The 144,179-nt window shown below is 30.0% G+C and overlaps 4 protein-coding genes, 1 long non-coding RNA gene, 6 other non-coding genes and 1 pseudogene across 11 annotated transcripts; 7 read left to right on the forward strand and 5 right to left on the reverse strand.

The window, feature by feature from the left end:
- The first annotated feature begins 4,625 nt into the window (after nucleotides 1-4,625).
- Nucleotides 4,626-9,084, forward strand: LOC124935399 (shaggy-related protein kinase eta). The gene is made up of 12 exons (XM_047475837.1): nucleotides 4,626-4,855; nucleotides 5,149-5,241; nucleotides 5,339-5,398; nucleotides 5,487-5,759; nucleotides 5,842-5,916; nucleotides 6,022-6,078; nucleotides 6,864-7,004; nucleotides 7,096-7,146; nucleotides 7,229-7,324; nucleotides 7,416-7,499; nucleotides 7,948-8,049; nucleotides 8,415-9,084. The coding sequence occupies exons 1-12, from the start codon at nucleotides 4,838-4,840 to the stop codon at nucleotides 8,508-8,510; spliced, it is 1,146 nt and encodes a 381-aa protein (XP_047331793.1). The 5' UTR covers nucleotides 4,626-4,837; the 3' UTR covers nucleotides 8,511-9,084.
- Nucleotides 9,085-11,264: 2,180 nt separating this feature from the next.
- On the forward strand, nucleotides 11,265-12,641 carry LOC124921406. Its single transcript, XM_047462068.1, has 2 exons — nucleotides 11,265-12,099; nucleotides 12,209-12,641. The coding sequence occupies exons 1-2, from the start codon at nucleotides 11,627-11,629 to the stop codon at nucleotides 12,453-12,455; spliced, it is 720 nt and encodes a 239-aa protein (XP_047318024.1). The 5' UTR covers nucleotides 11,265-11,626; the 3' UTR covers nucleotides 12,456-12,641.
- An 8,316-nt stretch (nucleotides 12,642-20,957) lies between these two features.
- Nucleotides 20,958-22,256, reverse strand: LOC124922281 (receptor-like protein 51). Its single transcript, XM_047463018.1, has one exon. The coding sequence runs from the start codon at nucleotides 22,242-22,244 to the stop codon at nucleotides 20,958-20,960; it is 1,287 nt and encodes a 428-aa protein (XP_047318974.1). The 5' UTR covers nucleotides 22,245-22,256.
- A 684-nt stretch (nucleotides 22,257-22,940) lies between these two features.
- LOC124928023 lies at nucleotides 22,941-81,382 on the forward strand (annotated as a pseudogene).
- Nucleotides 35,535-35,606, forward strand: TRNAD-GUC. The gene has a single exon. It is a non-coding gene; the product is annotated as a tRNA-Asp (tRNA).
- On the reverse strand, nucleotides 36,415-36,485 carry TRNAG-GCC. The gene has a single exon. It is a non-coding gene; the product is annotated as a tRNA-Gly (tRNA).
- On the forward strand, nucleotides 42,680-42,751 carry TRNAD-GUC. Its single transcript has one exon. It is a non-coding gene; the product is annotated as a tRNA-Asp (tRNA).
- Nucleotides 43,571-43,641, reverse strand: TRNAG-GCC. Its single transcript has one exon. It is a non-coding gene; the product is annotated as a tRNA-Gly (tRNA).
- Nucleotides 53,342-54,278, reverse strand: LOC124922428. Its single transcript, XR_007097810.1, has 2 exons — nucleotides 54,078-54,278; nucleotides 53,342-53,988 (listed from the first exon to the last, which is right to left on the reverse strand). It is a non-coding gene; the product is annotated as an uncharacterized LOC124922428 (long non-coding RNA).
- On the forward strand, nucleotides 64,405-64,476 carry TRNAD-GUC. The gene has a single exon. It is a non-coding gene; the product is annotated as a tRNA-Asp (tRNA).
- Nucleotides 65,402-65,472, reverse strand: TRNAG-GCC. Its single transcript has one exon. It is a non-coding gene; the product is annotated as a tRNA-Gly (tRNA).
- Nucleotides 81,383-109,496: 28,114 nt separating the features above from the next.
- On the forward strand, nucleotides 109,497-116,875 carry LOC124928031. Its single transcript, XM_047468559.1, has 9 exons — nucleotides 109,497-109,683; nucleotides 114,013-114,083; nucleotides 114,167-114,271; nucleotides 114,364-114,531; nucleotides 114,603-114,764; nucleotides 114,855-114,908; nucleotides 115,021-115,146; nucleotides 115,507-115,740; nucleotides 116,864-116,875. Exons 1-9 carry the CDS (start codon nucleotides 109,497-109,499, stop codon nucleotides 116,873-116,875), a joined length of 1,119 nt encoding a protein of 372 aa, XP_047324515.1.
- The last annotated feature ends 27,304 nt before the right edge of the window (nucleotides 116,876-144,179 follow it).

The following is a 144,179-nucleotide window of genomic DNA, read 5'->3' on the forward strand; positions in this document are numbered from 1 at the left end:
AAAAATAAATTTATCCACGAGCTTAAGTATGCAATATTTTATATTAAATATCAATTCTAACCTTAAGAGTGTCAAATTTAGGTAACATTGATGAATAAGTTGATAAATGAACAATTTCTATGCATGTATTCATTACTAGATATAAAACAATATCTATATTAAAAATAATTTAAGATAAGTTTTCTAAATTAAAAAAAAAAATGAAATACATGACAAAAGAAAATGTGTTCAAAAAATTTCTTAACAAATTTGTCAAAAAGATTTGGATGCACATGAAGAAAGTATTTATAAATGGGCCAATTGTTGTAGGTGGGCTTGATGCATATATTTTAAATATATTGAAATTAAAGAAGTGCATATATCAAATAGGTTAATAATATTGAATTAGAAAGAAAAAGAAGCAAGATGAAAATCCAATCCTATGACTTTGAATTTGTTACTGAATCTTCATTTGAATATTATTTGTGCAAGAAGAGAATTAATAAGTTCTTTGAGCTAAATAGAGCTGGAAAAAGCTACAATGCATAAGTCAAACAAGAAGGATTACAGAAATCCAGACTTGTTGTTTTGTGCTGTGACATATCAAGATATTGATCAAATTTAGTGCTTCAGTAAAGATGTTTTTAACCCTCATGGTTAAAGGGCATGGCCAAGTTTCAAGGAGTTTCAAAGGAGATAGCTGAAAGAAGAGTTCTACATGATCAATATATCATTTTTTTCGACTGGCTTCTTACCAGAGATTGACTAAGGAAAAGAAGAGAGCAATAAAAACCTATCTGAATTGGTGATGTTGTGTTTGATGATGAATAATCACATCTTCTTCCCTTTCACTTGAAGATTTCTGTTCATTATTCAGTGACTATTAAAAGTTGTTAAGTAGAGAAAGAGAAGACTCAATTCTAAAATGGAAAGTGCTAATAAAAAGCTTATATGTTCATGAACTTTCCATAGAAATGAGTCTACAAAAGCAAAGATGATGACATAATTGATGATTTCATTTGAGTGGGGATAGAAATCATTTCTTTGAACATTCTAAGGGACTAATGAGAATGAGAAGAATCATAGAGTTATAAAGACTCAATTCACTTTTATGGCCCATATTTTTTAAAATCTAACAAATGCATAAAAGTTCTAAATTGAATAGATCGGGATACATATAAAGAAAATAGTACAAAATAAAGTTTTTTTTTTTTTAATATTGTTGCCACAAAGACGACTTTAACTTGTACACAAAACAAAATGACTTCTAAGTGTTAGAAAGTATTAGAATTTTTGATCATTTAAGATTAATTTCAAATAATCTACCATTGTACTAGAGGTTGCTCAATCAGTTTTGGGAATAAATGTTCAAATTGGAGGGTTGTGGAATTGATTGATGTCTTCAAAATATGATTTTTAAAATATTTTTTTCAAGTTGTGAAGATGATCTATAGGGACCAGAGATTACCGATCATAGTAATTTTTTTTTAAAATAAACATTTATTGTGGTCTAGATCATTACATATTAGAACCACCTAAAGTAGGTCCAAAATATTTATTAGCATAGTCAAAGGAAAAATATAAAAAAAGTAGCCATTGACTACCCAATCTCAGGTAAATACTTATTTGTTAATAAATTTATATTATTAGTAATATAAATAAAATATTTTTTTTATTGTTTTGAAAAAAAAAAGTTCGAATATATTAAAAATGAAAAAAATTGTTTGAGCACACAACCACAAAACGTAATATAAAAATACGGTACTCAATAAATTTTCGAGCTCGTAAATTCTTGATAAGAACGTCTCACTCTCTAGCAGATTTTATTGGTTTTCTTAAACGAATCTTAGAAAAAATTATATTAATAGTATTATGTATGATAAGTGTCGAACGATTACTATTATTGAAAGTTGGACGATTTTTTTTCAAACCAAATATTCTAAAAAAAATTAATTTAGATGATAATCCCAAATATGTAAACATGTCGTATCAGCTATAATCAATTATCAAAAAATTCAATCACCACTTACTCTCGACAATACAAAAGTAAGTTACCGATTGAACATTTTTCTAGACATGCGATTAGACATAATACAATTGTTTGCAAAACTAGATCTTGGATGAAAAATATAAATAAAAGATTTAAATTAGAATATTATTTGAATTTGGTAACTTAATTGTTTTGTAATGAGTCGGAGTTTGGCGTCGGCGACGGTGGGGTATGGTTTAGGGGGAATTTGATCAAATAACCTCAAAGATGAGGTTATTTGATCTGATGGTAATTTATTAATTTTATTGCGCTCGTGGTGATTTTGTTTTTTTTGGACAATTTTGCCCTTGTCGCGAAACGCTAAGTGACTTAGCGTTTCGCTAAGTGGATTAGGTTTAGTATAAATACTCTAATTTTTCATTTCTTTCATTTTCTTTCTCTCTCTTCTTTTGTTCTCTCTTTCACGGCGACGGCGGCGACGAAGGCGACGGTGCTTATGCAGATACAGATTTGATTCATATTCAAACCTGGGTATTTAGGCGACGGTGCGGTGTTTAGGCGACGATGCTTCTTTTCTTCATTTTTTCAAACCCTAATCTTAAACCTATTGTTATATAAAATAACATGTTCTTATTTGGTTCATATTGGTTTATATTTTGTATTTGATTCATATTGGTTCATATTTGTGGTTCATATTGGTTCATATACGTCGATGATAATATTTGCAGATAATCTCGGATCATATGGGTTCCGTTTCAGGGAAGTTTCTCCAAGAACTTACCGTTTCGCTAAGTGCTTGCCGTTTCGCTAAGTGCTTGCCGTTTCGCTAAGTGCTTATCATTTCGCTAAGTGCTTACCGTTTCGCTAAGTGTTTACCGTTTCGCTAAGGACTTTTCGTTTGGTGAATTGTGATACACTATTTGATATTCAATTATGTTAAAACTACATACATAAACATGAGTTGTCTTAGCTCAGTTGGTAGAGTGCGTTTCTTTTAAGTATGTGGTTGTGGGTTCGATTCCCACAGACGGTGTTTTTATGTTTGTTTTTTTTACTTTTGCATAAATGAAATAGTATTGAAAGAAATGAAACAAAAGCAAATTAAACATTCATTAACAAATATCCAAAGAAAGTAGTTCACTTTTTACATATTATTATTTTCTTAATTAGAATTAATTTATTTTATTGAAGTAATCTTCGGTCCTACTCTTGAATCCAATTTGTCCAAAAGTCAATGCCAAGAACAATCTCATGTGCTAAGTGAGAGCAGGGCCAGTTGGGAAGTGAGCAAGCTCAGTCCCAATGCTGGAAAAGAAGAGTCCGGTCAAACTGTTGTCGTTGATCGCCGGAATACTGGAAGGTGCTAACCATCCGATCAACCCAAACCCAATCACGTTCAGATCTTTCCAATCCCTCTCGAAACTACAATCAATCAAACAAACAAATTTCAATTCTATTCTTATTTTCTTACATTACATACATAAATGATACATAACATGTAAACTTTCCACCTGAGGCTTTTGCAACCATCAAAGGGTTTATGGCTTTAACTGGAGCCTTTAGGAATCCTGAGCTCAGTCTCACCTTAGCGAAATGGTGAGCACTTAGAGAAACGATAAGTCCTTGGATAAACATAACCATTTCTCTACAAATGAGAATTTGATTTATGCAAAAGTAAAAAAAAAAACAAACATAAAAACACCGTCTGTGGGAATCGAACCCACAACCACATACTTAAAAGAAACGCACTCTACCAACTGAGCTAAGACAACTCATGTTTATGTATGTAGTTTTAACATAATTGAATATCAAATAGTGTATCACAATTCACCAAACGAAAAGTCCTTAGCGAAACGGTAAGCACTTAGCGAAACGGTAAGCACTTAGCGAAACGATAAGCACTTAGCGAAACGGCAAGCACTTAGCGAAACGGCAAGCACTTAGCGAAACGGTAAGCACTTAGCGAAACGGTAAGTTCTTGGAGAAACTTCCCTGAAACGGAACCCATATGATCCGAGATTATCTGCAAATATTATCATCGACGTATATGAACCAATATGAACCACAAATATGAACCAATATGAATCAAATACCAAATATAAACCAATATGAACCAAATAAGAACAGGTTATTTTATATAACAATAGGTTTAAAGTTAGGGTTTGAAAAAATGAAGAAAAGAAGCACCGTCGCCTAAACCACCGTCGCCTAAACACCGCACCGTCGCCTAAATACCCAGGTTTGAATATGAATCAAATCTGTATCTGCATAAGCACCGTCGCCTTCGTCGCCGCCGTTGCCGCCGTCGCCGCTGTCGCCGCCGTGAAAGAGAGAACAAAAGAAGAGAGAGAAAGAAAATGAAAGAAATGAAAAATTAGAGTATTTATACTAAACCTAATCCACTTAGCGAAACGCTAAGTCACTTAGCGTTTCGCGACAAGGACAAAATCGTCCAAAAAAAATAAAATTACCACGAGCGCAATAAAATTAATAAATTACCATCAGATCAAATAACCTCATCTTTGAGGTTATTTGATCAAATTTCCCTGGTTTAGTAGGTGGATGGGGAATGGTTGTGTTATAATGGCGATGGCGTTGTTGTTATTATCTTGAAATTAAGGGTGATTACTGTCTGATGACTCATGTGAATGGGGTTGGGTTGGAAAGAAAGAAAGAGAGAGAGAGATATAGAAAGAAAGAGAGAGAGAGAAAGAGACGAGCTGTAATCACATGGGGTTTGTTTACATGATGCTTTGATGGGACCTCCCTTCTTCATCCTCCTCCCGACAATTATGAGCTGAAAGTCATCTTCTTTGTCAAAAAGGAAAGATTCTTCTCCATCCCTCTACATTTCTCGCCGGGAAATCCATGGCCGAACACGATAAGGTAACTTAACCTAACCGCCTCTCATCTTCCTTCTAACTTTCTGAGATTAGCTTCTTTTCACCTCAAATACCAGCTAGATTATGCATCAACTTGTTCGTTCATGTTTCTCTGCTTCTTGATCTGAGATTAGTTTGTTTTCATGTGACAAAAGATCTGACCTTGACCTAACTGCCTCCTTAGATCAACATCTGATATCAATTGCTAGGATTTCTATAAGCTTGGATAAAATCACTTTGAGTTTCAAATCTTTATTCAGATTTAGACTGCCAACAGTTGATCTGGTTTGTTTACAGGCTATATCCGCCCCTGTTGCGGATGGAAATGATGCAGTTACTGGACACATAATCTCCACAACCATTGGTGGAAAAAATGGAGAACCTAAACAGGTGATGATGCTTCTGAAATTATCATTATTATGAACTTGTTTTCATGAATCTCACTGTCATTTCTCTCTTTCTCTTCGTTTATTTGTTTGTTTTTCAGACCATTAGTTACATGGCAGAACGTGTTGTTGGAACAGGATCTTTTGGGGTAGTGTTTCAGGTATGAAATATGTTGGTTATTTCCATCACTTTCTTCTCTATTCAGTGGATCTTGATGTGTTGATGAGATCTGAATGTGTTTTTTTCAGGCGAAATGCTTGGAAACTGGGGAGACAGTAGCGATAAAGAAAGTATTGCAAGATAGAAGATATAAAAACCGCGAGCTGCAACTCATGCGCACGATGGACCATCCAAATGTTGTGGGTCTAAAACACTGCTTCTTCTCCACTACAAGTAACAACGAGCTTTTCCTCAACTTGGTGATGGAATATGTTCCTGAAAGCATGTATCGAGTTTCTAAGCATTACAGCAATCTGAACCAGAGGATGCCTCTTGTCTATGTCAAACTTTATACTTATCAAGTATGGAAGGAAGATTATCATTCATCTCACCCCCTTTCACTTTTTTTGTGCTTCATCTAAATGGGGATGGTCTTTCTTGTAGATCTTTAGAGGGCTGGCTTATATGCACAATGTCCCTGGAGTATGCCACAGAGACTTGAAACCACAAAATGTTTTGGTATATATCTCATTTAGTCATCGAGTTTGCGTAAACAATGTAAATATTAAAGCTTATCGAGGTCTCTTATCGCTAGTTTGCTAATATTGTGTTCAATTTCTGCAGGTTGATCCTCTAACCCACCAGGTCAAAATCTGCGATTTTGGAAGTGCAAAGATGCTTGTATGTGCCATCATTATTTCACCTTTTCTTTAAATTGTGTAAGATTCCACTAGGATTTGTTTAAACAGAGAATGGGGATGAGAAGCTAGAGGAAACCTGAGGATAAGAAATTAGAATAATCAAACTCATTAAAATTTATATTAATTAGTCCAATATTTTGGGATCACAATTGGATGAACTGCCAAACATCAAAACACAAAGAGCTTGTTTGATGTGGTTTTTTCTTTATTCTTTATAAATAATCCAATTATTTGATGAAAAAGTGGATTATTATTTTTTTGGGGGTTAAATGACTAAATTATCTTTTATATTTAATATTTTAAAATATTATTAAAAATAATATAAGAATATTTTAGTTGAAGAGTTGAATGATGAAGTGATGAATCCAAATAACCCTTTGTCAAACAAGGCCTAATTTCCACAAAAGCTACTCCTTGTTCATTTACCTCTTCTAAATCATCTTCAATCATGCCTTCATCAATCAATAATGAAACTTGTAGTGATTGTATTTATAATAGTGAAGTAATTCTATTCCTTCGATAACTTGAATTTATACTAAATATTATGTAATAACCTAAGGATAATAATAATAGTAGTAATGGATAAACATAAAGGCTAGTATACCTCTTTAATTAGGGTTACACCGTCCCATCTATTTAGGCCGAATCGCCTCGACAAAGCCCTAGAACTTAACAAAATGTTTTTGCATATTGTCTGTATGTTGCTAAACCATATTGATATTTTTTTTCTATAATCTCATTATGATTTTTGTACAATCATATCAGGTGAAGGGTGAAGCGAACATATCATACATATGCTCGCGTTACTATCGAGCTCCCGAACTTATTTTTGGCGCGACTGAATACACAACCTCCATTGACATATGGTCTGCTGGATGTGTTCTTGCTGAGCTCCTCTTGGGACAGGTCAATAATAAGCCTATTCAAGTTATACTGTTTCCTGAAGTAGTTGCTTAAAGTATAGAATTCTAACTTGTTAATATCCAATACCTTTTAGCCTCTATTCCCGGGAGAAAATGCAGTGGACCAGCTTGTAGAAATAATTAAGGTACAACTAGTCATTGAGAAAAATAAATAAAGTGGTTTTCACTCCTTCTTTAAATAGAATGTTTCTGATGCATTTCTTGTAGGTGCTTGGGACGCCGACTCGTGAAGAGATTCGCTGTATGAATCCAAATTACTCAGATTTCAGGTTTCCACAGATAAAGGCTCATCCCTGGCATAAAGTATGATTTCATCTTGGCTGGATTATATGTATTTTTTTAATTGATTCATGTCTAAAATGTTGACTATGTTGATTTTTGTGTGAAATTTCAGATTTTCCATAAACGAATGCCTTCTGAAGCCATTGATCTTGCTTCACGTCTACTCCAATACTCTCCAAGTCTTCGCTGCACTGCAGTAAGTTCTTTTCCTTTTCCCGACCAAAAAAGAAATCAAACAACTTAGCACTTAATTTAAATGACTAATTGTTTAGTTGAATCAAACTTTGTTTATAAAATCACTTAATTATTAGATTCAGCTTACAAAGTTAAGATATAAATTTTGACTTAATTATGTGATCTAGTAAAATTATCCAAAAAATAATAACGTGCAAATTAATCTACTTACATCACTGTAGGGATTAAATAGTTACTTTTCTGACATTAGTTTCACATTTTATCAAATCAACTTACATTCCAAAGTACTCAAATTTAGATATTTTCATTTGATTAATTCTACATTTATTTTCTAGTTCCTCAACTCATTTGACGTTCAACATTCTAAAATTTAATTTTCAGTTTTATTAAACACACTTTAGTATTAGTGTCTTTGAATTTCACTGGATCTTATTGATGTTCTTCTACAGCTAGAGGCATGTGCACATCCATTTTTTGATGAGCTTCGAGAACCCAATGTCCGTCTTCCCAATGGTCGCCAATTGCCTCCTCTCTTCAACTTTAAACAAGAGGTTAGTTATTCTCACAGCTTTTGCATCATACTATAAAAGCTTTGCTCTTCACTTTGGAAACACCATTTAGTTTTTGGGTCTAAATCTGGAAATCGCAATGATTAAGCTATGATCTCACATGCGCCACAAAAGAAAAGTGATTTGAAATGCCCCTTAGATCCCATTTGAAAACTAAGTAGCTTTTTAATGTGGAATGTGGATACACACATTCATATCAGATCACTGTTTGTTTGTGATATTTTTGATTTGTTTAGCTAAATTTATAATATCTCCTTTGAAATGGTGTATTTTGCTTTAGATAATTTGTGGTGAATACTACTACTACTACTACTATGTCTTGATGTGTTTGTATATGGATTTTCCAGTTAGCTGGGGCTTCTCTGGAGCTTGTGAACAAGTTGATCCCCGAGCATGTAAGAAGGCAAATGGGTCTCAACTTTCTGCATCCATCAGTCACATAAAATGAAGATAGGACATAAATGAAGAATCAAGATCTGTGGAAATATTTATCTGAGCAAAGTCAGATGCATCATTCATTGCATTGAGAAAACCCCCCAGCACTGTAAGCGACCGCACTTCACCTGAGTACCCTTTTTTTTCCTTCTTTTTTTCACTGTTCCCATTGGCCGACCTCCTAAAAGCAAAGCGGTGGGGGCTGGTTGGAAGACATGCTTGTATATGTTTAGTATATAATCTTAAAAAATACAAAAAAAAAAAAAACTAGAGGTTTTTGTCCAAATGGTGGAGGGAGAGAAAATCAATGCAATGAATGGTGGAACTTGGTTAGGATTGGGGGAGAAGAGAATGGGATTGGGGTGTTCCTGTTATTATATTTTTAAGAAGTTTATTGATATGCTTAATTACTTACTCTACTACTTATAATGTTTGTTTTAGCTTTGTATTGTTCCATAAAAATATGTTATTCCAACTCTTTGTATACTGCACCCCTATGCAAAGCTTTAGTAACCTTTTTTTGGTATTTGATTGCGGCGAATAATCCATATTGATTTCTAAGATTGTGTTATAAACACTATATATGATTCGTCCATTCTTGTTCGGTTGAGTTCATAATTTCTTCTTGTTATTAATGGACCGTATTTTTGTCTAAAAGTCTAAAGATCTTATATAACGATATTCGGAGTAATGGATTGGTAAATGCAAAATAAATAATGATTTTGAGGAGGCAAAACTATTTAAAAGAGGATAAGGGAAATAATGTTAATGATTTGAGTTATACTATAAAATAATTTTCGAGTGATTTGAATTATTTAAATAATTCAAAAATAGAGAAATTATGTTTTCAATGTTAAAAAAATATTACAGATTTAAATATATAATAAAATGTAATTTTTGAAAAAGAATTAAATAATATTTGGTATTAATCTTCTATATTACAAATCATTTGAATGAAACCTGTAACTTCTTCTTAAGTGTTCAAATAGAATATCTGACTATAAATGCTTAATTATGACAATAACATTATTTATTTATTATAATATATAATTAAAAACAGCGTGAATGGTGCCTAAACTAGTTTGGTCATTTGTGTGAAGCAACTTGAGAAGGTTAGCTAAGGCACGTTTGGTACGTCATCATTTCTTATGTTACTTAAATTACAAATAATTTGTAGTAGCTTCTAGATAAAATTATTAAATTAGTTATTGATTTTGTCAGCAATTTTTTTTTTATATTTTGAATATAAATTAAATTCTAAACATGAAAAATCCATAATTTTTGCGTTTTAATAGCATTGCTTCAATTTATGAACAAAGAGAATTTAAAAAATAAAAATGATTACTCGTACAAACACGGTTTGTTATGATATGTTTTGACATGATTAAAAACATTTTATAATTCCCCTGCCCCACACTTGTTGTCTTCAGGCCATCAACTTGTTGGAATACTTCATTCATTATCCACACATGGCTGCTGCAACCCTGCATGCATCTGTTTCTCCATTTTTATTCATCATTTTTTTGAAAAAAAAAATAAAACTAAAAACAGTGCTCAATAAATTATTGAGCTCATAAATTTTCGAGAAAAACGATTAACTCCCCGAGGACCTTGATAGACTCTACTGGTTTTCTTGAACTAATTTCAGAAAGTGTCATAATAATAGTATTATAAATGATACACATCGGATGACTACGATTATTGAAAGTTCAACGATTTCTCTCAAACCAGATAATACATCAAAAAATAATTGAAATGGTATCCCATATATGTAGGTATTTCATATCAGTCACACAAATCCAAACTTTCAGGCAACTACCCAAAGACTCGGGCATCACCCAATAAATCTCAATAATACTTCATAAAAGACATCAAATATTAGTCACTCACCGACAATGCAAGAGTAAGTGAGTTATCAATTCAACCTCACATACGACTAGTCATAATACAACATTTTTTCATGAATATATCATCCGATAAAATTTCACCATGAATAACGCTCCATTCAAAAAACGTTATCTTAGATGGAATCTTTGACTCCCAAAGTTTTTCACAACAAAATTATACGGAATTATCTTAATGAACAATTTGTAGCAATACCCCACATAGAAACTATCATTATCTTGTCAACGCATAATGTCTTGTTCAGACGAGGACACTTGTTTGCGTCATACCAAAAATAAAAACTCTATTTTGAGATAAAGTCTCTATAATGTTTAATCTTTTTTCATATCTAATTCAACTAACAAAACTACTAAACGGAATATCAAACATGTCATCACACTTTTCACCAAACTATATCAATTTTTTAAAAAAAATGTTAACAATTATAAATATTTGTGACTTTTAGTCTATTAATTAAAAATACAAAATGACCATCATTAATTTCTTCCCATTTTTGTGGGGATTACCAACTTACATATAAAGAAATTAAATAAAGTCTTTACCAAACATAGTCAACTAAGTAAGGATATAATTAAAGACCTTGAAAACATGATTATTATTATTCATATAAGATTTAAACTATATAAATATAGCAATAAATAACTAATTACTATGTATCTAAAATTAAATACTTACAATAAATTACTAATAATCCTTATTTTATTGTAGAGAATATGAAATATATATTTTTAAATACTAGCTAAAATTAGATAATAAACTTTTATTTGATTTTTAATTCTAGAAAATAAATAAATAAATAAATATTATTCTGTAATAAATTCTTATGGATTTCTTTTTTTCTGTTTTCATACAGTCGTCTCTCTCGCTGCTCACAAATCCCCGCCTAAACTGACGTTGTGATAGAGAGAGAGTAGAGAGAGAGTAAGGGGTCAACTGAAGCAAGACGTGCTGATTCAAACTGCAGGCTGTAAAACACTTGAGATTAATGCAAAAGAGGTAACAATTTGGTATAGGAATGACATCATAGCTATGAATCGTCTTTCTTCTTCTCCTTTCTCACCATTGTAAACAACGATATATAAGATCAGGAACTAACTGGTTATCATCTGAATCTCTATATGTATTCAACTTCAATTTTGCTATTCCGATCCAGATTTCATTCAAATCTGTTATTTCTTCTTTCTGTTTAATTTCTCTGGATGTTGTTATTGTTACGGTTATGGATCACCAAACGGATGAAGATAATAGTAGTAGATCACGCGAAGCAACAACGATTTCACAGAGCTCTGCTAATCCGATTGATTCTGTTGTGATTGTTGTGATAAGAGAAGAAGACGAAGGAAATTCATCCGTAACCGCTACGGATCTCGTGAATAAAGTAATTACTTCAGATCCGTGTTCAATATCTAATAATTCGTTGGAGGAAACTGTTGTTGTTGACTTGATCAAGGTGAATAAAACGTCATGTGTGATTGATTTGAAACCTAATAATTATAAAGAAGATGAGAAAATCGGCGAGTATTCTGGAGGAGACGAGAGAGTTTGCAGGATCTGTCACTTGAATTCTGAACAATCTAGGGAGATGATGACAACTAGAGCTGGTTTGATTCAACTTGGTTGTGGATGTAAAGATGAACTTGGTATCGCCCATGGACATTGTGCTGAATCTTGGTTTAAGATAAGAGGGAATAGGTAATTAATTTCATCTTCTATGCTTTTCCCTTTTGAATTTGAATCAGAATCCTGCTAAAGTTAATATCAACAGGACCACAATTGATTCCTTTGTCTATACTGTATACAGGCAGTGTGAAATATGTGGAGAAACAGCAAAGAATGTAATGGGTGTTGGGGATTATAGATTCATGGAAGCATGGAACCAAGCCGGACCTCACGGTGGTGGTGGCAGTGGCACCGGCGCCGGCGCCGGTGGATTATCAGATGGGTCTGAAAGAGGGTGTTGCAGAAGGCAACCATTTTGTAACTTCTTGATGGGATGTCTGGTAATTGCCTTTGTGTTGCCATGGTTTTTCAGAGTAAATATGGTTTGATCATCTCACTATTTTTATTTTATTTTATTGTGATTACATCATCTAGATTCAACTTTGTTACAAAAAAAAGATTACATCATCTACCAGACATGTGATTTTTTTTATTTATTTATGTTTGATTTTGGTTAGAAGATACAAATCAAATAATGAGAGGAACTTGGTTTATATTATTTTTATATGATAATATATGGGAGTTTGATAAATAGAATGCAATGAATGACATTTGTTAACTTGTTTTTTTGCATATTGGAGAAACCCTAGGGCCTAGGCACTCAATTAAATTGGCCAAATGGAAATTTGTCCTCTTTCCTCATCAATGATGGCTTCTCTTTTATGGATAAGATTCTTTGTTTTAGACATTGTTTGATGTGTGGGCCTTGTTTATGTGGGTTATTTATGTAAAATAAGATTAGTGTTATTTTTTAAGTAGTCATATTTGTAAGAATTATTGTTTTATTCTTGTTATGATAGTCAATTATTAGATTAGATTACATACTAAAACTTTTAGTGATAAGTGATTAAAATTCACAAATTTCATTTTTACTCAAAACATTTTTGTGAAAAGTAATGCTAGCATCCTACACTAAAGCAGGATAAAAAAATTATTAGATGATATTGTTTCACAGTTTTACTAGCTATGAATAATTGCACAATTTTATACATTTTATGGTTTCTTATATCCTTCTCATCAATATTTTGTATTCATTTTATTCTAAATTTCACAAACAAAGGTTTGCTAAAACATTTTTTTATTGTTTTTTTAACTCATTAGAGTAATCATAATGGAAAAAGTATTGTATTAGATTTTATTTATTAAAAATGACTTAAGTGTGTTAACTTACTAAAATTAAAACAAAACAAAAAAAACAGTATTTTTTTTTGCTTTTAGTTCTAATAGTCATTAGTCTTTGATTTGGTTCCACTTTTGATTGCATCTTTAATAATTATGCTAACCAAATTCAACATTAGAGGAGTATTAAAACATTATTTATTTTTAATTTTGTACGAATATTTGTTTGTAACTTTTCTTTTTGAATTTATGAATCTAACTATATCCTAGAGTCCCACAAATATTTATTTGTAACTTGTGTCAACAAAATCTTAAAGTAAAATAAATGGGGTCATCTTTTTCTTTAAACCTAAAAGTGAAGAAGACAAAAAAAGATTTAATTCAATAATGTATACTCAAAAAGATTACAACAAAATAATCGACTAAATTTTTATGAACGACAAAAAAATCAAGGCATATTCACCAATAAAATCAGTATATTTCGTTTTCAATTCTATATAGATCAGCAATTTTATTTAAGATTCACCAATAAAATCAGTATATTTCGTTTTCAATTTTACATAGATCAGCAATTTTATTTAATATATGAAATTCAAAAGAAAGTATTTTTTTAAATGGTCCTTAATTTATTGTTTAATCCTTATTTTTAAATTTTGAATCCACAGTTGCCACAATTATAAACAACATGGATTGTTTGTCCATAAATAAAGCATGTTTTGCCTTCCACATAAAGTAGATCCTATATATCTATGTTCTCTTTTACTTTCATCAAAGTTTGAAATTATTCCTCATTATTCTAGAAAATTGAACGCCATCATTTTTTTTCACATATTATATTATATATTTTTTGTTGAAAATAATTAAAGATTAGAATATGAAAACAATTTGTTAATAAGGAATGTTTAGAAGGCTAAGAAATTATTCTCAATTTCTACTCTACACTCTTAGGCTCTTGTGAAAGAATCTTGTTCCCTTTGGATATTATATTTATTTTGGTTGAATGGTGAGTTTTTGAAAATAAGATTAAGAATAAAAAGTGATAATATTATTTAAATAGTGATTTATAATTTATATGAGAGATATATGATATATAAAGGAAATTGAGCACCATAAAAAGTAAAGAAATGACAATAAATAATGTGTTGAATATAAACCAACCATCCTACTAATAATGAGATATACCAATATGAGATACATGAACAATTATGTTATATGATTTATTTTATAAGTAGTAGCTTACAATTTAGGTTAGGGGTGTTAGTGGAGTTTTTTTTATAGTCAATATTTTGTTTTTCTTTGAGAGTTTGTAGACCTATATATATGTTAGTTTTAGAGATGACAATGATTATCCGTATGCTCGATATTCGTGGGTACCCTATAGTCGGGTTTGAGTATTTTAAATCGGGTACGGGGTTGGTCATGGGGTATGGGAGAAGGTACTCGATCGGGTACGGGGTCGGGAATGAGGAGTGTGCGAAAGCCAAACCCGATACCCAATACCCGACTATATATAAAAATAGAATGTTTTTTAATTAAAATTTAATGTGACATTTCAAATACATCATCATTGCATATCATCATAAATATTTTGTTTTTATCCACACTCCACTTCAACATTATTTTGTTTATATTCTAAAAATTTTTATTTCTCTCACCATTTTCAAGTTTTAACAAAATGTATTTTCCTCTCTAAACTCTTCATATTCAATCTTTTAATTATTCCTTCAACATTTATTCTATATTTTTCTTCACTTTAGGACAACAAAGTTGTTATCTTTTTCAAAATCTACAACATAAGTATACAGTTATCTTTTAAGATAAGTAATATTGTTTTTAATCTTTCAATATTACTAATTTTATTATGTATTACAGTTATGCTTATCGTTCTTCAACCTCTATAATCTTTTAAGTTTTTAATCGGGTAATGGGATACTCGTCAGGGATTGAGTACCTAACGAATCGGGGATGTGCATAGAAATAGTGTTACATGCCGGGTTCGGGATTAGGTTCAGGTAGTAAAATAGAATTTGGGTTTGAGGATGAATACTTCACTACCCGACGAATATGGTACTCGTTTCCATCCCTGGTTAGTTTCTTTTAGGGATGACAACGGCTACCCTACCCACCGGGTAGTGAAGTACCCATCCCCGAACCCAATTTTTATTTTATTACCCATCCCCGACCCCAAACCTGACAGGTATATCTATTTGTATCCCGATCCCCAATTCGCCGGATACACGATCCCCGATGGGTACCCCCATTACACGATTAAAATATGAATTTTTATTTATTATTTTCTAAATATATTAAATATTAAAATTATATATATATATATATTAATTACTTACATAGTTATGTTGTAAAAGTTGAACATTAATATAACAATTTTGTTGTTATTACATACATGAACTTCAACAAAAACTAGAGAAAAGTTCAACAAAAATTAGAGAGAATATTGAAGAGAAAAAAAGATGAAGAGATGTTAATCTTGAAAATAAAATGAACTTCAACAAAAACTAGAGAAAAGTTGAACAAAAATTAGAGATAATGTTGAAGAAAAAGAAAGATAAAGAGATATTAATCTTGAAAATAGAATGAACTTCAACAAAAACTAGAGAAAAATTGAACAAATATTAGAGAGAAGGTTGAAGAAAAAGAAAGATGAAGAGATGTTAATTTTGAAAATAAAAAGTGAATAGAGAGAGAATATTTTGTTATTAATTAAATAGAAATTAAGGGTTATGAGGAATATAGATTAAAATAATTATGGCATGGTGGGGTGGAGTGTTGATATAACTAATTAAATAATATATTTAATGTAAATTTGTAATGATGATATTGATTGAAATTTGAAAAAGTCATTTTAATTTTTAACTATATATATATATTTAATATTAATATTAATATTTCGGGTATCGAGATTGAGTTTTGCACACTCCCCATCCCCGACCCCGAATCCGATCGGATAATCCTTTTCACTCCTTATCCCCGACCTCGAATCCGACCATCGGATACCCACGGATATCGGGTATATGGGTACCCATTACTATCTCTAATATTTTTTATTAATACACGTGTGTTTTTATGTTGCATCAATTTATTTATATAGTTTTCTTATATTTTGCTATCAATTGGTATCAGAGTCTTATAATAGTTCTAAACATACGAGAGTAGTAGTGATTGTGAGGAAAATCCTAAATACGAGAGATGAGAGATGATAAAGTTAGCAGTTTTATCAATGTACCTCGTTTTGATGGCTAACAATACGATCATTGGCGCGAACTAATGGATAATCTTTTGAGGGAAAGGAACTAGTGGAAAATTGTTGAGAAAGGTTTTGTGGAGCCCGTCGCATGAACTGCAAAGTGAAGCATATTTTGTATCACACGTTGTTTGAACAATGTTTGAACAAAATTTGGATAGGTAAACTTCCAAAATTTGGGAAAATGAGCGTGTTAAAAGGTTGTTGTTGAACACTTTGAGAAGGAAGTTCAAAGTTCTTGAAATAAAGAAAGACGATACCATCAAGGATTACCTAGAATCTAGCAAGGTTATTGATATTAGTGATGTTTGCCTAAAATTTAGCAATGAGTCGAAGATACTGCTTAAAGATGTTCGACATGCTCCATACATGAGGTTGAATTTGATTTCAACTGGAAAGCTTGATGATGATGGTTTCGTAAGCTCTTTTGGTTTTAGAAAATAGAAACTTTCGAAAGGTAACCTCATTGTAGCTCGAGGAGATAAGTTTTCAAATTTATATTTAATGCAATCTTTAATAAGTAAAGATAACGTGAATGTTGTACAAAGTAAAGAAGCTTCAAAGTTATGGCACCGAAAACTTGGTCACATTAGTGAAAAGGGGTTGAATTTGCTAGTTAAACAAAATGATATTCCGGATTTGAGTGAGACAGATTTGGAGAATTGTTCTCATTGTCTTGTGAGAAAGAAAACTCAAGTATCGTTCAAGCTTAATCCTCCCTCAAGAAAGTCAGATCTCTTAGAGTTGGTGCATTCAGACGTTTGTGGACCTTTAAAGGTACGAACTAATAGTGGTGCTCTTTACATTGTAACATTTATTGATGATCATTTTAGGAATCTTTGGATCTATGTTTTGAAAACAAAAGATGAAGTTTCAAATAAGTTTAAGGAATTTCATGCTCTTGTTGAAAAAGAGACTGGAAAGAAGATCAAGTGCATTCGTAGTGATAATGGTGGTGAGTATTGTGGTCCATTTGATGCATACTGTAAACAATATGAGATTAGACACTTGAAGACACCTTCAAAGACTCTTGAGTTGAATGATCTTGCAGAAAGGATGAACATGATAATTGTTGAGAAGATTAGATGCTTTCTTTCATAAACAAAGTTGCCCCCAACGTTTTGAGGCGAAACATTACATACGGTGGTACATGTTATTAATTTGAGTCCTACAGTTGCTTTGGACAGTAAAGTTCCAAATAAGGTATGAACAAATAAACATATTTCTTATGATCACCTACGAGTATTTGGATGCAGGTGTTTTGTTCACATTCCAAAGGATGAAAGATCAAAGTTGGATGTGAAGAGCCGTGAGTGCATCTTCTTGGGTTATGGCGAAGATGAGTTCAGCTACAGAATGTATGATCCAGTTGTAAAGAAGCTTGTCAGAAGTCGTGACGTTATCTTCTTTGAAGATGAGACTACTAAGGGAAGTGATCAAGCTAAAGACGATGAGTTGAAGGGAAAAAGTGTGTCAATAAATTTAGATAAAGTTCATTTATTTGATTCACCTATTTCAACAGAAAATTGGGTGCAAGAGGATGATGTTGATGGTAAACATTATGTTCACATGGAGAATGATAGTAGCGAGCAATCTACGATAGATTGATAGCCTTCAACTAGATATTCTCCTAATGAATATACGTTGGTGACGGATGGGGGGAGCCAGTCATATGAAGAGGCTAAATATAGCGAAAATTGGGTTGATGCTATGAAAGATGAGATGAAATCCTTACATGAAAATCATACATTTGAGTTGGTAGAATTACCAAAAGGAAAGAAAGATTTGAAAAATAGGTGGGTGTATAGACTAAAGCAAGATGAGCTTACTTCAACTCCACGACACAAAACTTGTTTGGTTGTCAAAGGGTTTAGTCAAAGAAAGGGTATTGATTTTGATGAAATATTTCTCCTGTTGTTAAAATGACCTCTATTAGAGTTGTCTTGAGTTTGACAACTAGTCTTGATTTGGAAGTTGAACAAATGAACGTGAAGACGACTTTTCTTCACGGTGAATTAGAAGAAGAGATTTACATGAATCAACTTGATGAGTTTAAGGTCAAGAGTAAAAAGAATTATGTTTTCAGATTGAAGAAAAGCTTGTATGGCTTGAAACAAGCTCCTTAACAATGGTACACAAAGTTTGAGTTGTTCATGAAGACTACGGCTATAAGAAGACTACTTCCGACCATTGTGTGTTTGTGCAAAATTTTTCTCTTAATGACTTTATTATTCTTTACTTTATGTTGATGACATGCTTATTGTTGGTCCAAAGTGTTGTGAGAATTAATAGGTTGAAAAAAAGACTTAGGGGAGTCCTTTGCGATGAAGGATCTTGGACCAGTTAATCAGATTCTTGGAATTAGAATCAGTTGTGATAGAAAGACAAAGAAATTATGGTTGTCTCATGAATGTTATATTGAAAAAGTGTTGCAGAGATTCAACATGGAAAATGACAATAGTGTTTCCACACCTCTTGCATCACATTTTAAATTGAGCTCTGAACTTTGTCCTTCAAACGATGATGAGAAAAAAGATATGAAGAATATTTCTTATGGTTCTGCTGTTGGAAGTCTTATGTATGCCATGGTTAACACAAGACCAAATATTGCTCATGTCGTTAGCACTGTGAGTAGGTTCCTTTCCAATATAAGAAAAGAGCATTAAGAAGCTGTCAAATGGATATTGAGATATCTTCGAGGTACATCAAGTTTGAGACTTTGCCTTGGAAATGAGAGTCCGAATTTAGTTGGTTATACAATTTCTAATATGGCAGGTGATGTTGATTCGGGAAAATCTACTTCTAGTTACTTGATTAACTTTGCAGGGGGAGCTGTTACTTGACAATCCAAACTTCAAAAATGTGTTGCGTTGTCAACCGCTGAAGCTGAACTTATTGCAGCAACTGAAGCTTGTAAAGAATGAATTTGGGTTAAGAAATTATTACCTGAACTTGATTTTGTGCAGATAAATACGTGTTTTTTTGTGATAGTCAAAGTGCGATTTATCTTGCGAAAAACTCAACATTTCATTATAGATCGAAGCACATTGATGTGATGTATCATTGGATACGTGACGTTCTAGATAAAAACTTGCTGGTTTTAGAGAAAGTGCATACAAATGATAATGACGCTGATTTGTTGACCAAAGACTACCAAAAGGCAAGTTCGAGTTTTGTTATTCAACCGCTTGTTTGACAACAACCCTTCCATAGTTATGATGGGAAAGTTTGTTGGGTTATTTGTTTGGGCTCCCAACTATATAATAAAAAGCCCAGCCTGTTTAAGAAACCCAAAAGTTTAGAAGCCCAGAAGTCTAAAAGCTCAAGAGTCTTTTTTGTATTAAATAGTGGCAGGGTTGTCTTATTAGAAAAAAACTTTTGAGTTATTATGTGAAAGTCATCTAGCATACACTTATAAAGAGATAGTGAGATTTCTTATCTGTTTAGCTTTTATCTTCATTTGTTTTGTGTTTAACAATTGATTATAGTGAAGTTTCTTTTGGACAAAACTCTTGTGGTTTTATTCCTTGATTTGAGAAGGTTTTCCACGTTAAAATTTTGATGTTCTTATTTCATTTATATTTACTTTTATGTTTGTTGTTTTTCGCTTTTAAAGATTCAATAAAGTGGGAATAAATTATTATCACAAATGTGATGGATTATTTGGCTTTATTCCTATCCATATGTATATGAATATAAATATTAAAAGACCATTCAAGTATCTTATATTTAAACAATATTATGAGTATGACTAAGTTAAAATATTTAGAATTAAGTATTTAAAGGTTAATAAATAATTAAGAATGTTTATTTGTGTATTGAACACGTTAGGATAAATTCTATAATGGTGGATGTTGACTATACAATTGCGGCGGGCAGATTTTAAAAATTATTCATTTAATCTCAATAACTAATAATTAAGATTTTAAGATCAATTTTTTTAACTATCCCTATAATCATGTCTTACTTTAATTTAAAATATTTAAAATAAAAATAAAAATAAAAATTTATAACTTTTGATATATTAAAAATCTGACTTTTGAGAATTTACTTTATTGTAATTTGTTATTGTCAAATATATTGAATTATTTCAATTTGGGTGGGTTAATGACCACCTTCTTTTCGCCTTACAAATTAGGCTTCTTATTAGTTAAGTTGTACAAAATTAGGCTTAACTTATTGTTTTATATGATATTTATAAATAAATAAATAAATACATACAGTATAAATGTTACTAATTTAATTATCAAATTACAAAATTATTTTTTTTTTTAAAATGAAAACAACAATTCCATAGTAAACTGATTTTTATTTATTTATAAATGTTTTTAATCATGGATAATAAGTTCAAACCATTCAAGACAAAACCCAAGCTTATTAGCAATATATACATGAACACTTACTCATTAAGCTAAACAATGGCGGTCTAGCCTCATTGTGATAGTTTCTCTTAACCGCACCACTTTGAGAGAAGATTCAAGAAAACAATGAGAAACACCATGGATGTAATCCCAATAGTTACTCCAAAAACAACCTTACTTCGCCTAGGCTGATCATCTTCATTCTTAATGTCACTGTAGTCACCATTCTCGGAGCTACTCATCTCATCCGCCGATGAAGAACGCTTCTCCGCTGGCGGCGGCGACATCGGCAACCCGTGCTTATCGCAGGGAGCGATCGCCATCTTCACTTTCGCCGGCATTGTTGACCTGTCATAACAGAGATTGTCGTTGCCCCCAATTTTCAACACTTCCAATCTCTTCATAAATGATTCGTTAAACGGAATAATCCCTCTGAAATTGTTATGTTCTAGATTCAGATACTTCAATTCCTTCATGTCCGCAATAAATTTGGGGATTGTTCCGTTGAATTGATTTGAACCCAGATCGAGATGAACAAGAGTGGGAATGGAAGCCATTGATTCCGGCACCGTTCCAGAGAGATAATTTGAAGACAAAGAGATGTTCTTGAGTGACATCAAGTTACCAATAGAGTCGGGTAATTCTCCAACGAGTTCATTTGATGAAAGATTCAAGTGTTGTAGATTTTCTAAAAGAGTTATCGAAATGGGTATTTTACCTCTAAGCTTATTGCCAGAAAAATCAATATGGGTAATGTTGAAATGCCATTGTTTGGGGAGAAACCCAGATAGATTTGCTTGAGAAATCGTCAGAGATTGGATCTGTTTCATGTTTGCGAGGATGATCGACGGTCCGCTGGAATTGACATAGACGCCGGAGACGGTTAAATCGGTGACATTATGTAGTCGACTTAACCAAACGCCGGTGAGTCGCCGGAAACTGTTGATGCATGTGAAGGAACGGAGGTTGAGAGCGAGTTGGGTAGGAAATTGAACGGGAGCTACGGGGCAGTTGAAAAGGTGGAAATTGATTAGAGAGGAAAGAGATTTGAGAGCAGTGTTTGAAATTTGGACGTCATCAGAGCAGTCTGCAAGGCGGAGGGAGAGTAAATGGCGGAAGGGAGAGGCGGCGTCGCAAGAGGAGGAGGAATTGGAGCATGGGTCATACTCATTGGAGATGGGAATGTTGAGTGATTGGAGAGCTCTGAGCTGTTTTGGGTCAATGGGGGTTGGGGAAGCAGAGGGTTCGCCGGCGCAGGCCGCAAGTGAGGGAGATTTGTAAGGGAAGATGATGGTTGGTGCTGAAAGGGAGAGGATGAGAAAAAGAGAGATGAATATGGGCAGTAAGAAAGACTTTGGTTTTGCTTCCATAGCCATGTCCGGTGGGGAAGAAGAAGAAGAAGAGTGACAGAGTTTTGCAGATGGAAGGAAGGAAGAAGAAGAAACAGAAAAAATGGCAATGTGGGGTCACAATTTGACACGTCTACATTATTAGCATCTAGTTTTGTTTCATGTGTCATGTGTGTTTATTATTACATTTACTTCAAATCATTTATTAATTTTCTAATATTATTTTTTTATAATATTTTAATTTGAATAATTATATTTAAATAATTCCAAAACTTTGTGTCTTTACTTATTTAAGATATCTTCCTATTAATTCAATCATTATATTTAAATCATTAATAATAAAAAAAGTGAATTAAACTTCCTAACTTATATGAACTTAATTTTACTTTCACTTTACTAGCCTTATTTCACTTTGAATCTTAGTCTTTAAAATCATTGATTCTTGGGTTGTGAAAAAGGTTAGAACGATGAATATCTCTATTTTAAAATCACGGATAATACTAAATCAATTGTGATTCCAGTGATTTTGAAAAGAACAAACTATCTATGGTGTAGTACCACAAGAACATCCTTTTGTGGCCGAGAGTAATAGATTAATGTTGAAAGAACCAAGTCTTCGCCAAAACTCATCATAAAAAATGGAGACTCTGACTCTCCATCAAAGAAAAGGAAGAAGAAACCAAGCTGGCAGTATAAGACAAATGATTTTAAGAATAATAAACCGTTCTTGGTCTCCTTCAAAATTCTCTCGATGCGCCTATTCTGGAGGCTTATTCCTATTGTGAAACAACAAAGTATATTTGGAAAACTTTCAAAAACGTCTATGACAACTTCTCAAACCTCACTAGATTATTTGAAGTTAAGAAATCCACTAACAAACTAGTCAAGAAGACATGAAATTCATCGAGTATTTCGGAAAATTCAGATCACTTTGAGCTGAGTTGGATATGTTGAGACCTAACACCATGGATTCGACTGTGATCAATGAAAGAAAGGAACAAGACAAAGTCATTAGATTACTTCTCACCTTAAACCTCTCATTTAATGATCTTATCAAGCATCTCTTGAGGGCAGACAAGCTTTCAAGCTTAGATGAAGTGTGCTCACAAATTCAAAAGGAGTAAGGATCTTTCGGCTTACTTAGCAACAAAGGAGATCTTCCAATGCCTAACAAAGTAGAGACTCCAACAACCAACAAAAGTGGATACCAAAGCAAGAACTTCATCAAAAACTACGAGCCACCGTGGTGCACCCATTGTAAGAAGAATGGTCACATAGTTAAAAATTTCTAGGTACTCCATCCACACCTAAGGCCAAGCTTACCAAGGGAAAAAATTTCTCAAGAGATTGGAAACGGTCAAGCTCAAGTCGACTCATTTAAACAAATGGAAGAAGTGGAAATGATAACATCTCATAGTGATCTAGTGAGGAAATCATACCTAAAGTCTCTCCTCAAATCAATCGCCAATATAAATCAATCTGGTATCACCTTATATGTCTCTAAACTAAGCAAAACCTTAGTAATAGATTCTGGAGATTCCCATCATATGGTTAACAATCAGGATCTATTAACTATTATTAAACCTTCAAATGGAAATGTCGTAATTGCAAATAGGGATAAAATATCGGTTAATGGCATAAGAGAACTGTAATTATTTGATAAAATATCTAATATCTTTTCTATGCAACCTTTCACTTATAATTTATTATATGTCAAAAATTCCACTAATAATTTGAATTACTACACTATATTCAGTCATAATTATGTGAAGTTTCAGGATATTTAGACCAGAAAGTTTCTTGGAGAAGGAGGCACTAAGGGAGACTTATATATTTTGGAGAATTTTTCATCAAACAATCAAGCTTTATCTTTTAATTCATGCTTAGATAATAATGTTTTGTGACACTCTAGATTAGGCCATCCGCACTCTAGAGCTCTTGAACTAATGTTGCTTCGTATCTTGTTTTAAAATACTAATTGTGAAACTTGTATATTAGGGAAGCATTGCAAAACTGTTTTCACTAAGTCCTCTATTATATATAAAAAATGTTTTGACTTAACACACTTTGATGTTTGGACCTCACATTGTCTATCTAGAGATAATAAGAAATAGTTTGTCACCTTTATAGATGAAAAATTCAAATACACTTGGTTAACATTGCTTCAATCTAAAGATATAGTATTTGATGCTTTTCTCAACTTTCAGAACTATATTACTAATCAATTTAATGGCAGAATTAAGGTACTAAGATTGGACAATGGTGGAGAATACACAAACCATAAGTTCAAAGAACATCTAACTAAGCATGCAATTATACATCAAACGAGTGTCCCTATACGCCTTATCAAAATAGAGTTGCTGAAAGAAAATAACGACATATTATGGAAGTTGCAATGTCAATAATGTTTCACTTGCATGTGCCAAAGATATTTTGGGGAGAAGATGTAATGATTGAATGAATATCTCATCAACAAAATTCCAACTAGAGTATTGAAAGATCCATCTTCATTTGAGATACTAAATAAAATAAAACCCTCTCTTGATCATTTAAAATTTTTTGGTGTGTGCACTTTGTTTCGGTACTAGGTGATTAAAGAACCAAGTTGGATGCTAAAAGCACAAAGAGTATTTTCCTAGGCTACTCAACAACATAAGGGATATAAGTGTTATGATCCAGTTAACAATAAGCCGCTGGTGTCTAAATATGTAAAATTTATGGAGAATCAAAGGTACTATGACAAAATAAGTGGGAAAGTATCAAGGATCTCACCAGCTCTACATCTGATAGAATGGAGAGTCTTCGATATCAACCATTTAGTACCAGGACTAATCAAGAAAGTACTAGTACTCAAACAATTCAAAATAAGAATTTGAAGATTAATCCAAAAATAGGAAATCAAAATGATCAAGACTTAGTGGAATCATATCAAAATGATGAGTCTTTAGATCAAGTTGAGGGGAGACTCAAAGTGAGCCTATTATAAATAAACATCAAGCTCCGGATCAAGGGGAAGAATCAACTGAAGAAATCATTTCACTAAGAAGAAGCACTAAACAACGATTTGGCTTGAAACATTAGAAGTATTACAACAATCAAGTTATTGCTCATCCAATACAAGCTGTGTGTTCACTTGACCTCTTGCCATCAGATTATCAAGTTTTTATTGGAAAGATTGATCTACATCATATACCTCCAACATATGAAGAAGCTAAGGATAGTAAAGAATGAGTTGTGCAGCTAATGATGAAATTAGTTCCATGAGTAGAAACCATACTTGGGATAAAGCTGAGTTACCTCTGGTAAAAAATGTCATGAGCTCAAGATGAATCTTTATTATCAAGTACCTAAGTAATGGTGATATAGAAAGGTACAAGGCACGCCTAGCTGTAAGGATGTTCACGCAAAACTATAGAGAGGATTACAAGGATACTTTTGCACCAGTAGAAAAGATTCACATAATTAGAGTTATTATGCCTTTACTTCAATCATTCAACTAAGTTTAAGACGGAGTATTGATCAAAAGATTCTAGAAAGTTCCAGACCTTATCTATTTTCAAATATAAAATAATATATTTGCAAGATATTATCACATTATTATAAATTATAATAATATCATTATTATATTAGTCTTCATATAATTTGATTATAATGTCTATATAATAGACATACCTTAAGTATCTCAATAAATCATCCAATAAAATTTTATTTTTCATATTCTAATAGTTGAAACATCCGATTCTAGACAATTAAAAAGTGACAAGATCCGAGTATAAGAGACCTAGATTAGCTAGCTTTCTTGTTACTATCTTATTATAAAGGTACATATTCTTCCAAGCCAATCAAGAACTCACATATTCTAGTTCTAATATATTCTTAAAAGTTTTAAATTGACATGTTTGAGAATATTATAATTTCATATTGATTACGAATTTAGTTCGATGCAAGTTTATTTAAAATAACACAAATTTATAACGACATTCAAAATTAAGTAAGTTGACATGGCATGTATATATTATTTATTAATTTTTTTAATTACACAATACTTCCGTTAAGCAAACCTTAACATTAATTCAACCCTACTCTCCTCCCTCACCTCACCCATCCTTCAATCTCTTCCACTCTTTCCCCGTAATCTCCTGATACTCTTCATTTTCCTCACCCTACCTTCCTTCATTATCATTCCTTTTTTCCATTATTTTTCTTTCTCTTAGTTAAGTCAAGTCGGATTTGTTAGAGATCTTATCTTGAAATAAATTACAGAAATATATATAAAATGATGTACAAATAAATGAAATAAATAAAATATATGAAGAATAAAATCACCGATTGAGATGTTGATTCGAGGCATGTGTTAGACACATTTCCCTTAAAACAGTTTCATCGTCTCCCGTTTGTGCTGGAGCTTATCGTAGATAGTTGTCTTCTAGGGTACAACGAATCCAGTAGTAATTCTGCACTGAAATCACCACTTGTCGAACTTGATCAGCGTATCTGAACTATTATCGGGTTTCAACAGAAATATCGAGCAAAGAACTCGAAAAACACTAAAAAAACAAGAAGACTTTTGTAATTCTAGAGTGAGAAAGAATGAAATGATGAAGTGAGTTTTAGATTAGAGATGAGAGATTTTATATTGTTGAAAAGTTAAACCATTAAATAAAATCATCATTTGATCCAACGGCTGACATTGTTTGCCTCTTCATTACCTTAACGTTTTTCTCTTCATTATAGAGTAATTGTTTGCAGGCATTTACAATTCAATACTAACGTTACATGGTTTTCCAAAATTTTAATAATAGTATTAATTATCATAACAAATAATAATAATAAAAAACTCATGTAAGTTACACTACAAATTAACAACATTTTGTTAATTGGTCATCAAGGAATTTTAGATCAATTAATTTAAATTAATTGATTTAAATTATACATTTGGATAAAATTTCACCCTTTAATTCACGTTTGAATTTCATATGAATTTGATTTGATTTTATTACCCACATTCTAATTTTCATTCATTAATGGAATTTATAGAATTAGTTTAAAAATTCCAACAATCCCCTACATTAATAGAAATTGAAAGATTAACCCGGTGAAAGGTTCAACAATTGAATTCTACATAGGATAGGTATGTGTAACCCTTTGAACATTCCCTTGTGAAAGCATATAACTTTACTAGCTGATTAGTAGACTCGATGTCCTTAAACTATTCTGCTTTTTGTGTAAATGATTACACAATTTCACATAGAATTCTCCCTGATACATGTCAAGCTCTCATAGTTGTGTCCGTTTTGGCCATGGAACACGCGCCTTGTTCTATGAGAGGGTCTAGAATTGATCCGTGCAATTCTTTCGAAGCGGCCCCACTTCTCCCTCACATAGGTGATCTCTTTACTCACAAAGAATTATTAAAAATGATATACTTATCCTTGTCAAAATATATATTGTTTCGTTATAGGATTAATCCTCAACAATAACTTTCCAAGTCAGTATAATTAGGTTATCCCATTAAACCTAGTTCTTGGGATCTCTAGTCTGCATAGGTTGGGTTTTCCTTCATACTAACTTATAATTGGCTAATGTCTCAAAAGACTTCAAATTATCTCTCTATTCAATAATCTGATTAGTGAATCCACAATGTTATCTTTGACTTACATAGTCAAATTTGATAACTACATTAGAGAGTATAGTCTAATGACATTATGTCTAAGACGTGTATGTCTACACTTGTCATTGACTCTAAGCTTGTCCAATTTCAAATTACTATCAAAATAATTAGAAATTTCTGTTGGTACATTCTTAGTTAACCTTGGAACATCTTTTAATCAGAAGCATAGTCATTCGTACATGCTTATCATTTAATTTTCTATGAAAATATTGTTTACTTGGATAACAAGTAGACAAAATGTCTTTGAACTATTCTGCCTTCGTGTAAACGATTATATATTTTACATAAAAATATTTTATTTTTCGACATAAGTCAAAAATATAGATTATAACGCTTAATCTATCCATCATAAGTTTCTTAGAAGATTTCCATACGTAGATTGCACTTCTAAGTGTAAACATATTCACTTTTAGACGTAAAGTCTTTCATTTAATAATATCAATATATCATTTGATAACAACATGATATTTCGTTTAGTACAATTCATATCCTTAGTGGATTTAATCATTTTTATCGTAATTTTCAACGATAAAAATATCGTACAAAAGACACGTAATGAAATAATTTTCATTGTCTTCATAATATATATAATTGTCGCATCCACTTTTTAATAAAAATATGATAAAATTTTCATATCATTATTATAAAATTTGTTATAAGTCATATCAAGACTTTATAAACTTTTATTTTCATTTATTTCATAAATTTCTTTTGAAGACATTGATTCTTCAAAATTTTTATGAAAGTAATGTCAAAATATGACACGTTTCTTGATTTCAAAATCCTCAAATTTTAAATATCGATTTGAGCACCAACTCAGAAAATATAAACAAGATATTTTCTTGTTATTTTTTCTTTCTTTTTGTAAAATTGCGCAACTTTATCTTTTATAGAGAACATATTTCTCCAACAATAAATTATCATTTTATTTATCATAATATACACAATTATTTTTGTGTTATATAATCAATAAAATATTTGCCCCCACATTCGTGTTGGTATCCTTTTTAAATCACACACATTTTTATGATTTAAATCAATGATTTTTTAATCAAGAAATTGTGACACAATTCTTTTACAAATTTCTTTTCTTATACTTATCATACATTGAATATGATAACTATATTATAAATATTTAACTGAATAAAATATAATTTCTATACAAGAGATTAGAATGTTTATTCATTTATAAATCATTCTTCACATAATCTCTACATAAGAAATTAAAAATATTTAATCAATTAAAATATTTATTTTAACACTTCATTTCTATAAAAGAAATTAGAATATTTAATCGATAAATATTCACCGTATCACATGATTTCTACAAAAGAAATCATTTCTACAAAAGAAATCATAATGTTTCAAACATTTTTGATCGAAATCGCTTAAACATTTATTTTCGGTTGCACGTTTACATCCCATAATATCAGCACGTTTGCCACATTATTCTCAAATCAATCAAGACTTTTCTTGTAATTATTTGATTTCAAAATATCAAATTAAGTAAGTCTTAATGATACAAGAACAATGTATATCAAATATATTATATTAAACCAAAATTAATATATATATCCATATATACGAAATTATATATTATTGCTTCTTTAATTTTAATCACCACGACAAAACAAATATATATATATATATATAATATATATATAGTCAATAACATAGGAACATAATCAAATAAATAATATGTCATATATTATTAAACAAATATATATAAAATTACATTTATCATTTAAAAAATACATGATAATTAATTAGAATATTAATTATTACACTTAATTAGGATGTTAACCATTTATCTTTAATCAAATGGAAAACTAACTAATTATATGAATAAGTATTCATGTCATCAATTATTCGTTTCTTATTTAATTAGATGACCTTTAACATTCTATAACAAATCTTTGTCAATCAAAGAACACATAATTTGTGACAAATTTCAAAATTATCTATTAAAATAAAATAGATCGAAAATAAATCTTTATTTATATATGTATATAAATTTCTAGATGATCATACTTATTATGAATGAACATGAATCATCCTATTATTAGCTAATATGCATGATTTATATTAATAATCACTTAGCTACATAATCAAATTAAATATAACTACAAATATATTCCATGTCTTAATCGAAGCACTTACATTGCCATGTTTTGAACAATAATCGATGTGAAGCGAGTATGCACTATCAAAACAAATATTTGTAGATTATTCTCACCGAGACTAATTTCTATAGTCGTGTCTCTTTAAATGCATGATTAAAATAAGTTCTAGCGCAAACAACTTATTTAATCTCAAGAAATTAAAATGTCTCAAAATATTAATGACAACATTATTTTGACAAATTAAATTTCTACATAAGAAATTGTTAGGATACCTAATTCATTTCATAATTTCCACATAAGAAATTATAATGATTTCAACATTCATGATTAATGTCGTTTAGACAAATCATATTATATATATATATATTATAAAAATCATTATCAATCTCATAATTTTTACATAAGAAAATTATAATAATTTTCACATCAAGACTTAGACTTAGGTCTGATTTCTTATAAAAAAATCATTAACTACACCATTCATCTCCAACATCAATGGATAGAGTCATTTTAACAAGTCTGATTACTATAAAGAAATCATTTCCTATAGTCATTTTAATAATTATTTACTATCCCATTCATCTCATAATTTCTACACAAGAAATTGGAATGGTTTTAACATCAATGACTAAAGTCATTTTAACTAGTCAAAAATTGATCATTCCACTCATCTCACAATTTATATACAAGAAATTGGAATGGTTTCAACGTAAATGACTAATGTCATTTTATCACGTCCGATTTCTACAAAAGAAATCATCTCATCACCTGGATTCGAACAGGACCTCCCTTTCGTCATGCACCATTGCATCTAAACTTTGAACCACTGCGCCAATGCGCCCTTTTATCATTGTACCGCTTTTATGACCTTTTGTATCCTTTAATTAAAAGAATCTATTTATTTTCTTTGACTCAACTCTGTCAACAAACAAATATATACTCACATTTTAAAATGATATCTTAATACCATAATAAAATATAGTATGTAAAATAATGTATAAATAACTAGATCATCTCTCCTTATTTAGTAATCATCCTACCACATTCTTATTAATTATCAACTCTTAATTAATTTAAGAATGCATATATTATAATTAATTATTTTAAAACTGAAACTATATGTTTCAATTAGAATTAATTTTTATTACTATTAAATATAACCCCTAATTTTATTTTATTTTGAAAATTATAAGTTAACCTTTTAGTTACCTTTTCATTTATTAAAAATAATAATTCTAGTAACTATCAAACTTTTAATGAAAAAGAAAACAAATTAATGTTTTCTAAATTATTTTCAAGAAATCATTTGTATAATGAATATACATCATTTTTATTTAGAATATAAATATACATCAACATATATTAGCTTATAAAAGTAAGCTTTCATACAAATAATATCAATAATAATTAACATTATATGTATACAATAAAGACTGATTTTTATTTGTATATTCTTCTATTCCTCTAGATGAACAACTTTATCTTATCGAAATAAGCCATCATCTCCTTTGCAACATCGCGACTCGTATTTCTGAAACATTAAAGACAAAAATTTTCGACAGAAAAAACTACTAAATAACTTAGCACACGAAACTGTTTTAAGATTGTTAGAGATCTTGTCTTGAAATAAATTACAGAAATATATATAAAATGATGTACAAATAAATGAAATAAATAAAATATATGAAGAACAAAATCATCGATTGAGATGTTGATTCGAGGCATGTGGTAAACATATTTCCCTTAAAACAGTTCCATCGTCTCCCGTTTGTGCTAGAGCTTATCGTAGATGCCTGTCTCCCATGGTACAACGAATCCAGTAGCGATTCTGCACTGAAATCACTACTAGTCGAACTTGATCAGTGTACCTGAACTATCATCGGGTTTCAACAGAAATATCGAGCAAAGAACTCGAAGAACACTCACAAGACAAGAAGACTTTTGGAATTCTAGAGTGAGAAAGAATGAAATGATGAAGTGAGTTTTAGATTAGAGATGAGAGATTTTATATTGTTGAAAAGTTAAACCATTAAATAAAATCATCATTTGATCCAACGGTTGGCATTGTTTGCCTCTACATTACCTTAACGTTTTTCTCTTTATTATAGAGTAATTGTTTGCAACATTTACAATTCAATACTAACGTTACATGGTTTTCCAATTTTTTAATAATAGTATTAATTATCATAACAAATAATAATAATAACAAACTCATATAAGTTACACTACAAATTAATAACATTTTGTTAATTGGTCATCAAGGCATTTTAGATCAAATAATTTAAATTAATTAATTTAAATTATACATTTGGATCAAATTTTACCATTTAATTCACGTTTGAATTTCATGTGAATTTGATTTAATTTTATTACCCACATTCTAATTTTTATTCATTAATAGAATTTATAGAATTAGTTTAAAAATTCCAACAGAATCTTCCCCCATAACCAAAACTAGTACACTTATTTATGGTCATTTTTGTGTGTTCGCATAACCCTAAATTTTGTATTCGACAAAAAATTACAGCCAAGTCAGATCTTCCCCATATCAAGTTAACATGTATTCCTCTTCATGTAAATATATATTTTGTCATTATGGAGTAAAAAGTGTTAAAATTATCCTAATTAGATCCTAATTCAATGTGTGAGAAATTAAAATCTGTATGCGGCGGAAGCGTACCTTAATTTGATGAATCGTGAATCTTCTCCTTCTTAGACTTTACATGTATTGAATGATTCTTTAATCTATTTCCTTAAACTTTCCTTATATTGAATGGTTCTTCCATTTGATGAGTACGTCAATAGATTTCTCTCTTTGTTGATGGGGATGCAAAAGAGAATTGACCGTACTTCAAATGGGGACCATTACCGTTACATATAACTAACATTAAATTAGTTATTACAGTTAGATTATTTCTAATTCAGCCCTTTCATAAAATTAGAAATGCCACTTAAGTATCCTCACTTTATATTCATGATAAATACACTCATAAGTCATAAACTTAATCACATTAGATTACATTATTTTGACTTATATTAAATATGACATTTGCACAATTATTTATTATACTAGCGACCCTAAAAATTCCAACAAAAAGTCCCATAGGTACCATTTACAATGAAAAATATTTTGGAAATAAATTTTATGGATGCTCTTCTTATAGGTGTATTCAAATTTTCGATCTAACTTGGAACTATAGTTGAACTTATGTATTTTCTTGAAAAAAATTCTGAAAACTCCAAAATTTCAGAAAATCCCAAAATTTTAGAAACCTGAAATTTCCGTCAACGAATTTTAAATTGTCAAAATTTACATGTTTATCTTATTAGTCTCTTATGTAAAATAATTGTAATATATATGTTTTTTAATTTAACTGAAAAATAAAAAAAAATACAAAAAAAAGGGTAGAAAGAGAAATTTTATTATTTTTTCATCCAATCAGATTACGCTACGTTATTCATTCACTCATTCCCACTTTCAAATTTATAATTTGATGTTTGAACCTTTTAGAATTAGTTGACATAAATTGTCTTGTTAATAATGTAAGTGGTATTTTATTAAAGGTTTTAAAATAAGCCGTCTAACTGTATGTGCGACTGTGAAACGGGTAGACGATCATTCATGACAAAGTACTATTCTACCACTAGACCACTGGTGCTTTGTGATAAACATTTATATTATTTATTTAACAACTCTATTATGGTAAAAACATTTCAGTTCAATACAAATTAATTTTTAAATGTGAAAAATAAATTGTCTTACAACTTATATCTTATAAATAATAGATTTTAAGTAAGCCAAATAAAAATAGCATTATCTTATCATTTCTTTCCTTAGTTTTAGTTTTAAAAAATGTAGTAATTTTATTTAAATATCTGGATAAAATTGGTCTTTTGTATAGCAAATTTATTTAGCGCTTAGCACCTTAGTTTAATTTGAAGTTATTCAAAAAAATTTAATAAATTTTAAATAAGCATAAATCAAATCAGTTTTAAATGAAGTAATTAATGAATTGATTTATCATTCCTAACTACTATTTAAGTCAAATATTATAAAAAAAACTCTCTTATACTTGTTAGTTATGGTGACCTATACGAACTTTTTACTCCATTATAACCTTATACGCTATTTAGGTTTTGAGTTAATTTTTAACCTTGTGAGGATTTGGATCTTATAATCTATAATGAGAGGTAGTTTCTTTCCTTTTTTTTTGTTTTTATTTATTTTATTTGTTTTATTTTTATTAACGTTGTTTACGTTAATTATTTTATTTAATTTTTAATTAACATTTTTCACGTTAATTGTTTATTTATTTTTTAATTAAGCTTTTCTTGTTAATCATTTGTAGTTTAAAATTTGTAATTGGATTTTCCCCTTATCTTGAGTCTTTCTTTCTTAAAATGAACTCATTGACTCACGGGTGGTTGAGCACAATCATCTAATCCACGTTTGTCGTGCAAAATATTCTGTTGGATCAAATTAGTTTGACTAACGTTATTTTAATGATGTATTAGTAAAACTTTGATTAAGAATGAAACTAAGTCGTCTAATTGTTTTTGTGCAGGTGTATTAAAACTATGCTAAATTAGACATGGTGGAATATGATGTTATGGGGAATGTCTTAAAAGTGGATGGCGAAAAATCTACTTACTCGAAAAATGGAGAAGCGGGGATCATGTGTTTCCAGTCGAGGGCTCACAACTTGGAGCTGTATATGTATATGGTGGCCGGAGCTAAAGGAAGTAAGGCGTCGGAGTTCAAGTTGGTGATCGAGAGGGATATTATTCTAGTGAACAAAGGGTTGGATGGGCTTAAGGAAGAGTATAGTGTGCCAACTTCATGGTGGTGCAAGCTAACCAGGGCATGGTTCAACTTTCGAATGGCTCGTAGCAGTTAATGGATGTTGGGTACTAACATAGCTTTTTATAATTTTATTGTATATTTGTTTATTAATTATGCATTGAAAAAGTCTTTATACATTTTAATATTTTATTATATTTCTTTGTTATTTTTATATAGGGAAATTATATATTTTATTAATAATTATGTATGAAAACTTGTTATCATTTTTTTAATAATATTTTTTATTTGTTTATATGATTGTAATTTGTATATGTACCTATAACATCACCAGCACCACCACTAATGTTCTTATTCAAATGTTCTTATTTAACCATTTTTAAGGATGTACTAAATATGAATATAATTGTTTTACAATACATGAAAGATAAAAATAAAAAAATAAAAACACTACAAAGAAAAGAAAGCATATACAAAGCTAACATTAATTGAAGTCTATTTCCTTAAGGAAAAAAGAAAATTGAAGCATAAAGATGCAATCAATCATGTGAGGGTTTATACAATAATATTTGTTATGGTCAGTAATGGGAAATGGGAAAGAAGACGGAGGAAACAAAAGTCTGATTCAGTTACAAGTATAAGGATATTTTGAATTGACTCGCTATACACTACAACTTGTTATTTAATTTTATATTAAGTAATAATTGAGTCCAAAAACACAAGTCGTTGTAGTATAGTGGTAAGTATTCCCGCCTGTCACGCGGGTGACCCGGGTTCGATCCCCGGCAACGGCGTTGTTTTTTGCTTTTGGACTTCAAACACCTTATAGATGAGAGAACATATATGTGTACAATAAAGATATGTGAGAACAATGATTATTACCCCCATTTAATTTAATGCCATCTGATGAAGAAAAATTACAGATTTTGGGACGTCCTCAAATAAAAAAGCTGATATGCAATTTTATTACTAGTTTCTGCTGGTATTTATGTGGACAATATAATACTTACTTGTACACCAAATTTTCTTTTTTCAAAACACTATAATTATGTGTGTTTTTAGTATCTACTTATGCATGAAAACTTGTTCTACAACATTATATTTGGACAACAGTAGTCTCTGTTTCTGAAACCATTAAAATTATTTAAATTGTTCCTTATAGAATTGAATATATATGTTGCATAAGGTATTAAGGTTGTAATTGGTTACAACCCCCTTTCGGGATTCCAAAGATTTCACAATATTGGATTAAATAACCGCATCATCCATTAATTAATTAGATAGAACAGTTTCAAAAACAAACAACATTACCTTGTTAAGTAAGGGTTTCTTTTTTATTGTCATTACACTTAATCTTAAGGCCTCTCTCTATATGCTGCACATAATAATGAATAACCAACTAATAAATAAGTGCATTATTACACTTCTTAAGGCCTTTCACTATATGCTGCACATAATAATAATAAATAACCAACTAATAAATAAGTGCATTATTACACTTCTTAAGGCCTCTCTCTATATGCTGCACATAATAATAAATAACCAACTAATAAATAAGTGCATTTCTCCATTGTTTGAGCCTTTGAGAATAAAAAGATGAGTTGCACCAGCCGGGAATTGAACCCGGGTCTGTACCGTGGCAGGGTACTATTCTACCACTAGACCACTGGTGCTTTGTGATAAACGTTTATCTCTTTTTCACTTAACAACTCGTGTTATGGTTAAAACAGTTCAACACAAATTAAACTTTAAATGTGAAATACCACTTATATCGTCTAAATATTAGATTTTAAGTAAGCCAAAGAAAAATAGCCTTGTATTATCCTTTCTTTATTTTGTTTTAGTTTTAAACAATGTAGTAATTTCATTAAAAAAATATACCGATCACTATAACTACTCTAACTTTAATAAAAGAGTGTTTGTTTTATTATAATGTTTGGCTTAAATAGTAGTTAGGAATAATGATAAATCAATTCATTGATTACTAATTTAAAGTACTTAAAACTGATTTGATTTAAGTTTGTTTAAAAATTATTAAATTGTTTTGAATAACTTCAAATTAAACTAAGGAGCAAAGCTTAGGAAGCTAATTCAATTTGCTAGATCATTAAAATTTAGGGTAACTACTACCCCATCTAAGTTTTGAGATAATCTTACTAATGTGAGGAATTGAATATTATATTTTATCATGAGAGGTAGTTTTTTTTTTCTTTTCTTTTTTTTACTATATTTCACAAGTCAATATTCTTTTATTAACATTCTTCTTGTCTTCTCTTCACATGTAAGGTTTCACATTGACATTGACCGCTCTTCACATGTTAAGATTCCTTTATTATCGTTTATCGCGCGTTAATTTTGTTCTTTTATTTGCTTTTCACAGATCAAAGATTCCAAATTGATGTTCTTTGCGTCAATCAACTATTGACCGCTCTTCATAGTTCAAGATTCATTTATTAGCGTCAATTAACTATTGACCCCTCTTCATAGGTCAAGATTCCAAATTAACCACAACTATCGACTCGATAATCCGGACACATTAAAAATTAAGCATCATTATATATATAGATAGATTATGTTCTTTGTTTCTTTTAAGAAATCAAAGATTCCAAATTAACGTCATTTTCGTTCATCTATTCTTGACCGCTCTTCATAAGTCAAGTTTCTTTTATTAACGTTTATAATGTTAATTTCCTGTTCTTTTTTTTTTACTATTTCCCTAAGTCAAGATTATTGTAATGACACTATTAAAAATAGTTGACGAAAATTTGCCTCTTTGGTTGGTTTTTTTATTAACACACTTTTTTTTGTGGTGATTTTAGGGTTAATTCTTTTTTTATCGTTTAAAATTCCCCTCGTATTATTCGAAGTAGTTTTATTTAAAATTTTGATGCATTTTTCTAACAAAATTCCCCTGGTACAAGGTTTGGCTATCGCTTCATATTTGTTTTGGAGTTGGAACAAGATCTTTAAAAAAAAGTCACCAGTTTCTCCACGCATTTAAAAATACATCTCATCTCGAGAAATACGTTCGAGACACATTTAGACTTCATGCCTAACCTTCCTCTCAATTCCCGCGTGCAAGGATGATGGATTTTAATAGTAAGCCTTATGTTTCTGAATTTTGTCCTCAAACGTGTTTTTCACATGTCAATATAATTATATTAACGCTCTTCACGTAAATTTATTCATTGTCTTCTCTGCACAAATAAGTTTCCACAATGACGTTATTTATATCAGTTATTTCTTTCAAATCATTACATGTAACAAAAGCATCAACCTGCATAAACAAGTAACTATGTAAATTCATCTCATGCGTAAGTCCTAATTCTAAATTTCACTAACTAGAGATCTGATTAAGTCCTTAAAGTCTCAACCAAATCGGAGCAGTATGTTTTAGCCGGTCAATATCCTCTTTTATACACTGTTCTATGTCATTGCGTTCAAGTTGTTCAAGGAAATGTCTAAAAAAAAAACGAAATTGTTTTATGCCTACTCAATCTGTTCGACAAAATGTCAAAGAACAAAATCATTCTTTTATTTTATGACAAATAGGAAATATGTCTCAATGAAGATTTCCTTAGACATGGGAAGAGGACTGACCTAAATTTTATTTTGTGTGTTTGGTATCAGCACTTTATGGTCCTTGAAGAAATTACCTTCACTATTGATAGTTTAAACAAGAAAGAACTTATGTAGAGCTTATATAGGGTTAGTCCTTGTCAATTGTAGAGCTTAGCTAATACTTATGTAGGTTCAAATGAACACAAACATGCACAATATCTTCAGTATTGATATTTAGTCAGTCATGGATTGAATATACAACTTAACTTAGACTTGTTAGAAAAGAAGCATTAACAAATTATCTTACAAGAGATGCTGTTATTTTAAATCTGTGAAAATGTAAGAATTTCAGGAGAGAAATTTCTTTGTATTGCTAGGGATGTTGTGTATCAAACTAATGAACCTATGGTCCTACATATAACTGGAATTGAAAACTGTAGTCTTAACCAAACTAGATCACCAAATATAATAATGAAGTTAACATTTTTAACCACATTTGATTTTCAGATTTTTGTGGAATAGAAATGATTATTAATGTCGGCAATTAAAACTATTATTTTTTTTACCTAGAAAGGTTTATTTGTGTGTGTAAAATATAAACTTATTTAAAATTTTCACTTTATTTTTTTCATATATCATGCCACCTAAACGGGATGTTAGACGAGCATTATCGAGAGAGTTGAATGCGCTCCAAGTTCAAAGACTATCGAGACATTTGGACGACCTTCAAACTCGTACCACTAGTAAAAAAATGATTTTTAAGAAGAGTAAAAGTAAAAACTCTCAGAGAAAGACAAAATGTCTTCGATGATAGTATTTTTCGATGGCGATAAATGCTCTCATAGTTTCTCAATCATATAACTCTTGTAGCATTTGTCGCCCTCGGAGATATTTAATATCTTTTACGAGAGCTATTGGCTCTCGGTGATACTAAAAAATTCTAAAAAAAATATAATCTGAAATCTACCCAACCATTAACATCTTTAGTAAGCTATTGGTACTCGGCGGTCATAAACTAGTAATCGCAAATTAACATCAGAAACCCGTTGATGAGCAATTGTAACTGTAACTGTCAACATCCTCCTCTATAAATCTGCTTAATCTGATGGGCGAATATTATAAATATGCACCAACCGTCAACATTTCTAAATATGCACGAATGTTCGATCGATCATAGATCATTTACAACTGGACAAGCTGCCGGAGCTGGTGACGTTGTCGATTGAAAGTTCTGGATCAAGTTATGTTCATCATCAACATGATTTCGATCTGAGAAAAAATATAATCTGGAAAATTTACAGATATGAGGACGAAAAAATATAATCTGAAAAAATTACTGATCTGAGGTAAAATCGGTTACTCTTTATGCATATCTAAGGTGAAATTTCTACTTTTACAGATATGTAGCGATGATTTACAATATTCATCTGGATTTAAAAAAAACAAACAGTTAGTAAATCTAATGCAATCAGTTACCATAATCGTCTAAGAAATGAGGATGAATCTGATTTTTATTCGTAGAAGTTTCTGAAGCTACTGTAGTAGTAGATTGACTTTGAAATATGGACAGAATGAAGAGATTTGCATATGATAGGAAGAATAGAGAGAATAAAAAAACAGAAGAGATTTACAGATGAAGAAGAGAGAGAATAAGAGTGAAAAAAATATAAGTTGGGCAGTTGGAATAAATTTAGGGCAAATTTTTTTTTATGGAGAGCAACCTTCGGCTCTCGATTATAATCATAATTTTTACTAAGAGCAACCATTTATTTTTGGTGATATTAATATTACTGAGAGCATTTTTTGCTTTCAATTAATGATTATTCTAGATAATTGTGTATTTTTCACTAGTGTACAAATGATGAAGCTCGCACAAATGATGTAGAGTCTAATGATATTGAGAGATTGGATTATCAAAATTCTACCATTCCCGTGGAGTCAAGTACCCCAGGGGAGGATTCTCCCGTTCACGAGACTCAGGTAGTTAAAAATAACTTATACATTAAATTTAAATTATTATATAAATTTTAACAAATGCCATTTTAATGTTATTTTGAAGTAGCGTTTTCATCGAGGAAGGGACATGTGCAGAACAAAAATACGATTCTTGCAAGAATGGGAACCGAAGAGAAGATGATGTTGGAGTTTAGGGGCTTGGATGGAAGGCCTATATGTGATAATGCCCACTATTGGTCTCACCATATTGGAAACGTTATCCGGAAAGGCGAGTTGGTGCCACATTGTCTCAAAAACTGGTCTAATCTCTCTGAATCCATATTGAACCATATATGGCAGTATATCTCCGTGAGTTTTATATTTTTTTAACGTGTTATCTTATCATTTGAAACATTCACAATCCTAAAATATGTTGTTATTTTTCAGGATTGTTTCGAGAGTTTAATAGACATTCCCATTGAAGACTATAGAGATAAGACGATGGCACAAGTAAAAAAGGAATGGGATAGGTGGAGATATGAGAACAAGAAGACTTATATCGACCCATATATTGATGAAGAGGAAAAAATCAGAATAAACCCTCCTCGAGGGTTTTATTACGAAGATTGGAATTATTTTCTTGACAATCACTACTTCACGTATGAATTTAAGGTATAGTACACATTCATTTATATTTCATTATATGTATTTTTAGACTATTAACTAACATCTATTATCTTATAATTGCAGAAAAAAGTAAGATCAAGGCTGACAATAGAAAGAAATTGATGTACCCCACCACACCGACAACAAACCATTTTCGCAGAAAGAACGAGATATAGTAATTTTTAGTAAAAAAATTCAATTTACATAATATCTAACATATGATATATATGTATGTTATTTGTATAGGAGAGGGACATGGGACACCCCTAGTTAAGCATAGTTCTTCCTACAAACACACACTAGGAGAGCGACAACCATTGAACTAACTCTCGTGTCTTCTCCGCTAGTTCACCAGGTCGTCGTAAGTTGTTATCATTTCTATCGTTTTAGTTTGGATGTATAAGGTTAAAATTAATAATATTAATGTTATAAATGATTGTAAACTATGATGCCCGAGTGGCTTGAAGAAAACCCTAATTTGTCGTCGCTCGAAATGTTTCAGCCTACTTTGGGTCGATAGGGACACGGGAGAGTGACCGGGATAAGATCGGGAATACGTCCCACTCACTTCAGACCCGATCAAAGGAGAAATTATTCTTCTAGCGTCAACTCACGTGTGTCACAACATGCGATGATGGAGGAAAATAGGATCCTACAAGAAGAGGTAGAGATGTTGCGCGTAAATCAGGAAGCACAAAATAAGGCACAAGAGTTGAGGATGAACGATATCAAAGAGGAGGTGCGTGCACAAAAAGAGGCTTAGGTATGCGCACATAAAGAGACTTTATGATGTTATGGGGAATGTCTTAAAAGTGGATGGCGAAAAATCTACTTACTTTTTCAAATGGAGAAGCGGGGATCATGTGTTTCCAGACGAGGGCTCACAACTAGGAGCTGTATATGTATATGGTGGCCGGAGCTAAAGGAAGTAAGGCGTCGGAGTTCAAGTTGGTGATCGAGAGGGATATTATTCTAGTGAACAAAGGGTTGGATGGGCTTAAGGAAGAGTATAGTGTGCCAACTTCATGGTGGTGCAAGCTAACCAGGGCATGGTTCAACTTTCTAATGGCTCGTAGCAGTTAATGGATGTTGGGTACTAACATAGCTTTTTATAATTTTATTGTATATTTGTTTATTAATTATGCATTGAAAAACTCTTTATACATTTTAATATTTTATTATATTTCTTTGTTATTGTTATATAGGGAAATTATATATTTGATTAATAATTATGTATGAAAACTTGTTATCATTTTTTTAATAATATTTTTTATTTGTTTATATGATCGTAATTTGTATATGTACCTATAACATCACCACCACCACTAATGTTCTTATTCAAATGTTCTTATTTAACCATTTTTAAGGTTGTACTAAATATGAATATAATTGTTTTACAATACATGAAAGATAAAAATAAAAAAATAAAAACACTACAAAGAAAAGAAAGCATATACAAAGCTAACATTAATTGAAGTCTATTTCCTTAAGGAAAAAAGAAAATTGAAGCATAAAGATGCAATCAATCATGTGAGGGTTTATACAATAATATTTGTTATGGTCAGTAATGGGAAATGGGAAAGAAGACGGAGGAAACAAAAGTCTGATTCAGTTACAAGTATAAGGATATTTTGAATTGACTCACTATACACTACAACTTGTTATTTAATTTTATATTAAGTAATAATTGAGTCCAAAAACACAAGTCGTTGTAGTATAGTGGTAAGTATTCCCGCCTGTCACGCGGGTGACCCGGGTTCGATCCCCGGCAACGGCGTTATTTTTGCTTTTGGACTTCAAACACCTTATAGATGAGAGAACATATATGTGTATTCTAAACTTGTTACTCAAGTGTGTGGACAATAAAGATATGTGAGAACAAGGATTATTACCCCCATTTAATTTAATGCCATCTGATGAAGAAAAATTACAGATTTTGGGACGTCCTCAAATAAAAAAGCTGATATGCAATTTTATTACTAGTTTCTGCTGGTATTTATGTGGACAATATAATACTTACTTGTACACCAAATTTTCTTTTTTCAAAACACTATAATTATGTGTGTTTTTAGTATCCACTTATGCATGAAAACTTGTTCTACAACATTATATTTGGACAACAGTAGTCTCTGTTTCTGAAACCATTAAAATTATTTAAATTGTTCCTTATAGAATTGAATATATATGTTGCATAAGGTATTAAGGTTGTAATTGGTTACAACCCCCTTTCGGGATTCCAAAGATTTCACAATATTGGATTAAATAACCGCATCATCCATTAATTAATTAGATAGAACAGTTTCAAAAACAAACAACATTACCTTGTTAAGTAAGGGTTTCTTTTTATTGTCATTACACTTAATCTTAAGGCCTCTCTCTATATGCTGCACATAATAATGAATAACCAACTAATAAATAAGTGCATTATTACACTTCTTAAGGCCTTTCACTATATGCTGCACATAATAATAATAAATAACCAACTAATAAATAAGTGCATTATTACACTTCTTAAGGCCTCTCTCTATATGCTGCACATAATAATAAATAAGTGCATTTCTCCATTGTTTGAGCCTTTGAGAATAAAAAGATGAGTTGCACCAGCCGGGAATTGAACCCGGGTCTGTACCGTGGCAGGGTACTATTCTACCACTAGACCACTGGTGCTTTGTGATAAACGTTTATCTCTTTTTCACTTAACAACTCGTGTTATAGTTAAAACAGTTCAGCACAAATTAAACTTTAAATGTGAAATACCACTTATATCGTCTAAATATTAGATTTTAAGTAAGCCAAAGAAAAATAGCCTTGTATTATCCTTTCTTTATTTTGTTTTAGTTTTAAACAATGTAGTAATTTCATTAAAAAAAATATACCGATCACTATAACTACTCTAACTTTAATAAAAGAGTGTTTGTTTTATTATAATGTTTGGCTTAAATAGTAATTAGGAATAATGATAAATCAATTCATTGATTACTAATTTAAAGTACTTAAAACTGATTTGATTTAAGTTTGTTTAAAAATTATTAAATTGTTTTGAATAACTTCAAATTAAACTAAGGAGCAAAGCTTAGGAAGCTAATTCAATTTGCTAGATCATTAAAATTTAGGGTAACTACTACCCCATCTAAGTTTTGAGATAATCTTACTAATGTGAGGAATTGAATATTATATTTTATCATGAGAGGTAGTTTTTTTTTCTTTTCTTTTTTTACTATATTTCACAAGTCAATATTCTTTTATTAACATTCTTCTTGTCTTCTCTTCACATATAAGGTTTCACATTGACATTGACCGCTCTTCACATGTTAAGATTCCTTTATTATCGTTTATCGCGTGTTAATTTTGTTCTTTTATTTGCTTTTCACAGATCAAAGATTCCAAATTGATGTTCTTTGCGTCAATCAACTATTGACCGCTCTTCATAGGTCAAGATTCTTTTATTAACGTCAATCAACTATTGACCCCTCTTCATAGGTCAAGATTCCAAATTAACCACAACTATCGACTCGATAATCCGGACACATTAAAAATTAAGCATCATTATATATATAGATAGATTATGTTCTTTGTTTCTTTTAAGAAATCAAAGATTCCAAATTAACGTCATTTTCGTTCATCTATTCTTGACCGCTCTTCATAAGTGAAGTTTCTTTTATTAACGTTTATAAAATTAATTTTCTGTTCTTTTTTTTTACTATTTCCCTAAGTCAAGATTATTGTAATGACACTATTAAAAATAGTTGACGAAAATTTGCCTCTTTGGTTGGTTTTTTTATTAACACACTTTTTTTGTGGTGATTTTAGGGTTAATTCTTTTTTTATCGTTTAAAATTCCCCTCGTATTATTCGAAGTAGTTTTATTTAAAACTTTGATGCATTTTTCTAACAAAATTCCCCTGGTATAAGGTTTGGCTATCGCTTCATATTTGTTTTGGAGTTGGAACAAGATCTTTAAAAAAAAGTCACCAGTTTCTTCAACAAAGTCACCAGTTTCTCCACGCATTTAAAAATACATCTCATCTCGAGAAATACGTTCGAGACACATTTAGACTTCATGCCTAACCTTCCTCTCAATTCCCGCATGCAAGGATGATGGATTTTAATAGTAAGCCTTATGTTTCCGAATTTTGTCCTCAAACGTGTTTTTCACAAGTCAATATAATTATATTAACGCTCTTCACGTAAATTTATTCATTGTCTTCTCTGCACAAATAAGTTTCCACAATGACGTTATTTATATCAGTTATTTCTTTCAAATCATTACATGTAACAAAAGCATCAACCTGCATAAACAAGTAACTATGTAAATTCATCTCATGCGTAAGTCCTAATTCAAAATTTCACTAACTAGAGATCTGATTAAGTCCTTAAAGTCTCAACCAAATCGGAGCAGGATTGAACTTTTGTTTGACTTTGAAACAATTGTGAATAATCTTCAGAAAACAAAAGATAACTTCTTCCAATATTAACACTCCAACTTATCTAAAAATCAAGATTTGTAGATGCAAAAGTTATAAATAATCTCATAGTTACCAATTTTGCAATAGGAGAAACAATCTTATTATACATGCCTTAAAAAGGATCTAGTTCATGTACATTTTGCAATTAAAAATTTATAATTGGTAATTGGTGTTATTAACCTCGATCATATTTTAAATTTTTTCACAAGTCATGATTCTTTCTTTAACGTTTTTCACATTAATGCATTCTTGACTATTTTTGTAGTTCAAGATTCGTAATTAACTTTTTTACGTCAATCACTTCTGGACTGTTGTCATAAGTCAAGATTTTTTTTATTAACGTTCTTCACATTCACGTTTTTTTACTATTTTTCACAAGTCAATATTCTTTTATTAACGTCACGTAAATTTATTCATTTTCTTCTCTTCACATATAAGGTTCCACATTGACGTCATTTACACAAATCAATTATTGATCGCTCTTCACATGTTAAGATTCCTTTATTATTGTTTATCGCGCGTTAATTTTTTTCTTTTATTTGCTTTTCACAGATCAAAGATTCCAAATTCATGTTTTTTGCGTCAATCAATTATTGACCGCTCTTCATAGGTCAAGATTCATTTATTAGAGTCAATCAACTATTGACTCCTCTTCATAGGTCAAGATTCCTTTATTAACGTCATTAAACTATTGACCGCTCTTCATAGGTCAAGATTCCTTTATTAACATTTATTATGTTAATTTTGTTCTTTGTACTCTTTTGACATACCAAAGATTCCAAATGAACGTCCTTTTCGTCAATTACTTTTTTACCGCTCTTTACATGTCAAGATTACTTTATTAACGTTTATTATGTTAAATTTTTTCTTTGTTTGCTTTTCACAAACCAAAGATTCCAAATTAACATCATTTTTGTCAATCAAGAACATAGGCCAAGATTCTTTTATTAATGTTTATCATGTTATTTTTTTTACTATCTCCCCAAGTCAAGATTCTTGTAATGACACTATAAAAAATAGTTGACGAAAATTTGCCTCTTTTGTTGGTTTTTTTTTATTAATACATTTTTTTGGTGATTTTTTGGTTAATTTTTTTAATTATTTAAAATGTCCCTCATATTATTCGAAAGAGTTTTATTTAAAATTTCGATGCATTTTTTTTTAATAAAATGCCCTTTGTACAGGGTTTGGTTATTGCTTCATATTTGTTTTGGAGTTAGAACAAGATCTTTAAAAAAAATGTCTCCAATTTCTCCAACAAAGTCACCAGTTTCACCAACGCATTTAAAAAAAACATCTCATCTCGAGAAATACGTTCGAGACACATTTAGTCTCCAAGCCTAATCTTCCTCTCAAATCCCGCGTGCAAAGATGATGAACTTTAATAGTAATGTGTCCAAATTTTATCCTCAAAAGAATGTTCTTAGCTCAAAAAAGTCACCACGTAATTTACTCTTATTAAAAATTAAGAAAGAAAATTTATAGAAATTCTTTTAGGTTCGGTGTTTAGTTACATGTGGGAAAGGGTCCCTGCTTTATGGTTCACACACATGTTCAAAGAACGGTCTCTACTCCAAAACAACTTGGCATTTTATATAACATATGATGTTTACACAATTTTAATCGTACTAAATCATTTGAACCTACCTGATGTGGATATATGGATTTATATATGCCCTAATCTAGAATCTAAGAGACCATGCATATTTTTGTTCCTAGTCATGCACTTAGGACATTTTATTGACAATTGAAAAAAATAAGTTTGATATAATTATGTATGAAACCACATGAGATATTATGCAGGGAGGGATATCATATTTTATGGTAACACATTTATCCGAATATGGAAGCGAGTTCCCACATGTGAATGAAATTGGTTAATTTATCAAAGATGGAGTATTGCTTATGAGGAAGTCACTACTTTAAACAATTTCAAAATGACATAATATTTTTTATAATTGTGGTTGTTGTTTGGATTTTTGAATTTCGTTCTTCATTTTTTTTCGTTTATGTCTTTTAAAATCAAGTTTAGGGTTTGTCTAACTTGATTCAAATAACTCATGTCCGTTTTTTTTCCCTTTTAGGTTTTTTAATAAAATGACGCTAAGTCGACTTCCAAAAAAAAATCGATGAGAGTGAAATCCTAAGGAGAAGAGAGTGAACACTTCGTTCTAATGAGATTTTGATTGGAGGATATTCATATATGGCCATTGCGATATATATATATATATATAAATATAAATATAAATGATTAAATTAGTGAATGAAATTAATTTATTTATAAATGTCAAGTAATAATAAGTTAATCGCATTGGAAATTGTTAAAAGAAAATAATAATTTGACCATTCGATATATTTATATATGCATTCATATCACCAAAGACTCCAAACCTTAAAATTCTAACACGAGTAGAAATAGTATTTTTAACGACCAACATTAACCATGGCTACCATACGCTGTGATTAATAATTTTTATTAGTGTCGGCGATCGATTCGCCGTGGTTAATAATTTTTATTAGTGTCGGCTATGTAAATCCCACACTAATAAGTATTATTAACCACGACTTTCATTGTATTTGTCGTGGTTAATGTTTTGGCATTCCCTCCACACTCCCGCTATTATTATTAGTCACGGTTATATGATGAACGCCGTGACTAAAAGTCATGTTTTCCCGCTCTTTTCCCGTCTATTTAGAGAAAATTAATAACTATGCTGATAGCATAAAGTAGTGATTAATAATCTAATTAATAATCATGGTTTTCTGATAACGTCGTCCTTAATAATCGTCTACTAAAATTTCTAGATTATTGATTATTAAGGACGGTGTTATCATAAAACTGTGATTATTAATCACGACCTTATAATAACGTCGTCCTTAATAATAGTCCTCTAACAATTTCTGAATTATTGATTATTAAGGACAATGTTATCATAAATTCGTGATTAATAATAGTTTATTAATCACGATTTATGATAACATTGTCCTTAATAATCAATATTCATATTTGAATTTTGGTTAAAGATCATAAGGAGAAATTAATTTATGCGGTCACTTATTAACACGTTCCTTACCGAATTTTCTCAATGATCGATCATCAATCTCTTCCTCGAAATTTCCATCATCTTTAATTAGTTAGAATGATTTATTCAAAATTCTTGCATTCACTTATAACACGTTCCTTACAGAATTTTCTCAATGATCTTCAATTTCTTCTTAAAATTTCCATCATCTTTAATTAGTAAGAATGGTTAAATTCAAGATGGAAATTTCAAAGAAGAGTTTGATTGTATATTGAAGAAACCACTTCTCATAAACTATTGATTTCCTTCAAACCAATATGCAATCCGTGTTCAATCATTTGAAGATCACAAGGAGAAATCAATTCATGTAGTCACTTAGTACGTTCCTTACATAATTTTCTTTTTTTGTTAATTCATAAGATGTAACCATTTAGGGTGTAGAAGGTCTCTTTAAATGAAACGTTTTCTTGATTCATATTTAGGACGAGTATTTATAGGATTGGTAAATTATTAGATAAAAAAACCTTAAATCCAAGCTCATGCTAACTTCCTTGACCAATTATTGGGGGAGTTTATTGAATATCACATCTATGTAGTTGGAGAGTTTGAGAGAATGTGGTATTTCACGTTCGAATATTGATTTTTTTTTGTTTGTAAAACACATAATTAACAAGATAATATTTCCTTAATCAAACATTTTAACCACGACAATGGGTTTTGTCGTGGTTAATAAGTTGACACCAAAACACATTAACCACGACATTAAGTAAAACCATGGTAAATGTTAGAATTTATTAACCACGGCTTTACCTAACGCCGTGGTTAATAATGTTAACGTTTTATTTTCTAGAAGGTTCACACTATTAACCACGGCATTAGGTAAAACCGTGGTTAATAATGTATCATTATTAACTACAGTTTTACCTAACGTCGTGGTTAATAATGTGAACGTTTTGTTTTCCAAAAGGTTCACATTATTAACCACACGGTAAAACCATGGTTAATAATGTAACATTCATTATTGCCGCATTTATTATTTTATTTATGTTTATGTTATATTTTCGGCTCCTTCCCTCACCCACACGTCGGTCGCTCTTAAGTCATACATCCTCTCACTAGCCCGAAGATATAACGACTGAAAACGGACCAACCGGAAGAACCTCGTCAGCCAATTGCTAATACCTCTCCTTATTCTTCCCAAAATGAATCTTAAATTAGCTAATACCTCTCCTTATTCTTCCCAAAACGAATCTTAAATTACAGATCTCGCGTTCTCGCCTCACGATCTTTTCCCTACGCGATTCCAAAGCTACTCTAATCTTTATCTATATATCTAATCTATTTACATATGTTTCTTCTTCTTTGATTAAGTTTCTAGTATATAAAATCTTGTGTAGTGAATATAAAGATATGGAAGAAATTAGTGTTGAACAATAAGAATCCTGAATTAGTTCAATTCTATACGAATTGGTGTGGTCCATGTAGGATGGTTCATAGAATTATTGATGAGATTAGTTTATATTATGGCGGTAGATTGCAATGCTTATCATTGACTGCAAATGATGAATTGAAAGTGATTGAAAATTATGATGTTAAAGTTATTCCTATTGTTTTATTGTTTAAAGATGTGGTTAAATGTGATTCTTTGATTGGTACTTTGCCTAAAGAGTTTTATGTTTCTATCATTGATATGCTTTTCTTCTTTTGACTAGTTGTAAATGTCATATCAAGAAAGAACAACCTCATCAACCAACTTCTAATATCGTCTTTCTCACTCTTTAATCAAGAAAGAACAACCTGGTAATCTACGATTTTATACTATATATGTTTATCTCATGCTCCTCTATATGTATCCGTTTGTTTACGGTATGTTTTAGCCGATCAGTATCCTCTTTTATACACTGGTCCATGTCATTGCGTTCAAGTTGTTCAAGGAAATGTCTCAAAGAAAAACAAAATTGTTTTATGCCTACTCAATCTCAAGCTGTTCGACAAAATGTCAAAGAACAAAATCATTCTTTTATTTTATGACAAATAGGAAATATGTCTCAATGAATATTTCCTTAGACATGGGAAGAGGAATGACCTAACTTTTATTTTGTGTGTTTGGTATTAGCACTTTATGGGCCTTGAAGAAATTACCTTCACTATTGATAGTTTAAACAAGAAAGAACTTATGTAGAGCTTATATAGGGTTAGTCCTTGTCAATTGTAAAGCTTAGCTAACACTTATGTAGGTTCAAATGAACACAAACATGCACAATATCTTCAGTATTGACATTTAGTCAGTCATAGATTGAATATACAACTTAACTTAGACTTGTTATAAAAGAAGCATTAACAAATTATCTTACAAGAGATGCTGTTATTTTAAATATGTGAAGATGTAAGAATTTCAGGAGTGAAATTTCTTTGTATGGCTAGGGTTGTTGTGTATCAAACTAATGTACCTATGGTCCTACATATAACTGGAATTGAAAACTGCAATCTTAACCAAACTAGATCACCAAATCTAATAATGAAGTTAACCTTTTTAACCATATTTGATTTTTAGATTTTTGGGGAATATAAATGATTATTAATGTCGACACTTGAAACTATTATTTCCAATAATATCTTTGTTTTTTTATCTAGACAGGTTTATTTGTGTGCGTTAAATATAAACTTATTTAAAATTTTCACTTTATTTTTTTCATATATCATGCCACCTAAACGGGATGTTAGACGAGCATTATCGAGAGAGTTGAATGCGCTCCAAGTTCAAAGACTATCGAGACATTTGGACGACCTTCGAGCTCATACCACTAGTAAAAAAATGATTTTTAAGGATAGAAAAAACTCTCAGAGAAAGACAAAATGCCTTCGATGATAGTATTTTTCGATGGAGATAAATGCTCTCATAGTTTCTTAGTGATATAACTCTCGTAGCATGATAGGATCGGCATTATCGATAGAGACGGGGGTCTAGCTAAGGATGAAGGCTTATGAAAAACGGTTTGAAAGAAATCTTGTTAGGGATTTAATTCGCTTTCTATTCTACGAAAACTTGTGTAAACACTTGAAACGGATTCAAGGCGGAATTGTTTACTTGGGTTTGAAGCACAAGATAAAATATGAAAAGATGATAGAAAAGAAGAACACAGCAGTTTATTAATGGATGTTCGGAGAAACTCTCCTACGTCACCCCTTCTTCCAACCACCGGAAGGATTCACTATAATATGATTAGAATCAAATACAGTTTACACACTTAGCTCACTATTGAACAAAACACTTTCTATTCAATTACAAGATGAAGAATATCACTCAGCTAAAGGTGTTTTGATTCTAGCTCTCTCTCTCTCGATTCACACACAGTACAATCAGAAAAAGCTTCACAATATTCAAAGGCTTGAATTCTCTATAGTTTCAGTAAGCAAGATTGGCAAGTAACAGGTGCTTCGTCCGTTGTCCTTAGGATTGGTTAAATACTGAGCAGGAGTTAACGGTCGAAACTTCAAGAATGATATGTGGCACTCTTTCATTGGAAAGCCTCCATTGTACACAGCAGGTTCTGAGAACAAGGATCGTGGCCGTACAGAACTGGTAGTGCGCCGAATATTCCATCAGGGATGTACCTGCAAAACAAGTAATTTGAGGAAAATTCTCTTACGTGGCATTCCTTGATTGGATGCGTATAGCTACTGTACTAATCTTCACTAGAAAGTGGAACAGAAGTAGAGTACAGCTATAGCATGTGTGTAGGTGAGATGCTAGATTCAAGCGTACTGTTTAAACTGAGCATTAGACGCATTTCAGTTAGACGGATTGTGAAAATTAGTCTAATGAAATAAGTCATCTCCTTCTAATAGAAAAACGTCTATTAGACCGCCTGGTCTAATAGAATTAGACTCACGTCTAATTATCCAATAACCATTAGACTGCACGTCTAACTCCACTGAGTTAGACTGCACGTCTAATTCCGGTACTACCTCAGACTTATCTGAAGGAGTTAGACGCACGTCTAACTTTCATTAATTATACCACATGTCTAATTATTCAATAACCATTAGACTGTACGTCTAACTCCACTTAGTTAGACTGCACGTCTAATTCTGGTTCTACCTCAGACTTGTCTGAAGGAGTTAGACACACGTCTAACTTTCATTAATTAGACCACACATATAATTATTCAATAACCATTAGACTGCACGTCTAACTCCACTGAGTTAGACTGCACGTCTAATTCCGATTCTACCTCAGACTTGTCTGAAGGAGTTAGACGCATGTCTAACTTTCATTTTCTATTAGACTGCACGTCTAACTTTATTAAGTTAGACTGCACGTCTAATTCTGCATAAATTAGACTACCCATCTAATTACAAACATATTAGACTTACGTCTAATTCCGTGTATTCATTAGACTTGCGTCTAATTCTTTACATCCATTAGACTACACGTCTAACTCCGATGAGTTAGACTGTACGTCTAATTTACGTCTAATTCCGTGTATTTATTAGTCTTGCGTCTAATTCTTTACATCCATTAGACTACACATCTAACTCCGATGAGTTAGACTGTACGTCTAATTCCGAATACAATTAGACTACCCGTCTAATTACAAACATATTAGACTTACGTCTAATTTCGTGTATTTATTAGACTTGCTTTTAATTCTTTACATCCATTAGACTACACGTCTAACTCCGATGAGTTAGACTGTATGTCTAATTCTATTAGACTTACGTCTAATTTCGTGTATTTATTAGACCATCCGTCTAATTACACGTCTAACTCCGATGAGTTAGACTGTAAGTCTAATTTTATGCAATGAAAGCCAAAATCGGTCTAATGACCCTCATTAGATCCAAGTCTTATGACATATTGTTTCAATACACATGTATCAAAACTCATAAATTATTTCATCATAAAAAAAAATAAGTGGTTAAATTATTGGAACACTTAGTCAAAATAATTTGACCCAACATAGCATTTGTCGCCCTCAGAGACATTTAATAACTTTTACGAGAGCTATTGGCTCTCGGTGATACTAAAAATTTCTAAAAAAAATATAATCTGAAATCTACCCAACCGTCAACATCTTTAGCAAGCTATTGGCACTCGGCGGTCGTAAAACAAGTAATCGCAAATTAACATCAGAAACCCGCTGATGAGCAATTGTAACTGTAGCTGTCAAGATCCTCCGCAATAAATCTGCTTAATCCGATGGGCGAATATTCTAAATATGCACTAACCGTCAACATTTCTAAATATGCACGAATGTTCGATCGTTCATAGATCATTTACAACTGGACAAGCTGCCGGAGCTGGTGATGTTGTCGATTGAAAGTGTTGGATCAAGTTATATTCATCATCAACATGATTTCGATCTGAGAAAAAATATAATCTGAAAAAATTACAGATATGAGGACGAAAAAATATATTCTGAAAAAATTACAGATCTGAGGTAAAACCGGTTACTCTCTATGCATATCTGAGGTGAAATTTCTACTTTTATAGATATGCAGAGATGATTTACAATATTCCTCTGGATTTACAAAAAACAAACAATTAGTAAATCTAATTTTATCGTAGATCTGCAAACAGTTACCATATGTGTAGATCTGCAACAATTACCATAAGCGTCTAAGAAATGAGAATGAATCTGATTTTCATCGTAGAAGTTTCTAAAGCTACTGTAGTAGTAGATTGACTTTGAAATGTTAGTGATACAAATGAAGAGGAAGAAGGGAAAATTAGAGAGGACATAATGAAGAGATTTGCAGATGATAGGAAGAATAGATAGAATAAAAAAACAGAAGAGATTTACAGATGAAGAAGAGAGAGAATAAGAGTGGAAAAAATATAAGTTAGGCGGTTGGAATAAATTTAGGGCAAAATTTTTTTTTTATGGAGAGCAACCTTCCGCTCTCGGTTATAATCATAATTTTTACTAAGAGCAATCATTTGTTCTTGGTGATATTAATATTATCGAGAGCATTTTTTTGCTTTCGATGATTATTCTTGATAATTGTGTATTTTTCACTAGTGTACAAATGATGAAGTTCGTACAAATGATGTAGAGTCTAATGATATTAAGAGATTAAATTATCTAAATTCTACCATTCCCTAGGAGTCTGGTACCCCAGGGGAGGATTCTCCCGTTCACGAGACTCAGGTAGTTAATAATAACTTATACATTAATTTAAATTATTATATAAATTTTAACAAAAGTCGTTTTAATGTTATTTTGAAGTAGCGTCTTCATCGAGGAAGGGACATGGGAAGAACAAAAATACGGTTCTTGCGAGAATGGGAACCGAAGAGAAGATGATGTTGAAGTTCAGGGGCTTGGATGGAAGGCCTATATGTGATAATGCCCACTATTGGTCTCACCATATTGGAAACGTTATCCGGAAAGGCGAGTTGGTACCACATCGTCTAAAAACTGGTTTGATCTCTCCCAATCCATATTGAACCATATATGGCAGTATATCTCCGTGAGTTTTATATTTTTAACGTGTTATCTTATAATTTGAAACATTCACAATCCTAAAATATGTTGTTATTTTTCAGGATTGTTTTGAGAATTTAACAGACATTCCCATTGAAGCCTATTGAGATAAGACGATGGAACAAGCAAAAAAGGAATGGGATAGGTGGAGATATGAGAACAAGAAGACTTATATCGACCTATATATTGATGACGAGGAAAAAATCAGAATAAACCCTCCTCAGGGGTTTTATTACGAAGATTGGAATTATTTTCTTGACAATCACTACTTCACGTCTGAATTTAAGGTATAGTACACAGTCATTTATATTTCATTATATGTATTTTTAGACTATTAACTAACATCTATTATCTTATAATTGCAGAAAAAAGTAGGATCAACGATGACAATAGAAAGAAATTGATGTACCCCCACCACACCAGCATCAAACCATTTACGTAGAAAGAACGAGCTATGGTAATTTTTAGTAAAAAATTTCAATTTACATAATATCTAACATATGATATATATATGTATGTTATTTGTATAGGAGAGGGAGATGGGACACTCCCTAGTTAAGCATAGTTCTTCCTACAAACACACACTAGGAGAGCGACTACCATTGAACTAACTCCCGTGCCTTCTCCGTTAGTTCACCAGGTCGTCATAAGTTGTTATCATTTCTATTGTTTTGGTTTGTATGTATAAGTTTAAAATTAATAATATTAATGTTGTAAATGATTGTAAACTATGATGCCCGAGTGGCTTGAAGAAAACCCTAATTTGTCGTCGCTCGAAATGTTTGAGTCTATTTTGGGTCGACAGATACACGGGAGAGTGACCGGGATAAGATCGGGAATACGTCCCACTCACTTCAGACCCGATCAAAGGAGAAATTATTCTTCTAGAGTCAAATCACGTGTGTCACCACATGCGATGATGGAGGAAAATAGGATCCTACGAGAAGAGGTAGAGATGTTGCGCGTAAATCAGGAGGCACAAAATAAGGCACAAGAGTAGAGGATGAATGATATCAAAGAGGAGGTGCGTGCACAAAAAGAGTTTTTAGAGGTGCAGGTGTGCGCGAAACAAGAGGCTTTAGAGATGTTCATGTCTAGGATTCCCCCTAATTAGTACTGATGAACATATGATTTGTGATTTTGTATTACTATTTTAGATTTTTGTCAAATTTGGAATTAAATTTGATTTATGAATTGTATTTTTTTTCGTAAAAACATTTGAAATAGGTTTTGTGAAATTAAAAAAATCACCAAAAATTAGAGAGTAACAATTATTAACCATGGCATTCTTGTAAAGTCGAGTTAATAATACCACATTATTCAGCAAGGCATTCTCCTAAAGATGTCGTTAATATTATAATACTATTAACCATTGTGTTCTTGTAAAGCCGTGGTTATTAATACTATATTAACCACGACTTTAGAAGAATGTTATGGTTAATAATACTATATTATTAACCACGACTTTAGAAGAATGTTGTGGTTAATAATACTACATTATTAACCACCACGACGTTCTCTTAAAGCAGCAGTGATTAATAATGTAGTATTATTAACCACATCGTTCTCCTAATGTAGTATTATTTAGGAGAACATCGTGATTAATAATGTAGTATTATTAACCACAACGTCCTCCCCCTAAAGTCGTTGTTAATAATCAAAAAAATTTAACGTTGACTTTTTAGCCTCGACGAACGACGACTTTGTTCGCTGACGTTAATAATTATTAACGTCGACATTAAGGTTTTTAACGACGATTTTCACCGTCTTTAATTTTCATTTTTCTACCGGTGTAACATGATGTATTGTTATTTATTGATAAGTATGAGTATCATAAATTTTATTATTTCTTATTATTTTATATAATTTAAATATTAATGTAATAATATTGCAGTAACGAGCAACTGAAATAAATGGAGTGATTGTGTGACGAATCAACAAAATGACTTGTTCGATCGAAAAAAGAGTTGCGCAAGAAAAGTGTTCGGTCGGGCCTTTGGCTCAGTCATGGGAGGAAGCCACATGAACATCCCGACCAAGGGACCGATAGTTTGGAGAGCATGTATCTAGGTGATTGTATAACCGCCACCTTATTTCTTTTATTTTCTTATCTACGTCGTAAGTAAAAAACAAGACAACTATGTTGTTAACTAAAATAATATCAACCAAAAAACAAGAGAAATTTGACCTAAAATAGCATAAATGGTTGGCATATAATTTTAAAATACGAATTCAAACCAAGACACCAATCATCAACCGAAACAACATTAACAAAACATTTCTATTGAGCCTCTTATTTCTTCAAGCATTGGCCGAAAGGCCCCTAGGCTTTTCCTTTTAATTTAAATCAGCCACCTAATATTTTATTTAGATTTTTCCCTTAAAGTCATCTTGAGTCCTTCTTTCTTAAAATGTACTCATTGACTCATGGGTTGCGCACGATCATCTAATCCACGCTTGTCGTGCAAAATGTCCATTTTATGAATTTATTTATTTTGACAATTTTAGTTTTAATAGAATGTTCGGGTCTTGATTAATTTGGATTTCGACTAATACGACATTTTTTTCAAATTAATTATTTATTATGAATCCCATTCAATGATTTATTTTATGAATTTAGAAAAATATTTTAAATTAGCCCAATATATTTTAAAAGTTATAAATTTGGGTGTTGAAAATAAGTGTCTACATAATGTCTCTCTTAGACAAAGTTTGGATAAGACACATATATTTAGTAAAACGCATGTCTAAGTTTGATCAATAGACACTAATTGATGATACTGGATTTAAAAAAATTCATGGACTTACTTTTTTTGTTGTTGAGAAAACGACATAACGTAATTAAAAAAACCCGAAAAGGTAAAGGATTACAAGAGTTCAGGATTTAGGAAGAACAAACTTTTGTAAAAAATGAATGAACCAACAAGATGAAAACATAAAAAGCAACCAGAATGAGAACAACAATTAAAGACACAAACAACAAAGCTTAGAGCTCTTTGAAATCAAAAGTAATAGTGACTTTCTCATATGCAATGCTTCATCTTCACCAATTCTTTGGGTTTGTAATTGGAGTTTGAGTTTGGGTTGGAGTATATGAGTTATCTTCACCAATAAGCGCAGATTTGTCTTCTGTTTCTTCTTTCATCCTAATGCTTTTATTTTCTTCTTCTGCTGCTACTGGACAAAGAAGAAAGTCGTCGCTGCCTCTAAAGAAGAATTTGTTACTGTCCTGTTCAACCGTTGTCGGTGTCGCGTTTGTCGCGACCGTTGAGAACCCTAAACCTCTTGATTTGAGCAACTTGAAAATTTTTGTCTGTGTTGGCTTTGTGCATCAGAAGGTTGACAAGTTGGAGCCTAGGTCCAAGAAATGTGTGTTCTTAGACTATTCTGAAGGGGTAAAAGGTTATAGGTTTTGGGATAGAAGTGAACCTGGGATTAGAATTGTGATAAGTAGAGATGTTGTCTTTAATGAGAATAATTTTCCTTGCTTGTCTATGTTCCCCACTCTTGTTAATGATGCTCATAATAAGGTGGAGCATGTGCCTATAGTTTTTGATCAACCTACTGAATATGATGTGAATGTTCTCAATGAGGTGGAGCATGATAAAGTGCATGATATTGATGATTTTCATGGTTTAAATGTTTTGTCTAATTCACATAATTTTTTTTGATGATTTGAATGATTCAAATGTGTTGTCTGATTCACATGATTTGTCTGATGATTTGCATGACTATCAACTTGCTAGAGATAGAAGTAGAAGAACTTTTAGAATGCCTTCTATATTTAGGAATGATAATTTCAATAATTGTAATATGTATGAATTTGATTTTAACATGTTTGAATCCCTAGACTGTAATGAGCCTAGATCTTACAAAGAAACTATGAGGTTTAAGTTTTCTACTAAATGAATTGTTTTTATGAATAATGAGATGAATTCCCTAAGAATCAATGATACTAGGAAACTTGTTTCTAAACCTCATAATTGCTCCTTAGTGGATTGCAAGTGGTTGTATACGGTGAAGCAAGAGTATGAAAAAGTTAGATTCAAGGCTAGGTTAGTAGCCAAGGGATTTACTCAAAAGGAGGGAATAAATTATGCTGAAATTTTCGCTCCTATTGTCAAATTCACTAATGTTAGAATTATGTTTGCTTTAGTTGTTCACTTTGATTGAGAATTGAAGCAAATGAATGTTACTATTGCTTTATTACATGGTGAACTTGATAAGAATATTTATATGCATCAATCTGAGGGGTTTGTTGACCCCAAGTTGCCTGATCATGTTTGTTTGTTTAAAAAAAAAAGCTTTGTATGGTTTAAAACAATATCCTAGGCAATGAAATATCAAGTTCGATAAGTGCATGCAATCTTTAATGTTTAAAAGAAGTTCTTTTGATCATTGCCTTTACCTCAAGAATATAGACTGTGTTTGTATTTCTTTTGTTGTATGTGGATGACATGTTGATTGTTAGTCCATGTCTGAAGTCTGTAATGCATGTGAAAAAATCGCTTTGTAAAAATTTTGACATGAAAGACTTAGGTGATGCTAAGAAGATTTTTGGCATGAATATCATTAAAGATAGAACACAACTTTTTCTTATGTTGAATCAAAGTGCATATGTTGCAAAAATTTTGAGTAATTTTCTATGTCTGATTATAAATCTGTGAATGTGTCTCTTGCTTTCCACTTTGTGTTAAGTAAGGATTAGTCTCCTAAGACTGAAACTGAAATAACTGAAATAACTAAAATGAAGAATGTGCCTTATTCCAATCCTATAGGGCCTGTTATGTATCTCATGATTAGCACTAGGCCTGCTATTGCATATGCAATTGGTTGCTTGAGTAGATTTATGTTTACCCTAGTATGTCTCATTTGTTGTTGTTGGCACAATTAGAATCCCACATCGGAAGATAATGGGAGTGAAAGAAGTTTCTTAGTATATAAAAGAAACTATATTCACAATTAGCATAAATCCCACATCGGAAGATGATGGGAGTTGGGGAAGTTTCTTAGTGTATAAAAGAAACTCTCCCCTCTTTGGTTTATTGCACCCAAATTTGTATCTCTTCTTCCTTATTAATTGATAGCCTTAGTGCTCGGAGACGTAGGCAACATTTTGGCCGAACTCCTTTATCAAATTCTGTTAGTGTTCTTTCGTTTGGTTTTTTCTTCTTTTGTAGTTCTGTCAGGGTTTTTCCCCAACAAGTGGTATCAGAGCCAAAGGTTCGTCCTTGGCATGGTGGAGTCTTCAAAAGGGGCGTCAACTCCTTCGTCATCTTGGACGAGGACACCGATGTCGAATTTGAAGTTTGTGGTGGAGAACTTTGATGGAACTGGGCATTTCGGCATGTGGCAAGATGAGGTTCTAGATTGTCTTTTTCAGTAGGGTCTAGATGTTGCTATTGAGGTCGGAAAGCCAGATGGTATAAAAGAAAAAGAGTGGAGTATCGTGAATCGGTTGGCGTGCGGAACAATTCGGTCGTGCCTGTCCAGAGAGCAGAAGTATGCTGTGAAGAATGAAACTTCTGCACAGAAACTGTGGCAAGCATTGGAGGACAAGTTTCTGAAGAAGAGTGGTCAGAATAAGCTCCTTATGAAGAAGCGACTGTTCCGGTTTGAATACCAATCAGGTACTATGATGAATGAGCATATAACTAAGTTTAATGAATTGGTAGCAGATTTGTTAAACCTTGACGTTAGGTTTGAAGATGAAGATCTTGCGTTGATGTTGCTATCGTCCCTTCCTGATGAATTTGAACACTTAGAAACAACGTTACTTCATGGGAAGGGAAATGTTTCTCTTGATGCTATAAGTTCTGCTTTATATAGTCATGAATTGAGAAAGCAGGATAAAAGGAAAAGTAAAGTAGGTACAGCAGATGAAGCATTGATGGTCAAGGGCCGTCAGCAGAGCAAATCAAAAGGGAAAGGAAGAAGATCTGAAAGTAGAGTTGCCAAAGATGAATGTGCTTTCTGTCGTGAGAGAGGACATTGGAAGATTAACTGCCCAAAGTTGAAGAAGAAAGAGAAAGATTCTGAAGATGCGAATGTTGCAGAAAACAAAGGTGATGCAGATTCAGAATACTCTTTATCGATGTCACACACAACATCACATCCTGATGCGTGGATATTGGACTCAGCCTGCACTTATCATATGACACCAGTTCGAAAGTGGTTCTATGACTTTAAGGAGCTAGATGGTGGAGTTGTTTATATGGGAGATGCTAATACATGTAAAATAAAGGGGATAGGTTCAATCAAGCTGAGGAATGATGACGGATCCACCAGAATTATTAGAGATGATCGGTACATACCGAATATGAAAAAGAATCTCATTTCTTTGGGGGCCTTAGAGTCGAAAGGCCTACATGTGAAATTGGAAAATGGTGTTCTTAGGGTAATATCTGGAGCGCTAGTGATGTTGAAAGCTATCAGGAAGAGTAATAATTTGTATTACTATCAAGGTAGTACAGTTAATGGGACATCATGTGTATCAACTTCCGGGAGCAGTAAAGAGTTAGAGGCAACAAAACTATGGCATATGCGATTGGGGAACGCTGGTGTGAAATCTATGCAAACTCTTGTCAAACAAGGATTATTGAAAGGTACAAATGTTTGTAAGTTAGATTTTTGTGAACATTGTATTCTGGGAAAACAAAGGCGAGTAAAATTTGGCACTGCTATTCATAACACCAAGGGTATTTTGGATTATGTGCACTCAGATGTCTGGGGACCTGCCAAGACTCCTTCTCTTGGAGGTAGACATTATTTTGTTACTTTTATTGATGATTTTTCCAGAAGAGTTTGGGTGTTTACTATGAAGAACAAAGATGAAGTGTTTGAGATTTTTCTTAAATGGAAAACTCAAGTTGAAGACGAGACAGGAAGAAAGATCAAAGTTCTCCGGACTGATAACGGTGGAGAATACAAGAATGATCCATTCCAGAAGTTATGCCAAGAGTGTGGCATAGTTCAACACTTCACAGTCAGAAAAACACCACAGCAGAATGGAGTATCGGAACGTATGAACAGGACATTGGTGGAGAATGTTCGATGTATGTTGTCTAATGCTGGGTTAGACAGAAAATTTTGGGCAGAAGCTGTGTCATACGCTCAACATTTGGTAAATCGCCTACCATCATCTGCACTTGGTGGCAAGACTCGATTAGAGGTATGGTCTGGAAAACCTGCAACTGATTATGATTCTTTACATAATTTTGGTTCTACTGTATATTATCATGTAGTTGAATCAAAGTTGGATCCACGAGGAAAGAAGGCTCTTTTTATGGGATTTACTACGGGAGTTAAAGAGTATCGCCTCTGGTGTTTGGATGCAAAGAAAACCATTATTAGTAGAGATGTTACTTTTGATGATTATTCAATGTTGAATAAGGTAACACCAGACAAAATTGATTGTACTCCGCGACAGGTGGAGTTTGAGAAGATAAAGATAAGCCCAACTAGAAGTGACTCTCCGACGACAGACGAAGAGTTAAATGAGGAAGAAGTTCTGACCCAAGAACCTTCAGAACAAAGTGAATCAATTGCTGTGAATAGGCCAAGACGAGTTATTCAAAAACCAGGTCGGTTTGTTGACATGGCGGCCTATACACTTCTAGTCGTAGATGATGTTCCATCCACTTTTTCAGATGTCAGTCGAAGTACTGAAAATGGAAAAAGGAAAAAGGAGAGGTGTTATGGAAGATGAATTGCAATCTATTCAGAAGAATGAGACATGCAAGTTGAGGCATCTACGAAAAGAGAAGAAGGCTATTGGTTGTAAATGGATTTTTGCTAAGAAAGAAGGATTTTCTGAAAAATTTGATGTTCGCTACAAGGAAAAATTGGTAGTTAAAGACTACGCTCAGAAGGAAGGAGGTGATTATAATGAGGTACTTTCTCCTGTTGTTAAACACTCTTCCATTAGAATTTTGTTAGCCTTGGTTGCTTGAGTAGATTTATGTTTACCCTAGTATGTCTCATTGGAATGCTTTGAAATGACTTTTGAGATATCTAAAAACCACTATTGATGTTGGCTTGACTTTCTCTAAGTGTTCTGTAGGTACTAAGTTGGTTGGTTATGTGGATTTCAATTATGCTAATGATAGGGATAATAGAAAGTCTACTACTTCATATGTGTTTACTTTGTGTGACTCTTGCATAAGTTGGAAGTCTCAACTTCAACCCATTGTTTATTTATTTTTTAATTAACATTTTTCGCGTTAATTGTTTATTTATTTTTTAATTAAGCTTTTCTTGTTAATCATTTGTAGTTTAAAATTTGTAATTGGATTTTCCCCTTGAAGTTATCTTGAGTCTTTCTTTCTTAAAATGAACTCATTGACTCACGGGTGGTTGAGCACAATCATCTAATTCATGCTCGTCGTGCAAAATATTATGTTGGGTCAAATTAGTTTGACTAACGTTATTTTAATGATGTATTAGTAAAACTTTGATTAAGAATGAAACTAAGTCGTCTAATTGTTTTTGTGCAGGTGTATTAAAACTATGCTAAATTAGACATGGTGGACTATGATGTTATGGGGAATGTCTTAAAAGTGGATGGCGAAAAATCTACTTACTCGAAAAATGGAGAAGCGGGGATCATGTGTTTCCAGACGAGGGCTCACAACTTGGAGCTGTATATGTATATGGTGGCCGGAGCTAAAGGAAGTAAGGCGTCGGAGTTCAAGTTGGTGATCGAGAGGGATATTATTCTAGTGAACAAAGGGTTGGATGGGCTTAAGGAAGAGTATAGTGTGCCAACTTCATGGTGGTGCAAGCTAACCAGGGCATGGTTCAACTTTCTAATGGCTCGTAGCAGTTAATGGATGTTGGGTACTAACATAGCTTTTTATAATTTTATTGTATATTTGTTTATTAATTATGCATTGAAAAACTCTTTATACATTTTAATATTTTATTATATTTCTTTGTTATTGTTATATAGGGAAATTATATATTTTATTAATAATTATGTATGAAAACTTGTTATCATTTTTTTAATAATATTTTTTATTTGTTTATATGATCGTAATTTGTATATGTACCTATAACACCACCACCACCACTAATGTTCTTATTCAAATGTTCTTATTTAACCATTTTTAAGGTTGTACTAAATATGAATATAATTGTTTTACAATACATGAAAGATAAAAATAAAAAAATAAAAACACTACAAAGAAAAGAAAGCATATACAAAGCTAACATTAATTGAAGTCTATTTCCTTAAGGAAAAAAGAAAATTGAAGCATAAAGATGCAATCAATCATGTGAGGGTTTATACAATAATATTTGTTATGGTCAGTAATGGGAAATGGGAAAGAAGACGGAGGAAACAAAAGTCTGATTCAGTTACAAGTATAAGGATATTTTGAATTGACTCACTATACACTACAACTTGTTATGTAATTTTATATTAAGTAATAATTGAGTCCAAAAACACAAGTCGTTGTAGTATAGTGGTAAGTATTCCCGCCTGTCACGCGGGTGACCCGGGTTCGATCCCCGGCAACGGCGTTATTTTTTGCTTTTGTTCTTATATTTGGACTTCAAACACCTTATAGATGAGAGAACATATATGTATATGTGTATTCTAAACTTGTTACTCAAGTGTGTGGACAATAAAGATATGTGAGAACAATGATTATTACCCCCATTTAATTTAATGCCATCTGATGAAGAAAAATTACAGATTTTGGGACGTCCTCAAATAAAAAAGCTGATATGCAATTTTATTACTAGTTTCTGCTGGTATTTATGTGGACAATATAATACTTACTTGTACACCAAATTTTCTTTTTTCAAAACACTATAATTATGTGTGTTTTTAGTATCTACTTATGCATGAAAACTTGTTCTACAACATTATATTTGGACAACAGTAGTCTCTGTTTCTGAAACCATTAAAATTATTTAAATTGTTCCTTATAGAATTGAATATATATGTTGCATAAGGTATTAAGGTTGTAATTGGTTACAACCCCCTTTCGGGATTCCAAAGATTTCACAATATTGGATTAAATAACCGCATCATCCATTAATTAATTAGATAGAACAGTTTCAAAAACAAACAACATTACCTTGTTAAGTAAGGGTTTCTTTTTATTGTCATTACACTTAATCTTAAGGCCTCTCTCTATATGCTGCACATAATAATGAATAACCAACTAATAAATAAGTGCATTATTACACTTCTTAAGGCCTTTCACTATATGCTGCACATAATAATGAATAACCAACTAATAAATAAGTGCATTATTACACTTCTTAAGGCCTTTCACTATATGCTGCACATAATAATAATAAATAACCAACTAATAAATAAGTGCATTATTACACTTCTTAAGGCCTCTCTCTATATGCTGCACATAATAATAAATAACCAACTAATAAATAAGTGCATTTCTCCATTGTTTGAGCCTTTGAGAATAAAAAGATGAGTTGCACCAGCCGGGAATTGAACCCGGGTCTGTACCGTGGCAGGGTACTATTCTACCACTAGACCACTGGTGCTTTGTGATAAACGTTTATCTCTTTTTCACTTAACAACTCGTGTTATAGTTAAAACAGTTCAGCACAAATTAAACTTTAAATGTGAAATACCACTTATATCGTCTAAATATTAGATTTTAAGTAAGCCAAAGAAAAATAGCCTTGTATTATCCTTTCTTTATTTTGTTTTAGTTTTAAACAATGTAGTAATTTCATTAAAAAAAATATACCGATCACTATAACTACTCTAACTTTAATAAAAGAGTGTTTGTTTTATTATAATGTTTGGCTTAAATAGTAATTAGGAATAATGATAAATCAATTCATTGATTACTAATTTAAAGTACTTAAAACTGATTTGATTTAAGTTTGTTTAAAAATTATTAAATTGTTTTGAATAACTTCAAATTAAACTAAGGAGCAAAGCTTAGGAAGCTAATTCAATTTGCTAGATCATTAAAATTTAGGGTAACTACTACCCCATCTAAGTTTTGAGATAATCTTACTAATGTGAGGAATTGAATATTATATTTTATCATGAGAGGTATTTTTTTTTTTCTTTTCTTTTTTTACTATATTTCACAAGTCAATATTCTTTTATTAACATTCTTCTTGTCTTCTCTTCACATATAAGGTTTCACATTGACATTGACCGCTTTTCACATGTTAAGATTCCTTTATTATCGTTTATCGCGCGTTAATTTTGTTCTTTTATTTGCTTTTCACAGATCAAAGATTCCAAATTCATGTTCTTTGCGTCAATCAACTATTGACCGCTCTTCATAGTTCAAGATTCATTTATTAGCTTCAATCAACTATTGACCCCTCTTCATAGGTCAAGATTTCTTTATTAACGTCAATCACTATTGACCGCTCTTCATAGGTCAAGATTCCTTTATTAACGTTTATTATGTTAATTTTGTTCTTTGTGCTCTTTTGACATAGCAAAGATTCCAAATGAACGTTCTTTTCGTCAATTACCTTTTTACCGCTCTTTACATGTCAAGATGACTTTATTAACGTTTATTATGTTAATTTTGTTCTTGGTTTGCTTTGCTTTTCACAAACCAGAGATTCCAAATTAACATCATTTTCATCAATCAATTCTTGATGGCTCTTCATAGAGGTCAAGATTCTTTTATTAATGTTTATCATGTTAATTTTTTTTACTATTTCCCCAAGTCAAGATTCTTGTAATGACACTATGAAAACAGTTGACGAAAATTTGCCTCTTTTGTTGATTTTTTTTATTAATACACTTTTTTTTTTTGGTGATTTTTGGTTAATTTGTTTTAATTATTTAAAATGTCCCTCGTATTATTTGAAAGAGTTTTATTTAAAATTTCGATGCATTTTTTTTAATAAAATGCCCCTTGTACAGGGTTTGGTTATTGTTTCATATTTGTTTTGGGTTGGAACAAGATCTTTAAAAAAAAATGTCACTAGTTTCTCCAACAAAAGTCACCAGTTTCACCAACGCATTTAAAAAAATATCTCATCTCGAGAATTACGTTCGAGACACATTTAGTCTCCATGCCTAATCTTCCTCTTAAATCCCGCGTGCTAAGATGATGAATTTTAATAGTAATGTGTCCGAATTTTATCCTCAAAAGAATGTTTTTGGCTCAAAAAAATCACCACCTAATTTACTTTTATTAGAAATTAAGAAAGAAAATTTATAGAAATTATTTTGGGTTCGATGTTTAGTTACAAGTGGGAAAGGGCCCCAACTTTATAGTCCACACACATGTTAAAAAAACGGTCTCCACTCCAAAATAACTTGGCATTTTAGATAACATATGATGTTTACACAATTTTGATCGTACTAAATCATTTCAACCTACCTGATGTGGATATATGGATTTTATATATGCCCTAATCTAGAATCTAAGAGACCATGCATGTTTTTGTTCCTAGTCATGTGCTTAGGACATTTTATTGACAATTGAAAACAAAATAAGTTTGATATAATTATGTATGAATCCTTGTTATAATTTTTTTTAATAATATTATAACTTAGGTCATAACTTTGGCTATACTTGACCATTTCGATCCCATAACCTACCAATGGAAAAGTCTTGGTCTTACCTTTCTTTTAACACCAATCAAGACATACAGTTCAATCTACAACTCATGTAAGGTGGTCTGTAAGGAACCTTGATCAGTTTTAGACAACACATATCGGAGATTCATGGAGCTACAGTCCACCTCTTGAAGACGTTTTCTACCAAAATTGTAGATTAGACAGGCTCCGATCCAATGGAACCGGCCTCAAGTCGTCATTCAACCTCTAACCCATCCAAAAGCTCATGAGAAGAAGACTCGTGCATTCTATCTAGCCTCAAAGACTCGTGCACGAAAAGTCGGGTTACGGTCCACCACACAAGCTCTACCACACATAAATTATTGAGTTATGTACTGACCCGAAGGTTGCCCGTAAGACACCGATGTCAAACCAATGAAGAATGTAGTCATAATTTTCATCCAATGATTCGTGGACCTACAAACCATCTCCTTTAAAATTTTTACTAGCAATAGTCTAGCCCTCGAACATATACCTTTTCAACAATATCAATCTCATACCGTCACTCAACATGAGTCGACCAGGAGATTTAGAGTAAGTTTGATGATCAACCGAGAAACTTAAAGACATCATCTCCTTAAAAAAATTATAACTCTTTTGTGTAGTTGATGAATTGAAGTGATTCCATAGAAAAAAACGTGGACCTGAGTTTTGGTCCTCCAGCCAACTCGGCCCACTCATTAGATAATGCACAGTCGACTCACCAACGGGAAAGCCCAATGAAAAGCAAAATGTCGAAATCACCCTTCCAACTTAATATATAAGTCTAATATCCCTATAACTCCATAACAAATCACAACCTACTTAAATAAAGAGCCCAAGGAGAGAGAAATTTCCCATAACCGCTGCAGCAAATGCTGCCTCTAATTGTAAAAAAAATGGGGAAGAGGATCTGCTGTAAGTTATAAAAAATTATCAAACATGTAATTTTGATAAATTAGGCAAATAAAAAATTATATATATATATATATATATGAAATATATTTTAAATTCTAAATCCTAAATTCTAAGCTTTAAATCCTAAAAAATTATATATATGACATTTTATTTTAATATTTAATTTTCTCTTTCCTCCTACCACTCTCTTCTACTATGAGCAGTAAATTGGACATTATCTTTGGCACCGCAGATTGAATTCAAAAAATGGAGTAAAATTTGCTGTCCCAAAACAAGAAACTGCTGTCTCAGAGATTAAACAAATAAAAAATTATATATATATATATATATATATATATATATAGGCCATGGAGTGTTGGTTTCTATCTCTGTCCGAATTTCGCTTGAGGTGGCTGGTATAGTTTAAGGCGAAGTTTTACTATGATGATTCGCCTAAGCTTTAGATCACTTGACAAAGTTTTAGTAACTGTATTAGTAACAAGCATTCAAACGAAAAAAACATATGAAGCTGAAATCACGTAGATGAGCAAATGAGGGAGAAGAAGTTGCATTCCACCATGACTCTTTGATGGGAGGTTGTCAGTCTATGGAAAAATTCAGATTAACTAAAATGAGGTCAGAGAGTTTGATCACCTAACCTCTCCTAACTTATCCATGTCCAACACCACTAGGAAAACGAGCCCTATATTCAAGAAATCCTTGGGCCTTCATGTTAACCATGAGTTGACCAAAATTCAAACCCAACACAATTCCCATGTGCGTCTTCAGAATTCCTTCATACTTTCAAAATCAACCTCGGACACTTTATCCGCATGATTTTAACCGAGAACTTCCAATTTCAATTTTAATTAAAATCACACAGTAAGATAGTTTGGTTTCACCTTTTCATCAAACTAACTTTTCTAATTAATTTACACCGATTAATTATTCAGAAAAAAAAAACTAAAATAATATAAAACGATCGAGAATATTATTCTTCATAAACAAATTCATAAATTTGATGACACATTTAAAAAATTATTTAACTTTGTGACGCCATAATTTAGATTTCTATAAAACCAAAAATCACAAATAAAATTCTTACACACTTGTAAAATTATTCTTGATAAGCATAAAAAGTTTCAGAATATTTAGGACTCAGTTTAATAAAACTGCTGAAAGTATCATAAATGAAGTTCTATAGCTGCACAAATAAATATGAGAAAACTTCTTTCGTGCTTCAAAATCATTCTTCAAAATCCTGTGCAAACAATCACCTATTTTAGCAAACTTGAATTTTAAAATCTTGTTTGTGTACTCTCTTTATATCATATTTGTCTATCGCTTACAATTTTAGTCTCGTCCATTAATGGATGCATGTTCAAAACTTTAGACGAACAGTAAAAGTCCTTATCAAACATAGTGTAATAATCCTTTAATATTCAAATGGCCAACTATTTCAGAATAGAGACCGTTCATCTAGACGAGCGTGTGGACCATAGTGTCAAAACTTTTTTTCACACGTAACCAAACATCGAACTCTTATAATGAATATTCTTATTTTTTTTGTAATTTTTTTAGAGCAAACTATGTTGGTGACTCTAAAGTTAATTAAATCGATTTGTCCGAGTACACGATCGATCTAAAACTTATATAGGCCAATTAAAAGGCTTTCATTAGAGAACTATATTTTAATTCTTTATCTCAATTAAGAATGAGACAAATCTCGAGAGAGTGGTATTCTCGTCTACTTTTACGAGATTGAAGAGAAGGTAAGTCAAGAGTTCTCTAAACAAATCTAAACAATAAACCATTTTTGAAATAGTACTCAGGTCGAGCCTAATATTAAAATCCCTTGTCGTATAGTTATTTTAATTATCCCAATTATCAACTTATTAGTTATATTTTGGATTTTAAAGTCCGAAACTAATTATTTTCAGGATTCTATCGACATGGCATGGCATCGCATTAAAAATAATTATATTTTTAATTCATGTGTAATAAGCCCGTATATCATTTTATTAAAATATTTTTATATGCTCGGGATTATTATTAAAAAAATATAAATTTGGGAAGTTAAAAATAAGTGTCTACAATCGCCAATGAGTTAATTGATTCGGTTAACTCTAGAGGCGATAAGTATGCTTTTGTTAAACTTGATGACGAAAAAACATATAATCATGTTAATTGAGTGTTCCTTTTTGATAATATGGTTAGACTGAGTTTGAGATAGAAATAGATTAGATTGTGAAATGATAATTTTATGTTCTTCAAATTGGATTAACTCGTGAGTGTTGAAATTCACTAAAGAACATGATGATAGTTTGTCTACTAATAAATCAACGAAGAAGGTAGAATCTTATTGACATTAAATTTGGGGTAAAATAACAACTAAAATGAACTATGAAGTTATTCGTGAGTGTTGAGATCTATCCAACAACAAAATTAATATGTATAGACTAAATAAACTAGCGAAAAAAGTAGAATCTCATGAATATTGAATGATTGGGTGAAACAATAACTAAAAAGAACTCCGAGTATATGATAATTGAATAATATAAAAGCGTCAACAAAAATATAAAAGAAAAAAATAATTATTGTAAAAAAATATTATAACAAATTATTAGAAATTTAGAGCACTCTATACCTAACTAAATTAACAATTGATGGAGAGACCGTAAAACTAGATTTTGATTATGTGTGCTTTATAAAAACAATTTAACTCTAATATATATTGTATTAAATAGTATGTAAATACATCATTTATCTACAATATATAGACATCACACCTAATCTTTCTCTAAGTGTTTTATTAAGTGATCTTGATTTATTAATTAACTTGGAAATTAAATTTTAATAATATGGTTGGTGACACTATAACCTAAAATATTTAAATATGAAGTTCATAAGGATCAACAAAAAATTTTGGTGTCAGTTTTAAATGAAAATAACATATTAACAAAATCGATAAAAAAAAATAATTCTTCTATTTAAGAGTTGATTTTATATATAATTGAAATTTTTAGTACTAAATATATAGTTATAAATAATTAAAAAATTTATTAGATGGAGATGCAAACCCTATTATGAGTTGAAATTGTAATTATTAACATTAGAGAGAGATTTTAATACTTTTAATAAGTGAATTCTAACCATGAAAGCTATAGGAACTAGAGGTGATATAGTCTTATATTTCACTTATATTCTTATTATGAAAAAATTATTTGCCGTCTTCTTGATATGTTTATGAGAGTTTTCATATTTTCGTAGAAAAGTGTGTTACTTTTTTTTGGTTACTTTATTTTGTACTTTATAATTTATATAAGATTGTGTAAATTTTATATTTTTTTTGACAAAGGTCATAAATGTAAATCTTATTTTTGAAAACAAAAGAATTTTTTATACCTTTATAATTTATATAAAATTATTTTTTTTGACAAAGGTCATAAATGTAAATCTTATTTTTGAAAACAAAAGAATTTTTTATACCTTTATAATTTATATAAAATTATGTAAATTGTATTTGTTTTTAAACAAAATAAAAAAATCATTCAAAATGATTATATTATTTTATTATGATGCAACTCATTTTGTTTTAAATAAATATTTATCTATATAGACATTACATTAAACTTATAAAAAAATTAATATAATAATATAATATTATTATTACAATATTATAATATTGTTGATAATATTGCAAATTTATTATTTTGTAGGACAACATTCCTCCTTAAATTCAATATAGATAAGACTTTGACAATTCGAATATGTGAAATGATAATGTTATCTTTGTAAACTGGATAACTCGTGAGTGTTGACAATTCGAAGTTGAATATGTGAAATGATAATGTTATCTTTTTAAACTGCATAACTCGTGTTGAGATTAATAAAAAAATGAAATGAGATAATAGTGTATTTACTAACAAATCAAAGAAGAATGTAAAATTTTATCGGAATTAAATGTTGTGGTTAAATAACAATAAAAAAACTACGAAGCTACTCGTGATTATTGCGATTCATCAAACAACGAGATTATTGTATATTGACAATAAACCAACGAAGAAGGTAGAATCATATGGATATTGAATTTGAAATTAGGGGTGGATCGGTAGAATATACCTTAACTTTTATCTATACCTTATACCTTACTAAAAGTTTATGTATATAAAAATTCATAAGTTTATCGTACATTAATTTCAGCCTACCTTGATTTCGGTATGTTATCGGTATATACCCTTCATACCTAAATACATACTCGGTTAATTTTAGTTCACACATTTTCTAATTTAAAAGTGTGTTTAACAAAACACTTTTTTCCCTTGATTTAGAAGATTTTTTTATTCTGAAGTGGTTCTTACTCTCTTTCAATTGGTGAACTCTTGTGTTTTAAATTTCAATATATTTTATAGTTGAGATGAATTTGACAATATATTAAACAATGCTAGGTTTATTTAAAAAAAACATTTTTTTTAGTAAAATAAAATTAGTTTCATATATGTCTATGAATTAGATATAGGAAATAATATAAAATATAATTAATTTTTTTTTTTATTTTAACTTATATTTCTATATTGAATTCACGTCAAATCTTCTAAAATATGTCTAGATAAGAAAATAAATTCACTAAATATGATTGATTCGTTGATAATAGTTATATATATATATATATATATATATATATATATATATATATATATATATATATATATATATATATATATATATATATATATAATACTTAATTTAAATTTATAGGGTCGAAAGTTGTGGTTAATTTGAATATATATATATGAGAATAAATGAATATTTGATCAAATCGTGGGTTAATCTGCCCAAAAAATTGAAACGATTAAAATTAAAAATAAAAATTCTATAAGTATATTTAAAATTTGTAACCTAACAAAAATAAGGAAAACACTCTAACCATCTAAGCTAATAAGACTTTATATTTTAAATTTTACACCAAATTTAATTAACGCGGAATATTTATAATAATATATATATATATATATATATATATATATATATATATATATATATATATATAATAACATCTATCATCATTATTTTTATATAAATAAAACTTAACCTATTGTCAATAAATCCAAAATAAGAAAAAAGATATATAAAACAAAAAAAAATATTTAATAATTTTTTAAAAACAATAGTTAGTAAAAATATGATATAAATATTTATATATAAAAATATTAAATAAATATATAACAATATATAATTATTATATATTGAAAAATAAATTAGGAGATAAATATTTCTAAATAGAATAATATATATATATATATATATATATATATATATATATATATATATATATATATATATATATATATATATATATATATATATATATATATATATATATATATATAAAAGAGAAAAAAATAAAAAAAAAATTAAAAAAAAAATATTATTATTTTAATTTTGGGTATGAAAAAAAATAATAATAAATTGATATAATATATTGAGAAAAATTATAATATAATAATAAGTTATATATATATATATATATATATATATATATATATATATATATATATATATATATATATATATATATATATATATATATATATATATATATATATATATATATATATATATATATATATATATATATCATTATTATTATTTTTATTTAATATTAGGATAAGTGATATACTTATTTTTATTGTATTATTTTTATGAGTATAAGAAATTTATATAATATATATAGTTATTCAAAAGGTAACTTATAAAAATATATATACATTCATAAAATTATTAAATTATTTCAACAACATAAACATTGGTGACAAAATCTAAAAGTTTGTCCACTAAGGGTAATTCAGGACCTAAAATCATGTTAGAAGGTACAATCAAATGTTGAGAATATCGTCTTGAGTTAAGCATTTACATAAAATACTGGTAAATTCATGTGGAATGCACGCAAAAAACATAAAAAAACAAAAAATATCAACAACAAAAAATTAAAATTATTTTAAAATATGTACACATGGTGTCTTATACTTAATAAATAAAATTAGGATAAAAAATTTAATTAATTTATTTATATATTATATTATATATATCATTATTAACGAAAATATTTTATTTAATATTAGAATAAGAAATATAATTATTTTTATTATAATTTTTTTTGATATGAATATGAAAATTTAATATAATATATATAATTATTCAAAATTTAATTTATAATATATATATATATATATATATATATATATATATACACAAAATTATAAATTATTTCAATAATCATAAGTGGTATAGCGATTAAAGATTAAAGTGTTAACATTTAAAACTTAAGACCACTATTCAAATCCCTCTAAAAGTAAATATTATATGTGGGTGCGCGAACATTGATAGATGAAGCGGAAGCGAGAATGTTGGCTTCAGTAAATTAGTTATAATACCTAAAGTTTTGTTACGGAGAGTAAAATTCGTCAACGAAGGGTGATTCAGGGCTTAAGATCATGCCTAAAGATATAATTGAATGTTTAAGTATGGTTGGAATTGAGAATAATTAGGGTTAATAATCCATCGTTGAAAAGATAATTTAGATAATATATATGAAAAGATTTTAATAATGAGTTTTTTAGTATTAAAATTATTAATTATATATATATATTTATAATCCATAAACTATAATAAATATTTGTTATTTTAATTTATAATGTTCCTATATATATATATATATTAAAAATATATATAAATTTAAAAAATTAAAAATACATCTAACTGAATATGTTAATTTTAAAATGAACGATTTTTTGTTTTTATTTATTATTATAAATACACAAAATAAGACATTATATACTTGAAATAAAAATTTAAAATTTAAAATATATATATATATATTATTAATTAAAAAGATTGAAATAAAAAAATGTTTGGTAAAAATAAAAATAAAAAGTGTAAAATAAATTAATAAAATAATTAAATTAAAAATATATTAACTAAATATGTTAAGTTTTAAATTTATTAAGAAATATATATAAGACTTATTTATTATTATAAAAATATTTGAAATATTTGAAAGAATATTTTTTTTTATAATCATATATATATATATATTAATTTTAAATAGTTTTTTTTATAATTTATTATTATAAGAAAAACAGGACATGGTATGAATAAGTTTTTTATTATCACATATTTTTTATGTTTTTTTTAATATTTGTTCAATTATTTGTTATAATGATTTATTATTATAAAAAATAAATTAAGATTTTATTTATTTAAATTAAGGTATTAGTAAGGATTTTTAGTTTCTTATTCTTTAATGTTTTTTTTATTATGTTAGATTTTTTGGTCCATGGCTCTATAGCCCAAATAGAGAAATAAACTAACACTATCAGAACAAAAAATTGAAAACCCTACTGTGTGTCTCACTGTCTATCTCACTGTCTGTCTCTCTCAGTCTTTGTATCCTACATCGACAATGAAACCGACAACGAAATTCACAACGAAACCGACAACGAAACCGACAACAAAATAATTTCGACGGTGACTCTGTTTCGCTCGGTTGAGCCTTGAGGTAAGGTTTAACCATTAAAAGTGAAAATTCAATATCAGGGTTTGATTGTTATTTATTTTTATGCTTTGTTTTGAGATTGTGTATTTGTGTGGTTAAGCTGTAAAGATCTTTGAAAATAATTTACTTGTTTGATGGCGCCGAAAAAATATTTATCTGGATATGAAAAACAAAAAAGGAAAGAATTAGAAGAACAATTTATTAAATCTCAAAGTGGTGCATAGGTTTGATATGTCTCTTGCATCCCTAAAACATAGGTTTGAACAATTGAATGAGTTTAATGACTTATTTGGGTTCCTTATGAATTCTGGAAAGTTGAAGGCATTGAATGAAAGCAAATTGAAAGAAAAGTGTAGCACATTTTGTAATGTATTTTCTCATGAAGGTACGTGTGATATTAATTTGAGTGATTTGTTTTCTGAACTAAAAATACTACAAGTTGCTTTACCTAGTTTGGATATGCCCGCTGCTGAAATTCTTGATTTTGTAATGTCAATAAATTGTTATCCTAATGTCTCTATTGTATATCGAATTTTACTAACATTGCCTGTTACGGTAGCTTCTGCTGAAAGAAGTTTTTCTAAGTTAAAATTATTGAAAAGTTATCTAAGATCTTCGATGTCTCAAGATAGATTGAATGGACTTGCTATTTTATGTATTGAAAAAGATTTTTTGGAATATATTGATTACGATACAATTATAAATGATTTTGCATCTAAAAATGCAAGAAGAAGTCACTTTCGTTGACAATTTATGTTACATCTTTGTAGATATTGGAAGGTTATTGAAGATCAACGGTGAAACACAAGTGAAGTTTATGCGTAGGGCCCTAATTTCGTGCTTTCGCCTAAGGCCTAAAAAATCTCAGGAACGACACTGTGTAGTCCTGAATGGTCTCTTGAACAAATGATCACAAAGCCTAAATGTTATAAATTAAAAATTCCATGTTTTTTGAAAAGGAAAAGTGATTGGGGGTTTATTTTTATTATGGAGGTTTAGGATTTTCTCCAGAATGTCCATAATTTTTTTATATATTGCTAATTAATATGTATTTGGGTGAATCCAAGATTTGAATGAATAAGCCAGCAAATGAGTTGACATTATACAATTAATATATATAGATTAAGTTTTCTCTTCATTATTATTTATCATTCTCTTTTCTCTCCATCAATTATTTGTGTCCTTTAATTTTAACTAATTTTGAATATTTATAAATATATTTTATATTATTTATATAATTTTAAAATAAGTAATAATAGTAAAATAAATTAAATAAATTAAACCAAAAAAGGGTTCATGTTTATTATAGAGGTTCTGGATTTTCATTAAAATGTCCATAATTTTTATATTATATTATATATATAACAAACTTTTTTTAAATTCCTAATAAAGACATATTTAATGTATATCTTAAGCAAACTCAACTAATTTAAGCAACTTAACTAAGGTAAGAAAAACAAGCAAAGCATAATGAATGCAATGTGTCTCAATTGTTTCAACAAATCATTAAATCAACTACTAAAATAACATTTTAGGTTATTTTTTTAGGAAATTAGCACAATCATAACCTTACTTTTAACACTTCATGAGGTACAAATACGTGTGTTTTACTAAAACCCGATCTTTGGTACGATCTTTGGTCGTGATTAGTTGATTGTTGTTTTCCAATGTCAACTATCGGTTCACTATTAGCAACTGCCCGTTCACCTCAGCACATTATGGTTGAGAATTTAGTTATTAAGGATAAACTTATCCGAACAGTTCCATGGATAATTTAGTTATTAAAGTCCGAGCATCCTTTATCAAAGCCTGTTTTGAGTGATGCTGGCACACATTGTAAAATGGAAGATGGAAATATAAGAAGGTTAAACCATTGCTTTTAAATTATCGCTATTAAATAATAAGTTATATTTTTTGGATAGCTTAATATAATGTTTGTGAGTTTATGTTGCAGGTTTCTTTCTGAGTTTTTAAGAAAAGAAACTATGTTAGCACTTGCATGTAAGAATTAATTATGAAGTGTTAAAAGCTGGAAATGTATGATAAAGAAGTTGAGTTTTTAAGAAAAGAAACTATGTTAGCACTTGTATGCAAGAATTAATTATGAAGTGTTAAAAGCTGGAAACGTATGATAAAGAAGTTTATATGGCCACAATGTCTATGCTAATTCGATAATAGATGGAAACAAAAATTATTATTAAACTTCAGATCCACAGAAACTAACCTGAATCTCAAACACAACTTCACCCGTTCTTGTTGGTTGCGACTTTGATGTGAGTTATGAAGACTACACTTATAATAAACTCTACATTGTTAATTAGAGTTTATTGAGTTTGTATTTGGTTTTGGGCTTGAGCCTGACCAAGAGTTATTTAAGTTTATTATTTGAATGTTTACCCTAAAAATATATGATTATTAATGATTTATATAAGTCAGATATAATTCCAGAGAGATAAAGTGTGAGACAAAAACTTTGTATTCCTTCTTTTTCTTCATAGTGAAATCTGGTGACGGCTGAAGTGAACGTAGCTCATTTTGAGTGAACCACTATAAATCTGTGTCTTCTTGTGTTATTCTTTCTTGAGTTTTTACAGATCGTTTCAAGCAGGTCGGATTTGGGAGATACAAATCCTAACAACTGGTATCAGACTAGTTAGGCTAGATCTGAGCATTGAAAACGATGGCAAGTGAGAACAATATAGGACTTGGGATTGGAAGATTCAATGAGACAGATTATGCCTTCTGGAGGATGCAGATTGAAGATTATCTCTATGGAAAGAAGCTTCATGTTACTTTGAGTGAGAAACCAGAGAAGATGGATGAAGCTGAATGAAAACTCATTGATAGACATGTTTTGGGAGTTGTCCGAATGACGATAGCCAAGACAGTTGCTCACAATTTAGCAAAGGAGAAGACCACCATGGGTCTGATGAAAACTCTTTCTAATATCTATGAGAAACCATTTGCCAACAAAAAGGTACACTTAATGAAAAGACTCTTTTACTTAAGAATTGTTGATGGTACTTCTGTCACTACTCATTTGAATGAATTCAATACAATTGTGAATCAATTGCTATATGTTGAGATTGATTTTGGGGATGAAGTTAGTGCCCTGATTTTGTTAGCATCTCTACCAAATAGTTGGGAACCTATGATGACATCAATTAGTAATTTAGTTGGAAATGCTAAACTGAAATTTGTTGAAGTTAGAGATCATATTCTTGTTGAAGAGGTTCGTAAAATTGATTCTGATGAAATGTTCAAAAGTTCTACTCTAATTGTGGAAAAAATGGGTAGAGGTAATGATAGAAATTTCAACCGAGGTAAAAGAAAATTTATGTCGAGGAGAAGGAGGAGTCAGTCTAAGTCTGGACGAACATTTGAGTGTTGTAATTGTGGTAAACAAGGTCATTTGAAGAGGAACTACAAAACACCGAAGAGAACAACGATGATAAAAATGATGCAGCCAACGTTGTTACAGAAACTGTCACTGATGCGTTACTTCTGTCTGTTGATAGCCCGATAGATTAATGGGTTTGGACTTAGGAACGTCTTTCCACACCACTGCCCACAAAGAATTAATGGAGAATTATGTGGATGAAAACGTGAGAAAATTTATTTCGCAGATGGTGAGCCAAATGGATATTGTTGGCATGGGGGACATCAAATTGAAGATGGAAAATGGTTTTGTTTGGAAGATTAATAAGGTGAGACACATTCCAGGTTTAATGCGCAATTTGATCTCTATTACACAACTGATGAAGAAGGTCACAATTTTAGTTGTGGAAATGGTGCGTGGCAGGTGAATAAAGGAGCAATAGTTGTTGCTCGAGGTCACAAAACTGGAATGTTATACACGACTTCAACTTACAGAGAATCAGTTGTTGCTGTAGTTGATGACTCGAAGAACAGTGAGCTGTGGCATTGCAGGTTGGGCCATATGAGCGAAAAAGGGATGAAAATTCTTTTGAAGAATGGACAGATTCTAGAACTGAAGTCTGTTGAACATCAGTTATGTGAAACTTGCATTCTTGGAAAACAGAAACGGGTGAATTTCTTAAAAATTGGGAAAGAGCTCAAGAAAGAAAGGTTAGAGTTGGTACACACTGATGTGTGGGGACCTGCACATGTTTCTTCTATTGGTGGATCACAATACTACGTGACATATATAGATGATTCGACAAGAAAGGTATGTGTATATTTTATGAAGCACAAGTCTGAAGTATTTGCTATTTTCAAGAAATGGAAGGCTTTGGTTGAAAATGAAACAAATCAGAAAGTTAAGTGCTTGAGATCCAACAACGGAGGTGAATATATCAATTCGGATTTCAAAGAGTATTGTGCTGTGAATGGGATCAGTATGGTGAAGACTGTTCCTCGAACGCTTCAAGAGAATGGAGTAGCTGAACGAATGAATCGAACATTGAACGAGCGTGCTAGAAGCATGAGATTGCATGCAGGGCTGCCTAAAACCTTCTGGGCAGAAGCTATAATACTGCTGCCTATTTGATAAATAGGGGACCCTCTATTCCTCTTGAATTCAGAATTCCTGAAGAAGCTTGGATCAATAAAAAGGTAAATCTTTCTTATTTGAAAGTGTTTGGTTGTTTATCATATTTTCATATTAATGAATATGATAAGAGCGAACTTGATCCAAAGTCTAATAAATGTTTTTCATTGGTTATGGTGATATTGAGTTTGGTTATCTTTTTAAGGATAATCAAAATTGGAAGATCATTCATAGCAGAAATGTTATCTTCAATGAACAGGTTCTCTACATAGATTGTGTTGGGAAGACATCAGAGAGTGATTCCAAGTTGAAAGAGACTGATATGGTCGATTTGAGAGAATTTTTAGCTGAATATATACCGACTGTTGAAGAAGAGCAGTGAGTTGTTGAAGATGAAATCATTAAGAACGTGGCCCCATAGACGAATCAGCAAACACTAGTTATATAGTTGAGAAGATCGTCAAGGAATCGAAAACCAGTCGAGAGGTGGTCTCCATCTCTGAACTATATATTGTTGGTAGTTAGAGGTGAACCTGAATATTATGAGGAAGCAATACAATCTAATGAATCGGTTAAGTGGGAGTTTGCGATGAAAGATGAGATGGACTCTTTGACGTTGAATCAGACTTGGAAGCTCACTGAGCTACCAAAGGGAAAGAAAGCACTTCACAATAAATGGATATTAAGGATTAAAGAATAATATGATAAAACCATGAGGTACAAGGAAATATTGGTTGTGAAAGGATTTCAATAGAAAGAAGTTATTGACTACAATGAGATCTTCTCTCGATTTGTTAAATTGATGACAATTAGAACTATTTTGAGTTTGGTTGTGAAATAAGACATTCATCTTCAACAAATGGATATCAAAATTTCTTTTCTTCATGGTGATTTAGATGAAGAGATTTACATGCGACAACCAGAAGGATTTGAAATCAAAGGAAAAAATGAGCTTTTGTGTAAGATTTAGAAAAGTCTATATAGTTTGACACATGCTCCAAGGCAATGGTACAAGAAGTTCGATAGCTTCATAAAAAGTAACAATTTTCTGAGGAGTGAAGTTGATCATTGTTGCTATATCAAGAGGTTTGATAAATCGTACATTATTCTACTCCTCTACATTGATGACATGTTGATTGCTGGAGCAAGCTTGTATGAGATTAACAAGCTCAAGAAAGAGTTGTTTGAAAAGTTTGCAATGAAGGATTTGGGTGCTGCAAAACAAATCATTGGGATGAGAATTTTTAGGGATGAAGAAGTTCTCAAGATTTCACAAGAAGAATATGTGAAGAAAATTCTTAGTAGGTTCAACTTGTATGATTCAAAACCAGTTACTACCCCTTTAACTAGTCACTTCAGACTATCTAAAGATCAGTCGCCTTCAACAGAGGACGAGAAAAATTACATGGTCATTGTTCCATATGCCTCTGCCATTGGTTATATTATGTATGCAATGGCTTGAACAAGACCAAACATAACACATGCAGTGGGAGTTATTAGCAGGTTCATGAGCAACCCGGGTAGACAACATTAGGAAGCAGTAAAGTGGATATTACGATACTTAAGAGGAAGTACATGTCTCGCTTTGTGTTTTCGAAAGTCTAATATGAGTTTGGAAGGATATGTTTATGATGACAATGGTGGTGATGTTAATAGTAGGAAGAGCACAACAAAATACATTTATACTATGGGAGATACTTCAATCAATTGAGTTTCAAAATTATAGAAGATTGTTGCTCTTTCTAGTTGTGAGGAAGAGTATGTTGTTGTGACAGAGACGCTAAGAAGATGATATGGTTACAACCCTTTTTGCAAGAATTGGATCAAGACTACGAGGGAAGTGTGTTGCGATACAACAGTTAAAGTGTCATTCATTTGGAAAAGAATCCAGTTTATCATGGAAGGACAAAGCATATACAAGTTCGTTATCATTTCATCCGGTCAGCTTTAGACGATGGAGTATTAGCTCTTGAGAAGATTCCCGAGAGTGAGAATCCATTTGATATGCTGACGAAATCTATGACAAATGAGAAATTGAAGTTGTGTGCAACTTCAGTTGGTCTTCTTCGTTAAGACACCGAATGGAGAGCCACTACTGTTCGAGAGATGAGAAGTTAGTCTCCAAGTGGGAGATTGTTGAGTTATGGAGCCTACACTTATAATAAACTCTATATTGTTAATTAGAGTTTATTGGGTTTGTATTTGGTTTTGGGCTTGGGCCTGACTAAGAGTTATTTAGATTTATTACCTAAATGTTTACCCTATAAATATGTGATTATTAAGGGTTTACATAAGTCAAATAGAATTCTAGAGAAATAAAGTGTGAGGCAAAAACTCTGTATTCCTTCTTTTTCTTCATAGTGAAATCTAGTGACGGCTGAAGTGGACGTATCTCATTTTGAGTGAACCACTATAAATCTGTGTCTTCTTGTGTTCTTTTTTCTTGAGTTTTACAAATCGTTTCAAGTAGTTCAGATTTAAGAGATACAAATCCCAACATCTTACTCTAGCCAAGACATCTTTAATGGAATTAATTAGTGTAGAGTTTAGCATGTGCTCTTGTCAGTTAATGTTAGGATGAAGAGGGCACCGTATTTCTCTTATGTGTACTATAACTAAGTGAAAATAGATGGAAAGATGCGGCCCTAACACCACTTATATTAGCGATGTAAATTTTGACAAAAACAACCATAAAATATAAAGTTGAACATAACGTAAAAGAATAGCGTTGAAAATTTCTGACAAATTTTCCATACCAGATTGTTATACGATTTTTTCGACTTACTAAATCAATTTCGATACTCAATAATTTTCATCGTAAATTTAATTCAAAATGTAGTATAAATTCATTTACGAATTTTGCTATGAAATTTTACCTTTATTTTAGAAACGATGATTGATCATAGGTAAATATCTTTGTTTTTTACAACGAAATTTTTTAATCATTTATATTTGCAACGGTTTATGTTATTCGTGAATTAAACCATCAAAATATTCGTCGCATATTTTTTACGTTAATTAAACGTCAATAATTATGCATCGCTATTTAGGCATTTTTTTTATTGATATAATGATACAATCATATCTATATTTTCTTTTTTGCTTGTTAGTGCCTAAACTTAATGAAACTTAAGTCTTCTTTTATATAATAGACCACATATAAATTTTAAAGAATGCATTCTCCATTTCTCAAATATGAGAAAATGATGAATTTTCTTATTGGGATTATAGCCATAACCCATTTCTAATACCATGAATTTACAGAGGCCACTTTGAGTTTATGGAATTAATGGACCTTTCAAAACCAAAAGAACTATTAAAATCATCAAGTTCATCATCATCATCATTAATTTCTCTTCAATTTCAACATTATGGTTATAAAATAATATCTTGAATGATCCATGCAGTCTATGTAGAGTGGCGTTGAGATGTTATCGATTGTGTTAATTTCAATAATCCATTGATCAAGAGTTTAGAGGTCGATCTTATCTTGGACGAGCAGATAAATCATAAATTATATATATATATTTTTGTAACACTTTTGATAAAAACATATTTCGTTCTAATCTTACAAATGAAAAGACACAAATTTTTGCTTGAGAATAAGCTCTTTCAGAGCTGGCATAGAAATGAAGAGTGTCCATTTCAAATTGTCCCTATTCTATGTCATTTAAGTCATATGTTTATATTATTACTAAATTTACACTAGTTGCTCATAAAAATACTATTTAAATTATATATTTATATGTTATCATGTGTGAGTTTAAGCATTGATTGTCAAAAAATTGAAAATTATAAGCCTTTATTGTCTTTTATACAATTATGGTTTATTTAATTATTAATGGGCTTGGGCATATATGTACAAATAATTTAGGGTTTATAAGCTAATTACTCCTTTATAAGGGTTATTTTTAAAGGTTGATAATACAACACTTAAAACTCTTAAGACTTTTTTCCTCTTTAGCAAATATCTATTTCTCAGAGTTTTATATCTTCATAGTTGTTCTTAGAAGATACAATAGTCAAAGCCTACATTTGGTATCAAAGCCTATCTAAACAACATGTCATCAAAATCAACCAGAGATGCGGCGACAATGAAGATTGGAAGAGAAGGGAATATGATGATCTCCTATACGTTACGCACGAAGAGTAACTACTCAGTTTGGGCGTTGAAGATGCAAGTAAACTTACAAGCACAAGGAGTGTGGGAAGCCGTGATTCTCTACGAGGTCGGCAAACGAAATGATAGAATGGCTCTCGCCGCCATCTATCAGACACTCCTTGAGGATGTCCTTCTCATGGTGGATGAGAAGGATTCTGCCAAGCTAGCGTGGGAAACGTTAAAGACAATGCATGTTGGATTGGAGAGAGTCAAGGAGGCAAAAGTGCAAACCTTGAAGACACAATTTGAGGCAATTCACATGAATAATGGGGAATCGGTGGATGATTTATCCATAAAATTGACATCTATTGTGACTAGTCTCTGATCGTTGGGAGAGAAGGTGGAGGAAATCTCCATCGCTAAGAAGTTCCTTAGAGCCTTACGACAAACATACATGCATATCGTTACATCGATCGAGCAATTTGGTGACCTCAAGAATATGACCATCGAGGAGATCGTCGGTCGTCTCAAAGTCCACGAGAAGATACTTCACGGATATGAAGACCAAGAGGAGGAGCACCTATTACTCACGCATGATGAATGGATGTCACGGATGAAAAAAATGGAGAAGCCAATTTTTCTTCTAGATTGTTGAATCATAGCGGCAATAATGCGGATAACCGAGGTCGTGGAAAAGGTCAAGGTCAAGGGCAAGATCGTGTAGAAAGCTCACCTCAATAAGAAGACACTAAGCCCTGTAAAGAGAAGAGCACAGTGCAGTGTTTCACGTATCAAAAGTACGGGCACTACGCGTCTCAGTGCCCTAATAAAAGGTTTGACAATGAGGCAAACCTCGATAGCTTCTATGATGAGGAGCCAACATTAATGTTTGACAAATACTTTTCCCAAAGACGATGATGTAAACTTCACTAGCTTCTATGAAGAGGAGCCAATATTATTGTTTGCTGAGGGAGACGAGAATACAAACCTTGAAGAGTTCATGCAAGAACCGTCCAAGGAGGAATTAGAGGTGGTGTTGTCCAATGAAGATAAGGTAATGGAGAATTCCTCTCAAGTGGAGATGAATGTAATTACACCGATGTGTGGTACCTTGACAATGGAGCAAACAACCATATGATGGGCCATCGAGAGAAGCTCAATGAGCTCGATGAGAAAATTACCGGAAATGTGAAGTTTGAAGACAGAAGCAAGGCGCACAAGTTTCCTAATCCATCTTGCGGGAAAATCTATGTGAGCAGAGATGCCGTATTCGAGGAGGAGAAGAAGTGGGAGTGGTGCAACGACAACAACAAGCTCGTACAAAATTTCGTGGAGTTCGGAATCCTACGAGATATCTATGCGGAGGCACCACTGGTAGAGATGGATCTTGATGAATTGTTGTTGCTCACCATCGATGAGACAACAACATATCACGAGACGGTAGTCGAAGAGTCGTGGAATGACGCCATGAACAAAGAGCTCGAGTTTATCTGGAAGAATAAGACATGTGAACTCACTGAATTACCACCCGGTCAAAAGACCATCAGGTTAAAGTGGGTTTTCAAATTGAAAAAAGACAGTGAAGGCAACATCCTCAAGTAGAAAGAGAGATTGGTAACAAAAGGCTATGTGTAGAAGCAAGGCGATGATTTTGAGGAGACCTTTGCATCGGTGGCAAAAATTGACACAGTTAGGTTAATTCTTGCCATCGTAGCTCACCGTGGATTGGAGATTCGCCACTTGGATGTCAAATCAACATTTTCTAATTGTGAGATCGAAGAAGAAGTCTATATCACTCAACCTGAAGGCTTCACCATCAAGAATAAATAGAACAAGATGTACAAGTTATACAAGGCTCTTTATGGACTACGTCAAGCACCAAATGCGTGGAATACTTGCCTCAACAAGAGAATGATGAGTCTCAAGTTCGCGAAGTGTTCTCAAGAGCAGGTTGTGTACATGAGAAACCATGGAGAAGAAGTACTCATTGCTGGCGTATACGTCGACGACTTGATTGTGACAGGATCAAGCATCAAGGGTGTTGAGGAGTTCAAAAAATAGATGATGAAGGAGTTCGAGATGAGTGATCTCGGACTACTCTTATACTATCTTGGTATCGAGGTGGATGAGAAGAAAGATAACATCGAGGTGAAGCAGGAAACTTATGCGAAGAAGGTGTTGAAACAGTTTGCAATAGAGTATTGCAACTCGAGCAAGTATCCTATGGAAACAAAGTTGCAGCTCAGAAAGAATTTGGAAGGAAGCTTAGTGGATCCGAAGGAGTATAGGCGTATCATCAGGTGTCTCAGGTACTTGACGCACACTCGACCCGATATCTCTTATGCAGTTGGCATAGTGAGTCGATACATGGAGAAGCCTACAACTCTTCACCAACAGGCAGTAAAACACATTCTTCGTTACGTGAAGGGATCGACGAGCTATATGATTCAGTTAAGAAGAGGATGAGAAGTTGAAGAACTCGTTGGTTTTACTGACAGCGACCTATCCGGTGACACAGATGATAGAAAAAGCACCAGAGGAATAGTGTTTTATTTCAACAGGAATTTGATCACCTAGAAATATCAAAAGAAACGAACTATTGCTTTATCTTTATGTGAGGCAAAGTTTATGGAAACTACTGCAGCATTATGTCAAGGAATTTGGCTAAGAAACTTTTTGAGCGAGGTGCTTGGATGCGAGCCGAGGCCGGTAACCCTTTATGTCGACAACAAGTCTGCAATAGAATTAACGAAGAATTCAGTGGTTCATGGACGTAGTAAACACATCGACAGTCGGTTCCACTTCATTTGTGAATGCGTCGAGAATAACCAGATTCTTGTAGAGTTTGTAGACACTTGAGAGCAGCGTGCAAACATTCTCACTAAGGCTCTAGCAAGAGTCAAATTTACAAAGATGAGAGAGTTGCCCGACGTGAAGAATCTCGAACCAAATCAAGCTTACGGGGAAGATTGTGAGTTTCAGCATTGATTTTTAAAAAATTGAAAGTTGTAGGCCTTTAGTGTCTTTTATACAATTACGGTTTATTTAATTATTAATAGGTTTGGGGCTGTATGTACAAGTAATTTAGGTTTTCTAAGTTAATTACTCCTTTATAAGGGTTGTTTGTAAAAATTGATAATACAACACTTAAGACTCTTAAAACTTTTTTTCCTCTTTAGCAAATATATATTTTTTAGAGTTTCATATCTTCATAGTTGTTATTCTAAGGAAGGAGCATATTATGCAGCTTCCACAAAATTTAGCATTTTGAATACTCATGTCGAGAAAAATGATTTCAGCTCATCAAAACTTTGGATTGTAAATAATCATGAAAAAAAATATTAAACACCATTGAGGCCGGTTGGAACGTGAGTACAAAACTCGATTGATTAACAATATACGATAAATTAACTATTAAAACTTTTCCATTGAAATATGTCTATCCCCACTTGTATTGAGACAAACAAACAAAATTTTCGTCTGATTGACTGTATTTCTCTTGAGACTCTTCCAACATAATGGATGTTTCTATAGGACTATTATTGAATGTTATGGTTAATTGCTGCATTTGGTGTTTTTCTACTATTTTTTATGTCTTTCTTTGCGCGATAGATCACAAATTTTGGGTGATTTTCCAGATAATTGATTAAAATCATGTTATCACTTGAATTAAAATATTCTTAAAGGATTTTCAATATTTGGTTCTCATCTTCGATGATTAAATAGATAAAAATAATGAGTTTTATTCTTTAAAAATGTTAAAGAGTTATTAGTACCTACAATTTTTTATTTTCCTAATTTGATGGAATAAATGGTAGATCATAAACCATGTTTAATCTGGTCTATGATTTAATTTCAAATAAAAAGATTAAATTGTTAAATCAAAATTAACTTTTTTAATGGAAACCTTCCTTGTATGATCCATATTTCTCTACCTCGAGACATAACCGGGCTTCACGATGAAATCAACGAAATGGACCTTCAGTAGCCTAACTTTAGCGAGGAATCGAATCCATACACATCGTGGAATCGAACAAAGTGTTTGACCCTCTCACTGTAAAAAAAGGGCTAGAGAGAAGGCAGTGCTCTTCTTGGAAGATGGTCGGAAAAAATAGCGAAAGGAAAAAGTATTCCTTTTAAACTGCGCGATATGTGCTTCTCCATTTTATCTAACTACCATGATTTATTCTCGCGAATAGTCCAGATGAGATCCAGGCGCTTGGTTGGCTGAAGATGTGCTTATTCTAATTGGTCCATATTGATTTCATCCAACAATGCTAAATGGAATCATAGTGATTTGGGCTGGTTAGTTGGATGTAGTGATCCCCAAGGGAAAATGATCCCCAAGGGAAGATATATATAAATAAATGATGTTACATATAAAAAAAATTGAAATCACCATAATATAATCCTTTTATACTGGAGCTTATCGCAGATGGCTGTCTCCCACGGTACACGAATCTAGTAGTGATTCAACATTAGAATCACTGTACAACAAACTTAACGAAGTACCTGAATCGATCACCAGGTTTCAACGGAAATACGACAAGTCAGAAACTCGAAAAACACTCAAATAAACAAAAGAAAAATCCTTTTAAATTCTAGAGATAATGAAATGAGTGAAGAAAGATATGAGATATATGAAGAGTTACAACTATATATAGATGGAAATTAAACATCACAATAAATTTATTTATCATTTTAACAGTGATAATTCATCCAACGTCTGTCATTTCTAGACTCTTTATATTTCTAGACTCTTGGCATTCGATCTTATCCATTTGCATTAAATTTCACAAAAAATTCACATTTGAATTTGGTATGAATTTATATTTTTTTTGAATTAAATACATTAAATTTATTTATTCAAATTCTCATTTCCATTTAATTAATAGAATTAATTTAAAATTCCAACAATCCCCACATTAATGGAAATTGAAAGATTAACATGGTAAAAGATTCAATAGTTGAATCCTACATAAGATAGATAGGTGTAACCTTTGAACATTTCCTTATGAAAATATATATAATTGTACTAGTTTATTAGTAGACTCGGTGTACTTGAATTATTATATCATTTGTATTAACGATTACACACTTTCACATAAAAAATTTTCTGATACATGTCAAACTCTCATAGTTGTGTCCGTTTTGACCATGGAACATGCACCTGGTTCTGTGAGAGAGTCTAAAATTGAGTCGTGTAATTCCTTCGAAGCGGTCTAACTTCTCCCTCATATAGGTGATCTATTTGATCACAAAGAATCATTAAAAACGATATTCTTATCCTCGTCAAAATATATATTGTTTCGTTATAAGATTAATCCTCAATAATAATCTTCAAAGTCATTATGATTGGGTATTTCAATTAAACTTAGTTCTTGTCTCTAGTCTGCATATGTTGGGTTTTTCTTCATGCCAATTTATAGTAGGCTCGTGTCTTAAAAGACTTTTAAACTAACTCTCTATTCAATAGTTTGGTTAGTTATCCACAATGATATCTTTGACTTAAAATAATCAAATGTGATAACTCTATTAGAGAGTATAGTCTAACGACATTATGTCTAAAATGTGTATGTCTAGATTTGTAATTTACTCTAAGTTTATCCAATTTTATATTTCATAAAATCTATTTTGAAGATAAATTTTCTTCAATTTTTATGAAAACAATATGAAATAAAAACACGTTTCTTGATTTCAAATGTTCAAAAAAAATCAAATGGAGCACCAACTAAGAAAATATAAATAAGAGATTTGTTTGTTATGTTAAGTTGTGCAAATTTATCTCTTATCGAAATCATATTTCTTTAACAATAGATGATTATTTTATTTATCAGTATATACACAATAATACTTTGTGTTATTATTAATAAAAATATTTGTCCCCACATTCGTATTGGAACCTTTTAAAACACATATCTATGTGAATTAAATCCAAAGTTTTTTTAATCAAGAGATTACCACACAATTCTTGTGTTATACTCATCATTAAATTAATAATATAACTATTATTGAGAATATTTAATTGAAAAAATCATTCATATATAATTTCTATATAAGAGATTAGAATGCTTATTCGTATATAAATCATTCTTCACATAATCTCTATATAAGAAATTATAATGTTGAATCAATTAAAATATTCATTTCAACCTATTATTTCTTTAAAAGAAATTATAATATTTAATCAAATAAATATTCATCATCATGTCACGTGATTTCTACAAAAGAAAAATCATAAAGTTTCAAGCATTTTTTTGTCGAAACTGCTTGAACATTTATTTCTAGTTGCACGTTTACTTCTGATGATGTCGGCACAGATGTTGCATCGTTTTTAAAATCAATTAAGATTTTTTCTTGTATGAAAAAAATCAAACAAAGTCTTATTATTGATCTAGAACCAAGCAGACCCTCTTTATTAATGTCGCGTAATTATGAGTCTTCTTTTTGGCTATTCAAATCCCAACTATACAACTCTTTAATTCTTGGTCTCCAGGTTTACCAGTATTACGAACCTTCTGTTTTTTTTAATTAGAAGAATCTATTCATTTTCTTTGAATCAACTCTTTCAACAAACAAATATATACACATTTAAAAATGATATTTTAATACCATAATAAAATGTAGTATATAAAACAATGTATAAATAAATAGATGATCTCTCGTTAGTAATCATCATAACACATTCTTATTAATTATTGACGCTTAATTAATTTAAGAATGTATATAGTATAACTAATTATTTTAGAACTGAAACCATAGTAGACACATAATAGGCTTTTCGATGTGGTTATGTTGCTCGGGCACGACGAGTCAACGAGTCTAGTAAAAAAGATGTCACGTCTATGACTTCCAAGGTAAGAGAGAGTGTCCCCCTATAAGGGCAATTAGAAGGCTTCCGATGTAGGGAGGTGCTCTCAATTGGGATGTCCCTCTCGCCGCCTCTCATGATTCGTCACTTATTACTAAGGGAACTCACTAAGTGGAAGAAAAAACCTGAGAGTATTTTTCTATATTCAAATTTCACGCAACATTGCGTCAAAAAGGACAACTCGTCATCCCATATTGATGAATCTTGACACGTAAATCAATATTTGTAAGACGAGCTCATTAAGCTTATGCACATCAAAGACGACAAAAAAAGGATTTTAAGTACCTTTTAAATGTAAAATATAAATTTTCAAATGGATGACCAAAATATATTTTAAGTTAGCATTAAATGTCTCCAACAGAGTTGGCATACAATTTTATGCATTAAAATGTCCGCCCCAAAAAATGCAATTTTTCGAAGTTTTGAAATAAATTAAATTAAATCAAGAAATTGGTTCAAACTAATTCGTAACTTTAAACGTTGCCACCTAAAATAATATAAGAAAATTAGGGAAAATAATATTTGATGTGCCCTAAATAAAATAAGAAAATTGTTTTAGTTAAAGGTATAATTTTAAGTATTCTTTTTGTTTTTATTTGTTAATTGGTTCATGACATTAAATATACAAAAATAATAAAAATAAATAAGGTTGGAAATTAAAAGGAAACAAACCAGGAGTAAGGCCTATTTCAAGACCTCGACTTTCAGTTTAGGGGCCTGGACCAAATGCATGTAGTGGGTTTGGATCAGATGACTAGATCAGGAAGACAATATCTATGTTGGTTGGCATTAGTAGTGATCCAAGTGAGGATGATCCAAAGGCCTAGACAATCTTCTCATCCTAAGTGGCAGCTGGAATAACATTAATAATAATATATATAGTTATTTTAATTACCCCAATCATCAACTTAACATTGTATTTTAGATTTTAAAGTCCAAAATTAATTATTTTCGAAATTTTATCGACATAACATCGATTAAAAATAATTATGTTTTTATTTCCCAAACAATATGTCCGTATATAACTTTATAAAATATTTTTATATGCTTGAAATTATTATTAAAAATATATAAATTTGGGAAGTTAAAAATAAGTGTCTACAATCGACAATGAGTGTATTGATTCACCTAACTCTAGAGGCGATAAGTATGTTTTTGTTAAACTTGATGACGAAAAAGCATATGATCATGTTAATTGAGAGTTTCTTTTTGATCATATGGTTAGAATGAGTTTGGGGGAGAAATAGATTAGATTGTGAAATGATAATGTTATGTTCTTCAAATTAGATTAACTCGTGAGTATTGAGATTCATTAAACAAAAAAATGACAGTATGTTTACTAATAAATCAACGAAGAAGGTAGAATCTTATCGACATTAAATTGATTTGGGGTGAAATAATAACTAAAAAGAACTACGAAGTTACTCGTGAGTGTTGAGATCTATCCAACAACGAAATGACTGTGTATTGACTAAATAAACTAGCGAAAAAGGTAAAATCTCATGAATATTGAATATTAGGGTGAAACAACAATTAAAAAGAACTCCGAATTTATGATAATTGAATAAAATAAAAGCATCAACAAAAATATAAAATGAAAAATATTTATTGTAAAAATGTATAATAATAAATTATTAGAGTTTTAGAGCCTACATAAATAATTAAAGTAACCATGATGGAGGCACCATAAAACTAGATTGTGATTTTGCGTGCTTTATAATGAAAACATGACTCTAATATCATTTTATAATTATCATTTTATAATATTGTATTAAATAGTATGTAAATACACAATTATCTCTAATGTATAGACATTACATTGTATTTATAAATAACTAATGTAATTATAAAATATTGAACTCTAGTACGTACTCGACATTTGGTTGTAGACTCTAAGTGTTTTATTAAGTGGTATTGATTTATTAAATGAATTTTAATAATTTGGTTGGTGTCGGTTTTAAATGAAAATAACATATAAACAAAATCAATAAAGAAAAATAATTGTTTTATTTAACAGTTGATTGATTTTATATATAAATGAAATTATTAGTAATAAATATATATAGAGTTATAAATAATAGAAAAAAATATTAGATGGAGATTCAAACCATATTATGAGTTAAAATTGTAATTATTAACATTAGAAAAATATTTTAATACGTTTAATAATTGAATTCTTGGTAAAGAATAAGACAATTTAACCATCAAAGCTACAGGAATTGGAGGTGATATAGTCTTATATTATTATTACGAAAAAAATGGTTTGTCGTGTTCTTGATATGTTTGTGTGAGTTTTCATATTTTCATAGAAGTGGGTGCTATTTTATTTTCGTTCCATTATAATTTCTATAAAGTTATGTAAAAAAAAAAATTATTTGACAAAGGTCCATAAATGTAAATCTAATTTTTGAAAAAACAAAATTTTTTTTTATACCTTTATAATTTATATAAAATTATGTAAATTGTATTATTTTTTAAAAATTACAAAAAATAGTCCATCCAAAATGATTAAATTATTTTATTATAATGCAACTCATTTTATTTTAAATAAATATTTATGTATAATATATATATTACATTAAACTTATGAAAAAAAACTAATATAATAATATTAATATTTTGATAATGTTTTATAAATTTAATATTTTATATGATAACATTCCTCCTTAAATTAAATATGGAAAAGATTTTTACAATTCGAGTTTGAAAATGAGATTGTGAAAATGATAATGTTATATTTTTTTTAACTGGATAAACTCGTGAGTGTTGAGAGTAATAAAAAAAAGGGACGAGATAATAGTGTTTTTACTAACAAATCAAAGAAGAATGTAAAATCTTATTGGAATTAAATGTTGTGGTGAAATAACAACAAAAAAAAAACTACAAAATTACACATGAGTATTGAGATCCATCAAACAAGGGATGATTGTATATTTACTAAATAAACCAACAAAGAAAGTAGAATCACATAGACATAGAATGATAGACATAGAATGCTAGTGTGAAATTAAGGGTGGGTCGGTAGGATATATCTTAATTTTTTATCCATACCTTATACCTTACTAAAAGTTTCGGTATAGAAAAATTCATAAGTTTATCATACATTAATTTCAGTATACGTTGATTTCGGTATGGTATCAGTATATACCCTTCATACCTAAAAACATACTTCGTTAATTTTACTTCACACATTTTCTAGTTTAAAAGTGTGTTTAACAAAACACTTTTTTTCTTATCGTCTCTTTCGTTAATATGATTTGACTTTATCACACACACTTGTTTCGTAAAGCGGACTCAACTTATACATTTTTAATATGTAATTTTCAACCCTCTAGTACTTCTAAAAATGGCTAAAATCTTGACTCTATAGTACTTGTATATCTTGATTTGTTGTACTCTTTCATCAACCAAATCTCTTGTTTTCTTTTCTTAGTGTTCCCAGAATTCCTTCCACCTTGGTTAGGAGTTATAAGAAGTTTTTTTTTTGTTTTGATATTGTTCTTACTCTCTTTTGAGTAATGAAGAAAAAAATTATAGTGAAATAAAATTAGTTTCATATATGTCTATGAATTACATAAAATAATATTAAATTATAATTATTTTTATTTTATTTTCAAAAATTATATTTCTATAATTAAGTTAACAGTCGATCTTCTAAAATATGTCGGATAAGAAAATAATTTTACTAAACATGATTTGATTCATTGATAACCTTTTATCTAAATAATATATGAGTAATGATATAGAGCGGGAAAGAAATGGCAAGAAAGTGTAGGGAAATGATGTGTAATTCCTTGAGTGGATTGAAAATCTGAAAATTCTCTCTCCTAATAAATTTTTAAACCACTCAAGAAATGACACATCATTTCCCTACACTTTCTTATCATTTTTTTCCCGCTCTCTATCATTACTCATAATATATATATATATAATGCTTAATTTGAATTTTTTGGGTCGAGAGTTATAGTTAATTTTAATATACATGTGAGAGTAATGGATACTTGGGTCAGATTATGGGTTGACCCACCCTTAAATTTGAAACGATTAAAAATAAAAATTAAAAAGATTATATTACATGTTTCACATTTTAACCAACTAAGCTAATAAGTCTTTATAATTCTAGTTCTACACAAAATTTGATAAACGCGCGACATTTATGACAATAATATATATATATAATAAAAAAGAAAATATTTATATAAAAATAATGATGATAGAGATTATTATATATATATATATATAATAAAAGAATAACTTATTATATAAAAATAACGATGCTAGAGATTATTATATATATATATATATATATATATATATATATATATATATATATATATATATATATATATATATATATATATATATATATATATTTAACCTATTAAATCATAATATAATATACATATAAATTAAAAACAAATTAAAAATAAGAAAAAAGAAAAAAGGATATTAAAACACAAAAAAAAATATTTAGTATTTTTAAAAAAATAATAAGTTAGGAAAATATGATATGAATATTTATATATAAAATTAAATAAATAAATATGTATCAATATATAATTATTATAAATTGAAAAATAAACTAAGAGATAAATATTTTTAATTAGAATATATAAAAGAGAAAAAATTAAAAATTATTTTTATTCCAGTTTTTGGTATAAAAAAAATTTAGTAATAAAGTTATATAATATATTAAGAAAAATTAGGTTATAATAATAATGTTATATATATATATATCATTATTTTTTTATATTTAATATTAGGTTAAGATATAATTATTTTTAATATATCTTTTAAAGAGTATAAAAAACTTAATTAATTAAAATATATAATAATTCAAGATGTAACTTACAAAATTATTGAATTATTTCAACAATTATAGGTGGTGTAGCGGTTAAAAGGTTAACATTTCATACTTAATACAAGGGTCGAATCTCTTTAAAATTATTATTATATGTGGGTGCGCGAACATTGATAGATAACACGGAAGCTAGACACAAACATTGGTGAGAAAATCAAAAGGTTCGTCCACGGAGGGTGATTTAGGACCTAAGATCATGTCGAAAGGTGCAATCGAATGTTGAAAATATCGACTTGAGTTAAGCATCTATATAAAATACTTGTAAATTCATGTGGGATGCACACAAAAAACATAAAAAAAAACAAGATAAATTCAACACAACAAAAAAAAAATTACAATAATTTTAAAATATGTACTTAATATGTCTTATACTTAATAAATAAAATTAGGATAGAAAATTTAATTAATTTTATTCTATATAATGTTATACATATCATGATTAACGAAAATATTTTTATTTAATATTTGGATATGAGATATAATTATATTTATTATATTTTTTTAGTATTAATATGAAAATTTTATATAATATATATAGGTAGGAAAATTTACCGATATTATAGGTATATCAAAAATACCGTACCACAATATATTGAAAATATCGATTTTTAAGGTATACCAAAAAAAATGTAAGGTATGATACCATACCGAAATTATTGGTACGACAAAGGTATGAGATTTTTAAAATTTTGGTATATCGAGATATACCGAAATAGTATTTATAAGTTAAAATATATATAAATATATATATATATATATATATATATAATACTTATAAGGAAATAATTAAATATATTTGATATTAATTTAATTATACAAATATATTTTTTGAATAATATCAAAATATAAGTATACTGAAATATTATCCAATATATACAATCTCTACCTTAGGGATGAGATTGTTTTCTTTAAGTTTATATGATTTTAGGTATCAAAAGTATAATACCGATAGCGTACCGAAATTAAGGTATACCAATATCAAGGTAAGGTAAATGTATAAATTTTCCTTTTACCGAAATTAAGGTAAGGTAAAGGTATAAAGCGAAAGCAAGAATATTGACTTGAGTAAATTGGTGAGAAAACCTAAAGGTTCGTCCACGAAGGGTGATTCAGAGCCTAAGTTTTTGCCGAAAAGTGTAATTACATATTTGGAATGTCGGCTTGAGTAAATCAAATATTATTGAGAAAACCTAATGGTTCGTCAACAATGAGTGATTCAAAACCTAAAATCATGCCTAAAATTGTAATCGAATGTTTAAGATTGCATCTTGAAGACCACAAACTTCTACTATAGAATGTTAGCAAAAAGTCAAAAAGCTTTAAGTATGGTGGGAATTGAGAATGGTATGGATCATTCAAAAATAATTATATATGAGTGCAAGAGATTATAGTCATGTGTTTTAAATTATTAATTTTATATATAATTCATAAAATATAATAAATATTTGTAATTTTAAATTATAATATCCTTATATATGTATATTTTAAAAAATATATATTAAAAATATATTTAATTAAACATATAAAGTTTTTAAATTGATGGATTTTTTAATTATAAATACACAAAATAAGACATTATATACTTAAAATAAAGAAAAGTTAAAAAGAAAAATATCAATATATATATATATATATATATATATATAATATTATTATTTAAAAATATTGAAATAAAAAAATGTTTGTTAAAAATAAAAATAAAAACTGTAAAACAAATTAATAAAAAAGTTTAATTAAAAATATATTTAATAAATATATTTTGTTTTAAATTTATGGAGAAATGTATTTGAAACTTATTTATTATTATAGAAAAAAAATTAAGATAGTTAAATAATTATTTTCTTATAACTATATATTTTTTTATTTAATTATTTATATATATTAATTTTTAATAATTTATTATTATAAAAAAATAAATTAGGACATTGTCTGAAAAAACATTTATCAGCAAATATTTTTTATGTTTTTATTATATTATTTTTTAAATATTTTTCCAACTATCTATTATAATAATTTATTATTATAAAAAAATATTAACAAACTGTGTACAACAATTTAATTAAGTTTTTTATTATTATTTATATATATATATGTATATATATATATGTATATATATATATATATATATATATATATATATATATATATATATATATATATATATATATGTATATATATATATATATGTATATATATATATGTATATATATATATATATATATATATGTATATATATATATATATATATATATATATATATATATATATATATATATATATATATATATATATATATATATATATATATATATATATATATATATATATATATATATATATATGTATATATATATATATACATATATGTATATACATATACATATATGTATATGTATATACATTAATTTTAAATATTTTACGTTTGTCTAATTATCTATTATATTAATTTATTTATTTTTAAATATTTAATTATATTCAATTTTTTTATGTTTCTATTTTCAATAAATATCCATTCTTATTAAATTTGGTTATTAAATAATTAAAATTATTTTAAATATAAAAATATAAAAAAAACTTACATAATTAGTTTGATGTTTTTTAATATTTATATTTTTTTAAATAAGTATATAATAATAATAAATATTAGCCCTAAGTAAAATTTTAATTTTATTGGTAAACTGATCCAAAATTTTATGTTTAATGATTTTTTTTCTACACTACTTTTCTTCTTACCATGGATGTTTTGAATTTATATAATTGGTTCTCATGCCTAGGGGTGGGTCGGTACGGTATACCTTAATATTTTATCCATACCTTATACCTTACCTACAATTTCGGTATGCAAAAAATGCATACCTTTACCTTACCTTGATTTCGATATACAAAAAATTCATACATTTACCTTACTTTAATTTCGGTACGGTAACGATATTATACCTTTAATACCTAAAACCATATTGACTTAAAAAATCAATCTCATCGATAAGGTAGAGATTGCATATATTGAATAATATTTCAAAAATTATATTTTTATAATTAATTTAATATAAAATATATTTAATTATTTCCTTATAAGTATTATATATATATATATATTATATATTTTAACTTATAAATACTATTTCGGTATTTCGGTATATCTCGATATACCAAAATTATTAAAATCTCATACCTTTACCGTACTAATAATTACGGTATCGGTATCATACCTTACCTTTTTTTCAGTATACCTTAAAAATCGATATTTTCGATATAATACGATACAATATTTTCGATATACCTTTAATATCGGTAATTTTTCTCACCCCAGGCCATGCCTTATATCTTCCTTTAGATGTTTTCCAATTTTATATACTCGATTAATTTAAAATTTTAAGTAATAATAAATTTGAATTTAATTTAGTTTTATAAATTAAAACAATTTCAAATATTTAAAAAATATTATATTTATTTAATTTATATATATATATATATATATTATTTTATTTATATCTTTACCCTTACAAATGCATCTTGATGTATGCTAGTTTTTAACTTTTTATAATGCATGCATGAATATAATGCTAGTTTTTCACTTTTTATAATGCATGCATGAATATAATTTTTAAATTAAAGTATAATTTTTTAAAATTTAATTAGTAATTATTTAGTTCCTTATAGATATTATATATTTTATATATATATTATTTTGAAAATTTTGAAGATCTCCTACCTTCCTTACCTTAATAATAATTCAGTATTAGTATGGTACTTTATCTTTTTTTTGGCATACCAAAAAAACGATATTTTTGATATATATATAAAAAAAATGATATTTTTGATAATTTACGGTACAATATTTTTAATATAAAAATAATCTCAGTAATTTTTCACCCTAGTTGAATTAATAAAAAAAAACTGAGAGAATGATAATTGAATAAAATAAAAACATCAACAATATATTTAAAAAGAAATATGATTATTGAAAAAAAAATTATAATAATAAATTATTAACCATTTATAAAGCTAGCAGAAAACTAGAATATATTTTATGTGCTCTAAAATAAAAATTGGGATCTAATATAATGTTAAAATATAAAAAATATTATAATAAATTATGTAATAAAAAATTTGTATTCATTTTTTATGTCTGATATATAAACATTATATTAAACTTATAATTAAATTAATATAATTATTATATTTAAATATTTTAATAATATTTTATAAATATATTATTCAATTGAACTCTAATATATTTGTGACCCATGAATACGCTTCCCATACGTAGCTTAGTACGTTTCCTGGACGCGTGGCAACTAGGTTTGTGTGCCAGAATTTTTTAAAAGTAAACATTATTTTAAAAGATTTTTAGAATAATACAGGGTAGCTTTGGAATTAATTATGTAGAAATAATTAATTTTGTTTAAATTTTAATAATTTGGGAGCCAAATAATAATTTGGGAGCCAAATAACAATTTGGTTAAAACCCGGTTTAAATTAATTAAACATAACTAATTTAAAAGATTATTTATTTGAAATCAGAGTCGTCAAATTATTTAATGAAAATCAATAAAATTATACATGTATAAACGTATTTATACCAAAATTTCTGTAAGGGGTTTGTGTCTTGATTACGCTCGGTAAAGGACTTTTGCGCTATGTCATTCGCACCCGTCAAAGGACGTCATTATTTTAAAAATAAAATATGTTGGCTATTAAAACTTTATTTATAACATTTATTTTATTCAATTAGTAGTCTGTGTCCTAAACAAGAATATGTTTATATTGCGTAAATAATTATACAAAATTATTTAAAAGGGCGTACATGCGATTGTGTTGATATACTACTGAACAAAAACCTTGAAAAATATCATAAAAGTGTTAGAATTTAAAATAAATTCCAAATAGGGCCTTAGCTAAAATATTGATTTAGGAATTATCCCGAAAATATTTAAATATCATTTTCTGATCTTTCAGGATTATTTGAAAATGGGTTCGAGTTTCTAAATTACAAAAATAATTTTAGATTTTAAAAGTGGAACCAAACAGGCCTTAGGACCTGAGTCCTAAGGTTTGGGATTAGTTTTAGGGATCTGGGCTCGGACAGGCTCGGTCTAGACCGGGGTGGTCTGGACTAGGGCTCGGGTACATGGGTCCTTAGATCCGGAGGCTCGTTCTTAGGTTCGGGAGGCTCGGTCCTAAACTCGGACTGCTCGGTCCTAGGTCTAGGAGGCTAGGTCATAGGTCAAGTTCAACGGTCTAGATCGGTCCTAGGGTTAGGTATTTCTCGGTACTAGGGTTAGAGGTATTCAGTCCTAAGTTATGATAGAACTCGGTCTTAGGTTAGAAAAATCGGTCTTAGGCTAAAGGGAGTGCTTGGTCCTAGGCTATTATCTTGGTCAGATTTTTTGGTCTTAAGTTTTAGGTATTGGTCCTTCTTCTCGGTTCTTCCTCAAGAACATCGGTCATAATCATCGGTCCTACTCAAGAACACTAGTCAACGGTCTCGGTCCTTATTCAAGAATACTGGTCATTGGTCTCGGTCCGAACCGAAGATCCTATATCCTATTGCTTGGTTTCGGTCCTACAACACCCGGTCCTAGAACCGAGTGTTCTTCATTTGGTATGAATAAATTACAAGTCCTACAATTTTTGATACAGATCATGGAATCGTGATCTATAAGTTATAGTTAGTTAATATGATTATGAATAATAAAGCCCTAACATAAATCACAATCATTGGATCTTTACAAAGATCAATTTCTAAAAACTATTTTTAGGTCAAAATTTTGGATCTTCAAATTAGGCCATTTCAAGGCCTGATTTTTGTTCCATTAACTTTCAAAATGATTAATATATTTGAACAAAACCAAAACAAGAATATCATTACATCACTAAAACAATTTTTTAAGATTGATTCAAAATCCAAAAATTTTCAAAAACACAGAACATGATTAAAACGATTTTATAGTGGTTGAGAATTCATCCAAACATGTTTATAAACATGTTTAGAAGCTATTTGATTCAATCCAAATTAAACTCAAGAACTCAAAATTTTACAAAATCCAATTTTTAAGATTAATTTTTCAAAATTTTTGATTCAAGTTGATTTGATCTGATTTCTTTCATTAGAAAGTCCAGATATGATACAGGGAATGATTTTAAACAAAGTAATTGCATAAACAAGCCTAGAACATATTAAACCAATCAAACTAGAAAATTTTAAAAATATTAAAACTTTCAATTACATATTGAAATACAAAACTTATGGAATCATACCAACAGATAGAGAACACTCCTTAGATGTGTTGGAGGCTACCCAAAAGCCTCGATCGAATCTATGGTGGTCGGAGCAAGTTTGCACAAAAACTGTTCTTGGCCAGAATCTTCAAACTTTGATTCTTGTTGTAATATGTTCTAATTGTTTGATGATTTTGTAGAGAAACCTATAGGAAGTATTTATAGTCATCTTAGGTCGGTCGAAGAAGGATAATTCAATTCGAATTGGTCAATCATCGTTCTTTTATGCCTAAGTTTATCCTCAGCCAAGCAGCCTAGTTCTAGGGCAATGTTGAATTAATAGGCTTGGGACTAATGTAGGCGATGACGAAGCGAGGATAAGGGTGAAAGAATCACCGGATAAGGATAAGAGATGAAGACGCTAGAGCTTCTAGAATAAACATGCCAGCTAGAATCGCGATTCCGGCGAGCGCCATAGCACGGCGAAGAAGAAAACCCAAAACGGCGTTGTTAGGCGTTTCATCCGGTCCATCAACGATTAGGCTAACGGGTTATCTTATCCCGTTAGTTAATACAGTGTGGCAGACGCGTACTGGCTTCGCTACAACGGTCTATGTGGCGCGTTCCTAGTGTTGGATGATGCATGGGTGTTCATCTGATGGCCACGGATGCTGCTGCAAAAACTAAATATAATTCATATTACACTGGATTATTATATTTATTTTTTTTATAAAAGGGTTATATAAAACTTATTTTTAATCCTTTTTTACGTTTTTCTTCACCAAAAATTCAACAAAATATATTTCTAGAATCATAATAAAAATTATGTTCATATTTTTTTTTGTTATTTTTGGGAATTTTTGGGTCTTTATTTAATTGTTTTTAAACTATAAATTAAACATAATATATGATTAAATTCCAATTAAATAATTTTAACCCCTTCTTGGGTTTAATTTGGGTAAAATAAAAACAATATTTTAATCTGAAATTATTTTTAGAAATTTATTTAATTTTCCTAATTATGGTTTAATTAGACAATAATTAACCCTTAATTTGGTTTTAATTCCTCATTTGGGTATTTTGAATTTAAAAATTCAAAATATTATTTTAATATTATTAAAAATATTAATCGTTTTGTAAAGTAGGGTAGGTCAAATTTTCATGCTTACACAATGCCCCTCTCGAGCCGAGTTTTAGTAAAATAAACTACGTTTTTGGAAAACATGGGTTCGAGGGATGAATATTTTTAAATTTGTACCCTTACTTATAATAAGGTAGAAGGATAAAACTTGGATGGCAACGGATGCTGGAGATGAATCATAACAATGACTCACAAATAGGGATAGCTGTATGAGATTCGATGGTTGAATCTTATTTAGGGATAGACTATCACAATAGGCTTTTGCTTGTTGGGGAACAAATGAGGACTCCAATTGAGGATAGATTATAATAATTCTATCATGACAATGATTGATAATACCTATCAACAGATAAGGCACATCTGGGATGTGAAAATAATATTCTATGTGGGGAAAAGTCTTATACTAAAGACTATCCGTCAATAGGTAGGACTCTCCTAAGAAATACTCTTATAAGGAATGGTAACCGAATTATGCGGGAATAGAGATAAAACTATCCAGGGATAGTGATTATAATCACACCACGTCCATCAACGGATGGAATTCGCCGCTGAAGATTGGTCATAATAATGACTCTCATGGATGCCTATAATGAGATAGGACTTACATGGGGATGAAGAGGATTCTCTACTGAGGATGAATGAAGGTCTTCTAGGTGACATGATAAGAATTACGATAGGTGGTGATAACAATCACACTGTGTCTATCAAGAGATGGGATTACTGATGAAGGTTAGTCATAATAATGACCTCTATTAATGTTTATCATGGAATAAGACTTTCTTGGAGAATGTGATAATAATTGTTTTGTGGGGATGATAATAATCATGCTGGGGATATAGGTTATAACAATGACCTATAGAGAAGACAGATGATAACAATCATTCTGATGGGATGATAACAATCATTTTGGTGGGGACTGGTCATAACAATGAACTGCATGGATGCCTATCTAGAGATAGGGATCACTCTTATAGGGGATGGATGAAAACAATCACTCTAAGGGGATAAGTCATAACAATAACCTATATAGACGTCTATGTGTTGGGTTAGGTTATAGCGATAACATATAGATGTCTATAAGAATAGGGATTTATTAATCATAACATGATTTAATGTGTATATTAACAAATAGGCTTTAGAGAGATCTTGTACAAAATAACATTCACAGCTGATTGAAACATTATAATTTAGTTGGAAATAGTTTACAAGAGGAGTTGTTCTGATTGGAAGCTTATCTCTTCTAGTTTTAACAAAGTGTCATTCACATCTAGGTGAAATATCGACCGTATTATTTTGAAGGAAGATTTGATTTTAATGTGACAAAATGTCCTTTGCAACGGCATTAAAACCATCAACTCCTATGGGATTTTATCACTTTTTAAGGAGGATTCAACATAATTTGTCTCTTTTTGGTCTTACAAAGTGACCTTCACAACTGATGAAATATCGACCATTCATTGTCATTCCTAGGGAATGAATTGTACCCAATTCTGTTCCAAATAAAGTTTGAAAACCGAAGAAACCTTGATCCTTTCCACTACTCATGGAAACTTGGATTTGAAATGTGTTCAGGGCTAAGATACAAGTATTTCTATGATTATATTGCTTGAAGAGCCCGAGTTCCTTTTATTCTTATGTTAAATAGATGATAAATCAAGTCTCGTACTCAAGATTATCCAAACTTAACTCGCAAGGAAGGTGACCAAGATATGGGGGTCTCGTTTAGTTTATATTTTTGTTTTCTTTTTGTGGGACACAATCCTTTGAAAAGTTCGATTATTCTGGGTATAGTCACAGTGAGATCTTTAACTTTCTAGCTTCAGGAATTTTGTTTTCTTCTTACTATTTGTTTTTTTACTATATTTGGGAGAATCGGTACGTTTTGCTCTTGCGTTAGTCATCGGGATAGGCGCACGAGTGAGCATAAACAGTGATTTCAACACCTCAACCTACACGGGACTGTTACATATCTATTTTTTGCCAATAATATCTGATGCCGAGTATTTTCTTGACAAGGGCTAGTCCATTCATGTGTGAACCACATACTTCTGCATGTACTTCCTCTATGATTTGTCATGCTTCGAGACCATCTATGTAGAGCATGTTTTGACCATATAAATATTGTTTGTATAGCTTATAAGCTATCCAAGCATAGTTTGTTGGATACTAGTGCAAGGCTCTTTATTCTTTAGCTCAAAATGGGACAAATATTCTCCATACTCTATGTAATTTTGAAGAATATTGAACCATGGTTTGGTGGGCACTTGAATGGAGGCTACTACTTCGATTTCGAAATTAGGCTTATGTTTCTACCGAATTTTTAGAAGTTTGACCTTTATTCCAATAGAGATTTAGGTCATAGTTGCTAGCGTAACTAAAGCATCAGCAAAGCGATTTTGCCTTCTTGGTGCATGCACAAAAGACACGTGATCAAACTTGTCGATAAACTGGAGTAGGCAAGCGTGATAGAGTTTAAGGTTTTCCCCTCGTACATGTCATGTTCTGTTAACCTGAGATATAATCAGGTTAAAGTCATCAACTATGTCTAGTTTAGTTGATCCTCTTTCATACACGATTTTGAGACCTCGGAGACATGCTTCATAATCAGCCTCATTGTTGGTTATAGAATATTCTAACTTAATAGATATGGAATTATAGGTTCCCTTGGGATCTATCAAGAGAATCCAATTTCATAACCATGTTTAGACGAAGCTCTTTCAAACATTAACTTCCATGTGTCTGAAGAGACAAAAATTATGGTGTCATCGGGAAAGTCGAGTTCAGAAGAAGGCTCGACTATGATAGATTGATCTATTAGGAAGTCTGCAACAACGCTTCCTTTAACAAATTTATGAACTGTATATGTTGTTATATCGTATTCAGAAATCATCATCATCCATTTAGCGAGTCTGAGCGAAAGTAGCGTTCGCTAAAATAAATAATAGATTGGATCCAATATTGATATTAACTTGATAGGTTGGGCTTGGATATAATGTCTCAATCTTTTGGTGACTCTTGCAATTCCCAACACACTTTATAGGGTGTCAAATAGTTCAATTTGCATCCAGTCATTCTCTTACTTAGGTATTAAACGGCGATTTCGAATTTGTCCTCCTTTTATTGATCCAACAGGCTACCCATAGCCGAATCTGTCATTGTGAGATAGAGAATTAAGGGAACACCGGGCCTTGGTGGAATAAGAATCGGTGGTGACTTTAAATAGTCTTTGATTTTGTCAAATGCTTGTTGACAAGTTTCATCCCATTAGAAATTTTGATCATGTTTTTGTAGCTTGAAAAGAGGATCACAAGTAAGAGTCAGTTTGCTAATGAACCGACTATTGAAATGGATTTTACCAAGAAAGCCTTAGACTTCTCTCTCATTTCAAGGCGTAGGCATAGCCGTAATGGCCTCGATTTTGGATGGATCGATTTCGATTCATCGCTGAGTAATAATGAAACCTAACATCTTATTGACAGTAACTCCGAAAGCACACTTCATTCAGTTTGTTTCTACTCTGATTTTCTTTGAACTCATGTAACTCATTTTCCCTTCTGTGGCTTTTATTTTATTGACGTTACATCGTCTTTCACAAAAAAACTCCGAAAGCACACTTCTTTGAATTTACTGAAGCCGGTATTTCCTAATTCTCTGAAAGAATTTGTCTAAGCTAGGAATATGACCCTGATGATCTTTGGACTTCACGATCATGTCGTCAATGTAGACTTCCACTTCCTTGTGGATAATGTCATGCAAGATCAGAGTAATTGCTCTTTGGTAAGTATCCCCGATGCTTTTGAGAGCGAAGGGAATGACCCTGAAATAGAACGTGCCTTACCTCTATGATAAATGAGGTTTTCTCTTTGTCTTATTTAGCGATCAAGATTTGGTTATATCCTGTAAATCCATCAATGAAAGTCAACAATTGATTTCCAGTGGTATGATCGACCAGAATGTCGATATGTGGTAAATGAAAATTATTCTTAGGGCTAGCTTTGTTCAAATCGCGGTAGTCTACACACGCGCGCATCTTTCTGTCTTTCTTTAATACAGGAACCACATTGGCTATCCATAGGTGTAGTCCATAGTTTCGAGAAATTTTGCTTCCAACTATTTCTGAACTTCCTCTTTTATCTTGGCAAGAACCTCAGTTTTCATCTGTCTTTAACAATTCTACCATTGTATGACGTTCGTCATCACTTAGGCTTTGTCCAATTTATACAATTTAAGGATCATCGGTTGTATTGAAGTTTATTTCGATTGTCATTTTAGATGCGGAATTGATTTTTTCCTCGTGTTCCAAGAAGTTTTTCATTTCGAAGTTAATATCAGAGTGAAAGAAACATCATCATCATCATTTAACATATATTCGAAATTGTACTATGATATTTTATTGGGTGCTTTATTACAAAAGGACGAAGACATCCGATTAGGATTGTCATTACTGACTTCTTTATTTATTACAACATTAGAAACTTTTTCACAATTCAAAAGGAAATTGTCTTCATCATCAACTTTCAGGTTGATTATAAGAGCTTTACAAGATGATGGCAGGTTTGTGAAGTTTATCTTACAAGAGCCTTCATCATCCAAGTCGTCCTCTGTTAGAGAGAGATCGTCTCTGATCAGCTTTTTCAGGGTTTCATGTGAATAAGGAATCATTTTCCTAATCATCTTAACAGACTAGTTATGATTAAAAGAAAAATCTAAAAATATTTTGAAACCTAGAGAGTTGGTTTGTAAATATTGGTTGAAGAATGGCTCAGGGAAATCAAAACACAGTTTGGTTTCCCCTTTTTGCACAAACTGTCTATTTAGGTTTTGAGGAATATGTATATATTGTTAAGATATTTTACCTTTTTAGATATTTCATACCCTATCGGAGTATAACCGATACCGAAGTTGTCTAAGTTGTAATAAGACCAAGGAAACAAAGTCATGATAGTAGCATTTGGCCTTAGACCCATTCCTGGGAAACACCCCAATTTCTACATGAGACACATGAAGATGACACTGTATGGTGTAAAGTTAGGAGTGTGAGATGAATCCTGATCTTGCCTAAATATAGATAGATATCGAATCCACTTAACTAAACCTCAAGGTTAGTGGAGTGAGTTGAACTGATGATGGCCGTGATATACTTCTCAACTTCTATGGTGACGAGTTTATCGTCAGCTATGAACATATTTTCTAATGCAGGGTAGTGGCCAGAGTCTTAGCATGATGCAACCAAGGTCGTCACAAGATTAGGTTGTATAATGGTCGCATATTGATTACACAAAATTCTAACTCAAATGGTGTATTATCTACGTAAATCGGTGTTCAGAAGCTACTCATAATCTCTCGGTGAAAATTATCAAAGCCTCGGACACACAGGTCTGTTGGAAAATTTTTATTAGCAAAGCTGATTTCTTGGAGAGTCTTTCAAGGACATATTTTCAACGCTGAATCATTGTCTATTAGAGTCATGGGAATGATCTTGTTAGCCATCTTTAAAGAAATGTAAAGTTCCTTAACATGGGTTTCGTCAGGAACAAATAAATCTTTATCTTTGAAATCTATCATGTTGATTTGAGGAGTTGCTGAAATAATTCCAACCAACTCTTCGGGAGTGGTGTTGGTTGGAATACTAGTCTAACTTAGCTCATTTAGAACAGCTTACCTGTGTTCGATAGAATACATTAGGAATTCCTAGATGGAAATGTTGGCATTCGTCTTCTTAAACTAAGTAAGAAGACCATCGTCGAGGTTTAGAGCTCTAGGCTCATTTTTCCTTCTTGAGTCATTAGATGGTCCAAGAAGGTTAGACGTAGGAGTTGTTTTCATGAAACTAGGTTGGAAGTCAGATCCACTTCGAGTTGATAAAACTTATGGCACACCTCTTCTTGGAGAATCAGTGCTAGGATTATCGGGAATCCACCACTTTGAGGATACTAGTGGTGGAGGTGGAATTTTTCGATCCTCCTTTTTGGGCCATGGATTAACCATATTGACTTCAATACTGTCAATAGGTTTGTCCATGGAAATTATATTCACATGATGATCGGGTAAAGGACTTTTCGTGATTACAGGTTTATGGATGATCTTTTGATCGATTAGATCTTGACACTGATACTTGAGGGTACTACAATTATTAGTAGAGTGACCTTTCATCTGGTGGTATGCACACCATGTACTTTCAAATTTTCCAAGTAACTATTTACCTTCTCGTAGAGTGAAAGATTTAACTAGATTCATTTGTTTGAGGAGAGTGAGGTCTTAACTCAAGGTCATACCTAAATAATCAAAAGTTCTGGGAGATCTTAGGACCCTTGGTATTAACGGTCTAGATGTCGTTGGGACATTTGTTTTAGCCAACACTGGTTTTCTTGGACTTGTCTTAGGAGCGGCTGGAGCTTTCCATTGAGCCATGACTTGGTGGACTTCGACTTTGTCCTTCCTCTAAGGTCGGGGAGGGGCAATATAAGTCTTTACAGTTTTACCTTCATTTCTTTTCTTATGAAAAGCTTCATCGAGGTTATTACCCATTTTGAGAAGCTTCTTCATGTTTTAGAAAGTTTTGACGGTGAATCTAATAAAATATCGACAGTTAACATTATCCAAAATAACAAAGAAGAAGACCAAAAACGGCATCGTTTCGTGGAGAGCGTCCTGACACGAAGAAGAAGACAACCTAAAACTACGTCATTTCGTGGTGTCTTTAGGCGTTCCGTCCGGTCCTCGACGATTAGGCTAACGGGGTTAACTTATCCCGTTAGTTGATCTAGTGTAGCAGACGTGCACTAGCTTCGCTACAATGGGTTGTGTGGCACATTCTTAGGCGTTTGATGATACATGGGTGCTCATTTGATGGCCACGTATGCTGCTGCAAAGACTAAACATAATTCTTGTTGAATTGTATTATCAGATTTTTTTTTTATAAAACGGTTATTTAAAATCGATTTTTAATTCTTTTTTTTGCGTTTTTCTTTGCCAAAAATTACACAAAAAAATATTTTAAAAATCATAATAAAAATTCTGTTCATATTTTTATTTTTTTTGGTATTTTTGGGAATTTTGGGGTATTTATTTAATTGTTTTTAAGCCATAAATTACACATAATTTATTATTAAATTCCAATTAAATAATTTTAACTCCTTCTTAGGTTTAGTTTGGGAAAAATAAATACAATAATTAAACATCAAATTACTTTTAAATTTTTCTTAAATTTTCCTAAATAAAATTTAATTAGACAATAATTAACCCTTAATTTGGTTTTAATTCCTCCTTTGGGTATATTAAATTTAAAAATTGGTCAAATTTTCATGCTTAGAATATTGAATTATAAGACTTCTATTTTTCTATTAAGAAAAAAAATGCGCTTCTAAAAGATTAGATTGTTTTATTATGTTGCAATTAATATTTTTTAAAAGAAAATGTATAATTAATGCCTAAACACCATGGGATCATATCTGGTGTGTATTTTCTTTTTTTGTTCTTACAATTAATAGATTTACACATAAGGAAGCTATAGAAGTATGGCTTTCTAAAAATGATGATTTTTCTTGCATTGATATCTACATTTGAGATAATATCCATAGCCCATTTGTTACACCATGGAAATGCAGAGGCCACTATAACATTTATGAACTTGTCAAAACCAAAAGGAACTATTAAAACTATAAATGTCGTCGTCATTAATTTCTATGACATTGAAATCGAGTGTTTCCTTACCTCGATTCTCAGGACAAGAGCATAGTACCTAGTTAGACAGTTGGTTGTAGACACTAAGTGTTTTATTAAATGATCTTGATTTATTAATTGATTTGGGAATTGGATTTTAATAATATGGTTGGTGACACTATAACTTAAAACATTTAGAGTTCAAATTCTTAAGGATCTACAAAAAGAATTGGTGTTAGTTTTAAATGAAAATAACATATAAACAAAATTATTAATAAAAAAAATTGTTCTATTTTAGAGTTTTTTTAATATATAATTGAAATTATTAGTAATAAATATATATTAGAGTTATAAATAACAATTGTTAGATGGGTTCACAACTCATATTATGAGTTGAAACTAAATATTTTAATACTTTTAATCATAGAATTCTTAGTGAAAATTAAGACAATCTAACATCAACTAGTTTTTATTTCACTTACATTCTTATTAGGAAATAATTGTTTGTAGTATTCTTTACATGTTTGTTTGAGTTTTCATTTTCATAAAATACTATTCTACCTTTTTTCATTATTTTACAATTTATATAATATTTTGTAAATCTTTTTTTTTTTTAAATATCCATGAATGTAAATCTTATTTTGAAAACAAAAGAAAATTTTATCCCTTTATAATTTATATAAAATTATGTAAATCATTTTTTTTAAAACAAAATAAATAGAAATGTTCTTCCAAAAAGATTAGATTTTTATTTATTTTATTTTTTTTAATAAAATTCATTTTATGTTAAATAAAAATTTATATATAATATATAGATATTACATTAAATTTTTAAGAACTAATATAACAATATTATCACAATATTATAATATTTTGATAATATTTTACAAATATATTATTCTATAAGATAAAATTCCACCTTAATTTTAATATGGAAAAGACTTTAACAATTCAAGATTGAATACAAGATTGTGAAATAATAATGTTATGTTTTCTAAACTTAATAAACTTGTAAGTGTTGAGATTCATAAAAAAAAGGATCGAGATAATAGTCTGTTTACTAATAAATCAGCGACTAATGTAAAATCTTACCGACATTAAATGTTGTGGTGAAATAACAAGAAAAAAAATAATAATTACAATGTGTATTGACTAAATAAACCAACATAAAAGGTAAAATCTTACAGTCATTGAATGTTAGTGTGAAATTAGGAGTGGGTCGGTACAGTATACCTTAACTTTTTTATCCATACCTTATATCTTACTACAAGTTTTGGTATAAAACAATCTATACGTTTATCGTACTTTATTTTGGTATATCTTGAGGTATCGGTATATACCCTTCATACCTAAATAATATACTCTGTTAATTTTATTTCACAGATTTTCTAGTTTAAAAGTGTGAACAAAACACTTCCTTTTTACATTGTTCCCATAATATACTTCTACATTGTTTAGTAGTTACAATGAGTTTTGGGTTTTGAAGTTGTTGATACTCTTTTCAAGTGGTGAACTCTTATGTTTGATTTCATTATGTTTTGTATTTGAGATTAACTTGACAGTATATTAGACTCTATTAAGTCTATTTTGGGGAAAAAATACATTATTGTGAAATAAAATTAGTTTAATATGTGTATGAATTGCATATATATATATATATATATATTGAATAATATTACAGTATAATTATTTTTTTTTTATTTTTTTTTCAAAAATTATATTTTTATAATTAAATTAACATCAAATTTATTAAAATATGTCTAGATGAAAAAATAAATTTACTAAAATTAATTAATTTGTTGATAAACGTTTGATCTTATTAAAATTTTCACAATGCATTCGTGAATATAAATGATTTAAAATTAAATTAATAATTATTTATTTCCTATAAGTATTATATATATATATATAAATTTATTTTATAAATATTATTTTACTATATATCGATATAACAAAATTTTAAAATATTGTACTTTTAACTTACCAATAATTTCGTTATCGATATCCTACCTTACATTTTTTCGATATATCAAAAAAAATTATATTTTTATTATTTTACGCTATGTTATTTTTGATACAACAATAATTTTGATAATTTTTTAACCTTGGCTGAATCAACAATGGAAAAAAATTGTGAGTATATTATAATTGAATAAAATTAAAACATCAACAAAATATCTAGAATAAAAAATAATTATTAAAAAAATATATATAATAATAAATTATTAGAACCCTCTATAAATAGTTAAAGTAACTCATGATAAAGCTAACCTTATAAAACTAGACTAAGATTTTATGTGCTCTAAAAAAAAGTCTAATATCATGTTAAAATATTAAACTTACTATGTTAGACGTTATATTAAACTTAGAAGTAAATTAATATAATCGTTATATTTAATATTTTGATAATATTTTATAAATATATTATTCTTTTGACATTGAACTTTGATATATTGAATTACAACGTTCTTCATATATTTGTTTGAGTTTTCATTTCGGTAGAAGACTTTGCTACTTTATTTTCATTCTTTATATTTGTATATAATTATGTATATCTTAATTTTTTTCTTTAAAAAGGTCTTTGAAGGTAAATCTTATTTTTTTAAATAAAAGGAAATTTTATCTAAGAATGATGAAATTTCTTGCATTGATCTCTGTATTTATGATCATTGCCATAGCCCATTTGTTACACCATGGATTTACAGAGGCCACTACAACATTTATGAACTTGTCAGAACCCAAAGGAATAGTTAAAACTATCAAGGTCGTCATTTATTTCTTTTCAATTTAAACATTAAGGTTATAAAATAAAATATTTTATGATGCATGTAGAGTGACAACGGAGATATTATCGATTGTGTTAATATCTACAAACAAATCAGTTTCGACAATCCATTTATTAAGAGCTCACAACTAAATCTTAACTTGGAGAAGCAGGTACACTGTACCACATTGGTCTTCTTGGTTTCTAATCTGAATTCAAATTTTAATCATATTATAAGATAAAGCTATTTAATTAATCTTTATAGATGAAAAGGGATAACTCTTTCCCCAAGAATAAGCTTGTCCAGGGCTGGCATAGAAACGGAGAATGCCCATTTCAAACAGTCCCTATTATAAGATCCTTTACACGTCATACTAAGACGTTTCAGAAGCCACTTTCAGCCATGAAGTTCGGAGACAATAAGAATCGTGATGTATGATTATGTTCATTACATTTTAAATTATGTTTTTTTTTAAAATAATTTGTAACAAATTAAAATGTTAGCATGCGGTGGTATGGGAGAAGGAAGGAGCATACTTAGGAGCTTCTGCAAAATTCAGTATTTCGAATCCTCAAACTCAGCCAAATGATTTCAGTTTAGCGCAAATTCGGCTCTTAAACGGGATGGACACACGTCATTTAAACTCTATTCAAGCCGGTTGGACAGTAAGTACAAAACTCAATTGAACATTTTACCTGTCAAAACATTATTTATATATGTAGTTTAACTAATTTATTATTGATTTAATTTTTTAGGTCCATCCCTTATTGTTTGGAGACTATCAAACAAGGTTTTTTACATATTGGACAGTGAGTTCTCTATACTCTTATCAGCATAATGGGTGCTTTTTTTAAGATTACTATTGCAATATTATTTAATGTTGTAAATTTGTTTAGTAACCTAGTTCACCTGGCAATGCAGGGTGATAACTATAACAGAACAGGATGTTATAATCTCCAATGCGAAGGCTTCGTGCAAACAAGCCGGACTTTCGCCATCGGCTCTCCCATATCAATTTCCAGCGAGATAAAAGTTTCTATCTTTAAGGTTTGAAATATCATGTCGTATTCCTTTAAGTGTAGGTCTTGTTCGATTTGGATTATTGGATAACTAGTTTGTATTTATTGAAAAGTGAATTATTTAAGTAAAAACATATAAATTATTGTTTAAAAAATATAATAATATTTGATGATACAATATGATATGATGTATTAGAGATTTAGTGGTTTATTTAATTAAGATTAAACCCAAATAACTAATTCATCTCAGAAACAAATCAACCTATTTAAGTTATCATAAGATTGAACAAAGCCCATTAAATATGTCGACCCTTAAATATTTATACTCTTTACCAAAATTTGTAAAAAATACGCATTTTAAATCTTAAGTCCGCCCTCCTTGTGACAGGAGTACGAAACAGGAGACTGGTGGCTGGAATTGGACAATGAACTTATAGGATACTGGCCTCGTATACTTTTCAGCCGTTATCTCAACGCTTTTAATTCAACAATCAGCAAAATTTCATGGGGCGGAGAAGTCTATTACAAAGATGATTCAGGTCAACACACGGCTACTCAGATGGGAAATGGTCAATTTCCTGGAAAAGGTGCAATAAGAGCTAGTCATGTCCGCAATCTTCAAGTCAGTAAGAGGTTTCACATATGGAGTAGTCCTGGATGGTCTCTTGAACAAATGATCACAAAGCCTAAATGTTATAACTTAAAAATTCCAAGTTTTTTGAAAAGAAAAAGTGATTGGGGGGTTTATTTTTATTATGGAGGTTTAGGATTTTCTCCAGAATGTCCATAATTTTTTTTTTATATATTGCTAATAAATATGTATTTGGGTGAATCCAAGATTTGAATGAATAAGCCAGCAAATGAGTTGACATTATACAATTAATATATATAGATTAAGTTTTCTCTTCATTATTATTTATCATTCTCTTTTCTCTCCATCAATTATTTGTTTCTCTTATATTTTCACTAATTTTGAATATATATAAATATATTTTATATTGTTTATATATTTTTAAAATAAGTAATCATACAAAAATTAATTAAACTAATTAAACAAAAAAAAAGGATTGGGGGTTCATGTTTATTGTGGAGGTTCTGGATTTTCATTAAAATGTCCATAATTTTTATATTATATTATATAATATATATAACAAACCTTTTTTAAATTCCTAAGAAAGACATATTTAATGTATATCTTCAGCAAACTCAACTAATTTAAACAAGATAGCTAAGGTAAGAAAAACAAGCAAAGAAAAATGAATGTAATGTGTCTCAATTGTTTCAACAAATCATTAAATCAACTATTAAAATAACATTTTAGGTTATTTTTTTTAGGAAATTAGCACAATCATAACCTTACTTTTAACACTTCATGAGGTACAAATACGTGTGTTTTACTAAAACCCGATCTTTGGTACGATCTTTGGTCGTGATTAGTTGATTGTTGTTTTCCAATGTCAACTATCGGTTCACTATTAGCAACTGCCCGTTCACCTCAGCACATTATGGTTGAGAATTTAGTTATTAAGGATAAACTTATCCGAACAGTTCCATGGATAATTTAGTTATTAAGGTCCGAGCATCCTTTATCATAGCCTGTTTTGAGTGATGTTGGGCACACATTGTAAAGTGGAAGATGGAAATATAAGATGGTTAAACCAATATTGCTTTTAAATTATTGCTATTAAATAATAAGTTATATACTTTGGATAACTTAATATAATGTTTGTGAGTTTATGTTGCAGGTTTCTTTCTGAGTTTAATTTTAAGAAAAGAAACTATATATGTTAGCACTTGTATGCAAGAATTATGAAGTGTTAAAAGCTGGAAATGTATGATAAAGAAGTTGATAGGGCCACAATGTCTATGCTAATTCGATAATAGATGGAAGCAAAAATTATTATTACACTTCGGATCCACAGAAACTAACCTGAATCTCAAGCACAACTTCACCCGTTTTTGTTGGTTGTGACCCTGACTCTAGCCAAGGCATCTCTAATGGAATTAATTAGTGTAGGGTTTAGCATGTGCTCTTGCCAGTTAAGATTAGAATGAAGAGGGCACCGCGTTTCTCTTATGTGTACTGTAACTAAGTGCAAATAGATGGAAAGATGCTGCCCTAACACGATTTATATTTGCGATGAAAATTTTGACGAAAACAACCGTAAAATATAAAGTTGAACATAACGTACAAAAATAGCGTCTAAAATTTCCGACAAATTTTCCATACCAGATTTTATATGGTTTTTTTTACTTACTAAATAAATTTCGATGCTCAATAATTTTCGTCGTAAATTTAATCCAAAATGTAGTATGAATTCATTTACGAGAACTTTGCTACGGAATTTTACATTTTATTTTAGCGACGATGATTGATCATAAGTAGGGACGAATCTATGTTGGGGCTTGAGTGGGCTGAAGCCCACCCCGAAAAAAAAAATAATAAAATAAATAAAAAATTATTTTTTTATGATAAAAATATTACATTACCCTTAATTTCTTAAAAAAATTTAATATAATTTATTGTTTTTTATTTAATTATTAAAAAAATGGTAAAACTTTATTTTTATATACTTGTTTTTTCAAAATTTTCTCGTTATTATTTTAAGCCAACCCTAAATTTTTTTTCTAGCCACCCCAGTTCGAAATCTTGGGTCCGTCCCGGATCATAAGTAAATATCTTTGTTTTTACGACGAAATTTCTTTAATCATTTATATTTGCAACGGTTTATAATATTCGTGAATTAAACCATCAAAATATTCTTCGCATATTTTTTGCGTTAATTAAACGTCAATAATTATGCTATTTAGGCATTTTATATTGATATAATTATACAATCATATCTACATTTTTCTTTTTTGCTTGTTAGTGCCTAAACATAATGAAACTTTAAAAGTCTTTTTTATATAACAGACCACATATAACTTTTAAAGAATGCATCCTCCATTTCTCAAATATGAGAAAATGATGAATTTTCTTGCTGGGATTATAGCCATAACCCATTTGTAATACCATGGATTTACAGAGGCCACTATGAGTTTATGGCATTCATGGACCTTTCAAAACCAAAAGAACTATATATTAAAATCATCAATTTCATCATCATCATTAATTTCTCTTCAATTTCAACATTATGGTTATAAAATAATATCTTGTATGATCCATGCAGTCTATGCAGAGTCGGGTTGAGATGTTATCGATTGTGTTAATATTTACAAATTAACCACTTTCAATAGAGCAAACCTTGAAGACACAATTCGAGGCGATTCACATGAAGAATGGGGAATCGGTGGATGATTTCACCATGAAATTGACATTTATTGTGACTGGTATCCGCTCGTTGGGAGAGAAGGTGGAGGAGATCTCCGTCGTCAAGAAGTTCCTTAGAGCCTTACCACAAACATACACGCAGATCATTACAACGATCGAGCAATTTGGTGACCTCAAGAATATGACCATCGAGGAGATCGTAGGTCGTCTCAAAGTCCACGAGAAGAGACTCCATGACTATAAAGACCAATAGGAGGAGCACCTATTACTCACGCATGATGAATGGATGTCACGGATGAAGAAAAATGGATAAGCCAATTTTTCTTATGGATCGTCAAATCGCAACGACAACGGTGGGGATAACTAAGGCCGTGGAAAAGGGCATTGTCAATGGAGAGGTCGTTTAGAAAGCTCACCTTGACAAGAAGACACCAAGCCCCGCAAAGACAAGAGCACATTGAAGTTTCACGCTTATCAAAAGTACGGGAACTATGCGTCTCAGTGCCCTAACAAAAGATCTGGCGATGAGGAAAACTCAATATCTTTTATGACAAGGAGCCAACATTAATGTTTTTTGAGGTAGTGACAAATACTTTTCCCGAAGACGATGATGAAAACTTTACTAGCTTTTATGACGATGAGCCAGTATTAATGTTTGCTGAGGGAGACGAGAAGACAAACCTTAAAGAGTTCATGCAAGAACCGTCCAAGGAGGAACTAGAGGTGTTGTTGTCCAATGAAGAGAAAGTAATGGAGAAACTCCTCGCAAGTGGCGATGAGTGTAATTATACCGATGTATGGTATCTTGACAATACAACAAATAACTATATGATGGGCCATCGAGAGAATCTCAATGAGCTCGACGAGAAAATTACCGGAAATGTGAAGTTCGAAGACGGAAGCAAGGCGCACAAGTTTCTTAATTCAGCTTGCGGGAAAATATATGTGAGTAGAGATGCCGTATTCGAGGAGGAGAAGAAGTGGGAGTTGTGCAACGACAACAACAAGCTCGTACAAAATTTCGTGGAGTTCGGAATCTTACGAGATGTCTATGCGGAGGCACCACTAGTAGAGATGGATATTGATGAATTGTTGTTGCTCACCACCGAAGAGCCAACAACATATCACAAGACAATAGTCAAAGAGTCGTGGAATGAGGCCATAAACAAAGAACTCGAGTCTATTCGGAAGAATAAGACATGGGAGCTCACCGACTTACCACCCGATCAAAAGACCATCAAGTTAAAGTGGATTTTCAAATTGAAAAAAGACAGCGAAGGAAACATCCTCAAGTACAAAGTGATATTGGTAGCAAAAGGCTATGTTTAGAATCAAAGCGATGATTTTGAGGAAACCTTTGCACCGGTGGCGAAAATTGACACATTCAGGCTAATTCTTTTCATCATAGCTCACTGTGGATGGGAGATTCACCACTTCGATGTCAAATCAGGATTTTCTAATGGTGAGATCAAAAAAGAAATCTATGTCACTCAACCTAAAGGCTTCATCATCAAGAATAAAGAGCACAAGGTGTACAAGTTATACAAGGCTCTTTACGGACTACGTCAAGCACCAAGTATGTGGAACACTTGCCTCAACAAGTGAATGGTGAGTCGCGGTTTCGTGAAGTGTTCTCAAGAGAAGACTATGTACACGAGAAACCATGGATAAGAAGTACTCATTGTTGGCGTATACGTCGACGACTTGATTGTGACAGGATCAAGCATCAAGGGTGTTGAGGAGTTCAAAAAACAGACGATGAAAGAGTTTGAGATGAGTGATCCTGGACTACACTTGTACTATCTTGGTATCGAGGTGGACGAGAAGAAAGATAGCATCGAGGTGAAGTAGGAAGCTTATGCGAAGAAGGTGTTGAAACAGTTTGTAATGGAGGATTGCAACTCGAGTAAGTATCCTATGGAAATAAAGTTGCAGCTCGGAAAGAATGTGGAAGGAATCTTAGTGGATCCGAAGGAGTATAGGCGTATCATCGGATGTCTCAAGTACTTGACGCACACTCGACCTGATATCTTTTATGCAGTTGGCATAGGGAGTCGATAATGGAGAAGCCTACAAATCTTCACCAACAGGCAGTAAAACACATTTTTCGTTACGTGAAGGGAATGACGAGCTATGTGATTCAGTTAAGAAGATGACGAAAAGTTGAAGAACTCATTGGTTTTACTGACAACGACCTAGCCGGTGACACAGACGATAGAAAAAGTACCGGAGGAATGGTGTTTTATCTCAACATGAATTTGATCACTTGAAAATCTCAAAAGCAACGAACTATTGCTTTATCTTCATGTGAGGCGAAGTTTATGGCAGCTATTGTAGCATCATGTCAAGGACTTTGGCTAAGAAATTTGTTGAGCGAGGTGCTCGGATGCGAGTCGAGGTCGGTAACCCTTTATGTCGACAATTGTACGCAATAACATTAACGAAGAATCCGGTGGTTCATGGACGTAGCAAACACATCGACACTCGATTCCACTTCATTTGTGAATGCATCGAGAATCGACATATCGTTGTAGAGTTCGTAGACACTACAGAGAAACATTCAAACATTCTCACTAAGGCTCTAGCAAGAGTCAAATTTGCAGAGATGAGAGAGCTGCTCGACGTGAAGAATCTCGAACCAAATCAAGCTTACGGGGGAGATTGTGAGTTTAAGCATTGATTGTCAGGAAAATGAAAATTGTAGGTCTATATTGTCTTTTATACAATTAGGGTTTATTTAATTATTAATGGACTTGAGCCTGTATGTACAAATAATTTAGGGTTTCTAAGCTAATTACTCATTTATAAGGGTTGTTTGTAAAGGTTGATAATACACTCTTAAAACTTTTTTCCTCTTTAACAAATATCTATTTCTCAGAGTTTCATATCTTCATAGTTGTTCTTAGAAGATCCAATTGTTAAAGCCAACATCATGTGCAGTGTTAAGGACTAAGGAATGAGCATATTATGCAACTTCCACAAAATTTAGCGTTTGGAATACTCATGTCGAGAAGAATGATTTCAGCTCATCACAACTTTGGATTGTAAATAATCGTGAAAAACAAAATTTAAACACCATTGAGGCCGTTGGAACGTAAGTACAAAACTCAATTGATTAACAATATAATTTTACGATAAATTAACTATTGAAACTTTTCCATTGAAATAGGTCTATCCCCACTTGTATGGAGACAACCAAACAAGATTTTTCATCTATTTGACTGTATTTATCTTGAGACTCTTCCAACATAATAGATGTTTCTATAGGACTATTATTGAATGTTATGGTTAATTGCTGCAATTGGTGTTTTTCTGCTGTTTTTTATGTCTTTTCTTTGCGCGATAGATCATAAATTTTGGGTGATTTTCCAGATAACTGATTAAAATCATGTTATCACTTGAATTAAAATATTCTTAAAGGATTTTCAATATTTGGTTGTCATCTTCAATGATTAAATAGATAAAAATAATGAGTTTTATTTTTTAAAAATGTTAAAGAGTTATTAGTACCTACTATTTTTTATTTTCCTAAGTTGATGGAATAAATGGTAGATCATAAACCATGTTTAATCTGGTCTATGATTTAATTTCAAATAAAAAGATTAAATTGTTAAATCAAAATTAACTTTTTTAATGGAAACCTTCCTGGTATGTTCCAGATTTCTCTACCTCGGGACATAACTGTAAAAATAAAGGGCTAGAGAGAAGGCAGAGCTCTTCTTGGAAGATGGTCGGAAAAAATAGCGAAAGGAAAAAGTCTACCTTTTAAACTGCGCGATATGTGCTTCTCCATTTCATCTAACTACCATGATTTATTCGCGCGAATAATCCAGATGAGATCCAGGCGCTTGGTTGGCTGAAGATGTGCTTATTCTCATTGGTCCATATTGCTTTCATCCAACAATTCTAAATGGATTCATAGTGATTTGGGCGCTCCAAACTGGCTTCTGGTTGGTTGGATATCGTGATCCCAAGGGAGGATGATCTAGTTAGATATATTGTCTTGAAATAATATATATATATATATATATATATATATATATATATATATATATATATATATATATATAAAATGTTACAAATAAATTAAATAAACTAGAATATACAAAAAAAAATCACCATAATACAATATTGATTCGAGGCATGTGTTTAACACATTTCCCTTAAAACAATTTCAATGTCTCCTCTTGTGCTGAAGCTTATCGCAGATGGCTGTCTCCCAAGATACAAGAATCTAGTAGTGATTCAACACTAGAATCACTACACAACGAACTTGACGAAGTATCTGAATCGATCACCGGGTTTCAACGAAAATACGACAAGTCAAGAACTCGAAAACACTTGATTAAGTGAAACACTTGAAGAACACTAAATTGAGTGAAAACTCGAAAAACACTCAAGAAAACAAAAGAAAATGCCTTTTAAATTCTAGAGATAATGAAATGAGTGAAGAAGAGATATGAGATATATGAAAAGTTACAACATGAAGGATATATATAGCTGGAAATTAAACCATCACAATAAATTTATTTATCATTTTAACGGTTGATAATTCATTCAACGTCTGTCATTTCTAGACTCTTGATATTTCTAGACTCTTGGCATTCAATCTTATCCATTTGCATTAAATTTCACAAAAAAAATCACATTTGAATTTGGTATGAATTTATATTTTTTTTTGAATTAATTACATTAAGTTTTTTTTATTCAAATTCTCATTTCCATTTAATTAATGGAATTAGTTTAAAATTCCAACAATCCCCACATTAATGGAAATTGAAAGATTAACATGGTAAAAGATTCAATAGTTGAATCCTACATAAGATAGATAGATGTAACCCTTTGAACATTCCCTTATGAAAATATATATAACTGTACTAGTTGATTAGTAGACTCGGTGTACTTGAACTATTATATCATTTGTGTTAACGATTACACACTTTCACATAGAATTCTTTCTGATACATGTCAAACTCTCATAGTTGTGTCCGTTTTGGCCATGGAACACGCACCTGGTTCTGTGAGAGGATTTAAAATTGAGTCGTGCAATTGCTTCGAAGCAGTATCACTTCTCCCTCACATAGGTGATCTATTTGATCACAAAAAATCATTAAAAACGATATTCTTATCCTCGTCAAAATATATATTTTTAATTCTCAACAATAATCTTCCAAGTCATTATGATTAGGTATTCCAATTAAACCTAGTTCTTGTTTCTAGTCTGCATATGTTGGGTTTTCCTTCATACCAATTTATAGTAGGCTCGTGTCTTACAAGACTTTTAAACTAACTCTCTATTCAATAGTTTGGTTAGTTATCCACAATGGTATCTTTGACTAAAAATAATCAAATGTGATAACTCTATTAGAAAGTATAATCTAATTACATTATGTCTAAGACGTGTATGTCTAGATTTGTCATTTACTCTAAGTTTATCCAATTTTATATTTCATAAAATCTATTTTGAAGATAATTTTTTTTTTCAATTTTTATGAAAATAATATGAAAGAAAAACACGTTTCTTGATTTCAAACCCTCAAAAAAATCAAATGGAGCACCAACTAAGAAAATATAAATAAGAGATTTGTTTGTTATGTTAAGTTGCACAAATTTATCTTTTATCGAGATCATATTTCTTTAATAATAGATGATTCTTTTATTTATCATTATATACACAATAATACTTTGTGTTATTATTAATAAAAATATTTGTCCCCACATTCGTATTGGAACCTTTTAAAACACATATCTATGTGAATTAAATCCAAAGCTTTTTTAATCAAGAGATTACCACACAATTCTTCTGCTATACTCATCATTAAATTAATAAGATAACTATTATTGAGAATATTTAATTGAAAAAATCATTCATATATAATTTCTATATAAGTGATTAGAATGCTTATTCAAATATAAATCATTCTTCACATAATCTCTACATAAGAAACTATTATGTTGAATCAATTAAAATATTCATTTCAACATATTATTTCTGTAAAAGAAATTAGAATATTTAATCAAATAAATAGTCATCATCATGTCACGTGATTTCTACAAAAGAAAAATCATAAATTTTCAAGCATTTTTTTGCCGAAAGTTGAACATTTATTTCTAGTTTTACGTTTGCTTCTGATGATGTCGACACATATGTTTAATCGTTTTTCAAATTAGTTAAGATTTTTCCTTGTATGAACAATTCAAACAAAGTCTTATTATTGATCTAGAACCAAGTAGGCCTTCTTTATTAATGTCGCGTAATTATGAGTCTTCTTTTTGGCTATTCAAATCCAAACTACACAACTCTTTAATTCTTGGTCTCCAGCTTTACCACTATTATGACCTTATGTTCTATTCATTTTGTTTGAATCCACTCTTTCAACAAACAAACTTATATACACATTTAAAAATGATATCTCAATACCATAATAAAATGTAGTATATAAAACAATGTATAAATAAATAGATGATCTCTAGTTAGTAATCATCATAACACATTCTTATTAATTATTGACGCTTAATTAATTTAAGAATGTATATAGTATAATTAATTATTTTAGAACTGAAACCATAGTAGACACATAATAGGCTTTCCGATGTGGTTATGTTGCTCGGGCACGACGAGTCAACGAGTCTAGTTACAAAGTTGTCACGTCTATGACTACCAAGGTAAGAGAGAATGTCCCCCTATAAGGGCAATTAGAAGGCTTTCGATGTAGGGAGGTGCTCTAAATTGGTATGTATCTCTCGCCGCCTCAATTACTATCATGTTAATGAAGGGAAGTTAGAACCAAGGGTAAAACAGGGTATTTTCATGGGCTATGGAGATGGAATCAAGAGATATAGAATATGGTCATCTTCTGAAGGTAGAGTAATCCTCAACAGGGATGTCACATTTAATGAGAAGTTTATACTTAACTCCTCTTTCAAGCCATCACTTTCTGGAGAAAATAATAATACCAAGAAACAGGTGGAGCTTGAGGTGGCTCCAGTTCAAGGAACAACTAACATGACACACGATACTAATAAGCCACTTGAGGAAGTTTATCAATTTGGAGCACCTAAAAGTCAATCTGACATTGCAACACGACCTAGAAGGAAAATTAAAGCTCCTAACAGGTTAATTCATTCAATCGAGGGAAGAAAGATCTCAACTGATCCTGGAAGTAGGTCAATCAGACCCTCTATGAATGATACTAAAGAAATGGTAAGTTATACACTTCAGGTAGCTGAAGATGTCATACATAACGAGCTATCTTATCACAATGAAGCTGTTAATGGTGGTGATTCTGCGCAATGGATTATTTCCATGTGTAAGGAAATGGAATCACTTCACAAGAATAATACATGGGAGCTGGTTACTTTACCTAAGGGAAGAAGATTCATTGGGTGCAAATGGATTTTTAAAAGGAAAGATGGAACCTCTAGTGCTGAAGGGACTAGATATAAATCACGATTAGTTGTAAAGGGATTCAGTCAAAAGGAAGGCGTAGACTACAATGAGATATTCTCACCTATAGTCCGACACACTTCTATCAGGGTACTACTCGCTATAGTAGCACATCAGGATCTGGAACTCGAGCAATTAGATGTGAAGATGGCTTTCTTACATGGTCAGATTAAGGAGGATATACTGGTGAGTCAGCCTGAAGGATTTCTTGTTCTGATAAGGAAACACATGTTTGTAGTCTGAAGAAGTCTTTGTATGGACTTAAACAGTCTCTTCGACAGTGGTATAAGCGGTTCGACAATTTCATGATTGAACATGGTTACAATAGGAGTGCATATAATTGTTGTGTGTATCACAACAAAATCGGTGATGGTTCTTTGATTTATTTACTCCTATATGTAGACGACATGTTAATCGCAGCCAAGAAGATGTCGGAGATTCAAAAGTTGAAAGGCTTTCTCAGTTCCGAGTTTGATATGAAAGATCTAGGTGGAGCATGAAAAATTCTGGGCATGGAAATAGTAAGAGATCAAGTTCAAAAGAAGCTATTTCTTTCACAAAAGAGTTATATTTTGAAAATGTTATCTCGTTTGGGATGAGTACAACAAAGGCTCTCAATACTCCTACATCTATTACTGATCATATGTTTGCATTCGCACCATAGTTTAAAGCTGAGAAGTTATATATGTCTCATGTACCATATACTAGTTCGGTTGGTAGTTTAATGTATTCCATGGTATGCACTAGACTTGATATCGCGTATTCAGTTAGTGTTGTTAGTAGGTTTATGTCTCGACCTGGTAAGGAATACTAGCAAGCGGTAAAGCAAATATTTCGCTATCTAAGAGACACATCCGATGTTGGTCTCATTTATGGGAGTAATAATCAGTGTCTCGTAACTAGTTATTCGGACTCATATTATTCTGCAGATATCAATGGTAGAAGATCAATGGCTGGTTATGTTTATACCCTTGGTGACTCTGTGGTTAGTTGGAAGGCAACATTAAAGTCGACTGTGACATTGTCCACTACCGAGGCTGAGTATATGGTGCTAACTGAAGCAACCAAAGAGAGTATATGGTTGAAAGGATTAATCAGTGACCTTGGCATCCATCATGATCAGGAAATTTTTTTTTGTGATAGCTTAAATGTTATTTTTTTGGCGAAAGATCAAGTGCATCATGATAGAACCGAACATATTGTTGTTCTCTATCATTTTCTTTATACTAAGAGGAGAATCAAGTTGAAGAAGATCAGCACACATCATAATCCTACCGACATGTTCACAAAGCCAGTCCCACTTAGAAAATTCACTCATTGTTTGGATTTGCTAAATGTTGACAGTTGGAAGTAGCCTGATAATTAGGCTTTTCTTGTTGGGTGATACTAATGCAAGATGGAGATTTGTAATGTTTTGTCTTTAGTATAAGAATTAATAAATTCAGTTAAATCACATTTATTCTACAGTTATGCTTATTAAGTTAGGTATTTTACGTTTTCATTCTTTCTGAATTTAGATAGCTATAATTCCTTTTCATTTGTTGTAATCTGTTTTATCTTCATCTTTGACAATAAGAAATTTCTCTTCATCTGTTTTTTCTACACTTCATTGTTGATCACTTTCTTGCATTCCGCACAACATCGAGGTCTTGAAATAGGCCTTACTCCTTGTTTTTTTTCTTATAATTTCCAACCTTATTTATTTTTATTATATTTTTATATTTAATGTCTTGAACCAATTAACAAAAATTAAATAAAAAGAATACTTAAAATTATACCTTTAACTAAAATAACTTTCTTATTTTTTAGGGTACATTTGGTTCAAATATTATTTTTCCTAATTTTGTGAAAAAAAGTTAGGTGACAACTTTAAAGTTACAAATTAGTTTGAACCAATTTCCTAATTTAATTTAATTTAATTTATTTCAAAACTTCAAAAACTGCATTTTTTGGGTCGGACATTTTAATGCATACAATTGTATGCCGACTCTGTTGGAGACATTTGATGCTGACATAAAATGATATTTTGGTCATCCATTTGAAAATTTATATTTTACATTTAAAAGGTACTTACAACCCTTATTTTTGTCGTCTTTGATGTGCATAAGCTTAATGAGCTCGTCTTACAAATATTAATTTACGTGTCAAGATTCGTCAATGAGGGATGACGATCTGTCCTTTTTTGCGCAATGTTGCATGAGATTTGAATATAGAAAATACTCTCAAGGTTAACTTTTCTTCTACTTAGTGAGTTCCCTTAGTAATAGGTGACGGGTTCATGAGAGGCGGTGAGAGGGACATCCCAATTGAGAGTACCTCCCTACATCAGAAGCCTTCAAATTGCCCTTATAGGTGGGACAACTCTCTCTTACATTGGAAGTCATAGACGTGACATCTTTTTCACTAGACTCGTTGACTCGTCGTGCCCGAGCAATATAACCACGTCGGAAATCTTATTATGTGTGTACTATAGTTTCCGTTCTAAAATAATTAATTATAATATATATGCATTATTAAATTAATTAAGCGTCAATAATTAATAAGAATGTGGTATGATGATTACTAACTTAAGAGAGATCATCTATTTATTTATACATTGTTCTATATATTACATTTTATTATGGTATTAAGATATAATTTTTAAATATTTTTATATTTGTTTGTTTATAGAGTTGAGTCAAAGAAAATAAATAAATTATTCTAATTAAAAAAAACAGAAATCGTAATAGTGGTAAAGCTGAAAAGAAGACTCATAATTATGCGGCATTAATAAATAAGGCTTACTTGATTCTAGATCAATAATAAGAATTTGTTTGATTTGTTCATACAAGGAAAAATCTTAAATGATTTGAAAAACTATGCAACATATGTGCCTAAATCATCGGATGCAAACGTGCAACCGAAAAAAAATGTTAAAGTAGTTTCGGCAAAAGAGATTGAAACATTATGATTTTTCTTTTATAAAAATCATGTGACATGATGATGAACATTTATTCGATTAAATATTCTATTTTTTTTATAGAAATAATATGTTGAAATGAATATTTTAATTTATTCAACATTATAGTTTCTTATATAGAGATTATGTGAAAAATGATTTATATATGAATAAACATTCTAATCTCTTATATATATAAATTATATTTGAATGATTTTTTCAATTAAATATTCACAATAATAGTTATCTTATTAATTTAATGATAAGTATAACACAAAAATTGTATGACAATCTCTTGATTAAAATAAATCTTTGGATTTAATTCATATAGATGTGTTTTAAAAGGTTCCAACACGAATGTGAGGGCAACTATTTTTATTAATAACAACACAAAGTATTATTGTCTATATCATGATAAATAAAATAATGATCTATGGTTAAAAAATATGTTCTCGGCCAAAGATAAAGTTGTGCAACTTAACGTAACAAGAAAATGTCTTATTTATATTTGCTTAGTTGATGCTAAATTTGATTTTTTGAAGGTTTGAAATCAAGAGACGTGTTTTTCTTTAATATTTTTTTCATGAAAATTTGAAGAACAAATATCTTCAAAATAGATTTTATGAAGTAAATTAATAAAGAAAATTTGGAATGGAAAGTTTTGTATGACTTATAAAAATGTTTACAATAATGTTATGAAAATTTTGATCATATCTTAATTTTAACTGAAAAGTCAATAAATGTGACAATTGTGTATATCGTGAAGATAATGAAAGTGGTTATTTCATTACGTGTCTTTATACAATATTTTTGTCAATTGAAATTATGATAAAAATGATTAAATCCATAAGGATAAGAGTTGCACTAAATAAGGTATTATGTTGTTATCAAATGATAAAGTGATATGAAAGACTTTACGTCTACACGTGAATATGTTTACACTTGAAAGTTCAACTATGGGTAGAAATATTCTAACGAAAAATATATTTTTTTTTGTGAAATATGTAATCAATATTTTTCACAAAAGAATGTTTAAATGATGTATGTATGACTGACAATGTTTATTAGAAGAAATTCCAAAATTGTCTAAAAAGAAATTTCTAATTATTGTGATAGTAATATGAATTTGGACAAACTTAGAGTAAATGATAAATTTAGACATACACGTCTTAGACATAATGTCATTAGACTATACTCTCCAATAGAGTTATCACATTTGATTATTTAATTATGTTAGTCAAATATACCATTGTGGAACCACTAACCAAACTATTGAATATAGACTTAGTTTAAAAGTCTTTTAAGACACGAGACTACTATAAGTTGATATGAAGGAAAACCCAACATATGCAGACTAGAGATCCCAAGAACAAGATTCAATGGGACAACCTAATCATAATGACTTGTAAGATTATTGTTGAGGATTAATTCTATAACGAAATACAATATATTTTGACGAGAATAAACATATCACTTTTAATGATTCTTTGTGAACAAAGAGATCACCTATGTGAAGGAGAAGTGGGTCGCTTCGAAGGAATTGTTAATGTCAATAGATAAGATCGAATGACAAGAGTCTAGAAATATCAAGAGTCTAGAAATATCAAGAGTCTAGAAAAGACAGTTGTTGGATGAATTATCAACCGTTTGAATGGTAAATGAATTTATTGTGATTTTTAATTTCCAGCTATATATATATCTTTCATGTTGTAACTCTTCATAAATCTCATATCCCTTCTTCACTCATTTCATTATCTCTCTAGAATTCGAAAGTTTTTTTTTTTTTGTTTTCTTGAGTGTTTTTTGAGTTATTATCTCAATTGAGTGTTCTTTGAGTTTTTCACTTAACCAAGTGTTCTTCGAGTTCTTAACTTATCGTATTTCCGTTGAAACCCGGTGATCGATTCAAGTACTTTGTCAAGTTCACTGCGTAGTGATTCTAGTGTTGAATCACTACTAGATTCGTGTACCCTAGGAGACAACCATCTACGATAAGTTTCAGCACAAGGGGAGACGTTGAAACTGTTTTAAGAGAAATGTGTTAAACACATGCCTCAAATCAACATTGTATTATGGTGATTTCGTTTTTTTACAATCTAGTTTATTTAATTTATTTGTAGTAAAAAAATAATATTTAAAGGCGGTTTTAACCGCCGTTAAAAGATCATTTCCCATAGTTAAAGCCTATTAACTGCGGTTTAAATACCGTAGTCAACCGCCGTTAAAAGTTCCTCCGTTAAAAAAATAATAATCAATAAGGGCGAGAAAAATACCGCAGTTAATAGTCTACAACGACGGTTTAATAAACCGCAGTTAATAGCCTCTAACCGCGGTTTTAAAAACCGTAGTTAAAGATATGTTTGTCAATAAGGGCGGTAAACTTACCGTAGTTACTAGTCTTTAGTTGTGGTAACTTTACCGCCCTTATTAAGTAACATTTTTTTAACGATAGAACCTTTAACTACGGTTGACTGTGGTAAAATTACCGTGGTAAATAGTCTTTAACTGCAGTTTTATAAACCGTAGTTAGAGACTAATAACTGCGATAACTTTACCGCTCTTAGTTAATAGTTTTTAACTAGGGTTTATAAAACCGCAATTAAAGACTATTAACTGCAGTATTTTTACCGTCTTTATTGATTTAATGATTTTAACATAAAAAACTTTTAATTACGATAAATTTACCGTAGTTAATGCAATAATCTAGAAAATAAACATTAAAACTTATATTTTTGAAAAAAAAAATAAAACAATTCAACAAAATATTTATATTGTATAAATAACACAAAATAATTTATATATTACTGTAAAAGTATAATTACATCAAAATATTATTACAAAAAAATTTAATTATATTTAAATCTAAAATAATATTACAATAAAATTTGATTATATTTAAATCTAAAATAATAAAAGGTGTTTATTAACTTAACTAATCAAATAAATTATCATTCTTAAACTTTATAACAATTTCTCTTCCTTTCAAATAAATTATCATTCTCAAACTTTATAACAATTTATCTTTCTTCTTTCTTGTTTTTGGATTGGGTTGAACATTCAGATAAAAATTTATAAATTAATAATGAATTATAATTTAACAATTATAACTAGTTTAAATAAGTTTTATAAAAAAAATAATCATTCAATCCCTATATAAACATAATTTTCTAATAAATTTAATAATTTTATAAACATAATCGATATAAATAATTTTACAATAAAATAATATCAAATTATTATAATTCCACAATCAAATAATATCAAATATTTAATAATGAGAACAAAATTTTATGTTTATACACATTCTAAATATTAAAAACATTACATCATAAAATAAACATCATTTTAAACTTGAAATAAATTATCATTTTTTATACATAAAATCTCAAAATATCTTCTCATTATGTGTGATCCTTGATAAAAGAACATTCATTTATTTTACTCAAATTATTATATTAGTAAAAAATTAAAGAATCATCATAAAAGAAATCATACCTTATTGATTTGGAGTATATATAATCCCTATTTGAATCAATATTTTTGTCAAATTAAGTATATATAATCATTTAATCTAATCTTTAAAGAGGATGTGAGGGAGGCGAGGAAGTTACGGTGAAAAAGTAATGGAATGACAAGGATGAAGAAGTAATAGAATAAGGAAGTTATACAAGTAAGATTTTATGTAATGGAAGGTGAGGGAGGTAATATAAATAAGTAATGGAGAATGTGGAAGTAGAGAGAGGAAACATCTTTATCTAGCTTAAACAATAAAATTATATAATTATAAATTTTAAACAATAAAAATATATAATTATAAAATTTATATCATTAATAAAAAAATTATAATTTTGTTTTGACTAAATATTAAAAATTAGTCGATATAATTTATTTTATCACATATAACTATACATTTTAAATATAAAATTAAAATTTTGATTATATATATATATATATATATATATATATATATATATATATATATATATATATATATATATATATATATATATATATATATATATATATATATATATATATATATATATATCATTTAGAAGACATCTTATCATTTTAATTTTATGTTACAAATTTATTAATAATTATATAATAATTCATTTTTTCTAATTAAGATTTATATATACAAGTGATTTATATATATATTTATAAATATATATATATATATATTTATAAATATATATATATATATATTTATAAATATTTATAAATATATATATTTATAAATATTTTAGATGTGTTAGTCAAATTTATTAATAATTATTCATTCATTTTTTTAATATAATATTTGTTTAACCCACAATTCATTATATATAACTCATATATTCATTATATATACAAATATATTTTATTTTATTATACATATTATTTAACTTTAAATAAATTAGTTATATCTTTTAATGAGTAGACTAATTCATTTAATAATTAATTTAAAAAATTAATTTATATTAAAATATTAATGAATACACTAATTCATTACTAATTAATTAAAAAAATAAGTTCATATTAAAATATTACATTTACTATGTCATATTTATATAACTCATTTCTTAAAAATGATCATGGTTAATTTTTAAATTTATCTAAGTCTTTATCATTTTATTTAAATTTTTATAATTTTGTATACAAGTTTTAATTTATATCATGCAAATTAAAAAGTTGTTATTTATATATTATTTATATTATTAAAATCATGTATATTATGGAGTTAAAATTGATATTTGACTTTTATAAAATTATATATATATATATTATTTTTTCTGTATTTAGATTAATATATTTATTACAATAATAATTATTTTTTATTACTTTCAATAAATTAATAAATTGTACTATATTTAATTTTTTTTATTTAATATTAAAATTTAGAGATATAATTTTATTTTATCCATGTATAACTATAAATTTTATAAAATAATATATAATATTAAAATTGATATATAATTATAAATTTTATTTAAATTTACAAATCTAACAATAAATTTCTAACATTAGGACTTTTAATTATTTTTATAAATCATACATGATAAAAGAAATATAAATATATTATCTAGTTATAATTTAAAATTTTGTAAATCTAGTTAACTTTCAATTATTAAATTCATAATCTTATTTTGATAAAATATAAAATATTAATATTTGTCCAATTTAGGAATGATCATGTATTATATTTAAGTATGAACCTATTATATTTGTTAGATTTAGATAGACTCTTTATATGAATTTATCAAATATTAAGTTGAGTTAGTTTAATATATTTTTATGAAAAAAGTTTATAAATAATACTAAGAAAATATATTTTATTTTAAATAAAATTTCATACTAAATAAATATGTCAATAATAAAATAGTAGGTTAATAAATAACTAATTAATTTATAAAATAAGTTCATACAAAAATATATATTTACTTAATTAGTTGATTGAGGATAAAATTTATTTTTAACTTACTTTTATAAAAATATTTATATTTTATACTTCAAAAGTGGATTTATTTCTAAAAAGAATAAAAAAATAAATTACCACATTAATATATAAGTTTTATTATATTACTATTTTATATTCATTTATTAGATATATAATTATCAATAATATAAAGAATTATTTTTTATCATAATTTTCTCTCATAATTAAATACAAAAATAGTTTTTTAACTCATAATAATTAAAAGACTAATTCATCACTAATTAATTTATAAAATAAGAATTTAATTAATAATAAAAGTCTTATTTATAAGTTAATATTTATATATACAACACATATCCAAAAAACTAGATGATTTGTTAAGTTAATAACAACTATACAAACATTTTATTTTTTTATTATTAAAAATTATATTATTATAATTGTAAATAATTTATTCACTTAATATATATATATATATATATATATATAATATTATTAATAATATTCATATATTTTAATTGAAAATAATCTCTTTGTCATTTTTGTGTAAACAATTATAATACATAATTTTTGTATACACTATTACATTTTCAACTTATATTCCAATTAAATTATAAAATAGTTAAAATTAAGAATTTAAAACCTATTATGATTATAAAATTCTAAAATCATGTATATTATAAGTTAAAATTTATTTTCAACTTACTTTTATATATAACTTATTATTATATAATATATAAAATATATTTTATTTAGTTTTACTATTATTATTATTATATATAATCATTTTTAATATATATATTTTAACTAATTTATTATTTTAATTAGAAAATATTTATTTATTTTATAACGATCATTTTATTAATTATTATTTTCTATATTTAATTATATTCTAAAGAATATTTTTTTATATATAAATTTTATTTTAAGTTTATTTTATTACAATTATTAATAATATTTCAATTAAATAAATATAATTTACAATTTATATTATAATTATAATTAAAATTTTAAATTTTAATTAAAATTAAATTAATTATTAAATTAATTTATAATAATAAATAATAATATTTATAATATAAATAAATATAGAATTATAATAATAATGAAAATTCAAATTTTGTGACCCAAAAAAATAAATATAATAGTTGTACATTTTATCAAAAATATATTAAATATACAAAAATATATAACTAGATCATTGAGTTCAAAACAGGACAAAATATCTATAGTAGTAAGTATTAATGTGCTTTTGATGATTTTGAAGCCTTATTTAATAATATTTGTAATATATTATGTATTATATTTCTGTAATGAAAGTTTTTGATAAATATTTTAAAATGAGAAGAAATTATAAACATAAACATAAGAATATAAGAATAAATAAATAAATAAATTTAAGAGTATTAAAATGTAACCTCAAAATGAATTTTATGTTATGGTTGGATTTATGATAAAAAAAAATTAAAATATTAGAGATGAAAAAGTGACTACAATATAAACAATATTGTTAGGGTTAGTGATATAAAAGAGTTACAATAAATACAATAAAGATCTCGATATACCTACTAATATTAAGGATAAAAAATAATCAAATCTTTTGTTAGAGGGAGAAAAAATTAATATATTATTATATTAAATATAATAAGTAGAAGGAAAAAAAATTAATATATTATTATATTATATATAATATAAAGAGATAAATAAATAAAATATTATTATATAATATGGAGAGAGAAAAAATTTATTTATATATAATATAGAGAGAAAAAGTTAACGTATTAAAACAAATAAATATAAAGGAATATGATATTATATGGTAAAATAGATAATAATATATAATAAAAAATATTATATATACTAAAAATTAAAAATTTAGGGCTCTTGAAGAGTGGGATGATGTAATTACATGACAAAAATCATTAACTTATATAACTTACACTATTATATATTATTTATATTTAATTATAATTTATATTTTTATACACCTTATACTCTATATAACGTATCAAATACTTTTAATTGCGGTTTTATATATAATAATTAAAATAATGTATATTTTATATAAATATTGAACATTAAATAATTTATATATGTTATTAAACACAAATAATATGTTTATATATGTATAGGGGTGTTCAATCGGTCGGTTAACCGGTTAACCAGTTAAACGGTTCCGGTTAATACCGGTTTTGACTTTTATTTTACAAACCGGTTAACCGGCCGTTAATGCTATCGGTTTTACCGGTTCTCGTTCTACCGGTTTTGATCGGTTCTGGCCGGTTAACTGGGTTTAACTAGGAACCGATAATTCATTTTTTTAAATTATGTAATAAATTTATACAATATATTTTTTTAAATTATTGTTTGTACTTTCCTATTATACTATTCTCCATCTTTTTTTTTTGTCTCTATTATAATATATTATATTATTATTATTATTATAATATAATATAAATATATTATATTATAATAATATATTTTATTGATATATTTAAGAATATATTATAATATATAATTTTATTGTAAAAATAAAATATATTTTATAGCTATTATGTTAGGTTTTATATGTTCTTGAAGAAAATTTAAATTTATTATGTCGATTAGTCTTTGACCAACTAAGTATAAGCGAATATGATAGAATCCCTTTCTCAACCGATAAAACGAAAAGTAAAATCGGTAAATTATAATTTATAACTTTGATTTTAGGTATTTCCGTATTGGACATGTTGAAGAGAAAGTTAAAACATAAAGTGAAGTTTGAACTTTGAAGAAATCAAATTTTAATTTGCTTAACTATTTTGATTTTGTTAATTTATAATTCCTAAATTCAATTTTACATATTTTAATGAAATTATTTCAATTTGTTTTTAATTTATTTTTGTAAAATTTTATATAGATTATAATGTTTTTTAAAAATTATTCTATAAAAATTATTTATAAAATAACTAATACAAATTATAAAATAACTAATACAAATTATAAAATATATAATTAAATTATTACCGGTTTACCGGTTAAACTGTTAGAAAAATAAAGAAACCGAAAACCGAACCGTTTAACCGGTAAAAAACCGATTAACTAGAACCGCTAGAACCGGTTAACCAATAAACCGTTAAAACGTAACCGGTTAACTATCGGTTCGGTTGGGTTACCGGTCTTTTTGGATAGCCATATATATATATATATATATATATATATATATATATATATATATATATATATATATATATATATATATATATATATATATATATATATATATTTTATTTGGAAGTATTATTTTAGAATAATTATTAGTAAATAAATTATATAATGTACATAGAGTATCTTCAAATTTTAAGATTTTAATATATTTACTTAATTCATATTTATATATAATACATATTCGAAAATATTAAAACTTACCAATACAATTATACAAAAAAAAAAAAATTGAACAACTATATAACAAATTCTTTATTAAAAATTTAACTCAATTATATTAATTTTATATTTATATAATCTTTAAAATAATTTAATCACATTAATATATAAATTTATATATATTTTAAATAATATAATTTATAAATAATATTAGTAATATATATTTATAATAAATTAATAAATATATCCATATATATATATATATATATAATATTAATAATAATATTTATTATACAAATAATAAATAATTTATTATTTAACTTTTATAATTTTATCTACATACTTATATCATAATTAATTTTTAAAATAATAAAAATTAAAAAGTCTATTTTGTATTCAATTAATTTCTAAAATAATACAAATTAAAATTTATTAATAATTTTTTTATGTTTGATAATCTTAATAAAACGTTTAACTGTGGTTTTATATACAGGGTAAAACTTTTAATTGCGATATATAATAACACAGTTAAAGGTAAGACTTTTAACTACAGTTTTATATTCTACGGTTTAATGTAAAACTTTTAACTACGATTTTATATACCGCAGTTAAATGTAAGCTTTTTAACTGCAGTTTTATATACCGTAGTTAAATGTAATACTTTTAACTGCGGTTTTATATACCGCAATTATAATTAAGACTTTTAAATATGGTTTTTATATACCATAGTTAAAAATAAGATTATTAACTGCGGTTTTATATACCGCAGTTAAAAATAAGATATTAACTGCAGTTTTATATACCCCAGTTACATGTAAAGTATTTAATACAGTTTTATATACCGTCATTAAATTTTGCCACTAATAACCCATTTTTACTGGTGGTAAGATCATTTACACATATATATATATATTTATATTATTTCAAGACAATATATCTAACCGGATCATCTTCATCCTCATCTTTATCCTCATCCTCATCCTCATCCTCATCTTCATCCTCACTTGTGGATCACTACATCCAACCAACCAGAAGCCAGCCTGGAGAGCGCGAATCACTATGAATCCATTAGCATTGTTGGATGAAAGCAATATGGACCGATGTGAAGAAGCACATTGTAGGCAACCAAGCGCCTGGATCTCATCTGAACTATTCGCGTGAATAAATCATGATAGTCTGATGAAGTGGAGAAGCACGTATTGCACAGTTTAAAAGGAAGATTTTTTCCTTTAACTATTTTTTTCCGACCATCTTCCAAGAAGAGCTCTTCCTTCTCTCTATCCCTTTTTAACAATGAGAGGTGTTGTTTTTGGCACAATTAGAATCCCACATCGGAAGATGGTGGGAGTGAAAGAAGTTTCTTAATATATAAAAGAAATTATATTCATAATTAGAATAAATCCCACATCGGAAGATGATGGGAGTTGGGGAAGTTTCTTAGTGTATAAAAGAAACTCTCCCCTCTTTGGTTTATCGCACCCAATATTTGTATCTCTTCTTCCTTATTAATTGATAGCCTTAGTGCTTGGAGACGTAGACAACATTTTGGTCGAACTTCGTTATCAAATTATGTTAGTGTCTTTCAGTTTGTTTTCTTCTTTTGTGTTTTTGTCAGGGTTTTTCCCAACAAGTGGTATCAAATCCAAAGGTTCGTCATTGGCATGGTGGATTCTTCAAAAGGGGCGTCAACTCCTTCGTCATCCTAGACGAGGACACCGATGTAGAATTTGAAGTTTGTGGTGGAAACCTTTGATGGAACTGGGCATTTTGGCATGTGGCAAGGTGAGATTCTAGATTGTCTTTTTTAGTAGGGTCTAGATGTTGCTATTGAGGTCGGAAAGCCAGATGGTATAGAAGAAAAAGAATGGAGTTTCATGAATTGATTGGCGTGCAGAACAATTCGATCATGCTTGTCTAGAGAGCAGAAGTATGTTGTGAAGAATGAAACTTCTGCACTGAAACTATGACAAGCATTGGAGGACAAATTTCTGAAGAAGAGTGGTCAGAATAAGCTCCTTATGAAGAAGTGGTTGTTCCGGTTTGACTACCAATCGGGTATTTCTATGAATGAACATATTACTAAGTTTAATGAATTAGTAGCAGATCTGTTAAACTTTGATGTTAAGTTTGAGGATGAAGATCTTGCTTTGATGTTGCTATCGTCCCTTCCTGATGAATTTGAACACTTAAAAACAACGTTACTTCATTGAAAGGGAAATGTTTTTTTGATGCTGTAAGTTCTGCTTTATATAGTCATGAATTAAGAAAAAGGAAGAACAAAATAGGTGCAATAGATGAAGCATTGATGGTTAGTGACCGCCAGTAAAGTAAATCAAAAGAAAAAGGAAGAAGATCCGAAAGTAGAGTTGTCAAAGATGAATGTGCTTTTTGTCGTGAGAAAGAACATTTGAAGATTAACTACCCAAAGTTGAAGAAGAAAGAGAAAGATTCTGAAGATGCAAATGTTGCAGAAAACAAAAGTGATGCAGATTCAGAATACTCTTTATTGATGTCACACACAACATCACATCCTGGCGCGTGGATATTGGACTCATCCTGCACTTATCATATGACACAAGTTCGAAAGTGGTCTTTGACTTTAAGGAGCTAGATGATGGAGTTGTTTACATGGGAGATGCTAGTACATGTAAAATAAAAGGGATAGGTTCAATCAAACTGAGAAATGATGACGGATCCACCAGAATTATCAGAGATGTTCGGTACATACCGAATATGAAAAAGAATCTCATTTCTTTGGGGGCTTTGGAGTCAAAAGGCCTACATGTGAAATTGGAAAATGTAATTCTTAAGGTAATCTCTAGAGCGCTAGTGATGTTGAAAGCTATCAGGAAAAATAATAATTTGTATTATTATCAAGGTAGTACAGTTAATAGGACAACAGATGTATCAACTTCCGAGAGCAGTAAGGATTAGAGGCAACAAAGATATGGCATATGCGATTGGGGCATGCTGGTGAGAAATTTATGCAAACTCTTGTCAAGCAAGGATTGTTGAAAGGTACAAAAATTTGTAAATTAAATTTTTGTGAACATTGTATTCTGGGAAAACAAAGGCGAGTTAAATTTGGCACTACTATCCATAACACCAAGGGTAATTTGGACTATGTGCACTCAGATGTCTAGGGACCTGCCAAGACTCCTTCTCTTGGAGGTAGACATTACTTTGTAACTTTTATTGATGATTTTTCCAGAAGAGTTTGGTTGTTTACTATGAAGAACAAAGATGAAGTGTTTGGGATTTTTTTTAAATGGAAAACTCAAGTTGAAGACGAGACATGAAGAAAGATCAAAGTTCTTCAGACTAATAACGGTGGAGAAAACAAGAATGATCCATTCTAGGCATAGTTCGACATTTCACAGTCAGGAAAACACTACAGTAGAATGGAGTATCGGAACGTATGAACAGGACATTGGTAGAGAAAGTTCGATGTATGTTGTCTAATGCTTGGTTAGACAGGAAATTTTGGGTAGAAAATGTGTCATACGCTCAACATTTGGTAAATCGTCTACCATCATCTGCACTTGGTGGCAAAACTCCATTAGAGGTATTGTCTGGAAAACCTACAACTGATTATGATTTTTTGTATATTTTTGGTTCTACCGCATATTATCATGTAGTTGAATCAAAGTTAGATCCACGAGGAAAGAAGATTTTTTTTGGAATTTAATACGGGAGTTAAAGAATATCGCCTCTAGTGTTTGGATGCAAAGAAAACCATTATCAGTAGAGATGTTACTTTTGACGATTATTCAATGTTGAATAAGGTAAAAATAGACAAGATTGATATTACTACGCAACAGATAAAGTTTGAGTAGATAAAGATAAGCCCAACTATAAGTGACTCTCCGATGACAGACGAAGAGCTAAATGAGGAAGAGGTTCCGACCCAAGAATCTTCAGAACAACTTGAATCAATTGTTGTGAATAGGCCAAGACGAGTTATTCAAAAACCAGGTCGGTTTGTTGACATAGCGGCCTATGCACTTCTAGTCGTAGATGATGTTCCATCCACTTTTTCAGATGTCAGTCGAAGTACTAAAAATGAAAAAAGGAGAGGTGTTATGGAAGATGAGATGCAATCTCTTCAGAAGAATGAGACATGCAAGTTGACGCATCTACAAAAAGGGAAAAAGGCTATTGGTTGTAAATGGATCTTTGTTGATAAAGAAGGATTTCTTGAAAAATTTGATGTTCGCAACAAGACAAAATTGGTAGCTAAACACTACGCTCAGAAGGAAGGAGTTGATTATAATGAGGTACTTTTTCTTATTGTTAAACACGCTTCAATTAGAATTTTGTTGGCCTTGGTAGCGTAGATGAATTTGGAGCTAGCTCAACCAGATTTGAAGACCGCAGACATACACGGTCATTTGAACGAGGAAATCTACATTTATCAACCAGATGGATTTAAAGTTGTTGATAAAGAAAATTGGTTTTGCAAGTTGAACAGATCATTGTACAAGTTGAAGCAATCGTCGAGACAATGGTACAAGCAACTTGACAAGTTTATGATGGAGCACAAGTACACAAGAAGAAGATTCAGTTCATGTGTGTATTTGCGCAAATTGCAAGATGAGTCTAACATATATCTACTCTTGTACGTCGATGACATGTTGATAGCATCAAAGAGCCAATATGAAGTTGACAAATTGAAGGCTTAATTGGGTACAGAGTTCGAGATGAAAAACATGGGGAAAACCAAATCTAATTTTTTAGATTTGGTAAACATCTTCCGCGTTTGAGTCAGCGCTGAAAAGCATCAATTAGAATCACTGAAGGTTTATTTTTTTAATATTAAAGATTAGTATTTGAATATTGTGCCAAGGTGGAGATTTGTTGTTTTTGGCACACAATTAGATTCCCACATCAAAAGATGATGGGAGTGAAAGAAGTTTCTTAATATATAAAAGAAATTATATTCACAATTAGAATAAATCCCACATCGAAAGATGATAGGAGTTGGGGAAGTTTCTTAGTGTATAAAATAAACTCTCCCCTCTTTGGTTTATCGCACCTAATATTTGTATCTCTTCTTCCTTATTAATTGAAAGCCTTAGTGCTCGGAGACGTAAGCAACATTTTGGCCGAACTCCGTTATTAAATTATGTTGGTGTTCTTTCAGTTTGTTTTCTTCTTTTGTGTTTTTGTCAGAGTTTTTCCCAACAAGAGGGTCAAACACTTGAGAAGAGTTCTGCCTTGTTCCTTTCCACGATGTGCATGGCTTCAATTCCTTGCTAAAGATTAGGCTACTAAAGATCCATTACGTTGATTTCATGGTGAAGCCCGATTATGTCACGAGGGAGAGAAATTTGGATCAGACAAGGAAGGTTTCCATTAAAAAAACGTTTTTTTGTATGATTTTATGTTGTTTATGACTTTCCGGTTAAAGTTTGACATTTTGAAACCTTGGCTTACTGAATGACGAGCCTCATGTGGCATCACAACTCTAATGGCGTCACAAGGAGCACCACTAGTTGCTCGGATTCGCAATTAAAGGCTGGATGCATCCAGGGATTTCTGAAATCCATACTTGTTTTTATGTTATGTGCATACTCTAATGGAAGAAAACCCACCCGTCTTGATCTGCTCACTCAAAAGCCCAATCACACACACTTTATATGAAAACTCATTTCAAAAGTTAATTTTGATTTAACAATTTAATCTTTTTATTTGAAATTAAATCATAAATCAGATTAAACATGGTTTATGACCTACTATTTATTCCATCAAATTAGGAAAATAAAAACTAGTAGGTACTAATAACTTTTTAACATTTTTAAAGCATAAAACTAATTGTTTTTATCTATTTAATCATTGAAGATGACAACCAAATATTGAAAATCCTTTAAGAATATTTTAATTCAAGTTATAACATGATTTTTAATCAATTATATGGAAAATCATCCAAAATCTGTGATATATCGAAACACCAATTGCAGCAATTAACGATAACATTCAATAATAGTCTTATACCAATATCCGTTATATTGGAAGAGTCTCAAGAGAAATACAGTCAAATAGATGAAAAATCTTGTTTGGTTGTCTCCATACAAGTGGGGATAGACCTATTTCAATGAAAAAGTTTTAATAGTTAATTTTTCGTAAAATTATATTGTTAATCAATCGAGTTTTGTACTCACGTTCCAAAGTTGTGATGAGATGAAATCATTCTTCTCGACATGAGTATTTCAAACACTAAATTTTGCGGAAGCTGCATAATATGCTCCTTCATTAGTCCTTAACACTGCATATTGTCACGGGCAAGGTTGTTAACATCTCGAGTTGACTCTTAAAATTTTATAATTTTACGATTTCAAGTATGTTTAATGAATCTGATTTTAAGTAACTCTTAAATAGGTAACTCTTACGATTTTAAATTTACGATAATAAGATTTTACGATTTTATGAGTTTATAAATAATTTCGATTTTACGATTCTATACGATTTACTTTTAAAAAAATTATATTAATTAAATTAAAAATTAAACTTTTTATTTATTTAAATTAATTAATTAATATAATTAATTTTGTAAATATAATTTTTATAGTGTTATTTATTTATTTATTATTTTGTAATTAATTTTATATTAAAATATATAA

The sequence above is a fragment of the Impatiens glandulifera genome, chromosome 1, assembly GCF_907164915.1.
Source record: "Impatiens glandulifera chromosome 1, dImpGla2.1, whole genome shotgun sequence".
Classification (NCBI taxonomy): Eukaryota; Viridiplantae; Streptophyta; class Magnoliopsida; order Ericales; family Balsaminaceae; genus Impatiens; species Impatiens glandulifera.

Coding starts and splice junctions, on each gene's coding strand:
- LOC124935399 (XM_047475837.1), top strand. Junction 5,399..5,486: donor CTTTTGGGGTAGTGTTTCAG/GTATGAAATATG, acceptor TGTTTTTTTCAG/GCGAAATGCTTGGAAACTGG. Junction 8,050..8,414: donor TCTTCAACTTTAAACAAGAG/GTTAGTTATTCT, acceptor TGGATTTTCCAG/TTAGCTGGGGCTTCTCTGGA.
- LOC124921406 (XM_047462068.1), top strand. CDS start 11,627: ATGGATCACCAAACGGATGAAGATAATAGTAGTAGATCACGCGAAGCA. Junction 12,100..12,208: donor TTTAAGATAAGAGGGAATAG/GTAATTAATTTC, acceptor TACTGTATACAG/GCAGTGTGAAATATGTGGAG.
- LOC124922281 (XM_047463018.1), bottom strand. CDS start 22,244: ATGGCTATGGAAGCAAAACCAAAGTCTTTCTTACTGCCCATATTCATC.
- LOC124928031 (XM_047468559.1), top strand. CDS start 109,497: ATGAAACTAGGTTGGAAGTCAGATCCACTTCGAGTTGATAAAACTTAT. Junction 109,684..114,012: donor GACTTCAATACTGTCAATAG/GTTTGTCCATGG, acceptor TCATTGCCATAG/CCCATTTGTTACACCATGGA. Junction 114,084..114,166: donor TGTCAGAACCCAAAGGAATA/GTTAAAACTATC, acceptor TGATGCATGTAG/AGTGACAACGGAGATATTAT.